The following is a 109,745-nucleotide window of genomic DNA, read 5'->3' as shown; positions in this document are numbered from 1 at the left end:
ATTAAATTAATAAGTAAGTATTTGTGAGTCATATTGATTATATGTAGTTTGACTGTGATTATTTGTGTTATTATATAATTATTACTTCTTAATTGTTAGTATGAATGTTTCAACTATTAATTGTATCAACAAATCACTCAAAATAAAGAAATGTGTGTACGTATTTTAAAAAACCATAATTTATTATCTAATGAAAAAACATCTACTAAAATTAAAAACCAAACAATTTTTGGTGGTGAATAGAAAGAAGTTTTTAAAAATAGTAGGAAACAAATTCAAAAAGAAACATTTGAAAAAACATATTTTTGCGATGTACTAAAATAGGGTGCCAAATATTTCATTCAATATACAAAAGAAATACCTTTTTTACCTTTAGGGATACAAATAGCATAATTGAAATAGAAAATATAATAATGGTTTAAATGTGTGTGATATTGTAGAACTTTTTTGATATTGGGTATTTCAAATAAAGATAATGCAAGCCAAGGTGTTTATAAAAATATCAAGACCAACTATAATCGACTGGTACAATTTATGTTGAGACGTAGCAGTAACTGAATTTAAAAATCGTGAAAAAATGGAAGATCCTGGCATAATTATGCAAATACATGAATCTTTGTTCCAAAGTAAAATAAAATATATTCACAAAAGATTATGTCTTAGAGATTGCAAGCTAGACTAAGATGAAGATAGTTTGAATTGAGACAAGATGGTAAATAATCAAAATTATGGATAACAATTTCAAAGACTATGGATTTTAGGCTTATGTTGCAAGCATTGTGGTATTTTAGAAAGACGTTTTTCAAAGAAGAAAAGCAAGATAAAAATACCTAACCACAAATCATTTCAAATGAATATGTACAAGGTATTTCTATATATTCCAATAAGAGGCGTGAATACTCAACTTTAAATTAATATGGATTTATTCATAAGACAATTATTTATTTGGAAAATTTCATTAACCCAATAACTAACACCTTGGAAACATGTCAAAAACTAATATAACATTAAAACATGTACTGACATATTAAAGTCCCCACTTCAGGAACAGTGAAACACTCAGTACAACCTACGGAAAATGTATTTGAATCATTCTTTAAAGCTTTAAGAAATACATATATATAACACAAACTATTAATAAAAAAAATTGACAAAGTAGAAATACCTCATTATAAAGATAATTTTTTTTTTTTGTAGGTAGCATATTAAATCAACAATTACGGTAGATAAAATAATAAATATTCATATTAAATAGCATATTGAATGAGAACCAAAACAATGGACGGAATCATAGAAGTATCCCTACATATCTAAAAGGGCTGAATTCTCAACAAATTTAGCTCAATATAAAATATTTAAAAATACAACATTAATAAACTATTATAAAATCAATAATAGTTTAAAGTTTAAACCTGAGTTTGTGGTACTGGTTTTTCATTTATGGCCATGGGATGATCTCGCATAGAAGCTGCACTGTTTGTTCTTAAAGTACTAGCAGATGCTGTTTTCTTGGGTGAAGCATGTAACGTCTTAATAGGGGCATCATGATATTCATAAATATTACTGGTCACACTACGATTATCAATGCCTTGATGGCTCATTGCCATTGGTTCTTCTCTAACAACTAATACATCACCATTATAATAACGATCTTTAGTTCTAAAAAAAAATTAAATAAACATTTTATTTACATGTTCAAATTAATTCAATAAAGTATAATTAATAAACTTACTTTTTTGCATTACACCACAATATGCAAAGTATTACTGTCAGAGCAATTAAAATCATATTGAGGCCAGATAGACCCCAGAATGCCACTTGAATTGGAGTTTTAGGTTCCCACCAAAACTATATTTAAAAGAATAATTATAAATAAATATAAAATAATCCGGTATATACTAATTAATTATTTATATGGATAGTAGGGCCAGTCACTAAAGAACACCAAATAAGGTATTTAAACTTGGAAGCAATAACAAATAATTCAATTTTAAACGATTCTAGGTAAAACTAGTGCAAACACAAAAATGTTTAAGGATTTATCATAAAAAAAAAGGTCATGGTTATATTTCTTCAATATATTTGAAAAACTAGACATGTAAAAAAAAAAAAAATAGAGCAATCCCAAAGCACATATTAAAAATCACTTACCTCTGTGGTTGGAGGATATGTTGGTACAATAATACCAATAACAGTAGGTAAATATTCTGACCAAAATGCTGATTCCATTTGTCTATAATTTTGTTTAATAGTTGTATTATATGTTGAATTTATATTTAAGTATTTTAGATCACTTTTCAATGCCATATCAAAGTGTATTCCTAAAATCTGAGACTGGCTTGGATTTCTAAAAAAAAAAAAAAAAAACATAAAATATACTATTATTACTATAGAAATAAGCAAAAGAAGAATTGATTTTAAAGGTGGTTAGGTGCTCCACTTTGATCTAAAATGTATTAAACACTGTAAAAAATACCACTAAATATTTCTTTAAAAATGTATAATTTATTTTTATTATTGTATATTCCTATATACCTCTAATGTAAATTAAGTATTAAATAAAAATTTATAAAAAATTATAACTACAGTGAAAACTCTTTATAACGAATCTGAAAGGACCAAGAGATTTCTTTCGTTAAAGAAAGTTTTTGTGATAGGTTTTAAAAAAAAAAACAAAATTTTTGTTAGAAATTATGTCGATAATAAAATGAATATATTTGATATCGATAATAATGGTATTATTACGATATTAAAAGTAGATAATGAAAGAATGTAATCATTCTTGGAAATTTCAGAATTTTTGCCGATTATTTTTATAATCTATAATACTTAACAGGTAAATTTTGTTATGAAACATACAATATTGTTTCGTTATAGAGAGTGACTATACGTTATAGAGAATGAATTGACTAATGGGTTATAAAGCAAACCAACCGTTATTATCTAATGTTTACGTTATATAGAGTTTTTCGTTGTAAAGAGTTTGGTTATAAAGAGTTTTCACTGTATTTTTTTTTTTTTTGTACCCTTGAGCTGGTATAGAAAATTTATCTCTAATTGGTCCATTAATAAAGCAAATAATTAATATTAAGATAGAAAATACTAAATAGATTATTTAAATAATAACAAACCCATAAGTGGCAAAATTGGTATAAGCCTTCATAAAAAAATGACTCATATTACGATCATTGTCAGACCATTTTCTTTTATCCACAACTGGAATACGAGGGAAGAACTCTAAAAATTAACATAATTTAAGTAATATTTACTAAAATATAAAATAAATAGAAACAACATACCACTATCCATAAAAGGTGCACCTGTCAAGAAATAATATTCAGTGTCATGTGAGTACAGTCTCCATTCAGGTAAAGGAATACTTGTTACGGTGGTATTTAAAACATACATATACACTGGAACATTTTCAGCTACAAGTAATTTAGAAATTTCATCATGTGGAGCAACAAACAAAAAATCTGACAACATCTAAAAATAAAAGTATATTTAAGATTAATTAAAATGTCTAAATTATTTAATTTGAAGTGAATTGAAATTATCTTACATTTATATACTGTGTTCTTATTGAATCTGGATTATTCGGATCAGGCCAATAAGTATACAAGTATTTTATAGCTTGATAAACTCCAGATGGATTTAATGTATAATTATACTGAAGAACTAATTCTTTAACTTTGTTATTGAAGAACTCTTCAGTTACTGTATATGTTTTATTATTAACTGTCAATGAAAATGGCATTGGTAAAATAATTATTATGCATGAACAATTTAATTTATAATCTTACATAATATATATGCTGCTTCTTGAGTGGTGACACCACTCAAGTATCTAAGATCCTTGTTAAAATGACCTAACTGAATAGCACTTTTTACTGATTCATTGATGAAATGCCAATCTGACTGTTGCCAACCATCATACCAATCACTTTTAGGCACCAAAAATTCATTATCAATTATTGGCCCCCAAGCATTAAAACCAATTTGAGGCTAAATAAATATAATAAAACTATTTTAAATCTATTTATTTATAATTAATGTTTTTTTTAAATAAATTACCTTGAATTCTGATCCAAGTTCTAAAAAGCTCCTACCACGCTTCAAACAATCAACAATTTTCCACGTAGATTCAGTACTGCAGCCAATATGAGCTGCATACACTTTAGTTGTATTTAAAGCCCTCCATCTATCTTTTATAAGTGCCCAATCTGCAAGAGCTGAACCACTCTAGAAAATAAAGTATTTATTATAAGCAATATAAACAAACTTTAATCACAAGAGTAAATATGAAAATTACATAATAAATGATGACTAATAAACAGTATTAACTAAGCAAGTATATATTAAAAATACTATTTATTTATTATTATTATCAGAAGGATTTCATATTAGTCATATTTTATATGAATCAGATACATAATTTTTTTGTTATATTTGTTATATCATCTAATTTATTGATAAGTGTAATGTTCTATGTAACTTTAACTTGAATAGGTAATTATAATAAATATTGCTACGAATTGAATTCTATTTTTTTTTCTAATAGCTCAACATACTAATACATTTTTAAAAATTATTTTTCAAAACACCTATACTTTTGGATAATATTAAGCTAATTTTATATTTATTTGCTAAGTTAGTAAGTAATCAAATATAGTTTAAATAACACATTTTCTTACCTGGGCAATAACTTTTGATACCATAAAACTAGTCTTGGGATTAACCATTAACAATCCTGCTGATGCAGCACCTGCATCCGGTCCGAACAAAGTAATTGATTTACGATCACCATTGAAAAATTCGATATTGTCATATACCCAACGTAAGGCCATAGCTTGGTCCATAAGCCCATAGTTACCAGGAGAATTTTCATCACAGGTACTCAAAAATCCTTCAAAATTAAAATATTATTGCAACAATTTTAAATATTTTATTTTTGTATTACCTAAGGCTCCTAATCTATAATTGATAGTTACAACGACAACATTATAAAATGCTGCCATCATATGTCCATGAAAAGAATTTGATGAGCCATGAACAAAATCACCACCATGTATGTAAAACATGACTGGATACGGTTTAGCTGGAGCCACACCCGTCTGCATGACCATACCGTTTAAAAAAAACCAATAAATTGTATGTTAAATATTGAACAAATTATTGCAATAATTGATTTTGTTTACCGATGGCATGAATATATTTAAAAATAAACAGTCTTCGTCTACTTTTGGCACGCCTTTGGTAATACCAGTGTAAATAGCTGGCTGTGGGCATGCAGCTCCAAAATCTACTGCTTGATGTGACTGCCAACCTTTATGGGGTCTTGGTGGCTAAACAGTAGTATAACATAAGTTATAAGTATACCATCAATAATTTTACTTTATAAGTACAAGAAGTCAAAAAAATTAATCATTAAACATACACGAAATCTTCCTTCATTAATTGGTGGCGCTGCATATGGTATGCCTAAGAACACAGCTACTTCAGCTTGTTTTCGTTCAACAGGTGTTTGAAAAGGTCTATAACCATTCTCAGGTAGAGGGTTATCATAAAGATGCACTTTAAATCCTTGAACTTGACCATATTTTGTAGACACAAATACGTCTCTTTCCAATTGTTTTGAATCGGTTCTCTCTTTTCCTTGTAAATCTGGTCGCCACCGACCCAGTATCCCAGGAAGCAATAGCATATCATCACTCTAAAATGAATAGTTGATAAATTAGTAAGTCAAAGTGAAACTATAACAAAATGTATTTCAGTAAAACTAAAAAATATATGTTATTTATTATGTGTGCAAAACCAAAGTTAATAGGTACATAGGTACACTCACTGCATAATTTTGTCCATTGGGTCGATATGACGGCGTTCCAGGACGACCGGGTTGATTATATGGCTGTCGATTCTGGTAACTGTTCTGCTGATAGTTGTTCTGTTGACCGTATTGGTCTAGTAGCGGGTTATAAGGATTGGCCGATTGTGGCAAATTCCGATCATATGCATTCTGTGAGGGCGGATAATTTTGGCTATTGTATATTTGGTACCTGTAATCCTGGCCATTTGAAAGCGTGATCACAGATAATATAAATACAAGAGCAGTAGACAGGGCGTGACACTGAGCAAATAACATAACAAATTTTGTAGATGCAATCACCAGAGAAACACTACACCATCAGCGGACATCTGAACTACAATAGACCGATTTGAATAGTATACACATAACGGTCTCACGCAATTAATAACTGAAGCGGATTATCCACAAACATAGAAAGGTGCGTGAGAAAATGTATTAATTACGGCTTGTGGACGTTAAAAAAATCAAAACTATTTCATATTCTACCTGTATTAATTGTTATTGTTATTTTTTTATAGTAAGACTTGCCCATTTGCCATCTTCTTAACATTTTATACCGGTGTAGCCAACAATAAGTTGATACCATCACATCGTTATTCGAGTCACACTGATAATATTATGGATACTAAATAGATAATCTATAGATACCTATAAAAATGGAGCCAAAAATGTATAACAATTCATCAATTGGGAACGGCTTGGCCGATTTGGCTCAAATTTTTTTTTTAATTGTTCGTAATTGCCAGGAGAAGGTTTTTACAAAAAAAAAAATTTTGGAAAAACCCTTTTTTTAAAAATTTTTTTGATGTTTAATTTTTTGAATTCCGGAATGTTTTTTCAAATTGAAAAAGCTACAGCAAGATTTAGCTTATAAAATTGTCCATATGTCATAATTAATCGTTAAAATGGGGCCCCCAGCCAATACCAAAAAAATGAACCAACATGGAGAAACATGTCGTATATTGAATATTAGGTATTAACTATTAATATTATGTTTCACTATATAAAGTAAAGAGTGGTGAACCGTCGTTGTTTGAATTCGCCCAAGGTATCGAATTTTTTTGCCGTTTTTTTTTCTAAGAGTATTTTCTTTTTGGCAAAACAACATTTGCCGGGTCAGCTATAGTGACCTAGTGTACAATAAAAAAAACTTACCATATTCATAGATAATAAAGAACAACAAACACCTTTTTGAGTCACAGTATTTCCCAACTGGTGTTCCCCGGAACCTAAGAGTTCCGTCAGCCGGTGCCAAGGGTTCCGTGAGAAATTTGGGAAAATATAAATTAATTAATGATACATTTGATTTGAATTAAGATTCCAACATACAATAGCTCCAAAAATTAAATGAGGGTTTCACAAAACGTTCAAGGTCCTGCAAAGGTTCCGCAGTAAAAGAAGTTGGGAAACACTATATTAAGATATCTGCTCTTTATAGGAACGAGGCACCTAAATGTTATAAGCATTTGAAAATAAGAAAATTAATTTATCAATTATTACATAATTACACATTTATATATTACCTACTAAGTTTATATGTATAGCTAGTTAGATATAAAAACATCCATTAGGTATGTATTAATATAATATGTAATTCTATTTTTAACTTAAAAAATATACAAGTACTTATATCTAGCACATTAATGTCGTATGCACATTGCACATACAACTTGATTCTATTTGCAAAGGTATATACATAGTATACAATTTTAAATATTTATAATTATTACAATTAGAATGTATGTACCTAGTATGTTAATGTGTCAAAAAAAAAAATAGGGGCACTGTTCAAATATTGGGGCACTAATTCTTCTAGGCTCGACCGAAAATTAAAGTCTGCGCACGCTTATATGAGTCCAAACAGATAAATATATAAGGGAAAATTTAGATAATAATAATAAAGTAATGGGTATCTTACTTGATCTGAAAAAATCATTTGATTCGGTAAACCATAGTATTCTAATCAATAAGCTTGAATATGCTGGTGTCCGTGGTAAAACACTTGATCTATTCTCGTCGTTTTTAGTTGGAAAATATCAAGCTGTTACAGTGTTATTCATAGTCATTGTCGAAAACTAAGGTTTAACATAAGTTTAGAAAAACTTGGTTTAATTCTTAGACCTCGGTTAAACTCAGGTTTAACGATATATTATTCATAGTCAACATAGTAAATGGGCTAGGCTAAGTTTTTAAAAACTGTGGATTATCTTAGTTTTATTATAAACAGCCATAGAGCCTCCCAAATTTCCATACTATTACTAATTGACGCCAATCTAAAAAAAAAAAAAACAAAACAAAAAACAAAAATACATTCTATGTTCTACAAACGTTACAGTTTTTCCAGGTGTTTTTATTTATGCCATTATTATTGTCATATTTTATGAATTTTTGTAAAATATATTTAGATTCATATTCTATTTTAGAGTTTGTTATTGGTATTTTATTTATTCAAAATTATAATTTAAATCGCGTAATTGTTTTTTGTAATGTATAAACAAAAAAGAGTTACCTGGGAAAGTGGGGAGAAATTTCTTAAATTCATTATGCGTCTAACATTTTGTACATTAATAATATCCATTTTTGTTAGGTATAAAGTGCACAAGTTTTTAAAACATTAATAAATTAAATTAGATGATAATAAGATAACAGTGATTTTTATAATAAACCAACATTAAACCTAGTATTTGCCTAGTTTATAAATCAAAGGTTTATCGTCTATTAATACCAAAAAAAATAAACTATTGTTGAACTACTATTGCACCATTGTTAAACCAGGTCCACTGTAAGAGTTGATAATATTTTGAGTAATTTTTTACCAATTAACTATGGAGTCCCACAAGGTACAGTGTTAGAACCTCTATTTTTTATAATCTATACAAATGGTTTATTTTGTCTTAAATTTAAATGCTAAAATAATAAATTTTGCTGATGATACCTTAATTTTAGTCAGTGGTGCCTCAAATAATATAGTTAATATATTAGCTACACTCGCCTTAGAAACTATTAATAACTGGTTTGTAAATAATTTACTCGAACTCAATATTAAAAAATCAAAGTATATGTTTTTTGAAATTTATAAAAATAAAAGTTTAATATACAATCCATTAGTGTTACACAATTCAAATTGTAATAGGTCCTTAGATTCTTGTAAATGTGATAAGCTTGAACATATTGAATCAATTAAATACCTTGGGGTGATTTTTGATAGAAATTTGAGGTGAACTTCAGGACTTAACATATTAATCATGTAGTTAGTACGGTACGAAAATTGTTAAAAGATATCCTCAACATCAAAACCTTGCACACAGTCTATTTAGCACTTGTACAATCTTTTATTAGCTATGGCATTGTTGTTTGGGGAAATGCATCAAAGTTTGCTTTAAATCCGCTTTAAACTCACTGTTGAGATTTATACTATTTAAATCGTATGATTTTCATGTAGACGACCTTACAATACATTTAATGTAAGAAACCTCAATGACTTATATATATGGAATATCCTTGATTATATTTTTAATTTAGATTTAAAAAATAATTACCCGTCACATAGCTATCAAACACGTCTTAAACAATCAGTAAATCTGAATATGCCAGTAACCCATAAGGAATTTGGTAGAAAAATGGTTATTAATGTCAGTAATCGTTTATGTATTATCGTTGAGTATAGATAGTATTATAGTATTATCTATACTCAATGGTATTATGCTTAATATTAATTTAAAATCATATAAAAATAAGTATCATTATAAAAAATATTTATAACATCTGAATTTGAATCATATTATATTATAAACAAAAACTTGTAATTGTATTTTCTTTCTATTACATTTATCTATATGAAATATGTTTTTTTTATAAAATGTAATACGTTAATAATAATATAAATATTATATGTATATTATTAATAATAAATATTAAATTGTAATATGTTAGTATTGTATTGAACTTGCTGCACCCACCACAAGCTATGCTTTTGGGGCGGCGTCATAAATTGTTTTATTTTTATTTATTGCTGTCTTTATTATGTAAAATATTATTTTGACAATAAACTATTATTATTATTATTATTATTATTTTTTAAGTTATAGCTAAAGACACAATACGTACTGTACGTAAGACACTAATAGCAGTAATAGCTATAAAGAAAGAACACAAGATAATAATTTACAAAATTGCAATATGCGTAGGTATTATTATTATAACTGTAAGATTATGTCCAATTTCGTAACTTTAGGTTCACTTCATGATAATTAAAATACTTAAAAATAGGTAACCTGCAGTTTTGCAGGGGCTACGTCCCTAAAATGATACTTAATAAATACTTACTCTACTTTACATTGCAGCCCAAATACCTCTTATCGTTATTTTGTTTATTGAGTGGCAGTACTAAGTATCACTCTATCTTTCATTCTAATAATAGGTATGTATATAAATTCTTAGCCACAAATATTACTTATTATACATAAACTTGTATAGTTTTTAATTATTTTCATAATAGAAAAAATATATATGTATATGTATATATATTATTTGTAAAAAATATTTATATAATTAAAAGTAATACATATTATATCATCAATATTATATTGCGATTATACACAAATTATTTTGTAGTTATTATATTTTATTTTTTGATTATAAAAACATTAATTTAATAAATATCATGAATTCCAAAACAAATTTACATAATAATTATATTAATAAATATATTATAAACTTTATATGAATTCAGAAAAATATATTAACAATATTTTTCACATTCATTCAAATAATATAAGTGTGGGCAGTAAACTATTTAAATTTTGAAAGTGTACACTGTATCAAAATAAATTTAACAATATACAAGAACAAAAACAGTATTGAACAATGGTATTCTACATTTAAATTTTAGTTCCTAATCAGCAGATAACAGATATTTGTTCATTCTCCCATACTCAATTTGTATAGTTATGATAGGCTTCAGAGCAAACCAATTTGTTCCTTGAATGTCAGAACTTCAATTCCTTAATGGCTTGTGGGAGATCTGGAAGTTTCATATCCTTCAACTGTTGTGGTATATTCATGTTTTTCATAGCCGACACAGCTCTAGATGGAGCACCAGCAAGACCAGCCTAAATAATATTATAATAAGTTAAATAATGATCTTATTCAAAAATTAAAACTATCATAAATTCTTAATTGATTAAAATTGTTCATACTTCTTGTTTCTCCAATTTGTTTTGTTCTTCTATCCTTGAAAGTATTTCGGTCATATTAGTTTCTAAAACCATTCCACCCATCACTAGTTCATTTAAAATATAATGAATCTAAAAATATATATTTAAGTTACTTAGATGTTTACACAGCAAATTCATTTAGATCAAGTGACTTAAAGAACCAAATTGTTACACCCTAATTTCTTGGTATACCCATATTTTTTTTTGACAAATGTATGTATTATTAAAATTATAAATTGATTATTTGAAATATAATTTTATAAAGCAAAATTTTCATAGACATTATTTGAACATTATTAATTATTACATTATGATTTTTTTTAACGGGTAAACACTGTTAAAATTATTTTTAATTTTGTAAATTGATTTATTTGACATTAATACTATATTAAGCATAGCTTGCAGAAACACAGTGGTGTATTTAAGCCAGGGCTATAGCTGTGGGAACCCCAAGATACCTAAACTTCAAGTTGGGGAAACCACTAGAAAATAATTATTTTTTTAGAGCCTTTTTTATGGCTTAATTACTCTGTTCATTTTGTGAATGAAATACAATTTGTAATGAATTGGAATAAAACATAAGTTTGTTATAAGTGAATTGTTCAACATGTCATTAAAAATAACAGTTATTTCCTGATTATCAATGTAACTTGCAACAAAATAAACATGACACTAATAGAAAACTAATTAAATTAATTAATTATAATTGTTATATTCACAATAGTGTTGTGTCTTGTATATTTATAAACAATTTTGAGTGTATTTCAAACTTAGGATAATATTAGGTAAATATATTGGATAAACATCAAATTCACTTAAACAAATATTCAAAACATATTAAAACAACTACCTATAGAAAAAAATGCTTAAAATGCTTTGAACATAATGATGATTGAGTTATAGCTTTAAAGGTATTATTGTTTTGTATATACATTATAGATAATTATTTGTTTATCAATAATAATATTACCTTATCGACATGAAATATAAGATCAAGCTCACAAACATTCTCAAAGCATTTATCAAGTGTTTCAACAAATACTTGAATTAAATCAAGAATACCAAGTTCTGATTCTGATGAGTCTACACAAAACACGAAATACAGTGTAGCATAATGACGATAAATCAGTTTGTAATCTGATCCTCCGATGAGACTAAAAATTAAAATTAAATATTCTTAAAATAAACTACAATGAAATTGGTATAATGATAATTTAAATATAAAACTTCAAAATTACCTTCCACCTTCAAGAAAGTTGCAAACATTGTCATCTCGTTTGGAAACCAACTGAAATGTTTCCTTAATAATTTGCTGTTGCATGTCTTCATTCTAATTTAAATTATTTCAATAAATCAAAAAGTAATTATGCACTAAATATAATATTATTAATTTAATTAAGTAATTACTTACAAAATATTGATAGAATTTAGAAAGTCTAGGCTTTCCGTAGTTATTGAACACCAATATCGCTTTGATCATAACTATTTCTTATTCTAAAAACTCTTAACTGATATTTATATTAATATTAATAAAATAATGGATCAAATTCGACCATGAACAAATTAATAAGCAATGTGTGATCATTTTAATTAAATAGACAATATTTTACTAAATATTCCATAGTAGAATAATGCAATACAATTCTAATCTGATAATCCAGATATTAAGACAAATCAAATAAGTAATAACAAGTTCAGAGTTCAGAATACACAGATTTCAGTTCTATTCACAAAAATAAGGAATTTAAATAGTATTTCAGGCTGAAAATGGTAAACTTATAATGATATGAGCACGGTCTTAGAACTTCCTAAGATATTAGATCCGTGGATGTGAGTATGTGACATGTGTTATCACTTATCTATATTTATCAATTATTGTTGAAACAGGTTACGTATCACCTAGATCCCGCGACAAGTAGATCCACGTACGTCAACTGGATCCCACTGGACATTTAGAACCTCAAAGAAAATTTAGATTTCATATTAACTATAGTCTCCCATGTCATTTAGGTACCCAGAAATCAGCGGTAATTTAAAAAACTTGTCTAAAAAAATACTTAAATAACAATTTAAATTTTAAAAATATTATGAAGTTTAAGTAAGTTACATGGCGTTAGTAAAATCTCTAATTCCATTAATTATGATATTAGATTCGATGTTTTAAATAAGTAGTAACGTTTCATTATATTCTAATATACACGATATATGAATTATCGATTATGTTAATGTAGAACTTATATATAATTTTTAAAAGAACTTGCTCAAATACCTATTTATTATAATAGGTAAGTACCTACATTAAAAACTAACCATTAACCTAACAGGGTGACTATACTTATTTATAAGCATTGTATGGCCACTTATTCCTTTAATGTTAAATTTATATTGGACTTATTTATAAGTTTATAATATTTCTCGTTTCTTGATATATGTAAATAATTATTTAATTGGTATTTTATAAAAAAAAATGTATGCAAGGTAACTATAAGATAAGAATAACAGTGTTAGGTAATTTTCCACACCACCTTTATTCTTAAACGACGTACAATAACATTGTCCGTATTGTTTAATAACTTTATGAGGTATTACACGAGGCGCGTTTTTTTATTGTGGTGTCCCCAGTAGGCCTAATCCACATCGAACGCATTATATGCAGGGGCGTATTTAGGTAGGGGCATTGGGTCCAGTTGTCCAGAACGGCAAATTTTTATTTCGTACTTTATGAGTACTGGCGCAGTGACGTCATTACGTCAATCATTAATATTTTTCACAACAAATGTGTGCCATAGAGGTATAAAATACTATAGTATTTATATAACATGGTATTCTATGGTATTAACAGTTTCACCATTGCGCGGCGTAGAAGTTTTTTAATTTTTTTTTAATGGGGGGGAGGCGGCAAAATATGTGTTGCCCTTATCATAAAATTCCTAAATACGCTACTGATCATATGAATGTATTCAAATAATAAAAAAAAAATATACAATAACTTAAACTATGTGGATATTAATAATACTATATAATATAAAACGGGTAATGTGTAGTATTATATGTGTGTTGCCGGCCGGCGATAGTCAATGTGTTGGATGAGTGGATGAGAGATGAGCGCTAATGCGTAAAGGGGGGACAACTAAATTAAGATGAGCTTCTTTTTGATGCTGCCAATCTTCCTCCGGGTTGAAACGAAGCCGAGTGCCGACACATTTCCCATCAGCTTTGTGACAAATTCTTCTTCACTAATAAATATTATATAATTATATATAGTATATACTGTACCAGCTACTACGATTCTAAAAGTTATAATATAATACGAACAAATCCTTTGGACAGTTGATTAACAGTTGAATTTCTTTTTGCTGCTGCTAGACGTCCTCCGTGTTGAAATACAGCTGAGTGCTGACACATTTTCCATCAGCTCAATGACAAATTCTTCTTCACTAATAAATATTTTATATTTATATATAGTTTACTGTACCTACTACGATTCTAAAAATTATAATATAATATACAAACAAATCCTTTGGACATTTGATATTAAGATGTGCTTTTTATTGATGCTGCCAATCTTCCTCTGGGTTGAAACGAAGCCGAGTGCCGACAAATTTTCCTTCAGCTCCATGACAAATTCTCCGTCGGTGGGTAGTCCATGATCCAGCCAAATGTTCGGTTCCTATAAAACTTCAACTAATGTGCTGATTACATGTAATTTAAACTTATAGTAAAATTTTAATGTTTAAGAAATCTATGTTGGTGTTCTTTTATTTTTGAATTTAAATTAATTTGAAATTTTATATTCATAATTTATCAGTAAAAATGTAAACATGAACTAAAAAGATTATAGTATATTGCAGTTTAACTTTCTGTTCGGTGGCCACCTTTTTAATTCCTCACTCTCTTTTATAAGAAAGTTAAACAGCACAATAACTATAAAAAAATATAAATTTAAACATACACAAAGACGAACTAGCTTTGTGATAAGAAAAAAAAATGAAAAAATTAGTAATTTATCAACTACGTATTATTAAAATAAAAAGAACACCTAAAACCGTAGTACAGTATATTATCTGAAAAAAAAACCATAAAAATTAAATATAATTTAAGTAAATATTTATAATATACTGTACTACTGTTCAAAAATTATAGTATTAAACAAACACAGCCTTGTGACATTTATTTTTGTTATTCAGATGTGCTTCTTAATGATACTGCCAATCGTCCTCCGGGTTGATATTACACAAGGATATAGCGTAATTATTTCAGTTTTTTTGTTTTTCCGATATTATGGCAAGATCTGAAATTTTTTGTTTTATTTTACTATTTACCACCCAAAGTACCAATAAATTGATGCATATTTGCTACAAGAATTCATGACAAACAAAAAATAAACTACATAATTGTAAGATCATTATACATTTTTCGCTACGTCCACGTCCAGGATCTAAGGTGTACTATTCTACTACTATTCTAATATAATATAATCGCGAATAATACAAATAATACATGGTTGTTATTTCTCACAATTTTTGTCTACTATAACTAATGAGTAAAATAAGTAGGCATTGTGTACTATTTTTTCATTGGACTCTGGAGAATAAAATATGCGTCTACATCAGGCATGTCAAACACGCGGCCCGTGGCTCATTTTTTTGTGGCCCTCGGCTACCAATATTAATGGAAAAAATATTTATTTATTTTTAATAATATTATTTGTGTTACGACTGGTCAGAATATCAGAATGGTTTATTTGGTATACATTATTATACTGTCTTATCTTCTGATAAACTATTATATTACTATATTTATATCTATATACATTATAGATTAATAATTTATATCGTTAGTCCAATGTGGTTACAAGACCTATCCTTCATGGTCGATATAACGAAGCATTCATCGAATTTAAATTTAAAATTACAAGGGAAAAATCAAATTATAACAGCCATTAATGACCATGTTAAGGGTTTCAAATGTAAATTAGATCTATTTAAAACACAATTACAAAACGAAGACTTAACGCATTTCCCAGCATGCATGACGTATACAAAAATTAATAATGATCCAATTTCCTACTAAAAATATTCAGAAAAAATTATGTGTTTGAAGACTGAATTCGAAAATAGGTTTCAAGATTTCCAATATTTAGAAAACGATTTTGCCTTATTTACCTCTCCTTTTTCAATAGACGCAGTAAATGTTTCAACACATATACAAATGGAATTGATCAAGATTCAAAATGATTCAAATTTAAAAAATAAATTCAATGATGTGAGGTGTTCCTGATTTTTACAGTTTTGTGCCAACACGTTATGTAGAAATTCGTAGATTTGCAAGTAAAATTATTTCTATGTTTAGTAGTACTTATCAATGCGAGCAACTTTTTTCATTAATGAACAGTAATAAATCACCCGTAAGATCCAGATTAACCGACACACATCTAAATGCAGTATTAAAAGTGGCTTCGTCAAATAATATTTCTTCCGAAATTGAAAAGTTGGTGGGAGAAAAGAGATGTCAAATATCGTCTAAAAAAAATTATTAATATGTTTTTTCTTGTAATTTATACACCTATTTTCATAAATAATTAGTAGGTATGATTTATATTTTATTTAAATGTTAATGTTATTTTTTTTTTCATTTTTTAATTTAGTTATAATCAGGGCTTGAATCGTAAATAACGTACAACGGAATTTTTTTTTGAAATGCTAGCCATGGTTGTAATATTGCTGTATTCGTGAACATATAAAGAATACAATTGAAAAATTTTTACAAAACATTTATTTTTTCGCTAAATTTTTATGTGCGGCCCGCGTAGTAAACTATTCAATATATTTGGCCCACTTGATACTTTGAGTTTGACATGCCTGGTCTACATCAACTACATCGTACGACTAGCGCGGATTGTTCATATAAATTTATATATTTTATTTTAAGTTTAAAAAATAATTTTAATCCCAAAAAAGAATAACTAACTTAAGCGTCGACTGTTCCCATGAAACCGAGTTATGTCAATCTTCAGACTATACGTAGTAGTGCACCGCCGCCGAAGAAACTGCAAATTTTCTTCATATCGATCTTCATCGTGATTCTAAATAAGAATAAAAATACATTTTATGAAAATAAACAGCACGAAATGAAAATGAGAGTACTTGTCATGTACTCCAGTACTGTTCATTAAGACTATTATAGAATTGTTAATCGTCTTCGACGAATGTCGTCGATTGTCGTATGCCACAGATGACGAATATTGTAATATGATAAATCTATGTTTTTTTTTTATATAGAACTCTTTGTGATATTATACAATCTATTTTTCTATTTTAGCTGTTTGACATATGAACGTAAAATTGAAACATTTAAACTATATAGACCAAATCTTTATAGATATTGCAAAGTATTAATATTTTATATTAATGAAAATTATTACAAATTATTTAATTTAATCTATAAAAATAGTGAACTAAACAAAAATAATTATATTATTATATATATTTAAAAAAAAAAGAATTATGATTTATGATTAACATCGTTATGTTTCTGAATTATTATTTCTGCATACTTTTGGTTTTAATCACGCAGTGCTTTAACTTAATCTTACATATTGTTAAATGTAAACTTACATATATATATATATCTGAAGACACCTTTCATAATAAAAACAAATTCATACATTTCCTTTATTATGGTTTCATGTAATAAATAGTACCTAGTCAATGCTTTGAGGAATTCAATTTTCAGTACAATTTTACAAAATAATCAAAAATTACATTAAATTAAAGATAAAGAAGTAATTTTTACAGTGTTGCTTTATACATTAGTGATTAAGTTTATTACTGTAATAAGTGTGTGAAATTTGAATTTGAAAGAGACAGTCAGTCAACCTTCATTAATAAGTATAATTTTGATGTATTATGACTTATAATATTATATGTTGATTGATATTTCTAAGTATTTTAATTTTTTTTTGTGTAAAGTTTGACAAACTACATTTTTTCCGAAAACATTGCATTTATCATAATTATTATTATAATATTGTATAAATAATAAATATAATTTAAACCGTATTATATTCTTGTTATATACTTTTGAGTTAATAGGTACAACCCTTTCGTAATATAATTTGAATAAATAATATCTTAAGATTAATCTACGTATGTCAAAAATGTCATTGTGTACGTATAGTATAACATGTACAAAAAACTTTTATGTTCCTACAAATAATGTTTTAAATAATAACAAAATATCGTAAATATACATAATTTCAAAATATTTTGAAAAAATACTATTTGTAAGAAATACTCTCATAAGAATTTAATTAAAGTTTTAAGTATCTAAGATTATTCGTTTTTGAACTATAACAAAATATAAAAATTATTTGAGAAAAAATATCTATTTTTAGGGTGGGTGTATAATAAACATTTAATAAGTTATAGGTATAATACTAAACTTCAAATAGTCATAAAAAATAATGTGACTTTCCAGTAAACATTTTATATTTGTTATATTTAAAAAAAACTAATGAGAATTAGTATATTAAATTTTTATATAAAAAGACAATATTATATAAATATCTGATGAAAAAATAATTTAAAAAATTGTATAGATTTAGACAAAATTTTGATGATAAACGTTTATAAAAATATAATATCGTGACTATACATTTTTTATTGCAGTAATTTAGTGACTGATGAGGAACATTGTATTAAATTTTAAATCATATTTGCTATCAATAATTTATATCGGCTTAAAAAAAAAAAAAATTAATTATTTAAAATTGTTAAAATGTTTTTATAATTATACAATGTATAGGAAATCATAATGTAGACAGTTGGAAAAATTTTTAGCATTCTATGATTAGCATTTTTGAATTAAAACTTAGTAAATGAATTAATTTTGTCGAAATTTAACAAGTATATTATAGCGTAATGATTCCAGTTTTTCCGATATTATGACAAGAATACAAGATCTAAAATTGTTTATGTTATTTTACTATTAACCACCCAAAGTACTAAATATATCATATTTGCTGAATTCATAACAGATAAAAAAAAAACTAAATAATTTTAAAATTAATATAGATTCATTGCTACGTCCAGGATCCAAGGTATAATTGACGAATTTATTTTATTCTTGGCTATTTTTTAACTTTAACCTTTTAGAACTCTCATGCCATATTCACAAATTAAAAACAGTTTGCGGACCAGACAAAAATAAAATTTTATATTCTTAAATTATTTACTATGAAAAAAATATTATCTAGAACTTTAAAATAATTAAATATTAAAAAAAAGATTTCATCGTTTAAGAATTTAAAACGGGTCGTATGCAATAACCCGCCGGTTGCCGGCTATCGGAAATAAAATATAGTTCTAAGTAATCGGGGTGGCAGCTTGTACAAGTCAATAAATATTTATTTAAAGTATAAAAACTAAATTTATTACTACCCTAAAATTATAGGAAAATTAACCTACGTAAGTATCCTTCGACGCTTTTCGACGAAATCAAGCTGTGCCATATTAAAGTTCAAACGTGCACAGCCACCTAAGAAATATCTAGTTTATTTCTTAATTTGTCTTCTTTACGCTTCGGAATGAAATCATTGAAATTTTTTATGAAAATGAGAGCACTTGTCATGTACTGAAGGCTGTTGTTTGACGACTGTTCAATAAAATATTAGAATGGTTAATCGTCTCCTACAAATGACGACGATTGATGTTTGCCATGGATGTCGGATGATAATTATTATAATTTTTTTTTTTATAGAACTCTTTGTGATTTTATAGGATTTATTATTATATTTTAGCTCTTTGACATACGTAAAATTGAAACATATAAACTAGACCAAATCTTTATAGATATTGCAAAGTATATTAATATTTTATTCTAATGAAGATGATAACAAATTATTTAATTTAGGTAATCTATGAAAATAGTGAACTAAATAAAAATAATTATATTTTTAAGTATTTAAAAAAAAGAATTATGATCAATATCGTTATGTTTCCAAGTTATTATTTCTGCATTATTTTGATTCTAATCACGCGCAGTGTTTTAACTTAATCTTACTATTCTTACTTATCTATTACATTAGATGCAATTACCTCTGTCTGTAGATATTGTGTCTGAAGACACCTATCATAATAGAAAAATTTCATACATTTCGTTTATTGTGGTTTCTTATAACAAATAGTACCTAGTCACTAGTCAATGCTTTAGTTAATCAACTTACTTTTTAAACTTAAAATAAAATATATTCATTTTTATGAAAAATCCGCTACTCGGATGATGTAATCGATGTAGACGCATATTTTATTAATTTATATATAAATTATATAATATTGAACTTCAAACAGTCATGATATAAGTTTCCAGTGAGCATTTTATTTTTGTTTTTGCATTAAAAAAACTAATGAGAATTCCTATAAAACATTTTAAAATTGTAGATATAAAAAAAAAATATTTATATGAATATTAATGAAAAAAATAATTTGAACATTTTAAAAATTTTAAAAATTTGTAATAATAAAAAAATAAAGAACATTGTTTATATATATATAGTTTGAAAATATTTTTAAAATAATAACATAAATAAGAAATACTCTCATAAAAAACTAGTTAAGACTTTAAGTTATCGGTGTATAAGATTATTTGTTTTTAAACTATGTATAGTATTATAGTCTATAACACAATATAAAAATCGTTTTACAAGAAATAGTTTTTTTTGGGGATGAAAAATTAATACTCAATAAGTCATAAAATATTGAACTTCAGTCGTAAAAAATAATGTGACTTTCCAGTAAACCTTTTATATTTGTTATAATTATAAGAACTAATGAGAATTACTATATCAAATTTGTATATAAAAAAACAATATTATATATATAAATATCTGATGAAAAAATAATTTGAAAATTGTATAGATTTAGACAAAATTTGTCAAAATTTTGATTTTAAACGTTTATAAAAATATAATATCGTGACTATACATTTTTTATTGCAGTAATTTAGTGACTGATGAGGAACACTGTATTAAATTTTAAATCATATTTGCTATCAATAATTTTTATCGGCTTAAAAAAAAAATTAATTATCTAAAATTGTTAAAATATTTTTATAATTATACAATGTATAGGAAATCATAATGTAGACAGTTGGTAAAATTTTTAACATTCTATGATTAGAATTTTTGAACTAAAACTTATTAAATTAATTAATTTTGTCGAAATTATACAAGTATATAGCGTAATGATTCCAGTTTTTCCGATATTATGACAAGATCTGAAATTTTTTATTTTATTTTACTATAAACCACCCAAAGTACTAAATATATCATATTTGCTACAAGAATTCATAACAGATAGAAAATTTTAAAATCAATTGTGCTACGTCCAGGATCCAAGGTATAATTGACGAATTTATTTTAATCTTGGCTATTTTTTAACTTTAACCTTTTAGAATTCTCATGCCATATTCACATATTAAAAACAGTTTGCGGACCAGACAAAAATAAAAATTTTATATTCTTAAATTATTTACTATGAAAAAAATATTATCTAGAACTTTAAAATAATAAAATATTAAAAAAAAGATTTCATCGTTTAAGAATTTATAAAGGGGTCGTATACAATACCCGCCGGTTGCCAGCTATCGGAAATAAAATATAGGTCTAAGTAATCGGGGTGGCAGCTTGTACAAGTCAATAAATATTTATTTAAAGTATAAAAACTAAATTTATTACTACCCTAAAATTATAGGAAAATTAACCTACGTAAGTATCCTTCGACCCTTTTCGACGAAATCAAGCTGTGCCAAATTAAAGTTCAAACGTGCACATCAGCCACCGAAGAAACAGCTAGCTCTTAATTCTTCATTCGTCTTCTTTGCGCTTCAGAATAAAATTATTGAAATTTTTTATGAAAATGAGAGCACTTGTCATGTACTGAAGGCTGTTGTTTGACGACTGTTCAATAAAATATTAGAATGGTTAATCGTCTCCTACAAATGACGACGATTGATGTTTGCCATGGATGACAAATATTATAATAATATGATAGATCATATGTTTTTTTATAGAACTCTTTGTGATACTATAGGATTCATTTTTATATTTCAGCTGTCTTGCATACGAAGATTTTGGTATCTAATTAATTTCATACGTAAAACCATAATAATTGTATATCCTGAATTTTTTTTTAAATTATAATTTTATTATTTCAATAGTTGTTTGGTAATTTCTCACCAACAAATAAGACCATCTTCGACCAGCATAATTTTACATTGTACACAATGTATTAATGCATTATACATTGAAAATTGAATTCAAATTGTACAAATTCGTTATAGTGACATACTTAACCTAATATACATGTAGTATTGTAGTCACCTACTATAGTAGCTATACAGCAGTTTACGGGTTAGCTGTACTAAATGATTAATAATTTTAAAAATATTTAAAAGTTGAATCATTCAATTAATATTACATACTAAATAGTTAATAGATTATGATCTACGTATAATAAAGAAGGACTTACAAAATCAATAAAATTAATTTCTAAATACAAGTAGTTATTCACATTTGACTCGTTATATACACATATGTGACTATATCATTCCCGTTTCGGTACCGTCCTGTTTAGGAATAATACATACCTACTCATACTATTTATATAGGTTGTAATATTAATATGTTCATATAATTTGCGATATTAATATATATATATACCTATATATATATATATATAATAGATGCATCTATTTATGGTATTATGCTATTGTTATTTTATCCTATAGGCTATAAGTGTATAGTCAAAATATTTTGAAAATTATTATATGTATAAGAAATGCAAACATTAACATTTGTTGAAATTTTCAAATAACTACAGTTATTCGTTTTTAAATTACTACAAAAAAAACAAAAATCGGATGAGCAGAAATAGTTTTCACAGAAATATGAAATGAATATCTAATAATGTCATCAAAATTCAAAATTCAGACAATTATAAAAAAAATATTAATGCGTCTTTTTAGAAAACTTTTTATTTTTGTTAGGGATAAAAATAAACTTATATTAGTCAAGTACTCGGCCAGTTAAAAATTATAAATGCTATTTATACAATTAATATAAATATAAATTATTATATAAAATGGGTCTGGTAATATACTAATATGACGATTATGTATTTTTGGTTTCACGTATTTTATGCATCGCGCGTTCGGGAATAAAATATGCATACGTATACGTCACCCGGCGTGTAGCAGATTGTCTGGTGCAATAAGTATGTATTTATTTTATGTCTAAAAAAATAAATTAAAGCTCCAAAATTATAGAAAATCAAACTCACGTAAACATCGATTTTTTTGTGAAACTTAGTTGTGTCATATTTAATGTCCACACGTTCAGTAACCGCATCGCCGACCCAGGAACACCTTTCCTCGACCGTCTTTACCACGTTTCGAATTGCAGATATTGAGATATTTCATAAAAATAAGCTGAACAGAACGGCATATGCGTGTAAAATATTATATATATTAAAGTACGGTTTAACGATTTGTACGACTATTTTTTTCTCCGTTAAAATTATTACAACCGTCAATCGTCTCCGACGAATAGCGAAGATTGATGATTACCATAGATGATAGATTAATATGATAGATCCATATCCATAGATTATATAGGTACTGTATTATTATGTTGTAATATTATTATTAGCCAGACATTTAAATTTATTCGGGAGTCTGCCGTTCGAGAGACTCAATTGTGTACTTATACAAATTTTATATGCAAGGCGGAGGACGGGGTAGATTGTATAGATGATGTTGTTCAGGACATTGAGACTAGAGTACTAGACTCTTTCAAAGTTTCTGCCATTGGCATCGCATAAATTAGTAATTAGTTGTTGTTATCGATATTTTTCGCCCGTATTATTATTGAATGACACCCGTCTTCTCATTATTATTGTAAAAATATTATAATATTATCAATAATCAATATTAATATCGAAAACCATCATAATTATTTTCCAAATAGACAAAAATATTAAATTATAGGTACCACAATTTTCTTCAAACTTTTTTTTATTGCTTTACTACCTTTTTTTATGGCGAGTCCGCCATCTCAAAGACCCCTGACGAGCCGCAACTGCAAGTGTTAATAAATTTATGGCATAAACAGCTTAAAACTAATCTACATAATATTTTGAATACTTCTCTGTTAGTGTTAAATAATAATACACGAATTGGTGTCTTTAAATAATATTTTTGTAATAACTTAAAACAAAATAGATAATTATACCTTTATAATCGTTATTTTTCGTTAAAATATACAGTTTTGTCAATATTCAAATTTGGTATATGTACTAACAGTAGCGCCAAACACGGGTATGAACTGGGGAAAATTCCCCAGAAATATTTATGGGTGGGTGGGTGATAATCAAAAATAGTTTGTTATGCAGTATCTTGTATGTATATAGTTAGAAATAAATATATTACCATTCGAACGTAACTAACTAAACATTTTTTTAGTAGGTGGGTCTAACACCAGCATTTTTTTCCCCTAACATGAAATATAGATTGGCGCCACTGGACTTACGACTAACCTCTGGGACTGGGAGTGAGAATATGAATAAAGTTAAAACTTTTAAGCAATAATAATAATAATAATATAATAGTAGCTATAGTTTTATAGTTGTACTAATATAAGTAATAGTTATATAGGTACCTACTAATCTGATTAATATAAAAAAAAACACAAGATGGTGACCAGACATGATGAGTTATGGCTATTTTAACTGAGAACTGAAATGTTCAGTAACTTCAGTTAGGTACTAAATTTTAATTTTTTATTAGATGCATAAACGAAACCTAACATTATGAAAGCTTTATTTATGAAATAATTTATGCGTGTATTATTAAAACATTAGGTTATAATAGAAAATATTTTTTAATTGTCTATTAAACAAAAATTATATGGATTATGCTAGATAACAACTGTGAACTGTTATACTAGTGTTACTACGATGTAATAACGTAAAAGCATTTAAATACATTGATAATTAAAAATTAATAATACTAATTACAAAATTAATTAATTTGTAAAATCCTTATGATTATTTTAATCCCCCGTCAATTGGATCCTCTTGCGTCAGTTAGTCACCGGGATCTAGCTGTCGAGGGATCTATGTGACCGTTCACCGTTGAAACAGTATAACCACTTCTTTAAAATAAATAGTTTTTTAGTATTTCAATACATTTTTTTATGTACTAATTGCAGAAGCTCCAAAATATAAAAAGTCAAAGTCAATTGACTAATTGAGTACTTATAAGTACTCAAGTTGAGTCTAAATAATACATAAAAATAAATCTTTCTTTCTTTCTTTGTACTCAGAAACTTACTAGGTACCGAACCGTTTTCAATAAACATTATAATAATAAATAGTTTATTATATCAATAAATTCCTCGAGACTCTAGAAGGGTTTGTAAGTAGTACTGTAGTAGGTACTGCTTAGTGTTTGTTCATATTAAGAACCAATTCTTAATATGTCTATAGCTTGTAGCTTTGTTTTACCCACTCATAAAGGACACTGTAGGCGTAAGGTGGTTACTGATTCACTTACGAATTTTGTTTAGCTTACAAAAATTGAATGTTATTTGTTTACGTATGCATACGTACCCACGGGTTGCTATTGATAAATATAATAATTAATAACAAATTATAAAATTATTACATATAATTTTCTGTATAGTATTATATTTTGTCATTTAGATTAATAAAGCGGTATTCCTTATAAATGTAAAATTGATTAATAACAACTATTATAATATATTATAAAGACAGTCAAGTTGAATTTTAACAAAAATAACTTCGAATATTTCAACTGAAACAGTTAAAACCACTATAGAAACCATACACAATCAAGGAATATACAAATATTATATTACTCGGATTATAATATCTAAATAATGTAGACATGTAGTAAGTACACAGTTTTGAACTAATTGGCACAAACATTTGCACGTATATTATTAATTGAGATCTGGACTGGTTGTAACATTGTAAGAGTTGTAGGAATATTAGAATAGAAGCCATTGGCCACAACTATTATAAAATATAAAATGTAAAATGTGCTGAGACAGTAAATAGAATCAAAAAAATACTCAACCGATTTTGTCGATTCATAAAAGTTTAGAAAATAGATCGAACCGGTTATTTTAGGATGATTTCAGACTTGCCTGCTGTCAATAATATAAAAAACATAACCACATATTTATTTATTTCTATTTGCAAATTGGTCACTTATAGGAAAAAAAATTACTTATTACCTAGTTATTACTATCAACCACAGGTAGATTGCGCTGCGCATCTTGATTTAAATTATCCCTGAGCATATTTCTTGTAAAAGTATTATTCTGCATCTAAATAGTACTTCGATAAATATATTTACTATAGTGATCGAAGTATTCGAAATCAATCACTCAATCACTGACTTGTGCATGCGTGTGTGTAAATATCTTTATCTGTGCAATAAGACTATTTAAAAATTAATAATTTATTTATGGTCCTATTATTGTTACGAAAATGAAGAGTATGTTCACCTTAAATAAGTCAACCACTTTCTAAATTTTTAAGATAGAGGAACCGGTGCTCAAATAAATAGAATTGAAAGTATCTACTTGAAGTTACGCAAAGATGTCAATTCCCCACTAAAGGAGGTAAAAGGAATTGTATGGTGGTTATCTTTAACAGGGGCATCATTTCACATTTTTCCATGGGATGCAAAACCAATATTGAAAATTTAAAGTAATACTATAGTCACTCGCATGGTCGAGTCATGCCATGAATTTTTTTCAACACACTTTTTGTGTAAATGTAGATCATTTTATAGAAATTATAGTATAAAACAAAATAATTTTGTTCATGGGATGCATTTGTACACCCTTGCATCAGTTGCATCCCACAAATGACGCCACTGTTATCTTACAAAGTATATGTTTTTGAAAAGGTGCCGTAGGTACATTAAAGCATTTAAAGTTGGATCAAACTAGAGTTTTACAGTCATAAAACTGTTTAAATGTTTTAAACAATGCAGGAAATGCAGAACTTGACGATGAACAAGGCCGTATCTGGGGGAGGGTTTTGGGGGTTCAACCCCCCCCCCCCCCCCGAAATTTTTTCATATTATATTATGTGGTAGTAGGTAAAATAACTATTTCAATCTCTGTTTTAATCAAAACACTTTTAGCTTAAAACCCCCCCCCCCCCCAAAATTATTTTTCAGTTACGGCCTTGACGATGAATATCAGAATATGAAACCGACGACTGACGTTGTTAGATCTGAAAACGAAAATGAAATTGATAACATAGCATGAGCTTACAGAGTTATAAGAGATAAATAAATCAATTTAATGTTTTATTTAATATGTTATTTTGTTAAATATATTTCTGATACTTATTAAAAAAAAAATTAATAATAATAATGATGAGTTCCTTCAAAATTGATGAATATTTAATAAATTATATACAATTAAATATTTTTTTTAGAATATAAAGTACCTAACCTAATAGGCATTCATGCAATTTACCTAGCTATAATCAAGCAATTTTTTGGAATTTTGTTTTCATTAATATGATGGTATTTTCAAAAAGTCACTCAAACTTAATGAGGAAGTTATTGTCAAATAACTTTAAAATGATCAACTTTTCAAAATTGCATTTTTAGTTTAAAATACTAAAAATTTACTTTTTAAATATTTTTTTTTTGTTTTGTTAATTTTTTTTTCATGCTTAACATTTTTAGAAGAAATAGATTAAAATAATAGGCAATTAAATCAAAATGTACAGGTATATTATATTAATATCCTTGTCATCTTAAACTTTATAAAAAGATGTGGTGCTAGTGTAGTGTGCGATACTACGATCTACCTGTTCGTTTCTGTTTTTGATGAACGCGATTTGTGAACCTCTTAGGCTTAGCATTTACCCCAAAGACACCACAAGGGTTCAAATGTATTTAAAAAATATTTACCCGCATATAGCTATATATACCATATATTCAAATTTAAATCACATACACATATATAAGTTTCGTTTTAGCCAATTTAGTCATCGTTATTTATGTCTATGTACCCCGCGTCCTCGCGTATCTTATAAAAAAGCAATGAACAAATCTGGTTCACTTTTCCGCCACATCTTCCAACAATATTGATCTAAATGTGACTAAACATGTTTAAAAAAATAGTTAACTATTACATTATTAAAATATTCCAAAGTATTATTCTATATTATATTCGAGGTTAAAAATTACATAGACAACCCACCCCACCCACCTCTAATTTAAAGTGTAGCAGACGCTATACCTCTACTAAGTACTAAGAATAGCCGGCAGCCGCCACTGTAACAAAGTAAAACTCACATCGAAAAAACACATACGCGAACACAACACAGATACAAGCACAACATAGGGTATATAGACAAAAATAAAAAATATCAAAAAGTAAGTTATCATAGGTCTTGCCGCCTTGGTAAATATTTATTATTTATCATAATAGCTATTTAGGTGTAATATTTTATTCAACTGTTATACAACTTATACATTATTTATCTTAATGATTCAAGTCTACTTTCCCGCAATAAAATGATATGAAATAAAAATAACTGCAGTAGGTATAGTATACTACACGAGTACTAATTTTGCATATTTTGTATTTTAAAAAAATAATAGTACCTGTGTAATATCGTATAACGACTACGGCACTACGCAACTACAAAAATAAATATTAGATTTTTATTCGTTGAACTTTTTTTTGCCGGACTACTTTTATGTGAAATACCTCCTAATTTAATATATCAGTAAAAGTATGTATAAATTAGCTGTATAAGCTTTGTTTTAATATTTTTTTTATTTTAATAGTAGGTGAACATAATAATAAACGACCATGCTATACCACCGATACCACGGCATGACAAAGGTTATATTTAATAATATATAAAAATGTATAAGATTTAGTACCATTGGTCTTTACTCTTTAATTATTTCGAACAAAAATTAACATTAACAAGCACTCTGTTTTAAATAAAAATCTTTCTCTCAGTTCTTTTTTTAAGATACTCATTATTATATAAGATAATTATTAATGATCTTGTAAAAATTTCAAATGAATCGTTTATCAGCATCTAACTAATAATATATCTAGTTTTACATAGTGTTATATATAAGCTTATACTGCTTACGGATACATTTTAATTTGTACTAATAATGACTCAAATGTTCAGTAGAAATCTCCAAAGTTAGATAAAATGCGCAGTGAATAATAATTGTAAATTGTAATTATTAAATAGTTAACATAATATATTATATTTTCACAAAATATACGAAACATTAAATCGTATTATATTAAATTATCTCAATTTAACGGATGCACGTAGAAGGTACATAATGGGTAACTTATAATACCCATATAATTCATCATTATTAGCTTTAAACGACACAATGTCTTCGTCTTAACGAATAACTATTAACTAAATAATGTATTATTATTAAATAGCTATTTAACGATCTGCATTTCAAATTATCGGGCTTCCGGTCTCGTCAAAATATACAATGCAAACAGTAATGTGTAAATCGTATTGTTAGGTAGTAGCTGCAGCAGCATTTACAAGCACCTACCTATCCAAACTACCTTCTTAAATGCCATATTATTGTGAACGCCTTTTTAAATCGCAAATGGGCAACACCATACAAATACTAACAATTACACCGACGTTCGACCTGACGGAAATGCTAACTGTCTAAATAATATCTCCCACGGCTCGCATGCGAATATACATTATAGGTAAACAGGGTCCACGCGTGGGTTTGCGGTGGGGCGAAGTTAAAGCGAGCAAAGCTATTAGTATCTCATTAGCTTGGATCTATAGTAACATTTTGCAGTACAATAATATAATATAATATATGTTTGACAAAAAGACATACGTCGATAAGTATATTATTTCCTGTACGACGTGACTATTATACGGGTCTGTTGGTGGGCTTTGTGCGTTGCTGCTTCTACCTCATCGGGTAGCTCCAGTCCAACGATTTAATATTATTGTTACATAGACATCACTCGTGTGCACTACTAAACTGCAATCGTCTCCAGTCGAATTTTCTTGCGACAGTTATTACGCTAACTCTATCAGTCTTTTCTTCCAACATTTTTTTTTTTTGTTTTTATACCGCGAATCCGTCAGATAAATTGTACATTTATTTATCCGTAACACCATGAACTCGTCGAAGAATTCGTCCAGCAACAACAACAATAATAGCATGCAGGACTACTACATAAAGCGGCAAAAGAACAACGAGGCGGCCAAGACTAGCAGATTAAAGAAAAAGGAACAAGAAATAGAAATTGCCAAGAAGAAGCAAAAACTCGAGATTACTTACGTAAAACTGCAAAAACAAATAAATCGTATGCAATCGGTCCGTGCTTAATAATGCAAATTATTCAAGGTAAGACAATTAGTTAAATTTAAGTATGTTTCAATATATATATTATATATATTATTGCTGAGATGATTGAATAATTTTATATAATTTTCTTCAACATATAATTATTACGTATAAGTATATACTTACCGTTTATTAGTCAATTAATGTATTTAACTAGGTAGTAGGTATAGACTAATATACTATCTATATTATATTATTATATTAACCAGATATAATACTAGTATAGTGCAATAAATTCATGTTAAAAAAAACATAAATATTTTTAAATTAATAAAAAACAATTTTTGTTTAAAATATTTTTAATAAAGCTAAATAGTAAAATTCGATTTACAGACAAGAATATAGCTGTGGTAATCAGAAATATTTCAATATATTAAAATTAAAATAATAGTAATATATTAGTTATAGCTTACCTATACATTTTTAACTAAACCGTTTGCTTATATATTGTGACGATAATGTTAGAATTTCAAATGTCATTGATGTGTATATATTTAACTTTTATTAATATAATACAAAGTAATAATAATTATGTAATATAATTAATAAAATATATACTTAATATAAAAAATATATTTATTTTTATTTTAAATACTTCATATCTGCAGACGACGGGGAAAATATTTAAACAACTTTGATATTTGTATATGTTAACCCCAATGTTTAATTTTTTATTTATGATATTTATATAAGTATATTTATAAATTTTAAAACTCTCGATTTTGAATTATATTTTTATATTTTAAATATTTACAATGATAAAAAAATAATAATTTATTTAATATTTGTACTATATTAAAATTGTACACGGATGTTGAAGTTGTAGGAGGTATCCGACAAGGAAAAATGTCCTAAATTTAAAAATGTCGTACCTGTTAGATTAATTGGAGGAAAAATAAATACCTATACCTAATTTTTTACTAAATAGGTAATATTGAGAAATATATCAATTATAGATACCTAAGGAAATATAAAAAAATACGGTGTAATAATTAATTCAGTAATTATGTTATTTAATAATTGTATTTTTTAACTTTTTATAATATAATTTGTCAAAATACTTTATTTATTTAACATAATGTTTTTTACGATTGAGTAGCTATTAACCTTTTGGTTATAGAATTTACGTATATAACATATTTATGTAATTGGTTTGTATATCCTTTTATCCTATGGATAATTAATGACGTGTATTGGTATATTTACGTAATTCATGGATTTTGATATTTTGATATTTAGTAATGCATGTATTTTGATGTGCTTACAAAAATGTTATTTATTTCTTTAAAATGATTTCATTGACTGATACTCTCCAAAATATTTAGTAGGTATTCTGGTGTTAAGTTGTAAATAGTAAGTTACTGCCCAGCAACCCTGATTATTGTACCATCATTGTTCAGGTTGAATGATTTGTAATAAACGATAATAAAATTTCAAAGGATTAACGCACTATACATATACTACGTATATAAAGTAGCTATTCATTTTGTTTTATATTTTTTTTATAAAGTATTGAAATATTGTATTTCTATAGAAATATAAATCCTATAGGATTTAATTTCACAGTTTGTACTGTTCATAGCTGTAAAGGCCATTTTATTATAATTTATAGGTAGCTATACTAAATACTAAGAACTATAATAACTAATGAGCCATACAAACGTATACCTATATACAAAAGTATTTAATTTAAATTGTATTTGAAATTTAAATAAAACTTAAACGTAGCTACCTATACCATCAGTCATCAGGTGTCCATACAATGGGTACACTAGCGATGATATTAATTAAATTCGTCATTATTCACAAACAAAGTAAAAAACTAATCACATCAAAATATTCATTATTATCTAATATAAAACCACTTCTAAGAATATAAAACAAAAATCATCAACAATATTATCAAATCACTAATTATTATATTAGAATAATTGTTAATTATAATTTATAATAACATAAAATAATATGTAGGTATAATTTAATATCCACGATAATATACAAATTTATTAGTTTTAAGATATAGTATTAAGATAGAAATAATATTTTTATTTATATAATTAATTCAAGTAAAAGTAAAAGTAATAATATATATATTTTTTAATTTATAGTAATTAGTAGGTATTTAAGACGGATACTATATGATAGAAAAACATATAAAAACATTATATTTTTATAACAGTGATGTAGGTACAGTAGGTACACAGAAATTTCAAACAGCGTAGAGTGGTATATAATATAATAGTATAATATGTACTTAATAAAAATAATTTCATTTTTAGTGTAAAATTCTAAGATCGGTGGGCCGGGTGGGGATGTAAGAATTTTGAACGCTTATAAAAACGCTCATAAGTGGCATTCTGCAAACTCTGAAAGAGTTATACCTAAACAGTATACACATTATTACTTTTAAACTTAAATTAGGTATTTTAAAATTTAAATTAACAGTCGCCTACTTATAACACGAAAACAATTTTTTTTTTACTTTTCTATTTAACATATTTACATGTTATAAGTTATAACATTATATTGAACTTTTAGGTATAATTATTAAAATTTATTTTTTATACTTATATTAAAAATTAAATAATACAATTGTATATTAAAATTTATATAGAACATTTTTTGGTCAAAATATATTCAATTTTGCAATATTTATTAATTTTATTGTTACATTAATATATTTTTAGTATATTTATTAAAATAATGATATTTACACATTTAGAGTAGAGTTGTAAATGACACTTACAATAAAGGGGTAGACAGTAGAGGGAATTTAATTTTAATACGTTGTTGACAAAAATCCGAAGAATAGATCCTGCTATATACAATCATTAATCAATTTTTTTCTTTATTAGATAAGGCTTCAATTTATTTATTAATTTAATTGTTTTATATATTTCAGAATATACACAAGTTCCCAGAGTTATCGGCAATCTCAGATCACATTATTGGAAATATAAAAACAAGTAAAAATGGCGTTCCCTAGTCATATGGTTTTTTTTATTATTAATTTTAAATTTTAATTAATTAGATATACATAAATATTTATAATAATAATAAGTATATAGAAAGCATGTGCACAGACTTTTACCTTTTAAGCGTATTACGTTTATATAAACATAATAATACACGGGTGTCTTACAAATAAACAATGATTTATAAACGTAAATGCGTGTCCGGATCCACGTACTATAGTTACAGCGTAATTATTCTTAAATTTGCATTGATTTATTGTAATAAATATTTTATCATTTGCTAAATTTCTCAGCTCATACACATTGCACTTATTTTTTTTTTTTTTTATAGTTATAACTATTATTATGATATTATTAATTATTATTATTTAATCACTTCTTGCCATTTATTTCTCATGCAATACTAAATTATAGTATGATATGTATTTTACTGTTGTAAAATTTAATTGGACAACACGTTTATATATTTTAATTATATTTGATAATCTTGTAAACTGTAAGTTTTTATTTATTTTTTTATGCTTTTAATAAAATAACATTATAATTTTACCTGGTTTATCTACTTATTTTTTGTATATATAGTTGAGTATGTAGTTCAGTTTATATTAATATTAATTATTAGGTATAGGTATACTATATGGGTTTAATTATTAATAGGTATTTGGTAAATCATTGTTTATCTGATATTTTTGTAGAATCACACTAATTTTGTTGTGCATTAATTATAATTTTATGTCTTTATTTCATGACAAAATAATTTGAACATTTAGTTTAACTTTAGTAGCAATGCAGACATTCTAAATTGTAAACATATTATTAGAAAATTATTTAAAAAAATAGTGACACGTGGAGTTACAACATAGAGCACTAGTGTTCTATGGTTACAACAACCATAATAATATTATTATGACTATTATGTATTGTTTATCAACTGTATAAAAATATATCCATAGATTATTTATAGTAATTTTTTTACTGCATTGTCTACATTGGTTTTAAATAGGCAGGTAGGTCCTCTATTAACGTGAGTAACTATTAAATCAATTTTTTCTTTTTTCTTTTAATATTGTTACTAATATAGTTATACCATTGACTAAATATTTTAATCAAAATCTATACTGCAGTATATTATAAATACCATCAATAAATAAATACTACAGTAGTACAGTCAGTACAAGGGTACTGGGTAGGTACTATAAGTACCACACGTGTAGTACATATTTGACTCTGTATCTACGAAAGTGCAGATTTGTAGGTTCAGGTATAGTGTTATAACTATAAAATAATAACTATAACTTAATAGTAAACACTAAACACAATTTAATATTATTAACAAATATATAATTTAAAAGTAAAATATCATAAATAGGTACCTATATGGCTATATATTATGACTGTATCTACAGTATAAATTAAATATATAGGTACCTAGGTAGGTAATAATATTGATAATATTATAAGTATAATATATTTATAATAGTTATACATAAATACATACTACATTACTATCCACATAATAATACATTAATACTAATTTACTTCGTGCACATGGCTATGTGTTACCTAAGTATATTAGTTTAGAATAAAATTGATGATTGTTTTTGTAAGAGAATAGTCTTTATTTGAAAGATTCTCTACAATATCAAAATGATCTACTCCAATTATCCTTTCTTCAATTACTTCTAAACCAAGTTTGTCCAGAAACTGTAATACATAAAAAATGTATATATAAAGGTATACAGTATACTAATGGGGTATATTTTAGGGAGGGGCCCGTGCTCCCACCTCCATTCACCGTATTTTATAATACTTATTTTTATTATATGAGATATTTTATAACTCTACGCCCAATGTACGCAACTTTGAACTTTTTGTTTGTGCCCCCCCTCCACCATAGGAAATTTCTAAATACACCCCTACATATTTATTATTTACTTGTATATAGGTACTTTTAAATGGGCAATGAACATACAGTATCATATACTTTATACTAAGTTTATTAATTTAAATAGTGTGGTATAGACTTGAAACTTGTTGGGTTTGTTTATTAAAATAGTAAAAATATTCATATTTTATTTGTATAAGTTATAGAAAATAAAATAGTTATTATAATTGAATATAATTTAGACCTGAGTTTAGAATTTGGTTAAAAATAGAGTTTAAGAAGGAGAAAATCAACGAAAATTTAATTTGACAAAGATTACTTATAATAAAATGACTTATTAATTATTAACTTATTATAATCATTATATTTTTATAAGATATATTGTAATAATAATAACTATTATTTACATAAAAAATGGATTTTAAAAACACCAATTGATGTATCTGAGACTTATCTATAAATTGTACCAGTTTTTTTAGTTTTTTATTTTATTTACATAATAATGAATTATATTTGTTATTTCTATTTATATTGATCTTGCTATGTTATTCTGGTAAAATTTAAATAATAATACTACTTATTAGACCAGAGTACTGTCTGAGTACTCTCAAATTATAAAAATAAATATGTAGGTATAGGTAATTGAGTGGTAAAAATTCTGATTTGTTTAGTACCTACTAAAATGAAAATGTAATAACTATAGTCAATTATAATATAATAACAAAGAATAAAATAAAAATAACTAACTTTGGCAAACTGTTTTGATTGAAAATGGAAAGCTGGAGAATCATTTTCTGCGTAAACTACAAGAACTTTTACATGAAACTTTGCCATAATATGTGTAAAATCAAGTCCATAGAGATTATTCAGTGGACTTAGTTGTAGACAAGTCTCTCTGAAAACAAACATATTTTTTGAACATGATTATATACTTACAAAAATTGGTTATTAATAGTATAAAGGATATTATTTTTCGAGATAGCATCAGTGTAAATTAAATATTATTGTTAATACTTTTTTTAATTAAAAAAATAATTCAATAATAGGGGTTACAATAATTACTAAAATATAGTACTTGTTCAGCTTCAGTGCTTTATTGATAGATGTCTCCAATAATGGATTAAGATCAAATACACCGCTGATGAGTATAAATCCTTTAACACCAATATTTTCATTTATTTCAGTATGAATCATAGATGAAGCTAAATGAGCACCTGCTGAATGCCCTCCCAACCAAATATTTCTAGTTGCAAAAAATATACAATTATATCATTATATTGAAACAATTGATACCTAACTTGAATTATTATTATTAATTAACATTAATAATTATACTCAAGTATATAATATGTATATAATAAAATATTTAAATTGCTGAATTTTAAATAAATTTAAACCTAAGTTAGTGTAATTTTATTAGATTAGCTTACTTGTATTTTAAACAATCCTTTAAATATGACAACAATTGATGAATTTCCTTGACTATATTAAACAGAGCAACTAAAATAAAAAATATTTTTTTGGTATGTTAGATAAGTAGCTGATTTTTAGATTCTGAGCGGAGCAATTAATGTACGAATATTAATTTTACTGTTAAGTGTTTTATTTTTGTGTCATCATCTTTTGAAGCAGTAAAAATCCTTTGATTTTGTGTTTCAAAGACGGTGTATTGAAAATTGGATCTAGTTGGTACTTTAAGAAGAAGGGGATTAAAAATAAAAACTCCTAGCACTTTTTAAAAAAATTTTTAAAATATTTTGGCTATTGTGCTATTTATTGACACTTTAAATTACCAAATATTTTTTAGTAATTTTTCAATTTTTGTTTTTACTTGAAAATTTAATATAATTTTTTTCATATTAATTTGTTCTTACTAAAACCTACAAAATAATATTGGATCTATTAAATCTAAAAAAATATATATATATATATACTTTTTTTATAGACATTATATGTAATTCAAATTTGAACAAAATTAGATAAATCTTATTTAAACAAAAGATTAGGATTCTAGTAATTTTATTGTTATTCAAAAATATAACTTTTTTTATATATTATTATTTATTATACTCTCTCTCTATATATAATGCCACTTTCAAAATATTTAAATTAATTTTAAGCTATTACCTATTTTATACCAAAAAACTATTTAGTGTTCTACAGTTAAATTAGTATTGACTTAAACGTTAAAAGTTAATGGCAATAGTATATAATTTAGGAAGTTTAATAAATGCAAAAATTAATCACAAAATATAGATACTTTGTAATATAGGCTTAAAAAAAGTCATATCGAATCATGTTTAGTATGTAATGATTTATCATTGAATTTAAATTTAATACTTTCATTACCTATATTAACTTATGCAATGACAAGGTACATTCAACGGTTACAATAAAATAATGGTTATTTACTTGTTCACTATTTTTTTTTTTTTTATTCTAACATATGAGAGAATAATAATATGTACCTTTTGGTGCAAGATCATAGCCAGGTATAACTACTCGAATTCCAGCATTTACTAATGGTTCTACACAGTAGGCAGAAATGTCTTTGTTTAAGTCTTGCCAATACCCTCCATGAATATAAACAAAAGTATAATCCAAAGAATTCAGTTCATCTTCATATACATCTAAAAGCTGTTGATCACCAGGTCCATATCTAATATTTGTTTTTATATGGTACCTAGATTTCTTAATTTGTTCACTGACTAAAAATATTTAAATTAGGTTATATAAACATCTGTGTTTACAAAAATTTATTTGTTTGTTGTTTGTTTTTATATTTATTCATTACTGCTAATATAACTTACTCAACTGCACTATTTCAATATGTTTATTGACTACCATATCCGGATGCATTCGTTTACACCATGAGCTTGGTGTGTATAGAACTTCATTACTTTTAGTCTAACAATAAAAAATAAATAAAACAACATTTTAAAATATACTTATAAAGTTATAAATATTATAAAGCAAATTTAAAGTACTTTTCCGTCCATTTGATTTTAGATTCTTAATTTTTTACTATAATAATTCCAGACCAATGTTTTATATATACTAGTTGTCTTTAAAAATTAAATAAATAGTATAAGTCATACATAAATGTATAATACTGTTATATAATGGTTACCAGTGCATAATATAACGCTATTGCACATTACTATATTAGGTGTATGGTAAATAATTTTAGAAAACTTATATGATGGAAATAATATAGATCAATTACTAGTTATAAGTATTAGGTTTCAGTAATATAATACTCAAATATAAAATACAAATTTCCATTTATATACAATATATTAAATAATCAATCAAATAATTTTATAATTTATTAGATACATAAATAATCAAATGCTTTTAATTTGTGAGCAAATAAATATTTTAAAATTCAATGATTTTACCATCTAAGTGATTAAGACAATAATATAATATCAGTTATAAATGTATCATTATGACATTTAAAATTGAAATTTAATATATAAATATTAGAATAATTTAATAGTTATTAAATAGTTTGTTAATAACTGTATTATTTATTATTAAGAAAAACAACTAGAAATATTTTTATATAAGTGTAAGTTATACTTTATTACAGGCACATATATTTAACAATTCCATTAATTCATTAACTATATATTTTCTAATAATTTTATATTTTAACAGTCTCATTGTTTTTCACATATTAAGTTGTTCATATTGAATATAAATATTTAATTTTAAACTAATTGTAAAAAAAAATATATACATATTTAAAAATATCTATAGTCAGGATTTTATTAAAAATATACTATTATTGATCAATAAAAATTGGAAATTATCATTTTAGATGTATTCAATATTAATCTAAAAATTTATTAAGATAAAATCTTAAACCTTCAATACTTTCATCTCGACATGATTTCCCGTGTTTTTCGGCAGATAATAAATACTCCTTAGCTAATACAACAGGTACTCCAATTAACGTTGACAGTTCTTGAGCACTTAATGATCCATTTTCTTGTAATGCTTCAACAGTTTTTTTCAATACAACAGACTCATCACATAAAGATGATTGTAAAGCTAATACTCCACTGTCAAATTTTCTTAGTTTTACAGGTGATGATTGGTCAGTATTCATCATATAACATGCATGCATTAAATCTTCAGGTGATAAAAGATCTAATCCTCTAGCTCTATTTACTCGACAATAAACTTCTGCAAGAGCCATTGTACCACCTACTTCTTCTAATGAAACTTGAATAATTTTGATTATTTCTTTACATAATGTGGTATAATATGCATTTGAATCAGTGAATGATGATCTGGTAACTGGGTCATCAACACCAAGACCTAAAAGGTAAGACTTGAAGCGCACTGTTTCATCATCACTAATAGCCCCTTGTTTTTCTTTAATTTTTTCAGAAATATTTTTACTTAATGCTACCATATCTTTAGCTGTAATCATAAGTCTGTCTAAGTCTTTAAAAGCGTCTGTTATACTAATATCAGATGCTTTTTGTTTTTCATAGATATTTTTTTCAATCCCTCCAATTCCTGTTCGAATTTGGCGGGTAGTCTTATTAACGGACCACATTTTTTCTCTTACAGTCTTCTGAAAGATATCAAAAAAACTATCAGGAATTTTGTCCTTAAAATCAAGTTTGATATACTCGCTTTTGGCACAAGAAACAGGGCCTGGATTTTCATTATCAGAAGGTAATAAATGAACAAGGATGGTTTTAGTTTTCGAACCAAATAAAGTGTCAGTAACTGTAGTTTCAATGTATACTATATACCGAAGCTGTAAAGACAACCACGCATCGCCAGACGTCCAGAAAAGACGTGTACCGGTTAAAATTATATTACCACGGTGAAACGAAGTTTTATAATTGCCATCGTACAAAGTAATATTGCTGTGACGACATAAAACGGTCTCGGTTGGATCAGGCTTGGCATATTCAAATCGGTCCATATTAAATATATAAATCAAATAATTTCCAACATATAATTTTAAAAAGTATGTAAATACGATTATTTTTAAAGACCCGATAGGTAGTTATGTACACGTATTAAAAAACACTTAACACAATAATTTTATCTTTTAAAGGTTTTAAAATTCATATTTCACACTGGTCAATATTCACAGAACCACAGTTCACTGTTTTACACAAGTCGGCGATAGTCGATCGATTCATATTTGATATTTGAAATAGAAATTCTAAAATTAATAAGATCTTATCATCTGACTGATATCAATATCTACAAAAACAAAAACTGAGTAACGTAAAAATCACGAATTATGATAAGACGGATAAGCTGATACAGATTTTGACTTGTGAGACAACCTCACAAACTAGTAACTACAAACGGCTACAATAGACTATTCACTATTCAGTTTTACTCTTTTCTATGGGCACAATATTAGAAAACTATTAAGTATAAAAAATAATCATTCTTTGGTTTAAAAAAACTTAATGTACAACTGACGTATATATATATATATACTGATGTCTGATTAATATAGTTGTTAAGTAAAGATTAACATACAAATATTAAGAACTTTAAATATATTTCATATATAGTTTCATACAAAATGGGATTGATGACAGTTTTGAAGAAAATGAAGCAGAAGGAAAAAGAGATGAGAATCTTAATTTTGTATCCTTTTTTTAAAAAACGTGTGTATTATTAATTACTTATTATATGATTATTTTTTTCAATTTTATTGAATTAAACAAATTTACTTATAAATGTACTTATGTACTTATTATACTTATTACAACATAGTTACCATAGGTAACTAATAATATGTGAGAAGTTTACAGGTTTATGTTTATTTAAAAATTAAATAAGTATTGTTTATTTATCTTTAATATTCTTACTAAATCAGAGGTTTGGATAATGCTGGTAAAACCACTATATTAAAAAAATACAACGGAGAGCCAACTAATACAATTGAACCAACCTTGGGTTTTAACATTAAAACATTAGATCATAAAAGGTAACTAATCAAATAATTAGTATTATGTATTAGGTTCTTTAGTCCAAACTTCTGGGGACATTGATGGTATATTTTTCATAGTACTCTCAAAATAATGAACTCCATTAGTATTAAAATAAACTGTACATCTATTATTTTTTCTATCATATTAATTATCACATTTTTTTCAGCTATAAACTAAACGTATGGGATGTTGGTGGTCAAAAGTCATTGCGATCATATTGGCGTAATTATTTTGAAAGTACTGATGGCCTTATATGGGTTGTTGACAGTGCTGACAAGAGAAGACTGGGGGATTGTACTAATGAATTGCATAGCTTAATTGAAGAAGAGGTATTTTAAAATATAATCTACAGGGATGAACATGCATCAGATTTTGATGGTTTTAAAAAAATATCAGAAATACAAAAAACAATAACGTACCATTAAGGGGATTAGGTTCTAAGATTTTTTGTCTCCCCCTTCATATGTGAATATGAAACGTAATAAAAAGTAAAAATTACTCATTTTGCTTCCTTCAAAATAATTTAAGTTGTAAAATAATGAAGGTTATAGTAACAGTTTTTAATCAGTGTGAAGTTTACATAAGATCGATTAGGCCATTTTTTATTTAATTTAATTTAAGTTATTTTTAACATAATATAAACAATTTTAAAAATATTTATAATTAAAGAGTTAAATTTAAAAAAAAAATACTTTTTTAATATCATGTAATTTAGTCTTAAAACCAAATTTGATGTTATTAGGAGAATCTTTATAGATTGTTCTAATGGAAGATAAATGAGTAGTTTTTACTATCTTACCTGTATGAAAGGCAGAGACAGCAAATATTTGAAATATTGTAAGATATTTTTCAAAAATACTTTAATAAATGTCATTCTATTATTTTTTGTGTTCATCATTGATAAGCTATGTTTAAATATGAATGAATTATTGATTTATCAAATTTTATATACAATATATTTTCAGAGATTGGCTGGAGCTACATTATTGATATTTGCTAATAAACAAGATTTACCAGGTGCTTTATCATCAGAAGAAATAAAAGAGGTATATTTTTAAAAAATATAATACAAAAACTTCTAAAAAAAGTATTTTCCATAATACATTTATATATTATATTTTATTATATTAAAATTTAGGTGTTGCAATTAGATCGAATTAAAACTCATCATTGGAAAATAATACATTGTAGTGCATATACTGGAGAAAACTTGTTGGAAGGTATTAATTGGATGGTTAGCGATATCTCTGCTAGAATATTCACTCTTGACTAAAAAATGTTTTAAAAATTAAAATTAAATACTTTTTGTGTACAACAAATTGAGTTTAAACATTCCTTCAAAAAGTGTTTGTATTATTTTCATTACTGATAAAATAATCGTACATAAATATAATATATAAATAAATAATAATTAATATAGGTACATAACATAATAAATATTTTTAATTTTAATTTTGTCTTTTTTTAAAAAATGCACTAATTTTATAGTAAGCTTATTGTGTTTTTATTATATTATTAAATATTTATATTTTATACTTGTTATTTATCCTGTTGTGTTTAACATAATAACATATTAACATTTAAGTTTAAATTGTAAATTGTGATGTATTTTATTTAACATTCTTATAAATTAAGAATTAGTTAAATAATATGATGATTTATGATATAATAAAACTACTATCTAATATACTATAAGTTTTTTTTTATACAATAAAATTGAGAAAAACAATAATTCAGAAATTTATAATATTGATTAAAAATAATATTTGTATAAAATTGTGTATTAATATTATCCTGTACACATATAGACATACAGTTTAATTTTAAAATCTAGGTATAGACTTAAACTTTTAAGAGTTTAAGGTACACTATAAGGCCGGGGCATATTCCACATCTGTGTTTTCCGTCAAGGATGAGTCGGATGACAAATGAATCTTGAACTCGGCGGAGTACGCCATGTATAGCCCCGGGCTAAGAAAATAATGCTTTATTTTCAGTACCTGATGGCTGATTGTCACGTCTAAATAGCTAGCAGTTTTTGAAAGAAAAAAAAACTAAAGAATACCTGATAAAGTTCACTTATAAGTTATAACAATTTTAACTTTTTATAAAGTCTACTCTTCTAAAGTCTCTTATAAGCTAGAGCCAGGAATTAGTAGCATTTGCATTTTATTTCATAGCACTCCAATTTCCAAGACATAGCTCACCAAATACAAAGTCTGATATTTGATTCATACATTACAGTTCAAGTATACAATTTTTTTTTCGTTTTCTTATGATATTCGTGAATAATTGCATTTTTTGTAGTTTTTTAGCTTTTTTATTTAGTGCATACTCAACATTTTTAGAACATTTACATACGTATTTATCAATTTAATGTAAATAATAAATAAAGTAATATTTTATATTATTTATAGACTAATATAATACTACAGATATATTTCATGTTTTCGTTTCTAGTATAATGTAATCGACTTATCGGTAAATATTTCTGAAAATTATAATTTATCGAAGAGACGAAGAGTTGACCGAGTTGGGAGTAGTAATATACGTTGACTTTAGGATATTTTGGAATTTGGAATGATATTTATTGTCTTGTTTACTATAATACCTATTCGAATGTTACAAAAAGCCCCGTATTATTGCGCATGTGTTGTCTGTTGTCTCCGTCTTACGCACGTACTACAGTAAATTTTCGTTCACCAGTTTCAATAGTGTGCTTTTAGTTTTGATATTAGTGTAAATTGACCTATTATCAAACTTTTAGGTAAGAACATTATCTGTGCTCTCTCGTTAGTTTTTACGATATTTTAATTTTTAAATGAATTATGAGCATTTTCAAATATTTATATTTTTCATACTCATAACTCACTTGAAAATTAAAATATCGTAAAAAACCAACGAAAGAACACAGATAATGTTCTTACCTAAAAATTTGGTAATAGGTCAATTAACTCTAATCTCTATATAATATCAAAACTAAAAGCACTCTATTGAAACTGGTGAACGAAAATTCACTATGTTGTGTGTGTGTAAGAAGGAGACAACACATGCGGGTGCGAAGTCCTCTTAATAGTTAATACGTTATGTTGTCATGTTGACAAGTAAAATATTACTAAAAAGTGAAAGAAAAATACAAACGACAAATTATATGAATGTTATTTAAGTATTTATAATTTATATGATAAACAGGTACCTACAATTTAATAAAACCGTTTCTAATTTATTGTTTAATGTTTAACATAGGTGTTCTATGAATTAATTTATATGAATATACTATATACAAAAACTTCTTATTAAATAAGTTATTTTTCGATTTAAAAAATTATTTTCGGCTTAACTTTTACATTTTAAAGTAATTTTTTAGTAGCATTATTAGTAACTTTGAAATGCATTATTTTCTTAGCTCTACTTCCTACTACGTACTCGCCCCTACTTATAAACTAACTGAACTTTATATTATTACCAATTTTATTAATTAGGATGAGAAAACAAATGTTGATAGTTGATACTATCAAATGTTAATGTTAGAGTTGAAGGTTCTATAAATATACATAACTGTCGGCAAGTATCAAGAATGACGTATTCCGTATGTTTAATTGCGTTTAAAATGCCCTGCAATCAATTCTATTATAAATAATAATATGATTTCTAGGATTAGATTGGTTACTGGGTTATGATTTATGATGTCTATGTACTTATTCATTTAAAAATAACAAAACGTCAAAACAGTACTTAAAATGAACGCATTTTTCATTAATATTGTCACCACCAAACCGGAAAAAATAATTTTAAAATAGATTTCAACTTTAATATATTATTATTTATCAGAACAATATCGGTCACAATTAAAAAGTTTACTAAAAGACAAAAATATGTCAACATAAATTATTGAAGTTTGATCCTACCGTTATAATTGGCCGTCAAAAATACTTGATTGGGACAACAGGATGTTATATTTAAAACTGACAAAACTGAGACGTATTCTTAAGAGGCCGTTCTGGTAAAAGTGAAACGTATACAACGCTCAAGAGATGGCGTTGAATTTCATATCGCCGCGGCGGCGGTCACCCGTAACCACGCCCACTTTTACCAAAGAGGGGCTACGCGCAATAGTCTCAGGAGCGGCACATTATTATTTCTCGGACCGCCGTCTAGAACGTTTCGCGTCAATGCTATTTTGTATTTATATTACTGGGGTAATTTGAAATTTGAATTTGATAAGCGCGCGCTCGCTTGCGCGTTCATAAACTAATTTTACGATATTATTTATCGTATAATTGATTGAAGTTTCTGTTCCCTAAATATGTATGGAAATACTTAAACTAAATTATAAAAGCTATTTTACAACATATAGTTATTATTTAAAAAACTATCAGTAACAATTTAATAATACTAATAATTTATAAATTATTGCCATCGATTAATATAACGTTATGAATAAAATATAATTACAATTTAATTTATAGTTATAAATATAATAAATGTACATACAAATTAAACAAATCAATATATTAATCACTACATTCATTCATATAAATAAATACATACATTATTAATTTTGATGGTTTTAAACCATTTCATGCTACAAATTCGGATAATTATTGTTTTTTTTTTTATGACACTGAAAGTTTATTATTTCCAACGCATCAAACTCTTGATTTTTAATGTACAAGTACCTATAGCTGTGTTTATGAGACCGAAGTATTAAATTATATGGGTAGGTAATGCTAGAAAAAAGTCTTGCCAAAAAGTTTGATACATAAATGTGTCCACAAGTATAGTTAATATAACTATTGCAACGAAGAATATCCCCATCATTAGCCCCAACACGCCGTAAATCAACCCCATAATTTAAAAAATTTGTCTTCCACCATTTTTCCAAAAATGTTTTTGTCTATCAAATATTTAAATTGAATACCTTGGTATTCTCTGATACTAAACCTAAGAAAATACATTTTATTTATAAATATATGACCCGGAAATTCATGTATTAAAAATTAGTTAAAAAAGCATGCACTAATACACACTTAAAATCGTCAAAACATGTAGATAATATGTCTTTAATAAATATAGATATCGAATCGAATTAAAAAAAAAAATACCTTTTAAATAATACGATTTTACTTTCAATTTATGTTTATTTAAAATGTAATATAATAATATAAACATTTGACAATTTTATACTTTTTACCTCGTACATTTAAAAAAAAACTAAACATATTATAGTTGAATAAAAAATGTATAAAATAATATAAATGAATGTACTATATGTATTCATAAATTTATCTCAAATATTAGATACCAATAGACGAAATTGGTGTGTATTTAAAATATATCAAATCCTATTTAAAAAAAAATATTTATTTTTTCATTATCTATCGAAATTTGGTAACAAAAATTTATTGTAATTGCTGAAAAATAGATTACCTATTATATACACTAAACGATAAAATTATTGAAAAATATGCAAAAAATTCAAAATAAAATGTCGTATTACGATTATGTTTGTCGTTTTATTTATTTACAGTTCGAGTATCTAAGTAGGTATGTACGTGTAAGCAAGTAAACATGAATCACTGTTAGGTATACTAATTTAATTTTGTCACACTTATTTTCTCATTAAATTTTTATTTTATTATGTTTACGTACGTATATGAATGTTTTTATTATTTTTATTTTTCTGTCTGTCATCACGTTTTAGAGTAGTAATAGTGCTTTGATTTTTGACTTCAGTCCCTCTTTGAAAAGGAAATTGAATCTAGTTGGTACTTTGTGGTCAAAAGTAAAATATGCTGTGTAGTAGTTTTCAAAAGCGTCAGGAAAAACCTTGAAAAAGTAACGGAAAAACGGGAATTTTTTTCTTGAAATATCGATAAAACAAATTCGGCTTTCAAAAAATCTTTAAAATTTAATATAATGTTTATTATAAGTTGTTCTTATGGTAGTAAAAAAAAAAAAATCAAAAATCGTTAGTCACATTTTTTGCTTATAACTTATAAGCATTAAAAGTTCAAATGTTTACAAAATATATCAAAATTGCGAACATTTGCAAGGCATTTTGAAGTTGAAAATTCATAAAATTTTTGTAATAATTTATATCTAAGGTTAAAAAAACACAACAAAAGGTTATCCATAACTTTTTCTTCAAATGACTATAAAAAAATTCCAGCATCAATATAGAAAAATTTTTATGAGCATATGAAATTAATTTGTTTACGAAATCAAGTAAAATATTGTACATCACAATTATTTAAATATAAGTTATCATATAATATATCCTATACTAATTATTCTATAGACTGACAAATCATCTCCGTACGTAAAATGAATATATTAAAAACAAAAACCGATATCAAAAAAAAAAAATCAGAGTTCTTGAATGAGGACATTTTAGCAATTCGTATCCAAAACAATATTTTTATAAAACACGAATATTTTTTTTAATAATTAAATAAGGATTATATAATTTAATTCGTTTTTATTTTAATTCAATCCTCAAGGCACAATTCCAAGGTATAATCACAGAATAGATAAAAGAATTTTCTGTGGTATAATCAAACCTGTTGTAGAACCTTTTTCTTAGGTGCTGATCAGCCCTTATCTTTGTGTGCAATAACAAATGACAAATAGACGAAAAAAAGTTTATCTTTACTAGTGATAACCCTGATATTGTCTAGATATGCAAATAAAAAAAAAAAAGTGTGTAGTAGCAAAATTTACAAAAAAATAGTGACTGGTGCTAATAATTAATTATCGTGCGTTCATCATGGGAAACAATTAGGTAAACTTTAAATATTTTTGGGATTATCTAGTATTTAAGTCGATTAAATGCATAAACACAATTAAAGGGACTAAAATGAAGCTTAAACTTCAAATGCATTTATAAAAAATTGCGCTTATGTATTTTATATTTTTATACACATAAAAAATTAAGTTATTTAGGATCTTGTATTAAATGTTTAAAAATGTTGAACCATTTATGGAAGAAAAAAAATTAAATAGATGAATATTTGTCACGCCTATATAAGTAGTTCAAAAAGAGTTAAAGAATTTTGAAAATTGTATTTTATAATAAAAATAATAATATAAACATTTGGTGAAAATTTCAAGTATACATATATAGGTACCTACTGTTATTTTATTTATTTACGAGTATTATTTATTTTAAAAAATGAGTATTACAAAATATCAAAATTGTTTGTGAAGACATTTTTATAAATTTCTTATTATATAGTTTATATATTTTTGAGATTTTAATGAATTATATCAAAATACTAACTTAAAACACTAGTAAAAAAATTCTGAAAATACATTTTTCGATATTTCGTAATTGAGAAATAAATAACTTATAAAGAGCATTGTTTTAAATTGTTTAAGCATTTTTACTTTGCGAATAAATTAAATTAAATAAATTCACTGACCAGGGCCTCAAAAAAGCTGAAAACGGCCCTGTGTAGAGCTTAACTTCAAATACATATTAAAAAAAAAAATTGTGTCTAAGTATTTTTTTATAATAAATTGTATGATTATTAATATTTTGTAAAAAGTAATTCAATTTTAATTTAATCAATTTATATTGATTGCACAGTTAAATATGCCAAATTAACTTGTTTATATTTTCTATGAAGTTTAATTTGTATATTGTATTTGGTTTTCGAAGAATTTATAGTTTGTACCTAACTAAATTTTCATATGTGATACCTATTATTACTCTAAAAAAAAATTACCAAAAGCCAATAAAATAAGTCAATGTGAATTACAATATGACATTGTGTTTCTTTTTATAAGTCCAGTGACTTCAGATTGGTATGGAGTTTTTGGGAGGAGATAGGTAATATCTAAATACACATTTTTTGGTAATTTTCAAAATTTTAGATCCTCAACATATTTTGGAAAATATAAAAACAAAAAAAGCGAAAATTAAAAAATGAAAGTAATAAATGAAAAATAAATAAAACCGTTTCTAATATTTAAAAAAAAAATATATTATAACAATAATTAGTAATTACTACTATATATTATCATATTATGATATACATATAATATTCTGATATGTTATAACTACATAGCTTTATTATTTTAATATTTTATACGATTTGACGATTTATTTTGTACTCGAGTGCTTCTCATTCTCGTATCAAATGTACTTATAGTATATTATATTGGTTGTAAATATAATTATTTAATTAATAATTTAAAAAAAAAAAAGTATATTGGTGTCAACTAGTTTTGTCATATTTTGAATTGGCTTAAATTTGTTTATTTGTTATTATTAAATTTAATAAATAAATAATCTGTAATAGACGTACCTACTAATTAAAAATAATTACAGTATTTGACTGATTTATGTAAATAATTAATATAATTAGGGATTTAAATCACTTATTATTTAGACTATTATAAGTTATCGAGTTATATCGTAAGTACATTAATTACATTTGTCACTTTATTCAACAGGCTATTATTTATTCATATGTAACCGTGCAGATTGTAGGTACCTAAGGTGTTTTTTTGTTATATCGATTTAAATTTCATATTTTTTTTTCATATATGGTTCAGCGTAAATAAAATTAACTAAATCATCAAATTCTCTTCAAGATTAAAAAAATAATTATTCAAATCGTACTTTTATTAAACAAATTATAATAATTTTATGATAACGTGAGATCTTTAATACGGCGTGCAGAATAATAATACACGAAATATAAAATTCAATATCGGTTAAAATATTATTCGGTCACCAACATAATTGTTATCGTAATTGACAATATTTATTTATAAACTGCGATATGAAAACCAGTTTAAACCTTTGGTGCGGTACGGCTGCAGTCGCGCGCGGGGTGGTGGCATGAACACTGTTCTCGAACGCTGCCGCTATACTTAGCAGAGCAGCACATGACGACTGTAAATTTATGATTTTTTAACCAAAAACATGTTTTCGTACTTCCCATTTTCCTCAGCTCTCAGTAGTCGTAGAAACATGATTTATACACCAAAATAAACTTGAGAAGTTCCTCTAGATGATCTCGTTCCAGATTTTTGATATCTTTTTTTTTCTATTTTATATGATTTTTTAAAAATGTTAAAAATTTTGAAAATTTCAAATGCAAATATCTCCGGTTTGAAAAAAAAATTCAAAAATCTGGAACGAGATCATCTAGAGGAACTTCTCAAGTTTATTTTGGTGTATAAATCATGTTTCTACGACTATTGAGAGCTGTGGAAAATGGGAAGTACGAAAGCATGTTTTTACGGTCGATTTTTCGCTACCAGAACGGCCTCTTAATATTATAATCGATTTTTATTCTTAATTATTTAATAATTAAAAGTTTGAGAATCTGAAGCCTTTCTATGCAGAAGGAAAAATTAAAAGTATTAAGTTCTTTTATAAAATAAGGACTCAGTACTAAGTAGTTAGTACTATATTATATTCAGTTTATTATTAACAGTGCCGGCGCGATGTAGTGGAGCGACTGAGCGAGTAGAGCTCTAGCTTGCACGGGATCTCGCAACTTAGACACCTGGACTTTTTTTTATACCTACATTACTTAGTTTGTACGACCCACACTTGTTAAATTAATAATAATTTATTAAGAATAAAAATTCATGATATTTTTAGCACTAACATTTTTATGATATACTTATGCGTAAAAATATATAATAAATGTTTTATGTATAAACAAAGTACTTACTACTTACTACTTAAGTAGGTACCTAGTAGTATTGTGTGTTACTATGTTAGTATTTTGTAATAGGTATATTTTGATTGGGATCCTCGCACCCCTCTAACCCCGACGGCTGACTTGAGTGACTCATCTCGAAGAAAGATTAGTTTAAGAATGCTTCGCTAAAATTATATTTTATAGCCATCATAATGGAAATCTTTTGTACTTATTTATTTATTTGCATAGCGAAAGCGAATTCTATTCAAAGAGGTCTGTAATGAGCTCAGCACATCTACAATCTATTGTTGACCTTTAGTCCTTTAAACTTGTTGGTCGTTTACGACTTACGTCTTATTTTAAAATATTTACTGACAAAGAATCGATTATTAAGAAGGCTTAACACATATACATATACTGTTACTTTTTTGTTGTAAAAAAATTATATACAAAAATCAATATTTTTGGTAAGTGAGTCCTTTACTTTTTGTCTTGCCTCAAGTTTAAAATTATTCAGCATACTACTACTAATTGTTATTCTTCGAAATCTGATTTTTTAATTTTTAAGTATACTTTAAAGAATTAAAGAAATAATAACTAGATTTTCAAATTTTTGTTAGCCATGGAAGGGCCATAGACCTATAGGCCATAGTTGTATTTAATCTATTAAGTGGTTGTATCTATGTAACCTCAAACGCACAACCAATAACCAATTGTACAATGATAACTGTCTCCCAATGTTGATAAATAAAATAACAAATGATAATAGCAAGTAAATTTTTTAACTTATTTTTTTATTTGCTAATCATTAAACTAATTAAAAGTAATTGACATGGGTCATGCCTATTATATTTAGTGGCTGTTAAACCGATAAAGTATTGTTGTAAAGTGCTGGCTGTTATACGGCGAGTTCTCGGAATTGTAAATGTATATAATATATTCCAGTTTGAAATACAAACAGATTGTGCATTGGGATTTCAACAGACAACAAAGAAAATTAATAAAATAAAAATATTTAAGATCAAAATATGTCGGCAGGACGGCCAATCAAATGTGTAGTTGTCGGCGATGGTACCGTGGGCAAGACTTGTATGTTAATATCGTATACTACTGACAGCTTTCCAGGAGAATATGTACCTACTGTGTAAGTGTTAAACCATCAAACTATTAAAAACTATGGGATAAACAATATTATTGAGTATTGATTGTTGTTCAATAGATTTGATAACTACTCTGCACCTATGGTGGTTGACAGTATTCCCGTCAGTCTTGGTTTATGGGATACGGCTGGCCAAGAAGATTATGATCGTTTAAGACCACTTTCTTATCCACAGGTTAATATTTGTGTTTTTTTAATTACTGTTTTCACTTCTGTTGTTTAATTTTATTTTTTGCAGACGGACGTATTTTTGGTCTGCTTTAGTGTTGCTAGTCCATCTTCTTTTGAAAATGTGGTTTCCAAATGGTATCCTGAAATTAAACATCACTGTCCAGATGCTCCTATGATTTTAGTTGGTACGAAAATAGATTTAAGAGAAGACAAAGAAACGTTAAATGTCTTATCTGAACAAGGACTATCCCCAATCAAACGTGAACAGGGACAAAAGTTGGCCAATAAAATAAGAGCTGTAAAATATCTCGAATGTTCTGCATTGACTCAAAGAGGATTAAAACTGGTGAGTAAAAGAATTTGTGGCTTCTGATAAAGCTAATTATTTTATAATATCTAAATTATTATTGTAAATCCTCAAGGTATTTGATGAAGCTGTAAGAGCTGTTTTACGACCAGTACCACTTAAACACCAACAAAGGAAATGCACTATAGCTTAGTATGACAGACTGAAGAAAGCAGCTGTATTCCTACCTCTGTATAAAAATTTAAAAGGGTTGTTCAGACACTTCATTCTTAATTTTTTAATTTTTTAATCGTATATTCAAATCTATTTGGCATGATTTATATGTTAGCTTGAAAACCAAGTCCAAAATCAGTGCCATTTAGTTAAATATTGTTGTTTACCAAAGATATGTTTAAACGGTTAATTTTATACTTTTAAAAAAATAAGCATTTTACTTTTCCATTGCCACGCATGACTATATATATTATAAACAGTACAAAATTAATAAACAGTCTTCCTCGGTTGACAATGTAGTGCCTTTTTTATATTTTAAATTAATTCTCATTAATTTTTATTTTATTCATTGCACTATTAACTTTAGGCTTATTATAGATTTTTTTTTATCTATTATTTTGCTCAAAAATAATTTTTTGTAAAAACAAAGTACATGAATCTCTATTATTTAGTTATTTACATCTAGTCATGCAACATTTTTGTAATTAATGTAACAACAAATTGGCAGCTTAGATTAGAGGTTGTAAAAAAATTGACTGGTCAACATTATTGTCATACATTCAATTAAAAAGATTGTCATGTTTCATATTATTATAATTATTATAAATTGAATTTTTTAATTTAAATAAAATAAATTTGTGTTACTAAACGAATTACATTTATTGTTCTTTATTGTATAAGTAAGCAAGTGTAAAACTATATTATAAATTGTATATATTTCTTAACATTTAACAAAAAGAGCTATAACAATTTTTATTTAAAAGAATATCATACCCGTATATGTTGTCTCTGTCTTACAAACGTAAGACATAGCAAATTTGCGTTCAGTAGATTCAATTTTATGCTGTTAGCAATATCATAATATTATAGCTGTCATAATATTAGAGTCAATTTACCTATTATCAAACTTAAAGGTAATACTATTATAGGCTACTATAATGCTTACTATTATTAAATTAATATCTTAATTTTTAAGTGAGTTATAGTTATGTAAAATATTAAAACTTTAAAATGCTCGTATATTAACTTTAATATTAAAGCTAACAGCAGAAAATTGAATCTGCTGAATGCAAATTTGCTATGCCTTATGTTCATAAGACAGAGACAACACATGCCATGCGGGTATAATGTTCTCTTAAAATATTTAAAAAAATAAAAGTTTATAAGAAAAATAGCAAATTATTTTAATGTTTTAGTTGTACGATTTTATTGTAGGTAGATATCTTAAAGAAATAGGAAATATGAAACATATATGTCTAAATTGTAAGTGCTTGATATAATGATATATACAATTATTTACTATTTATTTATCATTTTTATTAAACTATATATCAAATTAAGTAAGAAATAAATTAATAAATTAATTTAAACATTCAAGTGTTATTATTTCAATAGTAACTCAATAGATGATTTTACTTATAACATACTTATTTATTAAGCCAAATAATTTAAACTATTTATTAGTTATATTATGGAGACAATGAATACAAGCAGGGCCAAATTTAGTAATTTCACCCCATATAAATTTCCAGTTTGTTACATATGCTCGAGCTTAGCCCCTACTAAAATAAATTGTATGACTACTTTTTATATAATGAGCATTCCGCTCATTTATTATATATTTAAATTGTTTTAATTTATTTTACTATGTTTTTTTATGTATCTACTCTATAAATAAATGTATGGTGTATAAAAACATTTTGAAATAGTAAAATTAACTTGATTTTCAACTTTAAAAGGTGATTTTTGATAGCAAAAAAAAATTGAATTGGTTCTTTATTGGATCTTATGTATTTTCACCATTAATTTTTCTATTTTATTATATTTTCATTTTTATTTATTAAGTATAATACATGATATTATGTATATACATAACTCATTAAGAATATTATTATGGTTTTACTTATAATTTACAATGTATACCTTTTCTAGTCTTTCAATAAGCCCAACATTTTAGTGGCTCACCAAGATTTTCTCTGTAGCTCACTGGTTCAATCCAGGACTGAATTTAATTGTACAAGTGGTACAGCAAACTTAAAATATAGACAATACAACTCTGGCACATTTTGTAACCTTGTGTAATAAAGACAATTAGATAATTTTACATAACTAGAGTACACATAAATAATTTCATTATTAATTTTTGATTAGTCATCATAGACTGACAATATTATATTACAAGAAAATTATACAAATTAAGTAAAATGTTATCCATAGAACTTATTATTATATCAATACAATAAATTTAGATACATAAATACCTGTAATAGAAATATCATTGAACATGATTATATTTTAAAGGTATACTTAATTTAATAATTTACAGATATCAGTTTGATTTTGTTTTTGCAGGTGTTCAGTAATAGAAGGAAAGATGATTAATACTAACTCTATCAAAAATATAAATTAGCAGTACTTAGCAATAATTTATTATTACCTATACACAGGTAGGCATTACTGGTACTAGGTAGTAGGTTTTAAAAATCATAGTTATTAAATTTGAATTTAAAATAATGTATAAAATAAATGTTTTATTCTGTGATTATTTATTTTTTTTTTATTATTATTGATGTGTTTATAAAGTTTAAAATACTAATGGGCAACTGCAAACTACATTTTGATCTCCATATTTACTGTCAATGCGACCAACACTTGGCCAAACTTTTTGCTCGTGTCCCTAATGAACAAATATTCAATGGTCATTATATTATAATTTATAACATAGATTTAAAATTTTAAATACCATTGGATAAGCTGCTAATTTTCTAGAATATGGTCTATTCCATTCGTCACTACAAATTTGTTTCAATGTATGTGGGGCTAATTTTAACACATTTTGTTCCCGATCAGCTTCGCCATTCTCTATTTGTCTGATTTCTTCTCTTATGCCTTATGTTTAAATTATAAAAACCGTTACATTTTTAACAAATTATAAATTAAATTAATGTACTCACTGATTAGAGCATTACAAAATCTATCTAATTCCATTTTACTTTCAGATTCTGTAGGTTCTATCATCAATGTACCAGCCACTGGCCAAGACATAGTAGGAGCATGAAATCCTAAAAAAAAAAATAACAATCTATTATATTTATAGATATATAAATCATAAATACATACCGTAATCAATTAATCGCTTAGCAATATCTGTAGCATCAATATTTGCAGTCTTTTTAAATTCTCTTGTGTCTATTATGAATTCATGAGCTACCAATCCACATTTAGTGCCAACAAACAATGTTTTGTAGTGAGAACTTAACTTTTTACTCATATAATTAGCATTTAATATAGCTACTTGAGTTGCTTTCTTGAGTCCTTGAGAGCCCATTAACTATAAATGTATTTTTATTAATATATGTTTATTAAAAGTAAAATATAAATTACTTTTATATATGCCCAGGAAATAGGTATGATAGAAGCTGATCCATATGGAGCAGCACTAACAGTACCCAAACTTAATTCATTACCGTTGTAGATAATTGGGTGAGTTGGTAAAAACGGAGCCAAGTGTGATTTACTAAGTAACAATAAATAATAAATATTCCTTATATTAAATTATAAATTTATATCAATTACTACCATTAAATCACTTAAATACTTACACAACTATTGGTCCCATCCCAGGACCTCCGCCACCATGAGGTATACAGAATGTTTTATGTAAATTCAAATGAGATACATCAGCTCCAATATCACCAGGTCGACATAATCCAACTTGTGCATTCATGTTAGCTCCATCCAAGTAAACCTTAATTTTGAAATATGAGTTAAGTTTTATAATATATTTTTGATATAAAATCATATTTTTATTACTTGTCCACCATTTGAATGTATCATTTCACAAATGTCCATAACAGATTCTTCAAATACTCCATTAGTAGACGGATATGTTATCATTATACACGATAATTGGTTTTTATATTTATTAACCTACATGAATAATTAGAAAATAGATCAACTTTGTTAGATTTAATGAAACAAAAAATAAATAAATAAACACCAATCTAGTATACTTACTAGATAGACCTAAAGGTATAAATACCTAGTAGGTAAGCATATATTATAAAATAATATAATACATTAATACATTAATATAGATATAATATAGTCATAATTTACAAAGCATAATAATGTAACTAATGTAAGGTAATTAGGTGCCTATACCTTATCTTGGAGATGATGTAAATCAATGCAACCATCTTTGGACACATTTACCAACTGAATATCCATTCCAGCCATTTGCGCTGATGCTGGATTAGTACCATGTGCTGACGTGGGAATTAGACACACTTTTCTATCTTCTTCCCCGCGGTGTTGATGATATTTCATTATGGCACATAGACCGGCGAATTCTCCTTGAGAGCCGCTAGTATAGTGTGTATTATAACGCATAAGTTTATACAATTATTTAAAATATTTTTTTTATTAAATGCATGCAGGTATACCTATTGGGCTGAAAAGATATTTTATCATAACCAGTTAGCTGGCAGAGGTCGTATTCTAATTCTTGTAAGATTTGGTGATATCCTGGAACTTGTTCAGGTGGCACAAATGGATGAATGTTAATAAATCCAGGTTCTGAGAGCGGTAACAACTCGACAGTAGCATTTAATTTCATTGTGCACGATCCCTAAAAAAATAAAATAAAATAAATGTCTATATATTTAATAACCGACAACTCGACTCACTAATGGAATCATGGAGTGAACAAGTGAAACATCTTTATTTTCCAATTGTTTCATGTATCGAACAATTTGTGTTTCTGATTGATGATTGTTAAATACTGGATGTTGTAAATACTGTGACGTCCTCTTAAATAATGTTTTACTTACACTTTTTTCTAAAATCTCATCATTAGATATAATCTAAAATCAATTAATTAATTAATTGAACATATTATTGAATCACCTTTCACCTATATGGTATACCTACACTACTATGTAACCTATTATATAGGTATACTTACATTGTTCTTATTATTTTCGCCTCCAAAAATCCACAGCAAGTCGTCTATGTCTTCGGATGCTACTGTCTCGTCTAGTGATATACCAATCTATTACACAAAAAATAACGAATTAAAATAAAATCTGCTGAATTTGCATACAACTAAATAATACAATTTAGGTAGGTATACTCACAGATTGATCGTCGAAAAACCTCAGATTGATCTTTTTTTCTCTACACCTGTCGATTATTTCCTGTTGAGGAATCGTGGTCTTCAAGTGCAAAGTATCGAAAAAACTGGCATCGCTCGTGCTGCATCCAGGTATTTTGTCAAGCGCTGTCTTAAGTATTACGGTACTGTTGTGCACTCTCTGGGCGATATTTCTCAGTCCTACGGGACCGTGGTAGATTGCGTACATAGCGACCACATTTGCTAGCAGGGCTTGTGCAGTACAAATGTTGCTGGTTGCCCGTTCACGACGTATATGTTGTTCACGGGTTTGCAATGTTAATCTGTAGGCCTTGTCTCCATCTGCATCTCTGTACAAATAATATAAAATAATAGATACATAAATGATATTCTACATAATAGTATATACCTAGTTGTAATTAAAATAAATAAATAGGTATGAAGTGTTTTTGGTCTAGATAATTAGAAAAAACTTCGAGTTGGATAATTATTGGATCCAAAATTTCAAAATTGGCATGAGTTGGGTGTAGTCTAGAACAATCAAATTTAAAAAAAAATATTTTGGGCTAGTACAGTCTACTTCTCGGAAGGCAACACTTTGAGGTTTGATACAAAGCTTAAATATCGTTGACCATAATTAATATTTACATTATATAGTTTAAATTAGTAAATTAATTAGGAAAAAAATTTAAATGACACATCTTTCACAAAATTAAACTGTATCGATTGTCCACTTGTAAAACAAAACATCTCTTCTAAAAATATTAATTTTTATTTTGTTTTTAGCATGATATTATGTTACATGTGTGGCCTCTGTATGTGAATTTCCAAGTAAAGTTTTTAATAAAACAAAAATGTAAGGGTGAGCTACACAAAATATTACGATGACCATCTGTTGTAAGCGGACCCAATTCGAATATTAGCATATTACTATGTGGAATAAACTCGTGTTTAATTTAGGCGATCAAATATTTCTGGACCCAACTCGAGTTTTCCCACAATTACCTAATATACCTACCTACCTACCTATGTAATATCACCACCTACAAATTATTATAATTAAGTACTTACTTCTACTTGCTTATTTATTATAATTGTCGGGTTAACTATACCGGGTTGGATTTATGCATGAGAGAATCAACAAAAGGAGGAGTGAATACTCCTTATAATTAATTGAATTTTATAAAAAAAAGCCCTAAAAAGATTTGAACGCATCATTGAACTTATTACATATATATATATTATGAGTTATAACTATAACAAAATATTTTCACAAAATTTTACTAGTTAATTATGTATTAACAACTGTAAGTTAACCATGGGTTAGAAGTAGATAGATATAGTCATCACATAGGCGTAACTAAGGGGGGGGGGCTTGAATGGGCTTCAGTTCCCCCAGAATTTTCGGGTAAATGTATGTGCTTATAAACATTTTAGAATTAACTTTATTTTTGCCCACAATATAAAAAAATATAATGTTTCATATATAAACGAATAATCATTCAAATCAGTTTTAAACACTAAACACCAATAGAAATAACTAATAATAATCTAATTTAAAAAAAATTGCTATAAAACATTTTTAGGAATCTAGCCCCCTCCCCTAACCTTAAGGACTAGTTACGCCTATGGACGATAGTCATATAATTATTATAATATTATAATATATAATTACCTACCTCGTAATACCGACCATCCTTCCCGGTATCAGTCGCATCAAAGGTTTCTTGCATGCGATAAATGCAGCGTGTGGTCCTCCATATCCGAGCGGAGTGCCAAGTCGTTGACTACTTCCGACCACAATGTCCACTCCGTATTCGCCAGGCGCTTTGATCAACGTAAGCGACAACAAGTCCGTGGCACACACGACTAAAGTCTGTGATATAAGTGATTATTATAGAGCTGACGGTATACATAAAATTCATCCACCGATATTCCGCGGTAGTGGTTATATCTTATATACCAGTTGATTTGGGTGTACAAGTAAGTCGATATTATAATCAGTATAATTACCGACACAGATGTATTAATACTATTAACTAAAGTTGAGTTTTCACTATATTCTGTATATAAACGTGTAAAGTTTAACTGCAACTTTTACGTGTTTTTTCTTATAAGTACAGTGAGTACATGTACTGGATTTATTCGATAATAAGCTTATACTTGATAAATACCAAAGAATCGACAATTACTAGTAAACCGATATGGTGAAATACATAATATTAACATATTCACACTTAATGCTTAATAGATCTCTATGCTAAATATAAATAAAGGTTATTTTTTATATGAGTGGTATTTTCAGCTTAATGAAACGGACAACCGTCTGCCATACGTTGTCCGCTAATTTTAAATATTACCCCCTCATAATTTTCATAAACAAATATTTATTATATCTATTGATTACCTACATCAGAGGTGGCGAATCTTTTTGGGTCAAGTGCCAAATTTTTCACGTACCCAAAGGAAATTATATTTTCTAAGGACAAAAATAAAGTTACAGATTTATTATATTATTTTATTAAGTACCTACACATTTTTTTTGTAATTATAATTTTTAAAATTTATATAATCTATTTCTTTAAATCTCTTTTAACCAAAATTTTATAAATAGCATAATTTTTAATAATTTAAATTTTTCGCGATTGAAATTTGATCAACGTAGGTTCGCCACCCCTGACCTATATCATCAAGACTATGGCGAGTAATAGACTAATAGATAATAATAATGTGTAGGCAGCCCATGACCTATTTTGTACATTAAGCAATGCAATATGATATTGCATAAGACTTATAAATAACAATTAGGAAGTAATAATTAAACACTCATAATATTAGGTACTTATGACAACAAAAATCAAAAATATGTTAACCTTTTTAATTTTTATTGAATACCTTTTTTTACTATTTTGATTCCCAGTAAAAAACGGATCAGATAAAACCATAAATTCAATGTTAACATATCATTCCAATGTTCTTATATGCTATAAATCAATAATATATTTTTACTTAAAAAAGCACATCATCATCTTATAACCAATAAATCATTCTCAGCTCAAAATTTAAATTATAAATAAAAATAGTTGCTGAAATGGCTACATGGTTGTATCAAAATTCAAAATGTTCTTGGATTATTTTTATTTTTGTTATTTCACTGAATTAGTTGTTTAATTGTTCATCTTTATTAAACAAAGATCTTTCAAAACGAATAAAGTTGAATTAGTTGAATGATGTTGGTTAACTAAGTATTCAACCACAGATTTTATTACAAATAATATAATTGAAAACTTTTAAACATTTTTCAAAAAATCACCAAAGTATACGTGACAGACAAAAGTACATAAGTACTAAGTACGTAAGTACGTAAGTATATACAACTTAGAAAAAATATCTAAGATATTATTAAAATTATAAGATTTATGTGCAGAGTTGTTAACCAACACCTGATAATATAATAATGTGATAATGATATTAAATACTAATTGAATAATATGTTTATCTAATCTCAGAGAAAACACGTGATGTAGTGGCCAATTGAGTAAAATATAATACTTATTATAGTACAGGTATTGTATTACATTATGCGTTTTTACGTTTCTAGTTTTCAATATTAAATAGTTTTTCAAATAGGTAAAATTATATTTTAAAGTGATCAATGAAAAACTTTCCCCTTGGATTTTTTCTTTGTCATTATACAACTTTGAAACTTTAATTGTAATTATAGAGATACCCTATATTATATTGGCATTGTACACGAACCTCATTGTCGTGAGCTTTACGCACGATCTCTCCGTAATCCAATATATGACCATATGTGTCTGGGTACTGTAATAACACACCACTATACGATTTAAAGTCTTCCACTTGGCTCGGATCACCGGAGCAGACTTCGATGCCAAGGGCAGAAGCTCTAGTATTTACAACTGACAATGTCTGTGGGTGTACGTTGTCCGCAACGAACCAGCGTTTTCGTTTGTTGTGCCGGTACGTCATGGCCAGCGCTTCGGATGCCGACGTGGCTTCGTCTAATAGAGACGCGTTGGCTACGTCCATACACGTAAGGTCGACAACCAATGTCTGGAAATTTAGTAAACTCTCTAGTCGACCTTGACCGATTTCCTCTTGGTAAGGGGTGTAAGGTGTCAACCTACATTGCACAACAGGCACATTTTATAAAGTATTTAAGTAAATTTAATTTCTATATATAATAATATATTTATATAGTATAATATTTGTACTACAGTTAAAAAGCCTAATCAAGAGAGAAGAGTGAAATGAGCAGATAGAGCAAGTGCATTTACGACTATTTAAGTAAACCTAATCTTACTGCGATTAGGACATTGTCAAATTAAAATATAGATTTAATATACCTATATATATTTTTTTTTTAATTTTTGATTTGATTTTTTTGATATAGTTTGCAACTAAAGTTATTAATACACATAGATGTAAAATCTTATAACTTCTTTAGAAATGTCATATTACATAAAGAGTGCCTATAATATAGTGTCAATATTCCAGTGTACCAATAATTATAGTACTTAACTAGTAAACACAATTAATGTACAATATATAGCATCAGAGCACTGAAAACAAAATATTAAAAAAAATTAAGCATACCATCCAGGATTCTCCAGCATGTTTCTCACGATGACATGAGGTGTATGGCAGTTGTAGTAACCCATCCCGATAAAACTTCTCCATTTTTGATTTTTACTTGCAATGGATTTTATCAAAGTGGCTAGAGATTGCTCATCTGTGAAATGTGTTTATTTATTAACGTATAGATTTATTCCATTATTTTTTATTTTTGGTAAATGTAATAATCAAATAATCAAGTACAATATCTTCACCGCGGAATATGCCCAATATTACCTCAATAATCAACCAATTCCTCTTATTAAGTGTGTACGCTACTTCAGAATTCTTATAGACATAGACCGTTGGCTATCACACATAATTAACAAAACCCGAAAACTAAAAAGCCGTATCCGACTGCTTCGGCCACTTTTAACCTTTATGTGCATGAAACTCCCCAACAAACTCCTACTAAGGCCCAAATGGACTTATGGAATTCAACTTTGGGATGTCGCCAAAATATTCAACATCACCGCATCCAAAGATCTCAATCTAAAGTTCTACGTATAATTTTGAAATCACTATTCTTTCAAATCTAAATTTCAATTGTAATATTAATACCTATTATGTATAGACAAATATAATACAAATACTTGGTGACAATTTTAAGTTTCTACAGTTATTCGTTTTTTTTAAATTACAATAAAATAAAGAAATTAATTCTGTCCTGATTATTAAGAAAAGAGAAATGGGAATTTTTAATTTTTACTCTACAGAGTACTACTATAGATCCAATTTTCTACAAGAAACCATGCCTAAAGTTGAAAATTGAATCTTTTTTTTTTTGCCTCAAAAAGTGACGATAGACATAAAAGAACACAGATCGCTGTATTAATCATTATATTCGTCGCTCTGCTCCGAATCTAAAATAATAATAATGTAAGATATTATTATAATTAAAGTTTGTATAAATGACTAAATTAGTACAATAAATTAATATAATAACCTATATATATATATATATATATATATATAATAGTATGTATTATAGTTTACTTTGTATTCAAATCATTATTTTTTTATTATGTATTATGTAATAGTAAGTATTGGTATAATGTATTAATGTGGAGTGATTGTATTACAAACATAAACTGTTTTAGTTTGTATTTTATATATTCCATTTAATATGTGTAAATATGAATGCATTAATATAAACTCATTATTTCATTAACAAAAATTAAAATTCCTGCATAAACAAGAGGTTATCAATTGTTTGATATAACACATAACATACCTATAATAACTGACGATTTTAAATTAGGCGTCTTCTGGAGATAAACGCTATCTGGGATCACGGCCTCGCTCAAGTCTTCTAAACTCTGAAAATACCAATTTATGGTCCATGTAAGTTTAACAATTTTATTTTCAAGGTATACGATAAAAATCCTACTCATACCTATTCGAGCTAGAATAAAAAATAAAATGGGTATGATTATTTTACAGATAGCTCGATCAAACAATCGAATTATTATGATTATATAATGACTAGGTATATAATCTGTACATAAACTACTAGCTATGCTTTATTTATATTTCCGCGTAGTATTTGGCGTGTATAGGTGTTTAGTACACATGGAGCAGCTTAGCTGCAGTGTTCAGAGTAGTTATTAATTATTATGTGTTATTTACATTATTTGATTATTTTAGAAATATTAATTTTTATTTTGTTTTTCATTTTAATAATTAATTTAAAAACTTAGGTAGGTAGTGATTAGTGACTAACAATTTTGATTTTGGAAATTAAACGTGTAATAATTGTTTAATCAATAATCACATATTGTATATCATTTTCAATAGTTGTATTTGTTCATCAATCTACTTGTCTTTAAACTTTTAAAGAGATCTTTATGTAAACACAAGTAGTGAATTTATATTTTATATTGATTATATATAAATTAAAGTAGGTACCTACTATTTATAATATAATAATAAAAATTACTATAGGTAGGTATAAAACAAGATGAAGAAACTACTGTTGCATATGCTAGAACTGAGTACCTACTACCTATAGTATTATTTTTAGTTTTAATAGTAAAATACACCCAATTCTTTACAGATACTTAACTTTAAGTGTTTTTTAAAAAGAACCTATAGTGCTGTGATTTACTATATAATGAATTTAAAAAAAATAAAAGTAGATACGGATTTAACTCATCGCAATAACTTAAGTCCAGTACTTATTATATTTAATACCAATACCTAATAGCTTTTTTACCACACTTTTCTTTTTTATCCATAACATATAAGTGACATAAATTATAATCATAATAAAACAAAATGTAATAACTAATAATCTACTTAAAAATCCAAATTAACAATTTAAAATTATATCTAGCTCACCATTAAAATTATTGATAAATAAATATAAAAAAAGAGATAAAAATTAAATTCTGATTCACCATTTTTAAATATCATTATAAACCAATTATTTACTCAACATTGTTTTAAAAAAATGTTGAGATTGAATTGTACATTACACAAAACAATAAACTGTTATGTGTCAGTATAATTGTCTGTGTGTTTAAATTTAAAAATTAGGAAATTCTGTGTGTTGTTTGTGATAAAAAAAGTACGCACAGTAGAAAAAATAGACACGATACCTTTTGAAAAAAGGAGTTTTTTTATGCAAATATATATAGGTACCTATCTGTTATATTATCAATCACCTTATTTTGGTAACTAAAGAAATTCGTTTGGAAAGGTAAACTATTCATTCGATAATTATAAACATATCGTAAGCCATGTGGAAAATTAGTCTTTTTGCAAAAAGATTAGGTTTTTTGCGATAGGTTAGCCCGTTTGCAAACTAATTATTTGTTCAAAAGGCCAGCTGTTTTTCAGGCTTATTGCAGATAGACTAACAGTACTCAGCAGTTAGGCCTTTAAAAAGCTATATAATTATTTTTCATATTGTAATTTATTACTTGTTCAAAAAAAATTACAAAATAATTAGAATATGTAAGCTGTACCTATACCTATCATATTTATTTATAATATATTTTCTTTTTTGGTAATTATATGTTTTAAAAATAAATAAATAAAAATAGTTCTATGATAGTCAATAACTGTACAATATTATACAACTTCACTAAATAAATATAACAGGTAGTTTTATAAAATTATACATATCATTATACGTATAATATACAATATTATAATATGTAAAATATTATATATTTTTTTACCATTTCAAAAAATATAACAATAGTCAATAAACAGTTAATAACTTAACGTAAATCAAGTAATTACTAAGCTATAATAACAGTTAAACACATAACACAAAAAGTATTTATTTTTAAGAATTTTCAATTCTATCTAATATATGCTAAACTAATTTTTATGCACATTCAAAACGCACCTGATATCCCAGTTCTTTTAGCATCAGCTTTTGGTCGGAGTCATTGGGTCCGATATGTCGCTGAATAAAAGATTCACGACCGAACACGGAATTCGATACATTTAACGAGTAAAAGCGTTGCGTCCTGCGCAAACAATTTAAACGGCGAAACATGACTGACCACTGTTTCCTAACGCAATAATATTATCGTCATCACTCATCACCGTATTTAATCAACAGCGAATCAACATGGTTATTATTTGTACAATTATACAATACAGTTATTATTATTATTTATTTTTAACGACTAATCACAACCGCTTACTTAAATTTACTATCCAATGATAAAATTATAAATAATAATGAAAATGGCTACAATTAAATACATATAATATTATACAATACGGTTACGACCTATAATATAATCATCTGCAATATCGAGGTATGTCTATTATTTATTACATACATATATAAATTTCACTTATTTTTTAATTATTCAGTTAAAAATTGCAGTCTAATAATCGAATCATACACAGAAAATTATAGTTTAATGATCGAACCATGTATGGAAAATTGCAGGCAAATCATTATTATATAGTTATCAATTTTCGTTTAATTAATATAAATCATGTACAACCCTTATGGCTGAGGCTTTAATTTTAAGCATGATAAAATATATCGGTATGTAGTCTTAAGAAAATCTTAAGTTCAAGTAAAGTTATTCTCGGTGAAAACTGCAGGTGGCTATCCCTAATAGTTAAAATACTTAAAACCACTATTATATCTAATATGATTAATAATAATAATAATTCACATAAAACAATTCTATATCTATACTCATTTGTATAGGAGGAAAGGGTGAAACTAATAATAATAACAAATTTTAACCATGCATTAAAACAACAAAATATTATTATGTATAAATTTATTAAAATGCAATCATTGGACTTGAGATTAGTGTCTATAATATATTCATTAATAATAATACATAAAAATCATAGGCGTAACTAAAGGGAGGGGGACTTGGGTGGACTCTTTAATCAATAATAGTGGTGTAGGGGCAAAGCCCCCACGGGTTGCTGATATCAATTTAGCCTACACAGAAATAGAGCTCTAGTTGCGTCTATGCATAAAATATAATTGTATTTAAATTAATACATAGATTCATCGTATATATATTAGGTAGGTATACATACAGAAACAGTAACAAAAGAATTAACAAGATACAAGAAAAACTAATAACCTTTTTAAAAAGCCACAAGGTATGGGGATATAAAAATCACATTTAACTAAAACTAAACACAATATAAAAAATAATAATAATAACCTATAGCTGACAAATTAATAGGTAAATCCTATAATATTGTATGATGATCATAGATAATCATAGGTATATCAAATTTAAAAATGTTGAAAATAGGCAACCATAACTACTTGGCTGTATTAGTAGGTGTCGATCGTAGGTACCTCGTTAGTCATTATTGAGTAAGTCACTGTAATGTGTTAAATTTGAATTCAATGATAAATATGAAAAACGATTCTGAGCAAAGACGGTCAACTATTTACTTTAAAAATGTATTTTACTATTAGTATACGATAAGATAAAATGGTTTAATTTATATTTTGCCTATAATATCGTATTTGTCAAAAATTACAATAGTTTATATTTTAACAGTGGCGGCTTGAGTCTTCATAACTCAAAGAGCAAGTTAATTTAAATATTTCAAAATTTCAATGTGTATAAAAAATATAATATATTATGTTAACATTTTAAGTCCGTAAGAATATTTTCAGCAACAAAAAAAGTAAAACCGTTTATTGTTTAAATATCCTCCAATTTTGTTTGAAATTTTGAACATTTGAACTTCAATGCTTATAAAAAAAATCGTATGCAGTGTTTAATTAAATATTTTTAAATTGCTATAAGAATAATTTATGTGAGATCCTGTTTTTAATACATTTTCAAGCTTTTTGACCAAACTTAACTAGAAAGATTTGAGTAGTTCAAATGATTATGTATAGTTTAAAATTAGTCTGAATATTAAAAAAAATATATAGAATACATAAATGGATTATTTAAGTAACAGCGAAAACTAAAATCGTTTTTTAAGGAAACGTTAATTTACGCGTAATGCGTGAATATCCAATTTCGTTAAAATTAAAACTTCAGTGCATAAGAAAAATATTGTACCTAGATTTACGCTAAACATTATTTTTAAATTCCAATACCAATATAGGATGTCAGCGCACTGTTTCTTTTCTCTCTCTAGCCCATGTCGGGCTATGTGCAATATAGACAAAACACACTTACGCAAAAACATTTATTTTAGTTTTTGAGTAATCATAATTCATAGAGTAAAATCACCCATTACATAAACGATAGAGAATATTATTTTTGAGGATATGACATATAGATTTATCTAAATATTATTTCAAAACAATTTAAACATCATTTAAATTTTTTTTTTTTTGTTTATTTTATTAAGAATAATTACAAGCTATCATTTAAATTTACAACATTTCTTTTTTATTTTGAAACTCGAATATAAAATCAAACAACAATAAAATATAAAACCGATATATCATTCTCTCAAAACATTATATCCTCTATAATTTTTGTGATAGGTGATTATACTCTTAGATTACTCAAAACTCATAAAAAAAAACGATTTTAAGTGAAAGCGTTTTATCTATGTTGTGCATGTGTGCATGTGTGGGTGCGTGGGTCTGAGAAAGAAAACAATTATTGCGCTAACATCCTCTTAACGAATCATGAAGAACGTTGTAATAAAATTTTTAAATTTCTATAAATAGCTCAGTTAAAAACATCATATGATGAGATGATGTTTAGGAACATATCAGATAACAATAATTTTAAAAATCTACGATAATTCATTATTGAATTATAATTAAATAACAAAAAGTTTTTCGAAAACTGTTTTTCCTTCAAATTAATAAATATTTTCCTATTTTCTCTAGTTACGGCATGTCAGCGGTTATTTTTAAGAATACATATTGGATTTATATTACTATATTGTCTAGAAAAACCAAAGAAAAGCAATAAACTTAAACATATTTTTGATTATAGTCCCGTCTACAACTCTGCTACTAAATTGTGGGAGAGAAGACCAAATGTACAGTACTACAGTTAAAGTGATCTTGTGGAAAACAAAATATAGTTCCATTATAAGAGATGTAACTGTATAAAATTAGAGTAAGGAGATCACAATTCACCAGAACAATGATGATCAAAAGAGAAATTGGAATCAAATCAGATTGGTATGGAGCATGCTATAACCCTAAACCATGTGTATAACAAGAGTAAAAGGAATTGGACGAATAAGTAAAAAAGAACTTAGATATAGATGATCTATATGGCAATAAAAATTATTAATAATATATAAAACTACCATACATTTAATGAATTAATAAAGTGAGCTTTTATTTTTCCAATAAAAATAAGGAATTTTGAACTTTTTTCCAAACACATTTAGCCAAGACTGGGAAAGTTAACTAATTATTTTAACTCATTAAGTTAAGTTAATACAGAAAAATGTAAGTTAAGTTTAAAGTTAAAAGTTATTTTTTTTATTTATTTAACTCGTTAAAAATTAATTTGAAAAAAAAAGTAACTTACCTTAGTTAAAAATAAGTAAGTTTTCTTTTTTACGTGTAAAATTAATAACATAGTCACAGGAAACAATACGAATAAAATGTTATAAACAAATGATAATTGTTGACGACACAACAAATTTATTGCTTAATAGTTAATATATTAAAATCGTTCTGGGTTTTCTCGTTAGAAAAGTTAGAAGTTTTTTATGAAAATAAAAGTTACTTAAATTTAATTTTTTAACTTGTTAATGCCCAGCCTTGCATCTAGCAGTGATGTACTTCATGATTTATGCTATTATTATTTATTGTATATTTCAATAAAATTTAAACTTTAAATGTATTTAAATAAAAATATTGTATGCATATTATTGATATACTTTAAATATTGTAATGCTCTAAGACCAATTTGTAGATAACAGTTAAATTATCAAGCTAAATTACTTAAAGCTATTACTATTAAAAGTCTTAAAAACTTAATAACAATTATGTATAAATATAAATATATTCTATTTTAATAATTCGTAAGGATTCATCAATGAATTCAAATTTAATATATACATCGTAGCGACTTACTCCTCGATGAAGAAGTACAAACTATTTTTCCTATTTTTTGTTTTTTAAATTATTTTGGGAAGTATTAAATTTTTTTTTTTTTTTGATGCCTAAATGTACCAATTAGATCTAATTTTCTATTAGAAACATAAAAAAAAATAAAAAATACTAAGATAATTTTAAAGTGTTTCTTGCTCAGAAACTAAAAAATATATCTTTTTTGAAAATTAAAATTGTCTTAAATATTAATCATGATCATAAATTCATAATCATGTGTAGGTTCTCTTAACAGGGAATATAATACTGCAATAACTTGGAGCTTATATATGAAACTGTTGCACAGCCGTTAATTTCAAAGAACAAACCCATAATTATTGTTGAAGCTGTTTTATAATTAGAAAATATAAAATTATATATAGAAACACAATATTATTTTAGTATTTTTTTTGCATAATCCATATTTAAAAAACTAAAAATATTAAATACTTTAAGGAAAGGCCTCAGGGACAGAAAACTACTTACGTACACGTGACCACGATACATATTAATATCTTACTTTCATTGTAGAAAAGAATATTTAACTGAAGCATACAAAGAAGATGGATCTATCATCAATACAAATGAACAAATAAAATAAAAACAGTTAAATCACATATTTAATGTGTATTTAATCGGAATACAAAAGGTATCTAACACAAAGTTAACATAATGTAAACACATCATTTATACAATACATATATAAATTATCAAATGCTCTCACATCAAGATAAATAAAAATAACTTAACAATCATATTAACTATAAATAATAAAAATTTGTTTGTACCAATAATGAATAGTTCTATACAATGATAAAATTATTGTATAATTTGTAATAATTATTAATTACACAATATCATATAACTATAACATATTTCGTGTTAGTTATTAAACATTTTAACTGGCGTTTGATTTTGTGTGCCTACCAATACAATATTAAAACTATATTGTACAATATGAAATTAAAGTATTAGCATTTAACTTGACTAAAAACAGTAAAAATATCATTGTAATATTATCATAATTAAAAATAATAGTAAATAATTAATATAAAAACACACATTTTGAGTTGATTAATGATCATTCACCCGAACAAAAATGTATAAAATATCAAAAAATATGTTTTTAATCATTTAATAGAAATTTTAAAATGTTCATTATATAAGGTTATTATAACACGAATCTTAAGTTAATAGGACATTATACCCACATGTGGTGTCTGTCTTACTAACGTATATCACAGCAAATTTGCGTTCAGCAGAACACATTTTGTGATGTTAGCTTTAATATTAGAGTCAATTAACATATTATCAAATTTAAAGGTAAGAATATTATCTAGGAAATTTCATAAGCTTTTATTGATATTATTATTTTAAAGTGAGTTATAACTATGTAAAATATTACAACTTTAAAATGTTCATAACTCACTTTAAAATGATAATATCAATAAAAGCATGACATTTCCTAGATAATATTCTTACCTTTAAATTTGATAACAAGTAAATTTACTCTAATATTAAAGCTAACATCACAAAATATACTGAACGCAAATTTGCTATGATGTATGTAGGTAAGACAGAGACAACACATGCAGGTATAACGTCCTCTTAAGATAATTTTATTTACCATTTAAAATAATATTATTTACTTCTTATAGTCTTGGGCATTTTACTTATGAATAAAAATTGTTTATATATATTATGTATATTAAGAATAGATATTCTATATCAATTACAAGTCTGTGGTTTTTACACTTTAAATAACACAAATTAATCTTCTTTTTTTTAAGGAGTAATACATATATTTATATATATTATACTTATTTGTATAAATTTTTAATTGATAGTTATTAAAAAAATTATAATATACATATTGGTTACGAGTACAAACAGCTACTATTGTAACTATTTTGTAATAGTTACATTTACTACATTTTTAACTGCTATTATTAAGAATATAAAATAGATATATTATTAATAATATTTACATAGCTCATTATAAAATGTAGAGAATTACTATCTATCATTATTTTGTCCATTTTCTAAATGTGTTTGTACATGTACTTTAAGTTCATCATCAGTGTCAAAAGACATTTCACATACATCACACAAGAATATTACAGTATCTGGTTTATTCATCATATTATATACACACTCACTACATTTTGTTCCACATCTTAAATGCATTTTCATGTGCTGGACATACTTATACCATGTGTCTGATTCCAATAAACATTCTTTGCAAATGTATGGTGGAGTTTCATTATGATTTTCAGCTTTATGTTTGTTTAATGTAGATTCATTTTTAATCATAAAGCAGCTAGAGCATGGTGGTTTAGATGGCAAAATATGACCTTCATTAGATCTTGGTAACCTAAAAATTATAAAACTAAAATTAAACAATATAATTTTTTTTAATACATAAAGAAAATTTCAACTAATTAAAGGTCAACCGAGGAATCATATGAAGAATTCATAATTTATTTTAGCAATTGGAAATTAATTGATAAAATAGCATTTCAAAAAAAAAAAATTGTTATATCCTTAACCTCAAAACCTACTGTTAGTTTTTCACTAAGCATTGACTTAATGAAATAATAAATAATACATATAACTATAAATAACTATACAGTACAATACTAATCATTAATTTTTAGGGCATGTATTAATACATTGTACCTACAAACATTTAGTATAAATTAGATAATTCAAAATATTAATCAAGAAAAGTTTTTTTTATATTTTTTATTCATACCAAGCGGTCATTACTCTATACATGAATGGGGTAACATCTTTATCTATAGTCAGTAGCGGCCTGGCCAGGTCGGCGATCGCCGACTGGGCCCTTACAGCCATTACCCAATTGAGCTTCTAAAATATATTATTTTAAATGTTCATAAATAGGGCTCGGATTTTAAAGCAAATGCTTCTTTTTATATATTTAAGATAAAAATCTAATTTTTATACATAATTCGTTTCACGTTAATCTGATTCGAAATAAACGAATTTATTTTTGGTTTTTTTAATATAAATGCTTTTTTTGCTTTTTTATTGCTTTCTTCAGTTATTCTAGCTGTTTAATTTTTATTTGTTTGTTACGCTATAGTAATTAAAAAAATGTTCATATAATTTATAAGAAATGTCAAAACCCGTAACAAATTATTATATAAAAGTGTTTATTTACTTAATAAGAAATGTGAAAACCCGCAATAATGACCGTGACCGTACCATTAGTGCGAAACGTCATTCAATGTAATGATTGAAATGTATAGATTATCGATCTACAGATAGCTTATGGACTATTGCATATAGTTTGTAGAATCTACGCTCAGTACTCGTATAACATCGATTTAAATTAATTTTTCAATTTTTTTTTATTCAGTTTTATAAAATTATAACCTAATTCGTGTTAATTTTTAGTCGTGCTTTTTTTTTGCTTTTTTTAAACAGTTTTATGCTTTTTTTGTTATTTATTATGCTTTAAAATCCGAGCCCTATTCATAAACAATTTAGTTTTTAGATATTATCTTAAATCATGGTAGGTAGTCATATTGTGTTATTTTAAAAATAATAAATACCGTGTGATAAAATACTATATATAAAATATTATAAACCAATAAACAACGGATAAACCGGGAGATGGTATTTTGCGCCACATCTATAAATTAATTTCAGTAATTTGCGCCACAACAGAAAACGAAATAGAATATGGAATCTGCGCCACACTTTTAACTTCAATTGTTGGAATTTAAGTATACCTATATACATTTATTTATAACTATTATATGGCTGAATTGTATACATTGGAATTATACTTATTCAATACTTTTTTTTAATTACTTTTAATAATTTTCAAGAAATGTATAACTATTAAAATTAACTTGATTGATAAATGATTAAAAATACAATAATATGTTATTTTGTAAAAAAAATTGTTTAATTATTTAAAAGTGGCACAAATTACAATTTGTATAAGGCGAATTATGGCGCAAATTACAATTTTTGAAGGTACAAATGGTGCAGATTATATAATGTCCTTTTATTTAGTTTTATGTGGTGCAAACTACATAAAATATTTTTTTCTTCAGGTTGTTTTTGGCGCAAATTACATATGTCAGTATGATAAATTAGGTATCTTTAAAAATGTAAAACTGTAAAAAGGCCCATAGCCATTTGATATTGGGCTCATTGGTTAGGGGCCCTTTTAAATTCCAGCCGATCACAAAAAACGAACCCAGGCTGCCACTGTTTATAGTTAGTTATTAATCTGAATGTAGTATCTTACTAGGATCTAAATAAATAACAATTTATTGGTCAATTGGAGATATATTGTGGCTGTATTTAATTCAAGTATACTATTTATTTATTGTGTCTGCCTCAGTTAGATATTTTGTTTTTGTATTGTTTGTTTAGTTATAAGAAAGTATTATAAATACCAAAAGTTTTCCTATCACTTGCATAGTTGTGTGATAATAAAAATAATGTTGGACAATTTTAAGCAAATTAATGGGATAAAAAACATTTTTTGTTATTTTTTAGGGAATTTTTGATAGTTTTTAAAGTACTTGAATATAGATCCCAACTAGCATTCAACAACTTGTTTATATTCAAATTTATGATACATTTCTTCAATTAATTAAATAAAAAATATATTAAAATTGAATGTTTGCTACTATTATTCTTTAAAATTTAAGATAAGTTTTTTATTATATTAGTTGAAATGTTAAGATTAATTTTATATAAATTTTATTAGAAAAAACAATTTTAATTATTAATAAAATAAGTGATTACCTTGCAAAACATTTTCTACAAGACATACATTCAATAACTCTTAGCTGACTTTGAAATTGCATAGGAAGTACATCTTCTTCTACAAGACCAGCCTTGACTAAAGCATTTTTCCAAAACAATGGACCAATGAATTTAGCTTCATTAATTTGACCAGTAGAATTTTTTTCTAGTATTAAAGTTTCTAGAAGCTTTTGGTACTCTTCAGTATTATAATCGGTTAGTTGTTGTTTTCTTTTTCTAAGCATATTTTGTATATCTTGTCTTGAACTTTCAATAGCTTCCTGAACAGCATCTCTTTCACTTTTTTCTTCTTCGACCTAAAATAAAGTATAAGTTACATTTAAGTTTTTCACTACTAAATTTTAAATAATTGTTCTTTCATTATATATTACATCTAAATTAACATTTTCCAATTCTTGTTGTTTTTTTTCCCATGCTTTTTTAGCAAATAAAGGGCCAAATGGTTCACTATCTTTTCTAAACTTTCGTGAATTAAGTTTTTTCTTTTTATAGTATGAAACTTTGGGATTAAAATCTTCATCACTGTCAGATGAACTAGATTGATAAGGTCGAGGATTACGGATAGACATTTTATTATGTACATCCATATAATGTATATAGTAATTTTTTTCGCCAACAATAGTTTTTCGACACAGAGAACAAATCAATGTTCTCACATTGTTATGACTTTTTAAATGCGTTCGAAAATTTGCTATATGACGAAATTTACGATCACATACCCGACAATGATGTGGTTTTTCTCCTGTATGGGTTAACATGTGTTCATTGTATGACAGTTGACTTTTACAAATTTTTAGACATTCATTGCATCTGAAGTATTTTGATGGCTTTATTGAAGATTGAGGTAAAGGTTCACTTATACTGTTAATATTACTATGATGAAAAGTCTCATCATCAATGTGAGTACGCAAATGTGCATCTAGGTCAAACTGTGTATTGTATGATACATTGCACATAAAACATGAATAACATTCATCATATGTATCTTCTGTTTCACTTTCAGATTGATGATTTTTATGTGGATATATCTGCTCCATTATTGTATTTTCCATCTACAAAAGAAGTAATTACAAATTATAATTGCTTACATACAATATAATTAAATATATATTTTATTTACTGAATAAAGTAAGACATAACTAAAATTTACATTGTATATCTTGTCCAGCTTTAATAAAGCTTAAATGTAAAAGTTAAAACTTAGATGATTAAATAGTTAATAAAAAAAGGGGAATTCAAAGAAAATTGATTATTTCAGATTCTGAGTTATTAGTTTATTAGTTTCACTAAATGTTGATATTCGTATTAAGTATAACCATAGTTTAAAGATTTATCCTTGTACAATATTTTAACTACCGATATATTATAAATACCACTCTAACCATCACCAGTACAAACATATTAATTTTAATCTTGCTTTTTTGAGAAAATTAAATTTACCAAAATTTTAACTACATCCCCGATTACAGTCAATTTACTTTTAGCAATTATTTGTAAAAAAAATGTATTAATTAACTTTGAATGATAGCACAATATCATACAAAAGAATTAACTACCACAATTTAAAACATTGAAATATAAATTATTTTAATGTAAATGCAGGAATATATTTAAAAGAATATTTCAAATAAAATTCTCATGATTAAGAATATAATTTTTAAAAAATAATGTTAATGTAATTATTTTTTTACTTGCATATACATTTTATATAAATTATATTAGGCAGTGTACTAAATATTTTACCAAATCATCATTTTTAATATTTGTTATTACGCCCTCGTCATAGTCAGAAGAATTAGGAATTCCGACATCTGGAAAGTCCTCCATAGGCTCCATCTTAATATCATTTAATTCCTGTTTGATAACCATATTAAAATCCATTGTATATGCTATAAAACATTAAACAATTATTTATATAAAATTAAAAACGTAATTTAAATGTTTATGTAGCGTAAATATATTTTAATAAACTTATTTTCTATATAGTGTGAAACCACGTAAGTGATAATTATCATGCTTATTGTTTGGTAGTATTTTCAATTATACGGAGTACATAAATTATTATCAATACTTACCACTTTATTTTTTATGATCTAGTTCAATTTTTTTTAAATACTGGTGGACATTAAAAGAATTTATAAAACAATAAAAATGCAATTATTTAACGACGAAAAGTTTAAATACTCGAACAACATTTACAAACACCGGGGATTCGTGTTTACTTGAATTTTGGATGTTGGATGTAGATTACGGGAAAAATGCTTTGAGGCAACAATTTTACAAACTCTTTGGTTGGCCAAGGAGAATATGAATAACTTTAAATCATCGCAAAACTGATTCATTAATGTGCGTATTCGTATTATATCTTACAATTTAAAAATAATTATGATTTACGATCATAATCATTTGTTAATTGTTTGTTACGAACTTACGAGTTACGACGAACAAACTACAATAATTTAGTAATTTACTCCCAAAATTAGTTTTTAACAAATTTTGTATTTTTGTTGCAATTCAAAAATAAATAATATGTAACAAATAAGGAATAAATTGAATTATTCACCAAAAATTAGCATTTTCTATACATGATGATATATTTTAGCACTTTGGCAGAATATTGCTCTTGTGCTTTTCCCCCTAGCCCCTTGTATAGACGCCAGCTGTTAGTGGTATTCATAGTATTTATACTTTTAAAATTTTGTACATTTAAAAATTGCCTAGCTTGATCAACATCTAACGCGCACAATACAATATTCCTTATAAATTTTAGATTTTGAGCCGAGCGATGAATGTTTAATGATTGTATTAGGATTTAGTAGAAATTATTTGATTTTACAATGATAAATTTGTTTTTTTAATCATTGTCATAGCCCTTTGAGACTGTAAAAATGTTTCAATTTTCAACTTTGGGGTATTTACAGGTAGTAAATTGGATTTAGTTGGAACTTTTTTTGGGGGAAGAGGGGCCAGTTTATTTTATAAAAAGAAAAAAATTAGGAACATTTTTACACTCCCCTTCCTCCCCAAAGAATATTCCACGAAAACTGTTCCTAAATCTGCATAAAATTGATAAAAATACATTGGTATTTTGGTATGGTTTTTTTTTATATGCATTTAAAGTTCAAGTTTTTACAAAATTTATCAAAATCAATACGAAAATACGAAAATAGTATTTTATACTAAAAAAATGTAAATAATATTCAATTTTTTAAATAGGCTATGAAAATAATTAGATACAATTTTCGTCATGAGTATTTCATACTGGAATTAAAAAATCTTAAAAACCTTATTATTTTTGGTATAATTTATTTGTAGTTGAAATTTAAACGAAACTATGGATTTTACTATAGAACTATAGAAGTATAGAATTAACAATGTTAATTATTTTTTTATAATTCAAAAACATTATTTGTATGGACTTAAAATTATTATTTATGAATATTTAATTATAAATTTTATTATACGAAATTACATTTTAATAAACAAAACTATTTATACTGTTTTACAGTAGATATTATTAGTTCAAAAATGAATAATAGTAATGTATGATCTACCTTCTATATACATATATGTAGCCATATAGGTATGCATGTATTATTATAAATCATGATAATTAATTATTAATTACCAATGATATAATGAATATGTTTTCAGTAAAAGTTAACCAACATACCAAAATACAAGAAGTTAAATACATTTTACATACTTTAATAAATATATTATATATAAAAATATCATGAATTTTGTTTTAAAAAAAATTTAGTCAAAATGAGACATTTTCATTTAAAAATAATTGAATAGGTGTATTCACTGTGAAAATTGATGAAAAGAATAATAGAAATACAGAATTATTATTTAGAATATTGCCATATGTAATAGGAACTAAAAAGGAAATCAATTGAGTGGTTACAAAAGTTTGAACATTTTAAGACTTTAATAGATAATTAATAAGAAGGAACATATTTTTTTAACCTAGAAATAACTAAATATTTCTAAAAAATTGTTTTTATTAGATTTCTAAGAATCTTGAAAAACGAAAATGTTTAGAAACACTTGAGTGTGCTAATCCATACAATGTTCTACTTACTTAAGATTTAATGCTTTAATCATTGATTTTATTGTTATAATAATATTACATATATTTTTACGTAATTAATGTCTATATAAAAATAATTGTGTTTAAATTAATAATGATTACGCCTTTGAAAATTTAAAATCATTCCAATAGTTCCATTTTTATTAAATTCTTGATTATTGCATCATAATCAATTTTTGATAAAACTTCATTTATCAGGTCATCCATAATTGTTTCTGAAATACTTAAAAAGAAAAGTCATGAAATTAAATTAAATTAATAAATACAATTAATAGATACATAATTTATAATTAAGTATAGAAATTAGAAAACGTCAAATAAAACTGAAGTTTTTTGAATAATGACAATATTTAACAATAATTAAATGATAACCTGTAAACAATTTACAAAAATATTATAACTCAATGAGTACAAACTAGTTTAGTAAACCAAAATATTTTGTGTTATTAAGTGAACATTAAGAATGTTAAGTTATAGATATCTAGTAACAACATCAATTGTTAAATAATATGTTTAGTTAAAAGTTTAAATTTAATGCAGAGAAAAATATTAAGTCAACTCAATTAAAAAGAAGTTTTTTGTCCTCGTATATAAATCAATATCATAAATACTTTGGTTTACTTGGAGTGTAGGTAAAGAAGATTTATTTGTTACATCATGAATGTAATACAGATTATAAATATATTTACTTGAATAAGATATTAACATCATGTTCTGCTATCAATGATTGTTGTTTGAATTGTCTTTTGTATAAATAAAGTTCCTTAGTTTGTTGTGGAGTTATATTTAAAACCATACATCCATTTTGAGAGAACTTTATATCTTAATTTACAAATAATAGATTCACTTATTATTTAATTAAACATAGGATAATTAAAATGTAATTTGTTGTATTATTTACTCCAGATTCACTTTAATTAAAATCTTTATGAATTATAAATTTAACTAATTTAGTACTTTTAATAGGAAATTTTCTCCAGATGTTTTCTTGTATAATGTATAGCCCAACATTACTGGTTGTTTTTAATTTATTTGACCTGAAATATGTATTTATTTATTTAAATAATAATCAAAATTTAGTATAAGCTAACAATTTAGACATCTTATAATAAATAACATTTTTTTTAAATAAATTCCTTAATATTCTTGAATGTGCATTTAAAATAAATTGTCTGACAACAAGAATAAAATATGTATTATTGATTATTACATTATCATATAATTAATTAAACCAATATATTATTTACAATATTTAGATCTCAATATTATGGTAGTTTAGATACTCAAATAATAATAATCTGGGTATACACACTTATACATACTTTACTATTTTTGAATCAGTTGAAAACGTAATTGCTTCATTGGTATTAATTAATTTTTCATCTTGTATCTCTTTAAACAAAAATTTATAATTTGTTTCCTAAAATAAAATTATATGCTAAAAAATTATAATTATATGCATTATAATATATCTTACATTCATTTCTCCAAAGGGATATTCTTCCATTACAGTTTTGATATCGTCTAAATTATTATTAGTTTTTAAGATATTGTCTTGTTTTGATAAAACTTTATTTCTAGATGATTCAAATGATTTTTTTGACCATCCCTGAGCATAGCATGATCCCAATTTTGGTTTATCATGATTATACATACTTAATCGATTAGAATTGGCGGAAAATAATTGGGTTTTAGGTTTACTTAAAGCTTTATTAGAAAGCTCATTTAATATATTACTATTAATATTATTACTATGATTGTCAATATCTGTGTCTTTATAACCACATTCCTCCAACATATTCTCTAAATCTTTGCAATGTTGAACTAAATCCTAGAGTCATTAAGTTGAAATCAATCTAAATATATAGTAATAATGATAAAAACAGTTTAACTAAATTAATACATACAAAACTTTCTTTCTTTTTTTTCTTGAATATTTCACCATAAATATATTTGCCAGTAGTTAATGATAGAGCTGATATAATTTGTATTAAATTTTTCATTTTATTTTGAATAGGGTTATAAATTCCAGCTTCCAAGGTCTTTGAACACATCTTCAAGTGGTATAGAACATTAGAATATTATATATTAATATATTATTATAATTAACTTTATTTATAAAAAATACCTTTGTGGCATTAATTGCTAATTTATAGCATTTAATTAACTTAATTTGAAAAGCTTTTCTTAATGTGACATTAGTTTTATTTTTTTTATTGTGCAAGTCTTCATTTTTTGATTCTTTTTTAATATCATAAAACTGAAATACAATAATAAAATTCAAAATGTAACAATCTCTGATGTAATCTACTGGCAAAACCACCATAAAGGTCTCCATACATTGCAGCGGTGGCGTTAAAATGTTTTAGCCATATAAAATTTATTGTTGTGGCGAAAGACAATACAATTTTACCACTATCGCTGTAGTATGTGCAGACCTTAGAAAAATGGTATTTAATTTGTGTGTAAGAATTGATTATTTCAAAATAAAATTATTCTCAATAAAAATTAAAAATAACAATTTTATTATTTTAATTGGTTTGTTTTTAAATTATTTAATTCTATAGTAATTAATTGTTTTGCCTCAATCAATATAAAAATATAGATACCTACTAATAAAAATATAAATACTATTGCTCCTTCTCTCAAAGAATCACTAATTTAAACATTTATCCTGACTGTAAATTTATTGTCATACTAACATTAATTACAATATGTAACTTATATTTGTTAATATTTTTTCTTTGAGTCAGTTAAAAAGTCAGACAAATGTTATTATTTAATAATCATGTATATAAGTGCATTTTATATCAAAATAAATAATTAGGTACTAAGTTATTTACCAGTGAGTTTAAATCAAATATGTAATTATTTGTTTGTTGATCATATTCATTTATTTTAATTCGTACTTTTTTAGCACTTTTTAAAACAGGTGGCAAAAGTGCATTTTCTAAAATATTAGAAAACTCAATAAATGTTTTAAACAAACGACTATAACAAAAACAAAATAAATATTAAATTTAAATTAATATTAAAGTATTATTATTAATAATTATACTAAATACTTTCTAAGCCCATGTATATGATTTATATCATAAGGATCATGCAATGAGTATAAATTTATAGAATCATGCATGCTAGATTGGCTGTTTCTATATTTATTAAATGAGTTTTCACTTTGTTTAATGTCCGTGTTATTTTCAATAGTGTATGTTTTTTTAGAGTCTGTACTTTTGATTGATTCCATATAAACGTTCCAATGTTGATCATCTATTTGTTTTTGTCGACAACGATTGATTTTTTTGTAAGTTTTATTAAAATCTTCTTTGGAAATATGCTGAAATAGTAATGACTCAAAAATAATAATTCAAACTTTATACTACAGAAATAATTTAGATTATAAAACATAAATCTAGCCAATTCATAAATGTCAATGTACTTAATATGAAAAACATGTTATTCTATTGAAAATTGTTTTTTTTTTTAATTAAATAATTTTATAATATTAGTTGATTTTAAATTATTGATGTGCATGCCAGTATGTAACATACTAACATCATAGCAAGCTTGGTATCTATAAAGTATATTGATAATTTAGCAAAAATAATGCTTTGATAGGTAGGTAATAAATCATGTATAAATTATTAAACAATAATTTTTTTAAATTAAATAATAAAATACCCACTTTGAATTTGAAACCTTCTTCCTCCATATTTTGTTTTCAGGAATAGTGAAATTATTATTATTTAAAACATAGGATGCATAATTTAGTAAATAGACATTGTATATAATGAATATTTAGAAATTAAAAAGAATACATACATATTTTTACAATAAAACTACTATAGACTCAATTGTTCAATAATTATACAAAATATTCCAAATTGAATGAACATTTTGTAAAAACTTGCATTTTAAAAATGTGTTGCAAAAGTTTTCATTTAATAAATTTGTATGGACCATTGACATTCATTTTCATAAATTAGTTCAGTGAATAATGTATCTGAGTTCTGAATAATTTGTAAAGTATGTAATCCACACGTTATAATAGTTAAACAATCATTGTTCAAGGCTTATAACTGGTAAATAATTACTATAACTGACAATGGTGCAGAAGTCCGTGTTCCGTTTCCTCGGTAACAAGACAGTAACAACTAACAAACACTTGACTGCAATAACCTAACAAAGAAATAATTTAAATTTTTTGTTTTTAATCACGTCATAATGCAATATTAGTGTACAATGTGCATCTAAATAATACGATGAAAGTACTAGTAAAATTCAATAATTACTAAATTACTAAATAAGTCAACGCTTTATTCTATAATCCTAATTTCTATCCAAATTCTAGTGTTGTGCAGAATATTTTCACAATTTAATTATATCAGATAAAAACCGTTAGGCAAGGTGTTAGTTTTTTTTACATAGAGTAAAAAATATTATAAAGACATGATAAAAACCGTAAACTATTTTTTATTTTCTTGGTCCGTGCCCGTGGTCTGTACTATCGTAAATATAAAGTTGTTATCATAAATTGTGATCTAAACACATTTTAAAACATGATAGTAAACTGATATGAACTATTAATTAGTCTGTGCACTATGATGTACGAGACTACTACGAGTAATAAAGTGAATAATATGTGATTTAAAATAAACTTATTACCTACATAGTTATTTTATGTCATAAAAAAATTAATAGGACTAGTTAAGATTAGGTAAACCTTCTAAATTAAAAACGGCTAACGAACAACTATTAAAATGAATCCATTAACGTAAGTACAATGTTTTTAAATAATCGCTTTTACTTAATATACCTACCAGTTGTTCATTTATGCTTTATGTTTTATTTATTAATTTTATGTAGTTTATCCTATAAAATAACTTTAACGTATTATTATCCATAGAACTATAATCCAAAATTAAAACATATTTAGTCAAATTTATAATAATATAGTTATTTAATTTATCATTTTTAATTAAAAATGTACATAATATAGTTAAAATTAAGATTTTTTGCTTTTGCTGTGTTGAATATTATTATCAGTAACTTTTATAATAGTTAATATGTTTCAAACTAAAGTAAAGTATGTATATATATAATATATATGTTTTTAACAAAAATTATCTACTAACAACGAAGAGCTACTGTATTACGTTACTATTCAGTTATTGCGACTACCAATGATCACCGAACAAGTAATAATATTGATAAAGTTAATAATTCATACGAGGTGGATTTCCTTGAAAATGTCTTCTTCAGAACGCCACTGCTCTTAAGCATTATTATTTGGATTGACAAAGTTGTTCAGCAGACAGCAAGAATTTAAAAACTATGTACCTAATTTTTTAATTTATACAATTTTGTTTTAAATATTATTTTAAATCATTAAATATTACTGATTACAGTGATAGTTAATGTAACAATAATTATGAGTTATGATTATTTTAAAAAATGAAAATTTAAATAATTACTGTTTGGTACAATGGTACTGCTGTTATTTGGTTTGCTCAAACGTATATCTTGCGATAATTAATACTAAGGTCAACAAGTTATAAAATCTAACCAACTAAAAAAAATATAAAATTACCATCACATGGAATTTGTAAAAAAAATTATTCATATTTTGGGTTAACTATTTTAGGACGTTTTATTTTGGTTATTTTAATAATAATAATATTATGGATGTTTTTGAACAAAACATCATTTGGATTATATGAGAATTGGGTGTTGAATTTTTTAGAGGTTGTTTTTGTTTCTTGATGATTTGGATGCAAATCTCTGCTTAAAATGTTGTGTTATTAAAACTGTTGTATTACTTTATAAAAATATAATTTTAAAATAAGTTGCATACCTAAAAAATGTAATATGACAAAATTATATTGACAATTTTAACTTAAATTTTATTTAATTCTTTCCTTATCAAATTTACTTACTGTATTATTTAATATAGTTTGTAATTAAAAATAATGTAATACTAATAATTTTATTTTATTGTATCACAATTTTCACATATTTAACTGTATTATAAGGCCTGATTAGTGCCACTCTGGTATACAATACATATGAAACTTAAGACTGGTGATCCACGTGTGGATCATAAGTAACACATAATTGAAAAACCATATGTGCAGCTGTTAAAACAGTCCTAAATAAAAAAACATATGAAAAAAGTTTGGCAAGTGAGTATCACCCGTTGTAAAGTAGGTGTCAAATTGCTTATTGTTATGGATGTATTAAATTTTAATTTAATAATATATTGTATACATAAAAACGAACCTGAGCTAAGACAGTCTATTAGACTATATCATTAAGTATATTCCATGTTATGTTTTTTGATGTTATTAAATTAATTTATTTTACCTTTAGTTGTACTATAGATTGAATTAATATTTGTCAAAAACATTGCATTTGAGAATATTATTGTGAGTATAAAATATAGTAAATTAAAAAATTCAAATGTTAATGAAAGAAAATTATGTTTATATATATTTTTGGTTATAACTTTATAAGGTAATAAAAATAAAAATAAAACTACCATTTAAAAGTAAAACTATTTATTATTTGAAACCAAGTCAAGTATTATCATTAATATTTTAATATGAATATTATTTTTTAATAATGTTTATATACTGTATAATGTATTATTTATTATGTATTTAAAGTATATTAATGTATTTTATTCTTTTAGAAATATGAGAAATGTGAAAAAACTCAGTGAACAAGAATTGCAACGACTACCTAAAAGTTCATGGCACGATGAATATAAATCAAGTGCATGGATATTTGTTGGTGGATTACCTTATGACCTTTCTGAAGGCGATATCATGTCTATATTTTCTCAGTAATTGAATTTTTTATAATTTGTTAATCATATAAAATAATTAAAACTAATAAATTGTTTTTAATTTTAGATATGGAGAAATTACTAACCTTAATTTAGTACGGGATAAAGATACTGGCAAACAGAAAGGATTTTGTTTTGTATGCTATGAAGATCAAAGGAGTACAGTATTAGCTGTGGATAACTTTAATGGTACGCGTGTGCTAGGTCGAATATTACGTGTTGATCATGTTAAAGATTACAAACCACCAAAAAATTCAGAACCTACTAACAAAATTAAGACTGAAAAATTTGAAAATGATGATTTCCAGGTTAAAACTGAATTTAAAACTGAAATTAAAGAGGAAATGTTATCGCCACAGATTCAAAGAACAAGAACAATTAGCACTCCAGAAATCAAACAAGAAGTTTGTACTCCAGAAATAAAACGAGAAGTTTGTACTCCAGAAATAATTAGAAGTCCTGATTATAAAAGTAATAAGGCAACTAACAAAACTAAAGATAAGAAACGGCACCACAGAGATAAATCTAAAGAAAAAGATAATTTGTACTATAAATATCAAAGAGAAGGCTCAAGAGAAAAATATAGAAGTAAACATAGCAAATGTGAACAAGATATATCTTATAAGAAAGAGAAAAATAATAAACGTTCTAAACACAGTCAAAGTCAAGAGAAGGATGTTAGTAAAAATTCTAAAACTATATCTTCTAAAGACTATAGTAATAGAGATAAATCAAGAGAAAGAGATAGAAAGAAGATAAAAGACGACAGAAAAGAATATAATAACAAGGATTATGGTGACAAGAATAAAAGAAAAAGTTATAAAGAAGACGATAAGAATTATAAAAAACAAAAAAAATATTAAAATTCTATGTAAATATAATGTGAGTTTATAATAAAACCAATACTCTTTTAATTTAACAACTATTCATCTATTTGTTATTTAATTTTCTTCACTGTTTTCAAAATTATTAGTTTCTTCCATTGTAGTTTGAATTATCAGTGATTTTCTATTCATGTGTGGAGTTGACACACTACCTTCTTCCTTTTTTAAAATAGGTTTGTTCACATTAGCTTTTTTATGTAAATAATTAAGTTCAAGAGTTGACTTCAATAAATCAACTTTAGGGAGTTGCAATGATGCACTTCGAAGATCGCTTTGGGATTTAGTTGCTGGTAGTAGTTCTTTATCCAAAGATGCTAAAGATCCACGGTGATTGAATTTAATCATTAAGCTTAAACGTCTAGCCTCAGCTTCTAAATCAGATAAATCTTCTTTATTGTTTTCTTCAACTCCTTTAAGAGATTCTACTTCTGATGGCTCTAAATTAAAAAAATATATATAAATAATACTGTTTATATAATTAATAAACACATCATATTATTCTGTTCATTTAAATCGATAAAATTTACCTGATTTCTCAGTATTAGTTCGATCTTCAAACTTGTAAAGCCACATACAATGTAATAAACCGTATATAGTTCCACTTAAAATTCCAAGTAATCCCATTAATCTAAAAGATTGTCTAGTTCCATAGGATCCAATTAAAAGTCCTCCAATAAAACTTCCGCTTCCACGACCTTAAACACATTTAAATATTATCAGTTTTAATAATGATTGAAACAAATAAAGTACTATTTACCAAGACTGAAGTGGGACATTCCAATGACACCAATAAGTGTTGCTAGAAGATTTTTAGGAGCAAGTAGAGCACAATATGTTGCAGCAGCAACCCACATCAAATGAACTGCTAAGGATTCAATTGCTTCAAATGGAAATACCCACCATGGATCTCTGCAATATAAATTTTATATTATAAAATAAGTTCTTTATAATTATTTAATGTGACCTTACTCAATAAATGAATAACCCATTAATCTAGCTGCGTGTGAAAAGAAAGCTATAACAATAATATTGACATGTCCAATTTTTTTTGATATTTTTTCTGCCCCATACAAAAATGGAATACTGCTAATTGTAGCCACCGACACTGTGATTCCTATAAATTTCGTTTTATTATGTCAACTCATTATTTTCTTTTTTTAATAAAACTTACCCAATAAATAATTAGAAGCACCCAATTCTTTAAGGTACAAAAATAAATATGACTCTATAAATCCCCAACAATTTCCAAGCATGAACAAAAAAAAAATAAATGCTGTTACATGTGGTAATTTTAAAAGTCTTAGCATGTCTTTTAAGATATGATCTGCTGGCATTTTTATGCCTACTGGCATCATTAGTAATGTTACCATTGATAAAACAAGGAGAATATCGTAAGTGTAGAATGCAGATGAATAATCCGTGTAACCTAATAGTTGAGAACATTCATTACATTTATTCTGTTACTTTATATTTTAAATTATGTCATTAATATTTATAATAATTAACAACATTAATATTTTTCTTCATAACATACATATATCACATTATTTGTTGTACCTTTTTTTAAACTCATAGAATCAATTAGCCAACCGGTGAGAGGAGAGAACAATGCCATGCCAACAGTTGAAAATAATCTTTCTCTTCCAAACTGTCCACCATACCTTTGTATTAGGCTTAAAGCAATTGGATCCATTACTGTAACTGATGCTGCTAACATAGTGGTACCTATAAACCGCAGGCCAAAATAAATCCAAAACACTTTCTCGTTTGAAGGTTTGTACTCGGGTGGACATCGTTCAGGTCCACCTGTCCTATATTTAAAAATATATTCATTATACTAGGTCTAACATAATGGAAACAAGGAACCAAAATATTGAATGTGAAAAATAATAAAGTTATACAATTTGGGGTCTTACTAGGTACCTGTACATTTTTTTGGTTCTTTTTGGAAATCAAATCAAAATATTTTAAGACCAGTATATGTGCGGGCCACATGGGATATGCTATGTCGTTTAAACAAACGCAGGTATAAATATGTAATAATATCACTATATACCTGAAAATACATTTTTGAAGCATACAATCCGCAGCGAGCTCTTTTAGTTTGTTGTACGTTAAGTTTGTAGCCAGCACCCTACCGCCACAGCGTAAATCATGATCCAGAAGTGCTGAAAAATTCACTCCAGATGATACCAACATGTCTGACGAAAAATGTTGACGGAAATCCGTTACTTGTTCATCTTGATCGAGTTCGGGGAGCTCCATTCCTATAGTTCATAAATATATAGGTAATATTGGTCATACTATTATAGGCATATAATAGAATCCAAAACATTATATTGATATTGTTGTGTACTTGTGTCCCAACTGGTCGATCATCAATGCAATAATGAAAAGTGATGTATTAAGTATAATATTATCTTTATTTAACATTTACTTAAAATATAAAAATATTATATTAAAAGATATACGATGGTGAACGGTATTACGACCTATCTCTGAAAGTCTGAATACCTCAGATATCCCTAATCATCTGTCGAGCTTTTAAGTCGGTCCTGTTTTTATATGATATTTTACTGCGCGTAACGAATTTTAGGGTGTTGTAGTATAATTTAGTAGTTTAGTTATCTAGTCGATACGTTTCCTTATCGGTGGACATCGAATTTCGACATCTGAGAAGAGACGTGAGACAATACTAACTGTATAGCGGTTCACGTACATTGTACAAACAACCGTTTATGGCTTTATGCAATATAATAAATTAGATACAAAAAGTATTTTTATTTGAAAACAATTTAGTTTTTTCTTTCTAAATCCAAATAATAAAATAAGTACTGACACAGTATTTTCTCGAACTCTTGTAAATCAGGTCTGAAAAAGGCCTATTTCGAACTCTCTTATATAGATCCTATCCCCACAACTCGAGTCTTGGTCATATTCCTTCTAGTCAAGTGATGTGTACCGGCCCCGCCGTCGTATTCTCATGGTCCATATGTTGACGCAATGATCCTACTATCTTATATTCTTATAGCGTCCGGATGTCGTACATTCTATACCTAAATCCTTTAAACTATAATTACACGCAGCTGCGTTCATTTTACTAAAACTATTGTGTAGTTTTTGTGCCTGACGCTTTGCGCTATCCCCGAATAAAAAGTTATTAGTTACGCAACCTATATGGGTTTTGATTGATATTTGACGTTTAATTACGACTGATGTACAAGTACCTATTGGATCTATCAGGTCTGTCCTATAATAATTATGATTATAAAGTACCGTTGTTGTATTATAGGATAGGTACCTACTAGAGCACGTACTTTAGCAATACCTACTTCAATGGCATAATTAAAATAGTAGGTATAATGTTCACTACTTCACTAGTCACTAAGCTTTTCGCCCTGACCTCGGCATGTTCGTGTTAATTACCTCATTGCCACCACACCGTATGAAATTTGTGCTATTTAGTAATTAATTAAATTTATAATATAATATATATATATATATATTTATATATGATTCATAGTCTCACAGGATATGTAACAATATGTAGATATGATTTGAATATGACATAGTATTTACTATTTATAAAATATATAATATAAATATTTATACATACATTATTTTATATATGATTGTAAGACTGCCACCAGGTGTTGGAATTACAAAAATAAATATTAATTATTACACGACACCACGCACGTATAATTTTGTAATAAAGTTAATGTTTGCGTTTTATTTATTAAAATATTAAAATATATTAATGTTCATACACCTGGATTGAGTCAGATAGGCAGTGACATCTAAATTTAAGCATGACTATAGTTTTGTGGTGGAACCGGTGGAGGTAATAATGAATACATTTTTTTTATTACACCCCGTATTTAATACTTTAATAGGTACATTTATTAAATAAAGAATTTACAGTAATATTTATTTTTAATTTATTTATTGAATGTTAATTTAACAATTGTATTATTTCACTGAGGCCCAGCTCTCAATATGGAGCGATCCATCTATCACCCCAAAAAAATATTATGCAACTGGTCAGACGTATAAACTGGAGGGTCTAGAGGTTACTAGTTTTGGGGGTAAGTATTGTGCAAACGGTTCACCCTCATGAGGCGATAACACAAGGGAAAAAAAAGAGATTACTGGTTAGCATAAGCGAACCTCTAAAAAATATAATGGGTCTAGAAGCTGGAAGTGTTTTGTAGATGAATAATTATAGTATTAATATAATAAGTACCTACTAATTTTGTATTTCAAAATTGTAATTCACTATAAAGCGAAGCCCTCGCCCCGTTTTGATAGGTAGGTATTGGTTTCTGACAAAAATGAACTTTCCGTTTCCCGCAAAATTAGAAAAAACGTAATTTCTATAGTTAATAACTGGCGATATAAGGAATGTCGGTTTTTCTAATTTGATGGAAAAAAGTATTGGCGAAAACCGGCTACACCCGTTCTGGTACTCTGTGCCCTGTGCCCTGTGCTTATAGTGTATGGTTAGACATTTTTTCAACCACTAATTAATGTAGGTATAATATATAGTATATATAGGTATAGTTCAACTTACGTCATTACAGAGCATACCAAAGAACAATATATTAATATTATATATACATGTAAATATGTAATCAAAATATTGCCGATAGTAGGAATCTAATCGTACCTACCTAATGTTTCAGTCGGATTCATAAGACCTGGGTGCATATCTAATACCACAAAAACGGTGGCTTCTTTTTTGCTAGATGTATCGTTGATATTGTTTAATCCAGCACCAATGTTAGCGATTTCTTTTACAGTTTCATTATTCAATAAAACTCCCATTCTTACTTTATTTTTCTTTGGTTCCGGTTTCTTTACACTGTAAAATGTCAATTGACGAATAAAATCAAAATCATTGTTGATTTGTTTTTATCTATTTCTAATTTTAGGTAACATGTTTTACATTTTGATGTGCTAATAGTGATAACTGATAAGTTTATCACTCTTGGTCGTAGTACTTACATTTGTTTAGTCGCGTTTTTAGCTTGTTTGGTTTTTTCGTAAATGAAATACAAATCTGGGTCGTCTATCCCTGGTTGGTGATTGTTAACGGGTGGTACTATACAATTGGGAAGCTGTTGCTGAAAAATGAAAACCACAAATTCAACAAATGGATCTATCAATAATATGTTATTTCCATCATACGAGCAAATATACTAAACTATATGGTCTTATTATTAATTATTAATAAAAATAAGTAAAATCTGTAAATATTGACTGTTAGTACCTACATAATTACCACTATACCACCACCAAGTCAAACGGTTAATTATGTTATTTATAAATAAATATATATTTCAATACTTGTTGAGGATTTGTAAGTCCGGTGATAAAAGTCGGTGGTCTAACAGCAATACTTTGTTCAATTTTTGTAATTCCTTTATTTTCATCGCGTGGTACAGTGTAATCTCTCAACAAACAATGATCATCACATTCATCTAAAACTAAATTGATTTCTTCGTCTTCTGGACATTCTCTGCTTGGACAAGGACTCCACCAAACCTGATAAAGTATTAATTGTTTATTAAACATAAGACAATACCTTTTAACTTTTATTTAGTATAGTTATTGTGCATTAAATATACCCATGTTCTATATAGGCTATAATAGTATACAATATACATATATATATATATATTACCTATTATACAGTGTCCCGAGAAAATTTACCCATTGCGATCTACTGAAATAATAGAAATATCATAATTTTGTTTTTTTATGAGACTCGCAGAGGCAAGAACTACAAGTACTTCATATTTTATTTTAAATTAATATTTTGGTAAAAATGATAAAAAAATAATTTTTTATTTAATTATTTTCAATAAAATCAAAGATCGCCCGTTTTGTAGACTTTATTTTTCTGAAAATTTTGACGTTTGAACATTTTATTTTCATTAATCTAATAGTTTTTAATACATTTTCTAGTTTTTAATTTGTGCATTTTTTAATACCATATTAATGCCAGTGTAATATTTTTAAAAAAATATTAAAAATCATGAATCTAATGAAAATAAAATGTTGAAACGTCTACAAAATGGATATCTATTTTTTTGAACGCAAATAAAAATTATTTTTCTTAACTTTTTTATCAAAACATTGCATTAAATTAAAATATGAAATACTTGAAGTCTTTGTCCCTGAGAGTCTTTTAAAAATAACATAACTATGATATCTCCATTATTTCAGGAGATATCGCAATGGGTAATTCCTTACGGGATAGTCTGTCTCTGATTCTGTCCTACTAAAGAAGAATGCCATACATTTCCTACGTACCATTTTAAGAAATATACATTTTTATGTTTAGTTGTTTATTATTGATCCATAATAGGTACTCCAACTGTTTTTTTTTTTACTTTTCTATATATTATCTTAAATTCGTTAAGTTATTTATAATAGGCACATTACATTAATTATATTCAATAGAACAAGGTGCAATACCTTATGTTACCTATATTACCTATAGTCTTTATACCTACATTTTATTTTATTTTTCATCAATATTTTTTGATAAACAAAAATAGGTAGGTAACTATTAATTATTATAATAATAATAATAATTTATATCGAAAATATAGTAATGTAAGTAGATACCTAAATCTATTATAGTATAAATTATGATTGAAAATTCAGTAGGCAGTATTTTTTAAGAAAATGAATTATGTGGCTAAATGACAACCAAAATTTAAACAAAAATTCCATAAGTAAATATGGATTATTAAGAAATTTTAACAAAAAATGCCGTATTTCAAATATGAGTATAAGATACCTACAACCTACTTACGACAATCTTTCTTGTTGTTTTTGCTAAGGAGGTACCGAATTTTCACAAATTATGTAGGTATACCTATAATCTATATACTTATAGATATAGTCATAATTATTACGACATTTATACAAAATTGTTTTTTTTTTAAAAGAACAATATTTTTGATAATAATTACGTCAGTTATCTACGCCATATAGTATTCTTAAGTCTTAACAATATTACGAAAAACGTGTGAATCTACAATACATAAATGATAAATGTTGATTATATATTATACCTACACGTTTTTATAGGAGAAATTTCAGCATTATTATATATAATTAGATGATTTTTTTTTAATTTTACTGCATTCTTTTTTAGTAGAACAGTGATAAAACATTGGATTGGTATCTAAATAATATATCATATTCAGTGTTTTATTCTATCAAACAAAAAGTTGGTTTTAGTATTTTAGATTTAATTTAGGAAGGTTATAGGTAACTTTTAATTATTGAATATAACATAGAATAATGTTATAATTATTTTTTTAAAGCACAATATCCATAATTCAATGTTATTTCTTAAGCTTAAAAGTTTTAGTTTTTAATTACATCGACTTTTCCAGATTCGGGATGTCTCATGACATATGCTGATGGTATTGCTCCAGGTGTTTCCATTTGCGGTATTAATATCAACGAATGATGAAATATAGCATTTAATGCTAGTGATATAAATAAAACTGGTTTATAATGACCAAATTTATCTACCAGAAATCCTAAATCCATGTTATAAAAAATACAATTATTTAAGTTTTATAATACAGTTTCAAAATTTACTGTTCATTACATAGTATATTACTTGGTATGATTATAAGTACCTGAAACAGGTGGAGCTAAAAATGTAGTCAATGGCAATGACAAATAAACAATAGCAATTTCTTCTACAGACAAACCAATGCTTTGCATGTGAATAGTTAAGTATGGAATTAATGACGAAGTTGCTAAAAAGTAAGTATTATATATAAAAAAATGATATACATAATACATGTAATATATTTCCCAGGTTTGTGTAATTAATATTATATCTAACTAGTTCTAGACTTACCTCCATACATCAGAAATAAAGTAACTTTTAACATAATAAGATTATAATTAATATTACACTTTTTACATAATCTCTGTATTGGACCATCCTCAGTTTCTTTTTTTCCAGACATTTTTTTGAATCTTAAGACTTTATTGTAGTGAGTTGTACTGTTTTGGAAATAAGGATGGATGATTTTTGAGGAAAAACATGGATGTGTAAAAAAAACTTATCTCTAATGATTTAATATTTTATATAGGTACATGCTAATATGCTATTGTTTCATTGTTTGTTTTTACATAAACTGTGATATCATGATTTACAATATACCTGCTGAAGTTAATTTAGATAACTAAAATAAAGTCTAATAAATGAGTCGTTTATTATGATAGTAGATTTAATGTAAACATTGCATGTATAATAAAACAACTATGGTTTTATAGTTATAATAATTAAATTAGTTGTTACAATAATAACAGTGTTAACATTAAAAATTATATTATGCTCCATTTTTTAATTTATTGACCAATCCGCTTAAGGAATAATTACTGCTTGGATTAGTTAATGCCACAAATTGTTGTGCAACTTCTTCAGCAACCTGAAATAATACATAATTAATAATAATTCTGTTTACAAATTCAACTTGTTTTAATAAATGTATTAATCAGAAACATTTTTCTGATTCTGATTTTGATTATTTTATAATAAGCAATATATAAAGAATCAGTCATAATAATTATATGATATAAATATTAAAGTGATTCAATTTACTTTAACTTGTGCTTCAAGAGTAGAAGCTCCCAAATGAGGAGTGGCAATAACTTTTGGATGTGAAATAAGAGTCTTAAGTTCAGAACTTTTGGGTGGTTCTTCTGTCAAAACATCCAATCCGGCACCACCACATTTTCCATCCTATTAATTTAACCAGATATTAACATCAATTGAAAAATTAAAATGCTGAATAAAAATATTCAACTCACATTCAAAGCTCTTAGAAGTGCAGCTTCATCTACAATACCACCTCTAGCTACATTAATAATCTTCACTCCTTTTTTACATTTATTGAATACATCATCATTGATCAAATCTAATTAAAAAAATAATGTTTAATATCATTTATTAATTAACATAAATGTTTAGTATAATTACTCACTTTTTGTTTGTTCAATCAAAGGTGTGTGTATAGTAATATAATCAGCAATAGGCCAAATTTGTTCTAAAGTTAATAATTCTACTCCAAATTTTGCTGCAGCTTCTTTGTTGATAAATGGATCATATCCTACAGTCTAAATACAAAAAATCATAAATTTTATGTTATTTTATTTTAAAAATTACTGTAATTCTTTATTGATGTACCTTCATACCAAATGCTTGCATTCTATAAGCCACTTCACGACCAATTCTACCTAAACCAAGTATACCAATAGTCTTCTCCTTGATTTCAGTTCCCATGTAGAGTTTTCTATCCCATCTTCCTTCTTTTAATGATTGACATCCTTGAGGCACATTTCTAAATATAAAACATTATACATCAAGGTTAATGTTAGGTAAGGTTAGTCAAATAATGTGAATATTATCCAACTGTTAACAATCTCTATAACAGGGGTCACCAATTAATATTTTTGAAGGGCCACATTAAAAATCTGAAAATTTTTTGCGGGCCATCAAAATTCTAAGTAGATATTTACATTATTTAAAAACTAATAATATTTAACAAATATATTAATTTACAATAATAACACATATAATGTTGTCGTAATATGTGTTATTTATTCTTTGTCTGTGGGCCGCCATTTGGTGACCTATGCTTTATAACATCTATATGATGTATTGATGTAGAGCCTCACACTTTATTTAACTATAGTTTATAGTTATATTATGGTCCAGCAGAAGCTAATATCATTATGGACCCTGCAAATACTTTATAGATACTTTATAATTTACTTTAGACATAAAAAAGAGTTAGTTCTATGTAGAATTAAATTTAAAAATATATTATACTGACTACCAATTATAATTACAATTTAGGATTTTTAGTATTAAATAAATTAATAAAAACTAAAAAAATAAACTTAAATGTGCCTAATATACGTATATATGTAATTGTACTAAGTACTATTAATACAAAATAAAAACAACATGTTTTAGTTTTTTTAACTTAAGTTGATGTCTTGATGAGTTAATTAAAAAAAAAATACTAATTCAACACATGAACAATCACTAAACATTTAATAAATCAATAGTGAATTAAAAGTCCCATAAACGTGGCCTATGATTGGTTCATTAAATTTTATTGAACTAATAAAATTAATCAATTTTTCATGTAACTCAACATAAGAAATTTAAAGAATGTAATATTAATTACTTTACTTTACTAGTTACATTTTTTTCTTAGATCACCGATTACGTGCTCACTTTAATATTTATTATATATTATATAATAACCATACATATTTTATGTAAAGGCTAGCTAAAAAATAATCAATTAAAAAGGTTGGTTTATTATTAGATTCTAGGTTAATATGATCTATTGACTAAATTTAAATGTATAGAATATATAACAAAATTATGTTAAATAGAGGTAGTTGATATATGTCTGATATAAGTTAAAAATATAAATAGATGTTAAAATTTAAACTTACCGAGCCAATGACAATATTAATGAACATGTCAGTTCACAAGCGCTATTTGAGTTTCCACCAGGAGTACTAAAATAAAAATGATAAAGTTAGAACTACAAAAAATAATAATTATAATAAAAAGAATACAAGCATTTTAAGAAGGGGTTGATAACCATATGGGATTAATAGGTTAAATTAAATTATATATGATTTTTCAAAAATGTAAGTAATAATTTAATCAAAGTAAAAATACAGTGGTTAGGTCTGGAAGCTTAAATTTCAAAGCCCCTTCATAATTGCAAATATATTTGGGGTGTTCGCCTATATGCTGAAATTATTTTATACATTTTTTTAATATTATTAAATGTTTTAAAATTTATTTATTGTTTCATAAAGACTAATTAGTAAATAACATAATATAATTGTCATACAAGAATACGTGTTCCAAAAACCAACCAACCTAATGTACACTGGTACAGTGGTACACTACCCTGCCATAGCAAAATTTTGCCCAGTTAATAACCATAATGTTGAAGCTTAATAATTAGTTACAATAAAAAAAATCTAGCTGTATATGTGTACATATAGGTATTATTTTGAATAAAACTAAGACAAAACTCAAAATATGAAAATATGAATCCACTTTAGCTATTTGTAAAATATTCATAAACATCAATTATTATTAAAATTTTTGAATTTTCAGTTGGTTATCATAAGTATCCTAAACTCGGGAAAATGAAATTGGTAATATAATATACACACTTATTGCTACAAGTTAATAACATTTAAATTAAATTTAACTATGTTTGGAAATATTAAAATAAATTTAAAATTGTACTTGTATTATTAAAATAAAATAAATTGTAAATAAACTAAACATTTTATTTCAAAATAATATTATAATGCATGCTTAAACTAATGAATTATATATATTTAAATTGGTGTGAAAAATTGATTTAATGGTTTGAATTATTTATAGTTGATAATATGTCACTTAAAAATAATTAAATAACACAAGTAAATCTAAAATATAATATTAAATAGTAATATAAAATTAATAAAATTATTTTTTATTACAAAAACCATTTTAGATACTTAAAATATGATAAAATCATAAATCATTGTACAAAAATGATAATTGTATTGGTAATTAAATACTCAACAAATATTAACAAGTAGGTTAGGTATCTATGTAATAGATTATTAATGAAAAATTAACACTTCAATTGGGCACATCAAACACTTTAAAATCTTTAGATATGTATTATGTTACTATAAATTATATTTTTATCTACCAAGACCAACGTATGATATTAATATGCATTTATTATTATCTTTTTAATTACTTAGTTAAAATGTTTGAAAAAATCACAACAATTAACATCAGACATATAGCTAAATTTTATCTGAAATTAGATATGACTAACCACTTAAAAATATATTATTAAAATTATTAAATATGTTAATATGTATTAACTTGTAAGCATATTTATACAACTAATTCAAGTGGCATTTATTAACTTAATCATTTATACATTTTAATTAATGTTAGCATTTAATGAATAAAAAAATTAAATGATTATATTATATGAAATTTGTTATCTGTATATATATATATGAAGCCACAGATAGAAACTAGCAAGTTATTGAGCATACCTAAGTGGGCCATATTAAATTTTAATCATTAAACTATTATAAGCAATTAAAAAGGGTTCTAGACTGGCAAACATTTCTCCAAAATCAGAAATGAACATAACTTTTTATTAAAACTATTGAAAATGCAACTATCAACATTTTATAATTTTTTATAAGAATAAACATGAATATATAATGTAAAGGGATGTATTTAATTATTGAACCATGTTTTTGCAAAAAGAACAATATAAATTTTTAAATTTTGGTTCATTTACCATTTTTTTTTAAATTTTTCTTGGATTTTTAAAAAAAAAAAATTGATATATCTGATTATTGTACTGGTGCCTTAAATTGACAAACTGATGTCTACTTTGACTACTTACATATGATAAATACATTACTTACTCAGTAGTCAGTATAATAAAAATTATATTAGGTTATACAACTCAACTTTGAACTTACTTTAGGACTAATATTCCTGCATCAGTTGCAGAATTTAAATCAATATTGTCAACACCTGTTCCGGCTCTCCCAATAACTTTAAGGCCATACTGGGCTCCAGCTTCTATTACTTCCTTAGTTACTTTTGTATCTGAACGAACAACCAATCCATCATATAATCCATCCTGAAATATTAAATTATTTGAATTAAAATATGTTTTTTCAATAATAATTATTATATTTAAGAATTTTTTTTTTTTTTTTTTTTTATTAAAAGAAACTTTGTAAACAATTAGCTTCGACAATTATGATTATAAATATTACATAGAAAACAATATTAACAACAAAAATAATATTACAAATAAATTAAATTTTTAAACCAGTCTGGTTGATGAAGGATATAAGTGAGGTAATAATTGGTACATTTGGTGAAGAGAGAATGGATTGAGTGTCGAGTTTGACATTAAAGGAGTGGATTAGGGTGAAGAGGGTATTGCGTTGGGGAACCAGAGAGGGACAGTGAAAAAGTATATGTGAGATATCGCAAATCATGGGATCGTGAACGTGGAACATACATAAAGGAGAGTCATTGAGAGAAAGTTTATAAGAGTGAGAAGGTAGTAAGGTGTGTCCAAATCTTAGACGTGAAAAAGAGGTAATTATTTTACGATTTAATTTGAGGTTGTGAAACCAAGGGTGAGAGGGGATAGATGGTGAGATATTTTTGTACATTTAAGAATTTACCACACTATTTTAAATAAAACTTATGTTAAATACAAATTAAATAAATAAATAAGTACCTACTTTAGGTAAATTGTATAAATTATAATGAGGCTGACTGCAGTAAGACTGCACTAGTTGCAGAAGTCAAAAGGAAACCACTTTATAGTAATTTATTTAGTAGACAACAGACTAAATCAGAGAATGCCAAATTATTTTTTGTGTACCACCAATCCACCATTATATATTACAGATCAAATCCATACCTAAAATGACTAAAAATAGAACTACAAAAATGTCAATACATTTATTTCAAAACTATAAGGCAGTAAAATATTATTTTATAATTTTATCTATATTTCTCATACTAAAATTTTAGATCTACCACTCTAAACTGAATAAAAAAATACTGTTAAACCAAATTACCTAAAGGTTAAAAACTAGAAAAAAAAATGAAATACCTATTTACAATATTACATGATATTATGAGCAATAGGTAACTATGCAGTAGGTATGCACACACTATAAGACAGGACACAATATGATTATTTTACATTATACCTATATACCAACGTACAGTTTTGTCAAGTTACATACAAAATTGATTATTTCATTGGATCATTAGACCAGTAGGAGGCATTAATGTATTCTGTATGGCGATTGATAATGCAAACCGGCATTACAATTTAGTACTTGATTACCACGGTATTATAAATGACGAAATAGTAATTAAAATATTACCTTTAACTCTGCTATAAGATCATCAGTTGGCAATTTGTATTTTGATTGAACTTGAATACCATTTTTTTCAAGAAGTGTAGCACAAGAAGGATCACAGGCATCGCTGATGAGTACCTTTTTTATGGACACACGCGGACTGGACATGTTTGCTGATGAGTGTAAGTGACAAGAGTGTTTTACGAATGTCGATTGTCGAATACACTGAAGACTGAATGTGCTGTTCACTGTTGTCTGTTGCCTCCGAGAGTATTGACTATCGAGAGTGAACAATAAAGTGGTCGAACTGGTTTGAACGACACGAGTGGTGAGTGGTTCTAAATCTCTACAGACGGCAGTTTTTGTCTTTTTTACGATCGAGCAATTTCAATTGGTATTTCTTATCGAAGAGACGAAGTATATTACTATATTCATAAGTATAGTAATAAATATAGGTACTAATTATTTGCAATCTTAAATTTTAACTCGATTATTTTTATAATCACTTTTGATAAAAATAATCTTTTTTTTTCAATTGGTTTGGTCTTTGACCCAAGTATCATAATTATTTTATTACGATGCACATGATTATTATACATATTATACATATTGTATATTTGTATGGAACCATATGTAGGATTATTAAAGAAATTATAAACTGATTAACATAGTAATATTAATTACGTTATACATATATATATATATATAGTGTATAATCAGAACAGATATAGAATAAACCAAGCATTTTTTTTGCTAAAGAACATATCTACTTTAAAAAAATGTTTTTTTTGTGATTTTCAAAATTACTTACATACCTATACCTACGTACCTATATATAAAGCTTTAAACTGCTTACTATACTATAGAGTATAGTTTGCCTAATATTTAGGAAATGTATAAATGTTTTTAAAGTGATATTATTAACATTTTGTAATGAGTAATGATATGTTTTTATAATTTTTGTTTATTCCTAAGAAATATTAAATTATATATTTTACAATTATATCACTGTATCAGTATTGTTAAATATCTGAGTACCAGTATTTAAATACTTTAATCAAAAATTTAAATGTATACTTTAATTTTTAAACTAATAGTATACAATATTTTAAATATTTACAAATTTGATATAGGTACCTTCCAAACTACCTATATTTTATAGAAAATTAAAGAATAATTATAGATAGATACTACAGTAATAGAAATAGAAATAAAAATCTTATTTCTTAGGTTTACTTTTCAATGTTCATTTTACATTGGTACAAAAAAAACAACTGTTTATATTCATTACGTAATTATTTTTTTTTACTTCACGCGCTTGATGTAGATAAAATGCATTCATGTAAAATCATTTTTTTATGATTTTTTGTGAAATCTTAGAATTATTTTAATTATTACAAAAATTAAAGAGAATAATATTTTTTAAGGTTTTACATATTGATTTTATATTTTATTATTACTCGACATTTCGACTTAAAAATATAAAGAAAAAAATAGGTAAATTTAAAAGGACATTAAACTGATTATTTTGAGCAAATATTTAGATGAACGATGAACCGATAAGTAAAATTCTCAAAAAAACTATTAATAAAAAATATACCTAGTCCCTAGTATGATGTAAATATTATAAACCAAATACATATACTTATGTATGTCAGTATGTATTGAAAATTTTAATTTATTTTCATATTGTCGTTTAAATTATATTTTTATGATGTTCTAAGAATTTTTTATAGATGAATGGTATAATTTTCAAAATATTTTAATTTTTTTTAGCTAATTATTAAAATTAAAAAAATATATTTATTAAATAAAAATTTTTATTTTTATTTTTTACTAAAAATCCATAAAAAAAAAGGTAGGCAAGTGGGTATCGCTTTGCTATACATTAAGTGTCGAGTGGGTCACTATTATGATTGCGTTCAATTTGAATTCAATGATATATTGTACACGAAAAATGATTCTGAGCATCTATTAGTCTTTGTCTTTATCACCATTCACTAAATACCTATATTTCTTGATGTGTTTTTTGAAATAGCTATTAAAGTAATTTATTTTCCTTCAGTATTACAGTAGATAACTAGATACTAGATTGACATATTTTTTTTGAAAATAATGTATTTATACTATATTATATCAAATTATGTTATAAACTAACAATATAACTCAAAATTTAATAACACATTTCTGACATTTCTGTAAATACCGTATTACAGTAAAAATAGGTTCTTAGTAATTATATAGTATTAATATATTATAAATAAATAATATCTTAAAATAAATCAAAAATATCATTGCTGGGCAGTGGCAGCTTGAGTTTTCAAAACTCAAGGATCAAGTTTCAAAACAATCCACCCACACATTAACTAAATTTACCAAATAGTGGGTCGCGACCCATTACCGGGCCACAAAAATATAATACCGGACGGAAAAATTTAATAAAATTCTCATATAAATTTTATTATTTATCATTTGAACTTTTTAGTAAAAATAAATTCATTATTATATTGTTACAAAGTAACGCTTCAATTTTATTATAAGATTCTATGTGGACATTCAAATGTGTTTTATTTTGCCTTTTTTTACACAATGATAAATGTAAAATATTTTGGTGGGTCATAAAGGGAAAATATATTAGGTAATTGCCGAGTCAGCTCAAACAAGAGTTTGGGAAACGCTGCATTACGGTAACCAATGGCATAGCCATGGGGGAGGCAGTGGGCCATTGCCGAGTCAGCTCAAACAAGAGTTTGGGAAACGCTGCATTACGGTAACCAATGGCATAGCCATGGGGGAGGCAGTGGGCCATGCCCTTCCATCGGCTATATCAACTTAATATAAAAATTAATTATTATGTTTTTTTAGTATTTTAGGTTTGCCCCCTCCCCCATTTTAAAATGTTGTCTACGCCACTACGGTAACCTACTTAATGAAGAGTACTGTCGACGCAATCTATATAGCAGTACGATTACCTCTATTTCATATTTACCAATTTTTTTTTTAATTTCAAAGTTAAGTAGGATTATAATAAACCAAACATTGGAAAATAATACGTTAATTTCTATCGTTTTTCTTTGAGATATTTAACGTTTGGAAAGCTGACGGGACTTATTTGAGACTCACTGATTAAGAACCCAACCAACAAATAATCCGTGACACTTTCAACGATGGATATATATGTCATATAAAATGGTAAAGATGCAACAGAAGTGAACGATAATATGATTATAGGCAAAGGATCTTGGCAAATGGAAAACGTTGGTACTCTTAGGATAGTATCGTATTAAGTCTTAAAATTTGTTTATAATTTAAAAGTTCAAGTAAGATTATATTAAGCTATTTGTATAAAGAAAAGTTATACTAATTACTAACGATAAATGATGGGTACAAACCAGTTAAACACTTTATTGCAAGACGCCAAGACGTATATAGCTTATGTTTATATATTATATATAAAAGGTACATACATTAAATAAGTCACTAATTTTACTTTCAAATTTTTAATTGAGTATTTAACGTTAAACCTGTTTGAATATTTTGTTTAATTTTATTTTCTAAAATGTTGAGGGGAAAGTTATCATCGATAAGGGAGAATAATATTTTTAATGAAAAGATAACTGAAGGGAAATGTATGCATTTTTTAAATAAATAGGTAGGTAAATGTTTTATTCTTATAATACAAATATATATACGTATCACTAACGACACTAACATATAGGAACTTTAAACGGATTGGACTGAATATTGGAATACAGATATATAGTTATTTTCTTATAACGTAGGCGTCCGTTATAACTTATAAGAAAAGAGTTTTGAAAATTGAACTTTTAAAGTGGTGAAATAGGAGTTAAACACAATTTAACCAGGGTAATACTTCTAGTATATACATATATATATATCATATTTATATAGGCGAAATTGGTCATTTAATAACTATTAATAACGTTTTGCGAATTATAAATTATAAAAAAAAAAATTTTTATTGGTTTGTTATAAATTATCACTAATAGCTTAGATATAAGTATTTTATATCACATTATTATATATACATTATATATATATATATATATATATATATATATGATACACGCAACATGCCTACATATTATAATAGCATAAATTAAAATATTATTTTTATCTATTTTTAAAAGAAAAAGGTTTATTTATAATATGTATTTTAAAAAGTGTTGTACTGCTTACAATAAGCAAATGAGATTATAATGATACAGTAGAAGATCAGAAGAGGGTAAGACGACTATTGGCACACCGAAATATTATGTTATATAAAAAAAGTAGATTTGTATAAATTAAAAAAAGTTTTATCTTATGCCATATCATCCTCTTCATGCAAATCCTAAATATACCTCTACCGACTCCACTAATAAGCAATATCTAGCTATTGTTATTACTTATTACTTGTTAGTTACTGTATGACACTATACCGCTATAATAAACCGTAACTAATGTTAAACTGTAAATGTTCATTCATTTACACGCATAAATAAAAGTTAAAATAGGTACTTAGGCACCAAGCTAATTAGTAAATACTAAATAATAATTTTTAATATAACTTTTAATAAGTACCTAACTAATAAGCCGCGTAAGACATGAGTCTATTGTATATAGTCACAGACACAAATAATTAGACTTGGCTCCCGCGGCCAATTGACCGTCGCGTTGCATTACTATATTGTTTGTCGTATTCATATTTTATAGATACGAGCAATGAACGCTGACCGGCTGCCGCAAAGTGTATATGACAGTATATTATATTAACAATAGTCGATAGTCCCTAATATCCTTTAATTTCCTTAAGGTATTAAGAGGTAACATTTTTGTGTTTTATGATTTGTAATAGCCATGGCCACTACTGAAAAATTGCAGGTTGACGTAAGGTGGACAGGTCTTATTGTTCGTATAGGCCTAAAGCTTACGTATAAGATATTCTCAAATAAGAGTAACCTTAGGTGGCGATTGATTTTCGTCTACAGTTCTATTAGACCCCAACCAGCAATTAAATCGGTGTTCATAGTCAGCTTTCGTTTTGGACATCATTGAAAAATTGTTTTACCGCACGTAATAAAATTGTCGAGCGCAGGGACAAAACGTATTTACTTAAAAATATATAAAAAGGGGAAAAGTAGGTAACCACTCCAAATATATTTTATAGGTAGTATCGAGAATAACTTTTCATTGTTTATAGTCACTGTAATGTATATTTGCCAATTTTGAATTTAATGATTCAATGATGAATAATCATTTTGCATATACGATTCTAAGCGATAACGATCTGTAAGCCTATATTATTAATAAAATATTTCATGAAATTTTTGAATATTGCTATTAAAGTAATAATGAAGTATATTTTTCATAAAATCTATTAATTATTTAATTATTATAATAATTAATAGTATTATAAATATTAAAATATTTATATAATTAAATATAATTATAAATTATTGATTCAATAGCCGACTTATCGTAGTGGGTGAGTGTGTTTGAGTACAAATGAGCAATAGCTTAAAATTAATTTAAATATTTAAAATATATTATTGTAAATTTTTGTATATAAAATATAATAGTAGAATATGCTAAAGTTTCAGGTCCCAACGGTCGAATTACAACAAAATGTCAAAAGAATTAAAATTGCCATTCTTTTTAAACTATTTTGTTCGTGTTATGTTCGTGATCTCATTAAAATTTAAACATCAATTTCTTATAAAAAAATGAGTTAAAATAATTGTTTTTGAATTGCAACAAAATAAAATATCGATTTGATAAAAACTAATTTTGCGTAATAAGTCCCGTTTTTATTTTTTATTTTATTTTATTTTTTTTTTTTTGGGGGGGGGGGTTATTTTCGTTTACCAATAGGCAATAGTGATGTAATATATATATAGTGTATAACGCACAACAAAATATTTAATAATTTTACTATAGTAGTATAATTTATAATAATACCTATTATGTCGTACATAAGCGATAAGTGTAATATTATTGTTAAATACGATGGATGGATGATACAATTAACGAATAAAATAAGGGCATTCTAATATTATAATTTATATAGAATGGAATAATATTATTTTATATTGTTTCTTAATGTTTCAGATAATAGACGGCAACACGGTATGCATTCACGCTACATAGTATACCGACGACCATTGAGATGTGCCTATGTAATACGCCGTGTACCTGTAGCGTAAGACCAATGATAATTAATTTTATATATATTTATTTACTATAGTTTATAAATTATAATGTATGGTAACTGGTAAGACCATACAATAATATATCATTTAAATTAATTTTCAACATTTTGCGAATCTTAGAGAAAAATATTATAATTTAATAATCAGCGGAGGATGTGTTTAAGCAGCGTTAGATTTTCGGGTGTCAGTTGTTTCCACCAAAACACTTAATTTTATTTTCCGCCTAATCTATTTCTACCTAATAGTGTTCACATATAAGGCCACGAGTGGAAGATACAAAGGTACTGCAGGGCCCCAAATACTAATATCTAAAAAATGTCTTAAAAATTGAAAATCATCCATCATCGACTGTAGACGCTTGTAATCAATTTACACCAAAATTTACCTCTAAACCCCAAATATTTATAACAAACATATGTAATCTAACCAAAATAAAGATGTTACTTGTACTATTTCGGGTAGTACAAAATAAAAAAATATATATATTATATTGTATTTGAAAATGTCATTGTGTGTATAAAATATAATAATAGTTTTAAATTACAACAAAATAACTAAAATTATTATTCTTATTGAATATTATATAATAATCTATGTCGAATTAAAAAGTCTATAAAAAAAACGTGTATATTATTTAAATTTTTGGTTATAAAAATGTATTGTTTAACTACAAAATAATTTGCAAAATTTGAACTTAAAACTTTATAAAAAAATTATTTTGACCATGCATTTTGTACAAAATAACAACTTATTAGAAACTTCATAAGCACGAGGTATTATAGGTATTAGGTTCTATTTACAGATCTTATAGGTTTAATCTATCGTATTTATTACATTTTTAATATTTATACCTATAAGATTGGAAAATTTCAAAGTTATTTTTAAAGTTTTTCTTAGGTATTGCAATTCACAGAAACAGAAATATATGAAATTAAAAGAGATCTAGCTAACAAGGGTCATCTTGCATTTGATGTATCATGTATTATATATAATATTATTCCTTATCAAAAACTGTAAATAATAATGAGCCAAAATTGTTTTTATTTATATGAATTGAGCATATAGTAATGAGTTAATTAAGAGAAAAATCCCTAAAAAAGTCATTATATTACTTATGTTAAAAAATATCTATATTTATTTAATTATCAATTAACGTTTAATTTATTAGTGCTTATAATGAGTTATAAAAGTCGATTGTTATCATAGTACATCATAGGTATCTACCTACTATTATAATACAATTATTATACAATATTATTTTAATGCCTTTTGGTACAGTTGTTTTCTAAGCCACGCGGGTTCAACGGTTTTTTAACTGTTGCCCTTTATTTTTGTGCGTGTTCTACATTTTATAAATCTGAATACAAGGAAAGAATAGAGTTCTTTGGAGTTCAAAGTTTCAGACTTCAGCCTTCAGTTTTACAAAAAAATCTGTGTATATGTGTGAAATGCAGCGAACAGCATAAAATAGAAGATTGCCATAACCATAAGAAAAAAAAATCAAAAGATAAATTTGCAAACTATTGTAAATTATATATCATAAACTGGAAGTGTTACTCTGCATATAAAAAAACAGAAAAAAGGAAACGCCTAAAAAGATTTCTATAATACAACGCGTATTCAACAAAAACCAGTGAAAACCATCGCAGTGGCCATCTCTTACGTTATGATAATTGCAATTCTTATAATTATATAACATAACACTCCAAAAGTCATTATCAACAATAACAGTCCAAACAATTGATTCCACATTAATGGATATGATATCCAGGATATCTTATCTGATTTAACTAACATAACGAAATCGTTAAAAACATTTAGACTATATATATATATAAACATTATGAACCAAGTACCTAAATTAGTGATTTGGATTTTGGAACCAGTATACCCATTGAATTCGTTATTTTTTCAAAATAATGTACGCCCAATATTGCCCATAAATCATAATTAACTTTTATTTTCCTGAGCAATCGTTGATATTTTGAAAATATTAAGATAGGTGTTAGATCTAACTTTTGTTTAAAATCCAAATATTAAACAATAGATGCAATTATTTACTAATTCTTTTAGAGGCTATATTATTTTAATTTTGTTTAACTTGATTTTTATTTTTATCAAAATCTTAAACATACATTAAATAACAAGATAACCAATAGAAATTTGGGAGAAGTGTAAACTTTAAGAAGTTTAATTTTCATACATACTAGCATACTTGTATCTATATTTATTTAAATATAATATATGATATATGAATAATAATTATTATTACATACCGAATACAATAGTTTACATAAATTATTGCTATTTTAAACAAGCTAAAATAGGTAGGTACAGTTTGAAAATGTTGGTGCCGAATACCTGAAAGCATTAGGTACAAATATATTATATAATATTGAATCACTTAAAAAAAATGTTTCTATTACCTTGACACACGGTATATATTTTTTAAATTGCAATAATTGCATGCACGTGTGCGTTAATAAAACTAAGTATTTGTCATCGCAATATTAAAAGATCAGCAGACGAACGTCATTTATTTCAAAAATTAATTTTAGTAAGCCATTTGCAATAATTCGTAAACTCAACATTCTAGTGAAATTGTATTCTGCATTTTGCTAATATGCAATTACTTTTTTATACGAGTGT

The 109,745-nt window shown here is 25.9% G+C and overlaps 12 protein-coding genes and 1 long non-coding RNA gene across 22 annotated transcripts in view; 3 read left to right on the top strand and 10 right to left on the bottom strand.

Moving 5' to 3' along the window:
* The window catches only part of LOC132931663 (neuroligin-like protein glit-1), an 8,776-nt gene extending 2,392 nt beyond the window's left edge, over positions 1 to 6,384 (bottom strand). The window contains exons 1-13 of the mRNA XM_060997569.1: positions 5,846 to 6,384; positions 5,438 to 5,713; positions 5,199 to 5,345; positions 4,961 to 5,114; positions 4,695 to 4,906; positions 4,075 to 4,242; positions 3,804 to 4,005; positions 3,563 to 3,738; positions 3,300 to 3,486; positions 3,132 to 3,237; positions 2,152 to 2,347; positions 1,733 to 1,848; positions 1 to 1,659 (exon numbers count right to left, since the gene is read on the bottom strand). The exon at positions 1 to 1,659 is cut by the window's left edge and continues 2,392 nt beyond it. Coding sequence (XP_060853552.1) covers positions 1,407 to 1,659; positions 1,733 to 1,848; positions 2,152 to 2,347; positions 3,132 to 3,237; positions 3,300 to 3,486; positions 3,563 to 3,738; positions 3,804 to 4,005; positions 4,075 to 4,242; positions 4,695 to 4,906; positions 4,961 to 5,114; positions 5,199 to 5,345; positions 5,438 to 5,713; positions 5,846 to 6,142 — 2,490 coding nt within the window. The 5' untranslated portion in view covers positions 6,143 to 6,384 and the 3' untranslated portion in view covers positions 1 to 1,406. The remainder of the gene's footprint in view (positions 1,660 to 1,732; positions 1,849 to 2,151; positions 2,348 to 3,131; positions 3,238 to 3,299; positions 3,487 to 3,562; positions 3,739 to 3,803; positions 4,006 to 4,074; positions 4,243 to 4,694; positions 4,907 to 4,960; positions 5,115 to 5,198; positions 5,346 to 5,437; positions 5,714 to 5,845) is intronic.
* Positions 6,385 to 10,372: 3,988 nt separating this feature from the next.
* LOC132917948 (AP-3 complex subunit sigma-1) lies at positions 10,373 to 12,899 on the bottom strand. Its single transcript, XM_060978952.1, has 5 exons — positions 12,494 to 12,899; positions 12,321 to 12,412; positions 12,053 to 12,236; positions 11,065 to 11,172; positions 10,373 to 10,977 (listed from the first exon to the last, which is right to left on the bottom strand). Exons 1-5 carry the CDS (start codon positions 12,560 to 12,562, stop codon positions 10,855 to 10,857), a joined length of 576 nt encoding a protein of 191 aa, XP_060834935.1. The 5' UTR covers positions 12,563 to 12,899; the 3' UTR covers positions 10,373 to 10,854.
* An 822-nt stretch (positions 12,900 to 13,721) lies between these two features.
* On the bottom strand, positions 13,722 to 14,939 carry LOC132918545 (uncharacterized). The gene is made up of 3 exons (XR_009660512.1): positions 14,592 to 14,939; positions 14,398 to 14,519; positions 13,722 to 14,318 (listed from the first exon to the last, which is right to left on the bottom strand). It is a non-coding gene; the product is annotated as an uncharacterized LOC132918545 (long non-coding RNA).
* A 19,142-nt stretch (positions 14,940 to 34,081) lies between these two features.
* Positions 34,082 to 45,370, bottom strand: LOC132918157 (kynurenine formamidase). 2 transcript variants are annotated; one of them, XM_060979272.1, is made up of 7 exons: positions 45,320 to 45,370; positions 38,238 to 38,334; positions 37,896 to 38,135; positions 36,858 to 36,927; positions 36,503 to 36,670; positions 36,175 to 36,322; positions 34,082 to 35,246 (listed from the first exon to the last, which is right to left on the bottom strand). In XM_060979272.1, the coding sequence occupies exons 2-7, from the start codon at positions 38,284 to 38,286 to the stop codon at positions 35,115 to 35,117; spliced, it is 807 nt and encodes a 268-aa protein (XP_060835255.1). In that variant the 5' UTR covers positions 38,287 to 38,334; positions 45,320 to 45,370; the 3' UTR covers positions 34,082 to 35,114. The 2 variants fall into 2 exon arrangements, with proteins under 2 accessions (XP_060835255.1, XP_060835254.1); XM_060979271.1 differs by lacking the exon at positions 45,320 to 45,370 and adding an exon at positions 38,415 to 38,564.
* On the bottom strand, positions 39,045 to 40,612 carry LOC132917199 (vacuolar protein-sorting-associated protein 36). Its single transcript, XM_060977817.1, has one exon. The coding sequence runs from the start codon at positions 40,376 to 40,378 to the stop codon at positions 39,266 to 39,268; it is 1,113 nt and encodes a 370-aa protein (XP_060833800.1). The 5' UTR covers positions 40,379 to 40,612; the 3' UTR covers positions 39,045 to 39,265.
* On the top strand, positions 40,712 to 43,098 carry LOC132917200 (ADP-ribosylation factor-like protein 2). The gene is made up of 6 exons (XM_060977818.1): positions 40,712 to 40,842; positions 40,989 to 41,064; positions 41,297 to 41,407; positions 41,578 to 41,740; positions 42,377 to 42,457; positions 42,550 to 43,098. The coding sequence occupies exons 2-6, from the start codon at positions 41,000 to 41,002 to the stop codon at positions 42,682 to 42,684; spliced, it is 555 nt and encodes a 184-aa protein (XP_060833801.1). The 5' UTR covers positions 40,712 to 40,842; positions 40,989 to 40,999; the 3' UTR covers positions 42,685 to 43,098.
* A 6,455-nt stretch (positions 45,371 to 51,825) lies between the features above and the next one.
* LOC132921705 (ras-related C3 botulinum toxin substrate 1) lies at positions 51,826 to 53,579 on the top strand. Its single transcript, XM_060984877.1, has 4 exons — positions 51,826 to 52,220; positions 52,296 to 52,410; positions 52,474 to 52,752; positions 52,829 to 53,579. The coding sequence occupies exons 1-4, from the start codon at positions 52,105 to 52,107 to the stop codon at positions 52,904 to 52,906; spliced, it is 588 nt and encodes a 195-aa protein (XP_060840860.1). The 5' UTR covers positions 51,826 to 52,104; the 3' UTR covers positions 52,907 to 53,579.
* Positions 53,580 to 55,066: 1,487 nt separating this feature from the next.
* Positions 55,067 to 66,255, bottom strand: LOC132921696 (glycine dehydrogenase (decarboxylating), mitochondrial). The gene is made up of 17 exons (XM_060984866.1): positions 66,057 to 66,255; positions 63,933 to 64,017; positions 62,681 to 62,816; positions 61,820 to 62,207; positions 59,740 to 59,936; positions 58,065 to 58,410; positions 57,893 to 57,979; positions 57,615 to 57,791; positions 57,372 to 57,556; positions 57,091 to 57,292; positions 56,740 to 56,856; positions 56,529 to 56,674; positions 56,311 to 56,443; positions 56,047 to 56,257; positions 55,881 to 55,988; positions 55,670 to 55,815; positions 55,067 to 55,603 (listed from the first exon to the last, which is right to left on the bottom strand). The coding sequence occupies exons 1-17, from the start codon at positions 66,207 to 66,209 to the stop codon at positions 55,511 to 55,513; spliced, it is 2,910 nt and encodes a 969-aa protein (XP_060840849.1). The 5' UTR covers positions 66,210 to 66,255; the 3' UTR covers positions 55,067 to 55,510.
* A 4,585-nt stretch (positions 66,256 to 70,840) lies between these two features.
* LOC132917215 (zinc finger protein ZFP2-like) lies at positions 70,841 to 77,355 on the bottom strand. 3 transcript variants are annotated; one of them, XM_060977833.1, is made up of 5 exons: positions 77,126 to 77,355; positions 76,794 to 76,939; positions 75,422 to 76,102; positions 75,030 to 75,346; positions 70,841 to 72,612 (listed from the first exon to the last, which is right to left on the bottom strand). In XM_060977833.1, the coding sequence occupies exons 2-5, from the start codon at positions 76,929 to 76,931 to the stop codon at positions 72,255 to 72,257; spliced, it is 1,494 nt and encodes a 497-aa protein (XP_060833816.1). In that variant the 5' UTR covers positions 76,932 to 76,939; positions 77,126 to 77,355; the 3' UTR covers positions 70,841 to 72,254. The 3 variants fall into 3 exon arrangements, with proteins under 3 accessions (XP_060833816.1, XP_060833818.1, XP_060833817.1); XM_060977835.1 differs by having other exon boundaries at positions 75,770 to 76,102; positions 77,126 to 77,316; XM_060977834.1 differs by lacking the exon at positions 77,126 to 77,355 and having other exon boundaries at positions 76,794 to 77,047.
* Positions 77,356 to 79,039: 1,684 nt separating this feature from the next.
* LOC132921642 (uncharacterized) lies at positions 79,040 to 83,599 on the bottom strand. Of its 7 annotated transcripts, none has more exons than XM_060984788.1 (11): positions 83,241 to 83,597; positions 82,832 to 83,156; positions 82,212 to 82,483; positions 81,990 to 82,137; positions 81,275 to 81,406; positions 81,054 to 81,200; positions 80,624 to 80,977; positions 80,469 to 80,566; positions 80,104 to 80,183; positions 79,836 to 79,968; positions 79,040 to 79,369 (listed from the first exon to the last, which is right to left on the bottom strand). In XM_060984788.1, the coding sequence occupies exons 2-11, from the start codon at positions 82,856 to 82,858 to the stop codon at positions 79,267 to 79,269; spliced, it is 1,494 nt and encodes a 497-aa protein (XP_060840771.1). In that variant the 5' UTR covers positions 82,859 to 83,156; positions 83,241 to 83,597; the 3' UTR covers positions 79,040 to 79,266. The 7 variants fall into 7 exon arrangements, with proteins under 7 accessions (XP_060840771.1, XP_060840780.1, XP_060840763.1 ...); XM_060984797.1 differs by having other exon boundaries at positions 83,251 to 83,597; XM_060984780.1 differs by having other exon boundaries at positions 82,832 to 83,325; positions 83,439 to 83,597.
* Positions 83,600 to 83,737: 138 nt separating this feature from the next.
* Positions 83,738 to 86,918, top strand: LOC132921689 (uncharacterized). Its single transcript, XM_060984854.1, has 3 exons — positions 83,738 to 83,920; positions 85,838 to 85,990; positions 86,061 to 86,918. Exons 1-3 carry the CDS (start codon positions 83,907 to 83,909, stop codon positions 86,854 to 86,856), a joined length of 963 nt encoding a protein of 320 aa, XP_060840837.1. The 5' UTR covers positions 83,738 to 83,906; the 3' UTR covers positions 86,857 to 86,918.
* On the bottom strand, positions 86,853 to 94,989 carry LOC132921631 (uncharacterized). The gene is made up of 13 exons (XM_060984769.1): positions 94,772 to 94,989; positions 94,545 to 94,667; positions 94,279 to 94,442; positions 92,227 to 92,424; positions 91,885 to 92,003; positions 91,551 to 91,741; positions 88,934 to 89,144; positions 88,435 to 88,688; positions 88,049 to 88,303; positions 87,847 to 87,991; positions 87,635 to 87,786; positions 87,405 to 87,572; positions 86,853 to 87,314 (listed from the first exon to the last, which is right to left on the bottom strand). Exons 1-13 carry the CDS (start codon positions 94,881 to 94,883, stop codon positions 86,935 to 86,937), a joined length of 2,472 nt encoding a protein of 823 aa, XP_060840752.1. The 5' UTR covers positions 94,884 to 94,989; the 3' UTR covers positions 86,853 to 86,934.
* A 119-nt stretch (positions 94,990 to 95,108) lies between these two features.
* LOC132921679 (D-3-phosphoglycerate dehydrogenase) lies at positions 95,109 to 101,265 on the bottom strand. The gene is made up of 8 exons (XM_060984842.1): positions 100,909 to 101,265; positions 99,469 to 99,632; positions 97,393 to 97,458; positions 96,107 to 96,260; positions 95,904 to 96,036; positions 95,731 to 95,837; positions 95,522 to 95,662; positions 95,109 to 95,348 (listed from the first exon to the last, which is right to left on the bottom strand). The coding sequence occupies exons 1-8, from the start codon at positions 101,050 to 101,052 to the stop codon at positions 95,250 to 95,252; spliced, it is 1,008 nt and encodes a 335-aa protein (XP_060840825.1). The 5' UTR covers positions 101,053 to 101,265; the 3' UTR covers positions 95,109 to 95,249.
* Positions 101,266 to 109,745: the final 8,480 nt, after the last annotated feature.

Source organism: Rhopalosiphum padi, chromosome 1, assembly GCF_020882245.1.
Source record: "Rhopalosiphum padi isolate XX-2018 chromosome 1, ASM2088224v1, whole genome shotgun sequence".
Taxonomy (NCBI): Eukaryota; Metazoa; Arthropoda; class Insecta; order Hemiptera; family Aphididae; genus Rhopalosiphum; species Rhopalosiphum padi.
This window is presented reverse-complemented; position numbering and strand designations above follow the sequence as displayed.

Bases quoted from the DNA above. Each gene is read 5' to 3' on its own strand.
- LOC132917948 (XM_060978952.1), bottom strand. From the start codon at position 12,562: ATGATCAAAGCGATATTGGTGTTCAATAACTACGGAAAGCCTAGACTT. The intron at 12,413-12,493 runs GTAAGTAATTAC...AATTTAAATTAG, and splicing joins CTAAATTCTATCAATATTTT to AATGAAGACATGCAACAGCA. The intron at 11,173-12,052 runs GTAATATTATTA...ATATATTTTTAG, and splicing joins TTATATTTCATGTCGATAAG to ATTCATTATATTTTAAATGA.
- LOC132918157 (XM_060979271.1), bottom strand. The intron at 36,671-36,857 runs GTAAGCTAATCT...TTTTGCAACTAG, and splicing joins AAGGATTGTTTAAAATACAA to AAATATTTGGTTGGGAGGGC. The intron at 36,323-36,502 runs GTACTATATTTT...GTTTGTTTTCAG, and splicing joins AAAGCACTGAAGCTGAACAA to AGAGACTTGTCTACAACTAA.
- LOC132917199 (XM_060977817.1), bottom strand. From the start codon at position 40,378: ATGGACCGATTTGAATATGCCAAGCCTGATCCAACCGAGACCGTTTTA.
- LOC132917200 (XM_060977818.1), top strand. From the start codon at position 41,000: ATGGGATTGATGACAGTTTTGAAGAAAATGAAGCAGAAGGAAAAAGAG. The intron at 41,408-41,577 runs GTAACTAATCAA...CATTTTTTTCAG, and splicing joins AAAACATTAGATCATAAAAG to CTATAAACTAAACGTATGGG. The intron at 41,741-42,376 runs GTATTTTAAAAT...ATATATTTTCAG, and splicing joins ATAGCTTAATTGAAGAAGAG to AGATTGGCTGGAGCTACATT.
- LOC132921705 (XM_060984877.1), top strand. From the start codon at position 52,105: ATGTCGGCAGGACGGCCAATCAAATGTGTAGTTGTCGGCGATGGTACC. The intron at 52,221-52,295 runs GTAAGTGTTAAA...GTTGTTCAATAG, and splicing joins GGAGAATATGTACCTACTGT to ATTTGATAACTACTCTGCAC. The intron at 52,411-52,473 runs GTTAATATTTGT...TATTTTTTGCAG, and splicing joins GACCACTTTCTTATCCACAG to ACGGACGTATTTTTGGTCTG.
- LOC132921696 (XM_060984866.1), bottom strand. From the start codon at position 66,209: ATGTTTCGCCGTTTAAATTGTTTGCGCAGGACGCAACGCTTTTACTCG. The intron at 62,817-63,932 runs GTATGTTATGTG...CACATTTCACAG, and splicing joins AAAATCGTCAGTTATTATAG to ATGAGCAATCTCTAGCCACT. The intron at 59,937-61,819 runs GTTCGTGTACAA...CTTATATCACAG, and splicing joins GTAAAGCTCACGACAATGAG to ACTTTAGTCGTGTGTGCCAC.
- LOC132917215 (XM_060977833.1), bottom strand. From the start codon at position 76,931: ATGGATTTTAATATGGTTATCAAACAGGAATTAAATGATATTAAGATG. The intron at 75,347-75,421 runs GTAATATATAAT...ACTTTATTTTAG, and splicing joins TGGAAAATGTTAATTTAGAT to GTCGAAGAAGAAAAAAGTGA. The intron at 72,613-75,029 runs GTAATCACTTAT...TATAATTTTTAG, and splicing joins TGTAGAAAATGTTTTGCAAG to GTTACCAAGATCTAATGAAG.
- LOC132921642 (XM_060984788.1), bottom strand. From the start codon at position 82,858: ATGGAGGAAGAAGGTTTCAAATTCAAA. The intron at 81,201-81,274 runs GTATTTTTTATA...TACCACTTGAAG, and splicing joins TAGCAATTAATGCCACAAAG to ATGTGTTCAAAGACCTTGGA. The intron at 80,978-81,053 runs GTATGTATTAAT...TAATGACTCTAG, and splicing joins AAAAAAAGAAAGAAAGTTTT to GATTTAGTTCAACATTGCAA.
- LOC132921689 (XM_060984854.1), top strand. The intron at 85,991-86,060 runs GTAATTGAATTT...TTTTAATTTTAG, and splicing joins ATCATGTCTATATTTTCTCA to ATATGGAGAAATTACTAACC.
- LOC132921631 (XM_060984769.1), bottom strand. From the start codon at position 94,883: ATGTCTGGAAAAAAAGAAACTGAGGATGGTCCAATACAGAGATTATGT. The intron at 92,425-94,278 runs GTAATTAAAAAC...ATACTTTATCAG, and splicing joins CCGAATCTGGAAAAGTCGAT to GTTTGGTGGAGTCCTTGTCC. The intron at 89,145-91,550 runs GTAGGTACGATT...TATGAACTATAG, and splicing joins GAATCCGACTGAAACATTAG to GAATGGAGCTCCCCGAACTC.
- LOC132921679 (XM_060984842.1), bottom strand. From the start codon at position 101,052: ATGTCCAGTCCGCGTGTGTCCATAAAAAAGGTACTCATCAGCGATGCC. The intron at 96,261-97,392 runs GTAAGTTTAAAT...TTTTATATTTAG, and splicing joins TTAATATTGTCATTGGCTCG to AAATGTGCCTCAAGGATGTC. The intron at 95,838-95,903 runs GTGAGTAATTAT...TTTTTTAATTAG, and splicing joins TTTGATTGAACAAACAAAAA to ATTTGATCAATGATGATGTA.